This window comes from Panicum virgatum, chromosome 8K (genome assembly GCF_016808335.1).
Source record: "Panicum virgatum strain AP13 chromosome 8K, P.virgatum_v5, whole genome shotgun sequence".
Taxonomy (NCBI): Eukaryota; Viridiplantae; Streptophyta; class Magnoliopsida; order Poales; family Poaceae; genus Panicum; species Panicum virgatum.
Window position 1 is genome coordinate 2,838,453 of NC_053143.1, and position 141,156 is coordinate 2,979,608.

At 47.5% G+C, this 141,156-nt stretch overlaps 10 protein-coding genes and 1 pseudogene across 20 annotated transcripts; 4 read left to right on the forward strand and 7 right to left on the reverse strand.

The window, feature by feature from the left end:
• Positions 1–2,027: 2,027 nt before the first annotated feature.
• Positions 2,028–2,505, reverse strand: LOC120643537. The gene is made up of 2 exons (XM_039919927.1): positions 2,451–2,505; positions 2,028–2,373 (listed from the first exon to the last, which is right to left on the reverse strand). Exons 1-2 carry the CDS (start codon positions 2,479–2,481, stop codon positions 2,045–2,047), a joined length of 360 nt encoding a protein of 119 aa, XP_039775861.1. The 5' UTR covers positions 2,482–2,505; the 3' UTR covers positions 2,028–2,044.
• A 22,469-nt stretch (positions 2,506–24,974) lies between these two features.
• On the forward strand, positions 24,975–28,471 carry LOC120643538 (ubiquitin-like protein 5). Its single transcript, XM_039919928.1, has 2 exons — positions 24,975–25,348; positions 28,221–28,471. The coding sequence occupies exon 1, from the start codon at positions 25,085–25,087 to the stop codon at positions 25,304–25,306; it is 222 nt and encodes a 73-aa protein (XP_039775862.1). The 5' UTR covers positions 24,975–25,084; the 3' UTR covers positions 25,307–25,348; positions 28,221–28,471.
• Positions 28,472–29,070: 599 nt separating this feature from the next.
• On the forward strand, positions 29,071–31,617 carry LOC120643536 (protein TRAUCO-like; the record flags this gene model as incomplete). Its single annotated transcript, XM_039919925.1, has 2 exons — positions 29,071–29,767; positions 30,822–31,617. Coding segments are annotated over 2 exons (972 nt in total), but the record flags the coding sequence as incomplete, so codon positions are not given.
• A 649-nt stretch (positions 31,618–32,266) lies between these two features.
• On the reverse strand, positions 32,267–53,763 carry LOC120643530 (protein Rf1, mitochondrial-like). 11 transcript variants are annotated; one of them, XM_039919919.1, is made up of 10 exons: positions 53,656–53,763; positions 48,282–48,457; positions 45,780–48,185; positions 45,038–45,119; positions 44,858–44,933; positions 44,336–44,450; positions 44,089–44,160; positions 43,918–44,008; positions 43,148–43,292; positions 32,267–32,724 (listed from the first exon to the last, which is right to left on the reverse strand). In XM_039919919.1, exon 3 carries the CDS (start codon positions 48,098–48,100, stop codon positions 45,830–45,832), a length of 2,271 nt encoding a protein of 756 aa, XP_039775853.1. In that variant the 5' UTR covers positions 48,101–48,185; positions 48,282–48,457; positions 53,656–53,763; the 3' UTR covers positions 32,267–32,724; positions 43,148–43,292; positions 43,918–44,008; positions 44,089–44,160; positions 44,336–44,450; positions 44,858–44,933; positions 45,038–45,119; positions 45,780–45,829. The 11 variants fall into 11 exon arrangements, with proteins under 11 accessions (XP_039775853.1, XP_039775850.1, XP_039775854.1 ...); XM_039919916.1 differs by having other exon boundaries at positions 44,328–44,450; XM_039919920.1 differs by having other exon boundaries at positions 44,642–44,933.
• A 328-nt stretch (positions 53,764–54,091) lies between these two features.
• LOC120643532 (suppressor of mec-8 and unc-52 protein homolog 2-like) lies at positions 54,092–61,051 on the reverse strand. The gene is made up of 12 exons (XM_039919923.1): positions 60,761–61,051; positions 60,586–60,654; positions 59,006–59,143; positions 58,806–58,855; positions 58,294–58,408; positions 57,614–57,659; positions 57,444–57,533; positions 56,609–56,677; positions 56,405–56,528; positions 55,685–56,037; positions 55,085–55,471; positions 54,092–54,653 (listed from the first exon to the last, which is right to left on the reverse strand). Exons 2-12 carry the CDS (start codon positions 60,630–60,632, stop codon positions 54,378–54,380), a joined length of 1,695 nt encoding a protein of 564 aa, XP_039775857.1. The 5' UTR covers positions 60,633–60,654; positions 60,761–61,051; the 3' UTR covers positions 54,092–54,377.
• Positions 61,052–69,745: 8,694 nt separating this feature from the next.
• On the reverse strand, positions 69,746–70,984 carry LOC120646499 (annotated as a pseudogene).
• Positions 70,985–77,612: 6,628 nt separating this feature from the next.
• On the reverse strand, positions 77,613–82,196 carry LOC120643540 (meiotic recombination protein DMC1 homolog B-like). The gene is made up of 15 exons (XM_039919929.1): positions 82,092–82,196; positions 81,881–82,006; positions 80,724–80,815; positions 80,491–80,562; positions 80,355–80,393; positions 80,104–80,161; positions 79,963–80,008; positions 79,253–79,298; positions 79,068–79,129; positions 78,903–78,969; positions 78,712–78,804; positions 78,557–78,625; positions 78,356–78,434; positions 78,101–78,267; positions 77,613–77,873 (listed from the first exon to the last, which is right to left on the reverse strand). Exons 2-15 carry the CDS (start codon positions 81,978–81,980, stop codon positions 77,829–77,831), a joined length of 1,035 nt encoding a protein of 344 aa, XP_039775863.1. The 5' UTR covers positions 81,981–82,006; positions 82,092–82,196; the 3' UTR covers positions 77,613–77,828.
• A 2,222-nt stretch (positions 82,197–84,418) lies between these two features.
• Positions 84,419–91,462, reverse strand: LOC120643542 (CBBY-like protein). The gene is made up of 8 exons (XM_039919931.1): positions 90,992–91,462; positions 89,996–90,066; positions 89,076–89,234; positions 88,516–88,582; positions 86,183–86,278; positions 85,898–85,944; positions 84,867–84,947; positions 84,419–84,710 (listed from the first exon to the last, which is right to left on the reverse strand). Exons 1-8 carry the CDS (start codon positions 91,310–91,312, stop codon positions 84,587–84,589), a joined length of 966 nt encoding a protein of 321 aa, XP_039775865.1. The 5' UTR covers positions 91,313–91,462; the 3' UTR covers positions 84,419–84,586.
• Positions 91,463–91,821: 359 nt separating this feature from the next.
• Positions 91,822–106,146, reverse strand: LOC120643541 (long chain acyl-CoA synthetase 6, peroxisomal-like). The gene is made up of 23 exons (XM_039919930.1): positions 105,773–106,146; positions 105,127–105,187; positions 104,980–105,057; positions 104,771–104,842; positions 104,566–104,647; positions 104,353–104,458; positions 104,193–104,269; positions 103,680–103,724; positions 103,497–103,583; positions 102,463–102,552; positions 102,276–102,355; positions 102,068–102,161; positions 101,853–101,941; positions 101,648–101,736; positions 100,212–100,341; positions 100,010–100,128; positions 94,385–94,508; positions 94,209–94,295; positions 93,254–93,357; positions 93,088–93,173; positions 92,666–92,752; positions 92,479–92,565; positions 91,822–92,396 (listed from the first exon to the last, which is right to left on the reverse strand). The coding sequence occupies exons 1-23, from the start codon at positions 105,888–105,890 to the stop codon at positions 92,301–92,303; spliced, it is 2,088 nt and encodes a 695-aa protein (XP_039775864.1). The 5' UTR covers positions 105,891–106,146; the 3' UTR covers positions 91,822–92,300.
• Positions 106,147–108,838: 2,692 nt separating this feature from the next.
• On the forward strand, positions 108,839–111,637 carry LOC120643543. Its single transcript, XM_039919932.1, has 7 exons — positions 108,839–109,190; positions 109,304–109,374; positions 109,584–109,692; positions 109,952–110,034; positions 110,201–110,359; positions 110,998–111,099; positions 111,206–111,637. Exons 1-7 carry the CDS (start codon positions 109,124–109,126, stop codon positions 111,353–111,355), a joined length of 741 nt encoding a protein of 246 aa, XP_039775866.1. The 5' UTR covers positions 108,839–109,123; the 3' UTR covers positions 111,356–111,637.
• Positions 111,638–121,351: 9,714 nt separating this feature from the next.
• On the forward strand, positions 121,352–126,090 carry LOC120643545. The gene is made up of 2 exons (XM_039919933.1): positions 121,352–122,330; positions 125,862–126,090. The coding sequence occupies exon 1, from the start codon at positions 121,611–121,613 to the stop codon at positions 122,121–122,123; it is 513 nt and encodes a 170-aa protein (XP_039775867.1). The 5' UTR covers positions 121,352–121,610; the 3' UTR covers positions 122,124–122,330; positions 125,862–126,090.
• The last annotated feature ends 15,066 nt before the right edge of the window (positions 126,091–141,156 follow it).

Below are 141,156 nucleotides of genomic sequence, written 5' to 3' on the forward strand. Positions count from 1 at the left end.
CACCTTTCTCCCTGGTATACGGCTCCGAAGCAATACTACCGGCAGAGGTCATGTGGAAGTCACCTCGACTAGAGATGTACGACTCAACAGAAGCCGATGGAAGCCGACAACTAGAACTGGACTCACTCGATGAGATGAGATGCAATGCACTGCTACGATCAACCCGATATCTCCAAAACATGCGAAGATATCACGATCGCAACATCCAGACAAGATCTTTCAACGTCGGAGACATGGTCCTCCGCAGAATCCAAGATGAGACAGGCCTCCACAAACTCAACTCAAGGTGGGAAGGACCTTTCATCGTCACCAAAGTCACAGGACCAGGATCCTATCGACTGATCTACGCGGACGGACTGGAAGTCCCCAACTCTTGGAACATCGAGCATCTTCGGAAGTTCTACCCATAAGCTGTCAGAGGCCACCTCCCGGATTTCAAATTTCAATAAAGAAACATGGTCCTTCGGAAGTTCAATTAAAGCACCCAAGACAGCTTCAGGAATCGGCTACCTCGAATACCAACCTTTCTTTGTTCACTCAAAGTCAAAGGCACGGCGAATCGAGTAGTCGGGGCTAAGGGCCATGAGCTTTGCGGCCCTAGAGACAAGTTCTCTACCCTCTTCAGGAGTCGTAACTCCATCGGCTACCTCGAATACCAACCTTTCTTTGTTCACTCAAAGTCAAAGGCCCGGCGAATCGAGTAGTCGGGGCTAAGGGCCATGAGCCTTGCGGCCCTAGAGACAAGTTCTCTACCCTCTTTAGGAGTCGTAACTCCATCGGCTACCTCGAATACAAACATTTCTTTGTTCACTAAAAGTCAAAGGCATGGCGAATCGAGTAGTCAGGGCTAAGGGCCATTAGCCTTGCGTCCCTAGAGACAAGTTCTCTAACCTCTTCAGGAGTCGTAACTCCATCGGCTACCTCGAATACCAACCTTTCTTTGTTCACACAAAGTCAAAGGTACGGCGAATCGAGTAGTCGGGGCTAAGGGCCATGAGCCTTGTGGCCGTAGAGACAAGTTCTCTACCCTCTTCAGGAGTCGTAACTCCATCGGCTACCTCGAATACCAACATTTTCTTTGTTCACTAAAAGTCAAAGGCACGGCGAATCGAGTAGTCGGGGCTAAGGGCCATTAGCCTTGCGGCCCTAGAGACAAGTTCTCTAACCTCTTCAGGAGTCGTAACTTCATCGGCTACCTCGAATACCAACCTTTCTTTGTTCACACAAAGTCAAAGGTACGGCGAATCGAGTAGTCGGGGCTAAGGGCCATGAGCCTTGTGGCCGTAGAGACAAGTTCTCTACCCTCTTCAGGAGTCGTAACTCCATCGGCTACCTCGAATACCCACCTTTCTTTGTTCACTCAAAGTCAAACGCACGGAGAATCGAGTAGTTGGGGCTAAGGGCCATGAGCCTTGCGGCCCTAGAGACAAGTTCTCTACTCTCTTCAGGAGTCGTAACTCCATCGGCTACCTCGAATACCAGCCTTTCTTTGCTCACTCAAAGTCAAAGGCACGGCGAATCGAGTAGTCGGGGCTAAGGGACATGAGCCTCGCGGCTCTAGAGACAAGCTCTCTACTTCCTTCAGGAGTCGCACACCCATCAACCTGTCGACTACCCTGGTACTCGACTTTTGGACGGGACAAGTTCCCTATTTCCCAAGAGGATTCCATCGTCCACGAGATGACAATTGATTGACTACTTCGGTACTCGACATTCGGATGGGATAAGCTCCCTATTTCCCAAGAGGATTCCATTTTCCACGAGACGACAATTGATCGACTACTTCGGTACTCGACATTCGGATGAGACAAGCTCCCTATCTCCCAAGAGGACCTCCATGTCTATGAGACAATAACTATCGACTACTACGGTACTCGGCCATCTCAAGAAGAGTTACTCATCCAGAAGATGGAAATTAATGAAGAGACACGATCTCTATATCCACACAAGACGGTCAATCAAGAAAAGTTCTTACAAAAAGAACCTACCAACTCATTGACCAAAAAGTTATATTTACACGTCAAAGAAGAAGATACAGTACATCCTACTGATCTATCAACTTTACAATTTGGTCGGCCACAGGTTCGGCCTCCTCTACAAACTTGACAAATTGGTTATGGTCACAAGTCGAACACATGCCATCGCCAAGAACACCTATCTTGGCCCAAGGCCAGTATGATTTGACAAGACCGAGGGCCTGCGCTACACAATTCCTAGAAGCTTCAGCCAAGTACTCGGCAAACTTCTGAGGAACCTTCTGCAGCCGATCAGCCAAACTGCCATCAAACTCCTCGGCGGAACCTACGGACTCGACCACAGTCTGAGCCGCCACCCGAAGCTCCTGCAACTCCTTCTGGTGCTCTTCAGTACCATCTGCAGCCACAACAAAAAGGACGTAAGCACCAGTATAACCAAAAAGGAAAGCCTCAGAACACAGATCAAGAGGTTACCTCGGTTCTTCTGGATCACCTCCTTCAGCATCTTGACCCTCTGCTCGAGCGCGGCTTTGTCCTTCTTCAAAGCGGCATTCTCCGCATCTATCAGAGTGATCTTCTAGCGATCCGCCTCAGTCGCTTTCAGCTTCTGAGACTTCAGATATGACCGGTTTGCCATTTGCTGCAGCAACACAATCGGTCTACATAGAAATATCACACAAGGAAAAAGTACTCGACAATAGTACTTATCACAGAAAACATGGTGAATTCCCGCACACCAGCCTGGAACTTCTTCATGTTTCCAGCCGTCAACTGCGGAGCATCCTCAAGCTCTTCACCATGATTGCACTCAAAGTGAGGGGGGACGCCGCAATCTCCTCCAGGAGGCTATCACTCGACTCCTCCTCAACTTCTGGTGAAACACCTGCTGCCCTATCCTCGTGAAGCAGCCGAGCAAATGGAAGAACCTTAGAACCATTATAAGGAGGAATGATGGGCTCACCAACAGGGACCCCCTCCGAAGGCTGCGATCCCGCCCCACCAGCCCTCCTCGAAGACTCCGCCACATCAGAAGGAGCAGCAGCAGTAGGAGCCCTCTCCTCAACGACTCGCCTATGCTTAGGCACAGGACCAGGGTTGAAATCAGAGGCAAAAATGTCAGACAGCAAAACCTCAGTGAGACAAAAACCACCCGACTGGTTACCTGACATCGTTGCTAGCCCTTCTCTTCCGCACAGTTGTCCTCGGCTTCTTGGGACAACTAATGCCAGCTTCGGGTCCCGGACTCCCCTCACGAGCCAAAAGTCCGACTCCTCCTGTCTTACCCTTCACCAAGTCTGCAAGGGTAGCACGATCATCGGAGTCAGAACTCGACAGAGTCTCCGAAACAGTTGGATCCAAATCCGGCCGATAATCATGAGGCTGCAAATGAGCGCTAGGCATCATATGGCTCGGCCAATGAACCTTTGGCAATGGAGGATCACTCCGATAGACCAACAAATCATCCTACAAAAGACCTAGAGTCAGCCAAAGCGCAAAAGGACAGTTCAGAAAAGCACTCGATGACAGAGAACCTTACCTGTTTCGAAAGATTACTCGCACGAAATAAATCCGGAAGCTCAGGCATGGAAGTAACACCCTCAAAAAGGTTATAAAGAATCATGACCAGTCTTCTCCGATGAAAATCGAGAGGGATCATACAATCCCGTATACTCGAACCCAGGGTGGATACGGCTCTGCAAGGGCTGGATTTGTCTCCCAAGCCAAGACGACACAACTGTAGCCCCAGTTACCCCCTCCCTTCACCGCTTAGCAATCCGCTTGAGAAGCTCTCCCACCTGATCAGCATTACTAGCAGGCACACACCACTCGTGACGCTGCTTTGGAGGTCCAGGAGTCCTCTCTGGAAGAGCAGGAGCATGGTCATCGATATAAAACCACTCCGCTTTCCAATCCCCAATCTGACGATGCAAAGAATACGGGATATACTTCTCCGCCATGCCAGGGCGAAAGTGGAGATCAGCACCCCCCACCCTTGCAATATTCCTAAGATTGGGATACGGATTCAAGGAAAAGAGACTTTCGAAAAGATCAAATTGGGGATGAATCCCAAGAAATGCCTCACATAGCTGGACAAAAATAGCTATATGCAGGATTGAATCAGGGGTTAAGTGATGAAGCTGAACACCCCAGAAGAAAAGAAGACCCCGCAAAAAGTCGCAAGCGGGAATGGCACGGCCACGCTCAACAAAGGCTTTGAAAAGAACAATTTTAGAAGTTTTTTCAAATGGCCTCCCATGACCCTCGGCCGACTGCCACTGAATCAAAGTTATGGATTGCAAAAGATGGCGACTAACAAGAGATGAGATCGCAGCTTCCGACAACTTACTCTTCTTCCACCCATCAGCGATCGTCGCCTCCCTCTCGGACACTTAGCGCTTGGACTTCTTCGGCGCCATCCGGAAGGTCACGAGCTTCTTCTCACGCATATGCTCGGGGGCTAAGAAATCAAAGGAAGATAGAAGACGAAGCCTAACATAGAAGGCTAAGGAAATGGCCGGAGGCAAGAAAAGATGAAAACACGGATCGGATCTCCGCTGTTAAATAAACAGGACAATGGCATTTCCGGGAATACCAGGAAAACCAAAGGTCACAAAGAACGCCTCGGTTTGGGAACATTAACCCTAAATCGAGGGATTTCAAGTCAAAGCTCGGGGGCTGCAAGATAGGCGTCATAAATGGCAAACTTTTTTTCAAAAACAGACTAAAGACAGCAATGACCCTCATCCTGATCCATCGGTTCAACCTAAGGCTCGGGGGCTACTCTTTATGGAGCGCGAGTACATCGCGCACCATATCAGAAGAAGAAATTTGGGGCTAGAGCACCTCATAGCCTCGATGCAGCTAGGGAAGTACTTGGAAGACTACTCGAGGCACTCAAAGGACTCCAAGCCTGAGCAATGGATTCCAGAAGCACTCGAAGGCACTCGATGGACATCTTCAGAAGTACTCAACGCCTGCAGGACTCGACTACGAAGAGCTCGGTGGCTTGTCAGACCCGGAACCACGGGACTGCTCACGGGCGTGGAATATTCTAGAGTAGGGAGTACTGCATGGGTATGCCCTACCTCTACTGTAACTACTCGTACAGCAGTAGAACTAGCCTAAACGTACTCGGCTAGGACTTTTCATGTAACCCTGCTCCCCCAGACTATATAAGGGCGAACAGGGACCCTAAAAAAACAATACCAGAGGGAATACAAACCACCACACAGAACGTAGGGTATTACGCTCCGGCGGCTCGAACATGTCTAAATTCTATGTTCCTTGCACCATCGCGTTCTGATCTCGGCGAGTCCCTATTCAGAACTATTCTCCTCGGGATATCCTTCGGAGAACTGGACAGTAAAACACCGAAACTAGCTCCCATCTCAAAGACCATCGGATGTGCAACAATAGATTTGTGACACCTATGTGGTGGGAGAGAGGGGACGTGGTGGGGAGGGAGGGGGTGGGATATCAGATTGGTACAGAAAACCGAGTCAGGCAAAGAAAGAGCTCAGAAATCGAAACGTACCATAGCTCATTAGCTCTAGAGGAGAGAGGGGGTCGCATATCATGATGCACCACATAAAAAAAATAATAAATTTATAGTGACGCACATAAGCATATTTTCTTTTTCAAGAACACCGAATGGACTTATAATTGTACAGCAGATAATAAAATCTCAAAACTATTTATCATTGATGATGCATTCATGCACATATATTTACAATGATTGATGCACATAAACAATAAAATAATATGAATTTATTTTTTAAAATAATAATAAAATATCAAAATAATATGCAAATATTTTTGTGCAGATAAAAATCATCAAAATTGTTGAACATATGAGATGTGCCCAAGAATATCCAACAAATATTGTGATGCACTTTCCTTTTATGAACCAAGAAATAGATAAAGTGATAGTGTAATATACTAGGATGCACAAAAATATTACAAATATACATACTATGTGCATATATTTTATTTTCTTATTTTTTATTCAATGTTTAGGATGCATTCACATAAAAATAACAAATCCATAGTGATGCACAATTTTTTTAATAACACGGGATGGATCTATAATTGCAAAGCTATTTATTATTCAAGATGCAAATAAATTCATCCGGATTGATGCTTTATAATAATAAATAACATGGATATGTTTTGTTTTGTTAAGTCGTGAAAGTACCAAAAATATTTGAGCAAGGACATGCACATATTTTTGTGCAAATAAAATCACCAAAGTTACTGAACATATTAGATGCACATATTTTTATTTGTTCATACAAAAACTATTAGACATGAGATTCGTATGCACACAAAAATATCCAATAAAAACGTTGTCATACACTTTCTGTTAGATAATAAAATATATTAACAGATAGTGTAATACTAGTGTGCACATATATGTTGCATATACAAATTAAGAGCACGTTGAACTGTGCCTCCAAAATATGCCGTGGAGATTAGAAATGCAGTTTTCAATAGTTCAATTAATTCATATTTTTCACCATGTAGCCGTACAAGCATTCAATGGCAGCGTGAAGCAAGTTATCCTTTATTTTTTATCGCACGGTTTTCCATAAACCACCAGTCGCTGTCTTGCTGAAGCATGAAGCCGTTCAGATTGAATCGAACGGTTACCCTAATGGGAGCTAGGGAATGTGAGTTCCGCAGTTGATTTACGGTGTTGAGATCGAAGTCAAGGTAAACTCCCTGAACTTTATCAGAGTCAGAGTCAGAACAAAAAATGATTCGGACTCGGCATTTGCTTGTTGCCCCGAGCACCGAGCCGGATCGGCATGCAAGGGCGATGGGAAGAGACGAGGAAGCCAACAGGATGAATGAAATCCTCGCCGGCGGGTCCGGGCTCGCCGCAGGTCAGGTGAAGATGGTGTCCGGGCTCACCACAGGTGAAGATGATGTCGAGGGCGCTAGTGGCCGATCGCGTAGCAACTATGTTCGTCGCAAGTTGCTAGTAGAGGTGGGATGGGCCGTGCCGTGCCGGTCCGGTCCGGCCTGGCTTTCTCGTGCCTCGTGCCGTGTCGGGTCTAGATTTTTAAGCACCTGCCGTGCCGGCACAACGAGTCTATTGTCAAGTTCAAGCACGGTCCATGGCACGCCGGTACGTCTTCATGCCGTGCGGCCCAACGGCCCAAACACGACCCTCCAGATACTTGCAATTGAATTTATATGAATCGATGCAGAAATGTTACTGTTGCAATTAGAAAGCACATAAACTATCGATGATATAAAAATTATATAATTTTCTTGAATGAATAATATTTCCTTCTATGATTGTTGTTAATTAGAAATAAAAATTAACTGTCATAATAGAACAATAGGCTACGTACCGGCCGATGGGCTGTTTCCGTGCCGTGCCGGCCCAAGTACGGCCCAAAATGCGGGTCGTGCCATACAGCCCGTCATGCTGAGATCCTAGACACGGCACGACTCTCGTGTTCATGTTGTGTCGGCACGATCCAAAATATTTCGGCCCGTGCTGTGCTTTGGGCCGTGCCAAACGATCGTGCTGCAGCCCGCCCAAAAATAGCACGGCCTAAGTCCCAGCTCTAGTTGCTAGCAGCACGCTTATATCTCTCTAATACATGCAGATATCTTGGATTTTTTTATTTTAATCCACATCTTCTGTTCGTAGACTTCCACCAGTCCCTCGCCGGCGTGTACGAGCCGTCGTCGTCGCCGAAAGGCAGCAGCAAGCCGCCACCGCATCGGTTAGGGTCGGCAGTCGGTGGCCCAACTCCAATCCGAATGCTCTGAAAAGATGCAGGCACCATGGCGGGACGATTTTAGGAAGATGAGACGGCTATCGGATTTATGGTGCCCTCATCTCATCCTCGGGGATTTTATATTTTTACCATTATAACGGATGGCGCTCATCAAAATCTCATCTTTATAATGTCATCTATATCTATAGCAGCAGTGAGAAGTTTTACTTACAAATATACCACATTTGAGGATGTGGCAGCCACGGCACAGTGCCACGCAGGCGACGAGTCAGCACCGCCCCGACGCCGTGCCCCCGCCGTTTCTGCGCGCTGGGCCGGGTGACGCGGCGTTAACCCAACCCCACTCCCGTGAACTCCCAAATCGATCCCTCCCCCTTTCTTCTTCCTGCCGCCGCCCCCTCGCCCCCGTATCTTGCTGGCGGCCCGGACTCCCCCGCCGCCGCCCCCATTTGCCCTCCCGCTGTCCCTGCGCCAAGCTGGCCTCGCGGCCTGCCCTTCCGCGACGGTTGAAAGGTATGCCCCCAGCACGCGCTCGCGCTTTGCGCTAGGATCCAGTGTGCATTAGAGTTAGGGTTAGGGAACATGGACGCTGACTTTGTGTTGGGTCGTTTGCATTCCTCGGATGACCGTTTTCCTTTGATTCGTAGGCTTCTGATGTAGTGCTCGAGGTTGTTGTGTCGCAATGGGTAGCAGTGAATATCCTCCTTGGTAAGTGCTTTCTGAACTGAGCTGTGTAGGATGCATTGGAGGAGTTGGGTAGCGTCTAATTTCTTTTTTTTGTGATTGTTTGCCCTGATGCTAGGATCGATCCTGGCAATGCGTTTAGACTAGTCGTTAAGGTTGCTAAATTCGTTGCTGATGGCGAGTACGGGCTAGTTGAAATGGCAGAGCAGCAACATGAGATATGGGTTGATAGAACCTGTCAGTATTATTTGGCCCAATTCCACGAGGAGTTAGCAACAAAGATAATTTGGGGGCCATCTCAAACACTTGCAGTGTGGGTTCTTGACCAAGAAACTGGGTCTGAGTGGAAGATTAGGAGGGATGAGCACTTTGAGCATTCGGGAGAGATGGGATGAGAGGTTGGCTATTATTGCAGTAGATGTTGTGAGGAAGGATGGCTATATTGAAAATCCCAGCTCAGGGGCTTCAAAAGGTAGATGTGTCTCTGATGTCACTAGTGACCGTAATGTTGTGGTTGATGATGTTGAAGGTTGTGGAGATACCTGCAGTTCCCCCCAACAAATACCTGCTGATTTGCCTATAGCAGTTGACTGGACTACTCTAACAACAATAGGTCAGGGTGATGATGCTGATTTTGCAAAAGCAGTTGCTGATGAGGATAAGGTTTATGAGGCAATGGGATTTGATGAGCCAGAGCAAACAGCAGAAGAAGGAACACAAGAGGTGCCCATCCCAGGTATGTCAGCAGAGATTCAGGCTGATATGGAGGAAGCTGCTGTTAATATTGATGACACAGTTGAAGAAGAACCAATGCATGAATGGGATAGGGATAATCCAGAAATGAATGTTGGCATACTGTATCCCAGCATGAAGGAGTTTAGGCTAGCTGTTAGGCAGCATGCTATAGTTCATGAGTTTGAGTATGAAACTGACTGAGCATTCAGATAAAGAGAGATTCAGGGCTAAATGTTGTGCTCTTGGCTGCCCATGGATTCTTAGAGCTAGAACCCAACTGGATGGCAGTGTCAGGGTATATTTTTTTAGTGAAATAAAGTATTTATCCTTTGTTGCATTGTATTTTTTTATCGAGCTCATTTCTAACATTTGGTGTTTCATTATGCAGATTCAAATCAATCGGGGGGACCATAACCGTGCATCTACCCAAAGGGTTGTAAGCAAGATGGACAATATAGGCTGGGTGGCAGAGAGAGCAATCCCACTTCTAAAGAGGGACCCACAGATGGGGGCAAAAAAACTCCAAGCAGAGCTGAATTACAAGTACAACATTGAGATACCATATCAGACAGTGTAGAATGGCAGGCAGAGAGCAGCTGATAAGCTTTTTGGTAAGTGGGATGATTCATTTGACTGGTTCTATAGGTTTAAGGCTGAGATAGAGTTGAGATCTCCTGGGAGTGTTGTAGAGATAGATACTATCACTGATCCTGATGATGGAAATATTAGGTTTAGCATATTCTTCTGTGCATTCAAAGCTAGTATAGATGGCTTTACAAATGGCTGCAGGCCTTATCTTAACATAGATTCCACTGCACTCAATGGTATGTGGAATGGCCACATGCCTGCAGCCTTAGGATTAGATGGCCACAACTGGATGTTTCCTGTGGCATTTGGATTGTTCAGTATAGAGGATAAGGAGAATTGGATTTGGTTCATGGAACAATTTAGGAAAGCCATTGGCCCCATGGATAAGCTAGCCATATGCACTGATGCATGCAAAGGGTTGGAGTCATCTGTCAAGGCAGTGTTTCCACATGCAGAGATGAGAGAATGCTTCAGGCACTTGATGGACAACATAAAAAAATACTACTTTGGTGATGTGTATACCAAAAATATGTGGCCTGCAGCTAGAGCCTATTCAGCTCACAAATTCAAGTATTTCTTTGATAAAGTCTTAGAAGCTAGTTCAGATGTGCAGAACTGGCTGACACAACACCATCCATTTCTTTGGGCTAGAAGTAAATTCTCAGATGACATCAAGTGTGACTACATCAACAATAATTTAGCAGAATCATGGAATGCTTGGATCAAAGAGCACAAAGATCTACCTGTTCATTGCATGGCAGATGCAATAAGAGAGAAAATAATGATTTTATTTGCCAAAAGGAGGAAGATTTCCAGAGCTTTGTCACCTGGGATACTACCTGGGATCATCCATCAACTACATGCAGCATCAAGGGGATTAGGACACCTAAAGATTTCCAGAGGTCATCCAGATCAGGCTGAGATTACAGAAATATACAAGGATGAGGAAGTTAGAAGACATGTGGTGTACCTATCTCAGAAAGTATGCACATGTAGGCAGTGGCAGATAACTGGTCAACCATGTCCACATGCATTGGCTGTGATTACTAGCACTAGGCAACCAGACATGGGCAAATTTGTTGACCACTACTATCAGTGGACAAGTTTCAAGCTGCATATGATGGCATAATCCCCAACATCACTGACAGGTCCCAGTGGCCTGAGGTGGACAAAGGGTTCAAACTATACCCTCCATGCCAGAAGAAGAGAGCATGTGGAAGACTGAGGAAGAATAGAATTAAGTCAGCAAGGGAAACAGGTGGTAAGGCAACAAGGCAAGTGAGGTGTCCTAACTGCACAGAGCTTGGTCACAGGGCTGGCAGCTGGAAATGCCCACTCATTGGCACCAAGAAAAGGTGATTTCTAAATGTTTTCATATGTTCTTCCTTGGCATTTCATATCTATCAAGCTAATGCTGTCTGTCACTAATGCAGGAAGAGAACAAAAAAGAGCAAAGCAAAGCCTGGGAGGAAAAAAAGGGAAAAAAGATACTACTACTCAAGAAGCAACAACAACTCCTAGGACCAGAGTAGCTGTTGCAAGAGAAGTAGCAGAAAAAGCAAGGAAAGAAGCAATGGAAGCTGAGCTCAATGTAGCAGCAGCAAGGGAAGCAGCAGAAGCTTGCAGCAAGGCAAGAAGCAGTGGCTACAAGGCTTGCCTTCTCAACAGCACAAGCTCCAGATCAGGCCATAGATGAGCTGGCCTTACAAGTTGTAGGAGTTGTAGTACCAGAAGCCAGTAATCAGACAACAAGAGCTAGAAGGTACTTTTTATTTTGTAATGCAGCTACACTTTTGTAATCTATGAACCATCAAAATAACTTTGTTTTCCACAGGTCCTTATTTGCTAAAGATACCTTGGAGGTTCAAGTGCAAGCACCTACAAAAATGACTCCAAAGAAGAAGCATTTGGCAACTAAGGTGAAGAAGACACCTCAGAAGAAAGGACCTACAAAGAAGAAATGACCAGCCTCACTCTTGTGCTTTTGCATAAGCAGTCTGTTTAATGGCCAAAATTATCTTTTGCATGGCCTTGTTATGTAATGTTGGGCACAAAAACAGTATGTAATGCCCCAAGTTTCACATGTTCTATGTAATGATTTGCAAACACTATATATGCTGACTATTTGCTAGAAGATGGTTTGTAATGGCATCAAACTCTATGTATGCCAGGAATTTGCAATGTTAGGGATGTTATCGACTCAAGTTGCCAGAATATGTTTCATTTCAAATGTCAATTTGCCAGAATATGTTTCATTGCAAAGGCATGGCCACATCTGGTTCATTTCTGATTAAAGCCATTACAACTGATTCAAGCCATTACAATACCAAACTGAGCTCAAAACTGATTCATACATCTACTTCAAGCCATTACAACTGATCTCACAACCATTGCTAACACAACAATACCAAAAACAACAAAGACACATTTCATTTTCCATGTCAGATGCTCCAGCTTCTTCTCTAGCCTACTGCGGTCAATCATCCTCCATGCTGCCATGTGATCCTTCTTCCACTTCATCCATGTGCTCATACTGGATACTGACAATCTTCTTTTCAATCAACTTATCCAGGTACTCTTTCTGGAATCGGTAGAAGCCACATAACTTAGGATTCTGGAAACACGACCAAATCAAAGCTTCAATTTCCTAACAAAGTTGCATAACCAGTAACTTGGGATGGAGAAAGTTACCGCATTCCTAGGGCACTTGAAGAAGGTTCGCCCGTTGTTGATTGTATCTTTCTTCGCGCGAAGCTCGATCACATGGGCCATCTCGCAGTTGGGGCATTGAATCAAAGGAAGCCCGGATTCATTGCCGGTTGGATACGGCACACCAAGCACGCGCGTTGACATCCCATCTCGTTCCTACCTCCTCCCCGACCTACTCGCGCTCGAAGACACCGCTCTGTATGACATGGCCAGCTTGGCGCAGGGACAGCGGGAAGGCAAATGGGGGAGGCGGCGGGGGAGTCCGGGCCGCCAATAGGATGCGGCGGCGAGGGGGCGGCGGCAGGAAGAAGAAAGGGGGAGGGGATCAATTTGGGAGTTCACGGGAGGGGGGTTGGGTTAACGCTGCATCACCCGGGCCCAGCGCGCAGAAATGGCGGGGGCACGGCGTCGGGGCAATGCTGACTCGGCGCCTGCATGGCACTGTGCCGTGGCAGCCACATCCTCAAATGTGGTATATTTGTAAGTAAAACTTCTCACTGCTGCTATAGATGTAGATGACATTATAAAGATGAGATTCTGATGAGCGCCATCCGTTATAATGGTAAAAATGTAAAAAACTACTCATCATCCGATGCTGCATAATGACGGCGCGGACGACAGGTGAGGATCGACAGAGAGGGGCTGCGGTAACAAAAGACCACGGGGCACGCCCGCCGCTCGGCCGTCTTCGGTGGCCGCACGTGGCCCGCGCTGCGCAAGCCAGCCGCGCGGCACGACCGCGGCTCGGCCGGCGCGCAGGGCGGCAGCCCACGGCGGTTCGGCGGACAATCTTGAACCGCTCCTGACGTCGGCGTCCGCTGGCGGCGGAGGAGCCCCTTGAACCGCACCTGACGGCGGCGTGTTCGGGCGGCGGAGCACTCCGCTCACGGTGGCGTGCCCAAGTGGTTCTCGATTCCTCGCGCCGCTGCCGCCGGTCCTAGACTCCTTGCGCCGCCGCTGCCGCCGTCCTGGACTCCTGGCGCCGCCGCTGGTCCTGGACGCCTCGAGTCCTCGCGCCACCCCCCGTCCGCTTTTTTTTTCTTCGACACGAGGAGTAGGCGTTCGCTCGTGGCTCGGCGCGCGTGCGGGAAGGGAGGAGGGATGACTGAGGAAGTTTGATCCAAGCAATATGGTCCGTTGGATCTGAGTGAGTAAGGGAAAATAGATCTATGAAACAATCTGGGCTGTTGATTTGAATGATTAGTAGAGTTTTTGGTGTACATTTGTGGGTGTACTTAGGAGGGGTGAGAAAGAATAATGACTGCAGTAAGCAAGTTGGTGGGTGTACTTAGGAAAGTTTTTTTTGGTGGATTATACGTAGTAGAGATTTAGTCCTTCATCATTAATATAAGGCTCACATGTCCCCCTCACAAGATTTCTTTATTTTTGTGTTCAAGCTGGCTACAAGCTTGCAACCCACCTCTTCTCTCTTTCAACTCAACATTTAGCCTTCTTGCAGCCTGTTATAATATTGCTAACCTGCGAATTAGCCTCAATTTACGAGGTTGGTTGGTTTTAAATTAGCCTGTATTTAATATTTCTAATTGATGTCCCAACATTCAATATGAAATGACTAAAATTTAGTCATTTGGAGACCAATACCCCCGCATGTGGAAAAATGTCAAATGAGTGTATGTGAATCCATTCTTTTATTGGCTGCGATTCAGATTTCAGAGGTCTAGGACCTTGTCGCACATTGATCGACGTATTAGAATTTTGTCTTCCTGTTTTCACTTTTTAGGTTGCGTGAACTGCGGTTCATAGTTGTCATGAAAACTTTGCTTCTCTCCTCTTAATAAAAAACGTTCTGAAGCGCATAGGCACTGTCAGAAAAAAAAAGATTTCAGAGGCACCAAATCTGTTTCAGTTGGCGCATGATAGAGAAGTATTTCGCTTGCACACCATTGACTGAAGCGCATGAAAGCAGAGGCTTGTGAGTTCTTTTTTTAAATTTTTTTTTTTGAAATGAGGTTTGTGAGTTTTGAATGAGTCAGCGCATAGGGCATCTATCCGATCCATGCGTCAAAGAAGACTAGGTTGCAGGGTGCCTCTGGCTTTGGCGCAAGCGTATCGACCATCTTCCTGCTGCTGCTCGGTAGGCAGTGGAAAGCGGCAAAGTGGGCAGACATGGCTGATCCTGAGCCAGTTGAAGATGCACTGCTCATGGAAGGAGTGAGAGCAGGGCATCACTCTAAGCTTCTTGTTGCTCCCCTCAGAGTTTTCCAGGCACACGCTGCACTCCCCCTCCTTCGCGCTCTCCGGCAGACCCACGATCGCCTCCCCCGAGGCAGGCACGCTGCCAAAGCAATGCTGCCCAAATGAGTCTTCCAGCTCATGCGCATCCAGAATAACTCGGGGAAGCTGCACATCATGGTGATCTTGGGGGTAGAAGTCTGACCGAGTATGTACCATCAATAGACATGGTCGCCCCACCGGTTGGTTGTAACACCCCTCAATTAGGAGTGCTAAACACGATTTGAAGATTCAAATTTGGTCAAAATTATCAAGCCACACGTGTAGCTCTCTGCTCTTTCTCCCGTGCGTCGTCGCCGTGGTCAAGTTGGCCACGAACGCCACTCGCGCGCGCTCACGACGCGCGTCCCCGCCCATGCCGTCCTTGTCTCGCTCGTAGGCCAGCACGCTCCTCTCCCGAACCCTCTCCATGCTGCCTGAGCCGCCCACGCCTCTCCCTCTCCCTCTCGCGCGAGCGCCGCTTGCCATGGCCGCCATTAGCGTCGCCGCTCGTCGGTCTCCCGCGAAGCTCCCTTCTCCACCCTTCCTCGCGCCCAAATGACCCCGTAGCTAGCTTCCTTGGCCTCCACCGGTGCTCCCCGACCCGCTTGCCGCCGTCCAGAGCTGCCGGACCGCCGCCGCCGCGGTCCAGACCACCGCTATCCGCCCCCTCTCCGTGGAGCCACCACTACAGGCCACTATCTCGAGCTCCAAGACCTTCTAGAGGTAGTCCTCGGTCCCCTCTCGCTTTTCCCCAGTGGGGCCCCCACCGCCGGAGCCTCTCCTCGCCGGGAAAAGCCACGCCCTTCCTCCTCTGTTCCTCACCCGACCAGGGACCCGCGCTGAGAAGAAATAGAAGTTCAGGGGCCTAGATGCAAAAGTTTGTTTCCTTTTTCTTTTGTTTTCAAAAACAGCAAACTTGTAAATTCAATATAAAATCGTAGAAAAATCAGAAAATGCAAACTAAAATGTTTTGGAATCCTTGCAATAATATCTACAACTTTCATTACATGCACATATTTATTTTCTGTCTGTATTTTAATCTAGGAAAAAGATTAGATTACATAGGTTGTAATTATTCTAGGAGTTCTACTCACTATCTAGGGGTTATTTTTGGTGGGTAGCTACTTCATGCTATGAATAGATTTGTGTAAAAATTTGAGCACCAGTTAATACTTTTAACTAGATGAAACCCTAGTTTTTGCTAGATCTAGTAGAATAATATATTCTTTTATTTCTGGATGTTCTGATTTAGATATATGTATGAAACATTTTCTGTGTATTTCCAATACTAAATTAACACCATTGTCCAAATTTCGTTAATTATAGATTTGTAGCTATTTACTTTATTTAATCCTTGTTTAGAAGACTTTAATTATGAGAAATAATTTATGTTGTTTTAGATCATGAAAATATTTCTGAGTGTTCTTTTTGAATAGATTAGCTTGTCCATGAAGTTTAAGCACCTGTTCATGACTAGAACAGAAGTTAAAAATAAATCTTGTTAGATTGATGTTTGTTTTGTTTATTTTCTCAGAATTAATTCTGTGTAGATAAAATCATGAAAAATTCACAGTAGCTAATTCATTCCTGTGTCGACCTCCTGTTAAATTTTCAACTTCTGTTTTGCTCTGGTTTGACCTGTATAATTCAATCTTGTTTTAAGAGTTGTCTGAATGAATGAATTGTTCGGATTAAATGGATGCATGAAAAGACAAGATTTTTACAGAGTAGATTGCTCTCTGTACCTTCTGTTTAGAATAATTTTTGCTGAAATTGTTGTTGTTTATGTACTGAATTATTTAATTATTAGCAAGCCATGACCTGCATGTTATAGGAATCAACTATTGCTTGTTTGTGCAGTTAGTGAACTTCTTTTGTGCCGTTGATCATGATGCCCTGGGTAGTTAGAAATGTAGTTAACTACTCTATAAATGATTGCCCATGTGATATGATTGTTTGCTACTTGTTAGACTACAACTTTATCGTGAAGGAAAAATAATAGCATCTATATTGTTGAGCAACTCAGAACTGTGCATTCATACATATGCATTGCTGCATTTCATTTAGGTACGATAGATGAACCACGTGAGGGATGTGACATTGAAGCCGAGCCAGAAGACGGTGAATGGTGGACACATCTAGAAGATTGATGGATGGATGGATCCCGATGTGCATGACCGAAGGCAGATGCTCGCCAAGCGAGTATCATCTAACTAACACTGACTCAGTGTTAATCCCAGGCAAGCCCCGGAGCATAACCTACTATTTTAACTTATGAAATGTTATAGATATTTACTTGATTATGCATTAAGTTTCTAGGCGTTGGATGAAACCCTAGTTGCATGATTCCTAGGTTCCATTGGTCGGAATGCTAGTGTGTGTATGTCGTTGTCTTTGCCATGCTAAAAATAGGATTCGGTAGAAGTCGAGTAATTCCCTGTTACTCGCGAGATATAGGATGTCTTTGTGATTTGATTATGGAATATTGGGATATGGAGGAAAGGAAATGAATTGTAGACCGGGCGGGAATTGTCTAGCCGTCTGTGTCGGTTAAGGACCGTACCGTTGTCGGCCCTGCTGATCAGGTTTGAATTGTACTAACCGCATACCGGGAGTAGGAGGTAGTCGAAACCGGTAAGCCGAGTACTGCCCCATCTCGAAAGTACAGGACTCCAACTCACCTCCTGGGGTAGTCGAGTAGTCGCGGAGAAATGGGGTTGCATATGTTTACTTTTGGTAGTCTCACGTTGAGCTCGGCTGACCATATAATGGTGGGGCGGTCCTGTAGTTCGAGGTGAGGAGGGGAATGGTTGGTATGTATAGTCCGACGGGACAAATACGTGCCGTGTTGGTTAGGTCCACCTTGCAAGGTTAAATCGGATCGATTCGCCGTCAGTCGCTCGCGGACATGAGCACCTTGATCTCCGAGTCACATCGTAGTAAGAATATGGAAGGGAATAAGATGATCAGTATAGTTGAACCTAATCAATTGTTTTTCCACACTGATTGGTATAGAAATGCAAACCATAGAAAATAGATATCATTCCTAATCTTGAGCTAAAATATTGAAAGTAAGGACTCACTCTTATCTGCTTTTCCGCAAAACAACCCACAGCCAGAAAGCCGTGCATGTCTAGATAATGGGCTATGTATACCCATAGCCGGGTAAGTCTTGCTGAGTATTAGTATACTCAGGGTTTGTTGTTTACCCTGTTTCAGGTATAAAAGCTAACCAGGATTAACATCCGTGGGCTTGATGTGACGTCCTCACGTCTCCGTAGTTATCGTTTTATATCAAGTTATTTCAGTTGGTTTCTAATGAAAATCTTCCTCAGGTCATATTCTTTTCCGCTGCTGTCATTTATTTTATGTAAATTCTAAATTTAAAGCTGTTTTGTAAATATTTATGTCATTATCTATTTTGTGAAATTATATTATGCTGGTACCATCTGTGCTCGCCGTCGCGCGAGACTTCTGGTGTGTTTCGATCGGCCTGTGGGTTGGAAACAGGCTGTCAGGTTACACTTAATTAAGCTAATGCGCCTGATGTGTTCAAATGATGGCCATTACGCTTAATTTGAGTTTTAATTTGGCGGTTCTGTCACAGCTGGTATCAGAGCTGAAATGCACCGGGGAGGGTACTAGCATGATTATTTTTAGTGTTTTAAAAATTTAAAAATGAGTTTTAGAAAGATACGCTTCTTTGCGCTTAAGGGATTAGGGAAGATTAGTACGTAAGCCCTATATAGTGTAAGTTGTATCAGGTGGCTCTATATAATATCAACTAACTTCCAGCAAATTACATTTATGTCAAAAGTTAATTTCTTGTACAACCTTTTTTAATATTGTATCGACGCACCTACGCTAAGGTAAGCAAGGTAAACATTCTTGGTAGTCCCTTAGAATAGCCCACGTGTTTCATACGTGCGCGGGTCCCGTATGATGAGCATACGAGGATGTGATAAGGCTCCATTCAAATGAGCCTGTCGCTATCTGCCGCCTGATATGGAGTGCGGACTTCCCGCCGTGTGATTGCAATCACGGCCATCTCGTAAGGCAATGTTACGAGATGTAAATCTGTCATGCGATTGGCCATGACCGTGTACCTTGGGACACGTTTACCCTTGGGTGTCCCGTAAGGCGATTTGTACGGGAAGTGAATACGTTGCCTCAGTAACGTATGCAGCGCCGTCCATGCAGCGTTAAACGCATGGGCGCCATCTCTATAGTAGATGGTGATGTATGTGTGAATATGTGGGCAACTGCATATGCGTTACCCATGTGGCGTAGGACACATGGGGGCCGTTCGTGTGTGCTGGCACGAAGGGTCCAGTCGTGGATATATATATATATATATATATATATATATATATATATATATATATGTATATCATGTGATTTTCTGCAGGTACACTAACAAACGATTGCGTGAGTTAGAACGAGTACAAAACGACTAGATATATAATAGGGAGAGTACGTATGTATGCCACCGAGTATCCATGTATATTGCCATATAATTATGTTGGCAAATTTTGGAGAGGACGAAATTAGACGAGCATGCATCATCATATCATCATGTGTGGAGTTTTTGGTGGTTTTTCTGGTGCATCCAATACTCGTTCACTAAGAGTATACATCGCTGTTTTGAAATTTTGCGCTACACTACTATCGATCCAACTTCTAGCTATCCAAATAAATTTTCCTGAAAAACTTGATTATGAGAAAGATGTGAGAAATTATAGATTTACATATTATAGAAATTTTAACGACCTTAGGGGAATGTTCATATGGATCTCCAGACTAAACTTGGCCCCTTTGATCCAGTGCCTTCTATGCTTATAGTTACGACTCAGTAGTAATGGTCAGGTCTTTCTTAACATTCTCATTATCTTCGAAAGTCCAAATAAAGATATTATCCTTAGGTGAAACCCTTGGTTGGTTATTTTGGTATAACTTTCATACCATAACTAACTACAATTAACCGATTAGTGGCTCAACGACCTTTCCAATTGATCCAAACAATGATCTTTTCTAGTATTGGTCAACATTAATTTGCCTCTAGACCATGTGTTCAAATGCTCGAAGATAATCCATCCCAACTATCCTTGATGACTAAAGACATTCTATTGTTCTTCGAGTATTGATATCCTTCATTCTTAATTATTTTGATTCCTACCCTTAATATGGATTCACTTGCATTCTTGCTCGAATCAATGTGAATAAGTTAAAGATTTTAATCACCTACATTATAGTCATCTTGCATGAATAGGAATGCAATATTGTTGCATTGCATAATCATACATTGTTTAGGTATGGGTTTAACAAGGTGAAACCGGATGATAGGCTAACTAACGTTATGTGTCCCGTATGTCTACGTAGAACTTTTGATGTTTTTGAAATATGAAAAACCTCTCTGAATTTGTGCTGCTTGGATTGCTTTCTATGATTTTTCTTTCGTAGCGGTGATTGTCTTTCAAACTATAGTGCCGCGACGAGACCTAGTGCCTCGTATGGACGCATACGGTTGTGCCGCTGGGTACGCGCTGGCGCTTAAGTACGAAGGGACATGGACTGTTACGACTGTCTTTTTATGCAACCCATAAAATATTTTTCTCTACTTCGTCCTCTTTAAGGGGGTAGGCCCTAGACAAATAACGACGCGAACGGGCTGTTTTAGGTTTGAGTTTCTGGGATAGTAGTATACTAACATGCATGGCAACATATGCATCTTGCATCATGCAGTTCCATTAATAAACAATATCGAGCAAAAATATTCTTGAGAAAAACTTGCTTTGATGCCCTTTCTTTTCAGTTTCCCAGAGTTCGTTAAAAACTCACTTTGATGTCTGTTCTATCTAGATTCACCACCAAATTGAGAATTTGATTCTTCTCAGAAATCTCCTTGATTCATATTCGTTGAGAAGCTTAGAACCTCTCTTCTTTAAAAATCCTACTTTCTGTTAGTACGGGAATAATCAACCGGACCTTTTCAACCAACGTTGATGGTGTTTGTGTCCACATATATTATCCACAGACACTTGCTGCAAAAGCTGAAGCCCTGGAGCTTTTTAGTGTGGAAAAACAATTGATTAGCTCATACCGTGGCACGGTTAATTTTCAGTAAGATTATGACAGTCTGGTTGCTATGCAACTTATGTCTTCCAGAATCATATCGAGCAAGAGATTAGCAAATCAGCTGGCAATATTTATACCATTAAAATCAGATATATTGATTAATCTAGAGACTAGCACCCACATCAGCCGATCCTTGTCCTTAGTTTATCGATTGTTCTCCTTTACTTTCTCTCCACTTAAATCTCGGGACGAGATTTATTTAAGGGGGTAGGATTGTAACACCTCTCAATTAGGAGTGCTAAACACGATTTGAAGATTCAAATTTGGTCAAAATTATCAAGCCACACGTGTAGCTCTCTGCTCTTTCTCCCGTGCGTCGTCGCCGTGGTCAAGTTGGCCACGAACGCCGCTCGCGCGCGCTCACGACGCGCGTCCCCGCCCATGCCGTCCTTGTCTCGCTCGTAGGCCAGCACGCTCCTCTCCCGAACCCTCTCCATGCTGCCTGAGCCGCCCACGCCTCTCCCTCTCCCTCTCGCGCGAGGGCCGCTTGCCATGGCCGCCATTAGCGTCGCCGCTCGTCGGTCTCCCGTGGAGCTCCCTTCTCCACCCTTCCTCGCGCCCAAATGACCCCGTAGCTAGCTTCCTTGGCCTCCACCGGTGCTCCCCGACCCGCTTGCCGCCGTCCAGAGCTGCCGGACCGCCGCCGCCGCGGTCCAGACCACCGCTATCCGCCCCCTCTCCGTGGAGCCACCACTACAGGCCACCATCTCGAGCTCCAAGACCTTCTAGAGGTAGTCCTCGGTCCCCTCTCGCTTTTCCCCAGTGGGGCCCCCACCGCCGGAGCCTCTCCTCGCCGGGAAAAGCCACGCCCTTCCTCCTCTGTTCCTCACCCGACCAGGGACCCGTGCTGAGAAGAAATAGAAGTTCAGGGGCCTAGATGCAAAAGTTCGTTTCCTTTTTCTTTTGTTTTCAAAAACAGCAAACTTGTAAATTCAATATAAAATCTTAGAAAAATCAGAAAAATGCAAACTAAAATGTTTTGGAATCCTTGCAACAATATCTACAACTTTCATTACATGCACATATTTATTTTCTGTCTGTATTTTAATCTAGGAAAAAGATTAGATTACATAGGTTGTAATTATTCTAGGAGTTCTACTCACTATCTAGGGGTTATTTTTGGTGGGTAGCTACTTCATGCTATGCTTAGATTTGTGTAAAAATTTGAGCACTAGTTAGTATTTTTAACTAGATGAAACCCTAGTTTTTGCTAGATCTAGTAGAATAATATATTCTTTTATTTCTGGATGTTCTGATTTAGATATATGTATGAAACTTTTTCTGTGTATTTCCAATACTAAATGAACACCACTGTACAAATTTCGTTAATTATAGATTTGTGTAGCTATTTATTTTATTTAATCCTTGTTTAGAAGACTTTAATTATGAGAAATAATTTATGTTTTTTTAAATCATGAAAATATTTCTGAGTGTTCTTTTTGAATAGATTAGCTTGTCCATGAAGTTTGAGCACCAGTTCATGACTAGAACAGAAGTTAAAAATAAATCTTGTTAGATTGATGTTTGTTTTGTTTATTTTCTCAGAATTAATTCTGTGTAGATAAAATCATGAAAAATTCACAGTACCTAATTCATCCCTGTGTCGACCTCCTGTTAAATTTTCAACTTCTGTTTTGCTCTGGTTTGACCTGTATAATTCAATCTTGTTTTAAGAGTTGTCTGAATGAATGAATTGTTCGGATTAAATGGATGCATGAAAAGACAAGATTTTTACAGAGTAGATTGCTCTCTGTACCTTCTGTTTAGAATAATTTTTGCTGAAATTGTTGTTGTTTATGTACTGAATTATTTAATTATTAGCAAGCCATGACCTGCATGTTATAGGAATCAACTATTGCTTGTTTGTGCAGTTAGTGAACTTCTTTTGTGCCGTTGATCATGATGCCCTGGATAGTTAGAAATGTAGTTAACTACTCTATAAACGATTGCCCATGTGATATGATTGTTTGCTACTTGTTAGACTACAACTTTATCGTGAAGGAAAAATAATAGCATCTATATTGTTGAGCAACTCAGAACTGTGCATTCATACATATGCATTGCTGCATTTCATTTAGGTACGATAGATGAACCACGTGAGGGATGTGACATTGAAGCCGAGCCAGAAGACGGTGAATGGTGGACACATCTAGAAGATTGATGGATGGATGGATCCCGATGTGCATGACCGAAGGCAGATGCTCGCCAAGCGAGTATCATCTAACTAACACTGACTCAGTGTTAATCCCAGGCAAGCCCCGGAGCATAACCTACTATTTTAACTTATGAAATGTTATAGATATTTACTTGATTATGCATTAAGTTTCTAGGCGTTGGATGAAACCCTAGTTGCATGATTCCTAGGTTCCATTGGTCGGAATGCTAGTGTGTGTATGTCGTTGTCTTTGCCATGCTAAAAATAGGATTCGGTAGAAGTCGAGTAATTCCCTGTTACTCGCGAGATATAGGATGTCTTTGTGATTTGATTATGGAATATTGGGATATGGAGGAAAGGAAATGAATTGTAGACCGGGCGGGAATTGTCTAGCCGTCTGTGTCGGTTAAGGACCGTACCGTTGTCGGCCCTGCTGATCAGGTTTGAATTGTACTAACCGCATACCGGGAGTAGGAGGTAGTCGAAACCGGTAAGCCGAGTACTGCCCCATCTCGAAAGTACAGGACTCCAACTCACCTCCTGGGGTAGTCGAGTAGTCGCGGAGAAATGGGGTTGCATATGTTTACTTTTGGTAGTCTCACGTTGAGCTCGGCTGACCATATGATGGTGGGGCGGTCCTGTAGTTCGAGGCGAGGAGGGGAATGGTTGGTATGTATAGTCCGACGGGGCAAATACGTGCCGTGTTGGTTAGGTCCACCTTGCAAGGTTAAATCGGATCGATTCGCCGTCAGTCGCTCGCGGACATGAGCACCTTGATCTCCGAGTCACATCGTAGTAAGAATATAGAAGGGAATAAGATGATCAGTATAGTTGAACCTAATCAATTGTTTTTCCACACTGATTGGTATAGAAATACAAACCATAGAAAATAGATATTATTCCTAATCTTGAGCTAAAATATTGAAAGTAAGGACTCACTCTTATCTGCTTTTCCGCAAAACAACCCACAGCCAGAAAGCCGTGCATGTCTAGATAATGGGCTATGTATACCCATAGCCGGGTAAGTCTTGCTGAGTATTAGTATACTTAGGGTTTGTTGTTTACCCTGTTTCAGGTATAAAAGCTAACCAGCCGTGGGGTTGATGTGACGTCCTCACGTCTCCGTAGTTATCGTTTTATATCAAGTTATTTCAGTTGGTTTCTAATGAAAATCTTTCTCAGGTCATATTCTTTTCCGCTGCTGTCATTCATTTTATGTAAATTCTAAATTTAAAGCTGTTTTGTAAATATTTATGTCATTATCTATTTTGTGAAATTATATTATGCTGGTACCATCTGTGCTCGCCGTCGCGCGAGACTTCTGGTGTGTTTCGATCGGCCTGTGGGTTGGAAACAGGCTGTCAGGTTACACTTAATTAAGCTAATGCGCCTGATACGTTCAAATGATGGCCATTACGCTTAATTTGAGTTTTAATTTAGCGGTTCTGTCACATCAGTATCCTCATAGATGGGAGGGTACACGATAGCCCGTCCGCTTCTCTCCATCTGCGGAGGCAGCAGCTGCTCTGCTCGCAAGTGAACAATGGTGGTGGGGGGTGGTGGGGCGACGACGAGGGACTGCGACAAAAAAAAGACGGAACAGATGAATCAACCCACCTTTGCCTCTATAGACGGTACGGTTGGTATACCTCCGACTCCGAGGCGGATTCAAATCCGAAACACAGCAACGCTCACAAATCGGATGCAAGCCGGAGAGACGCCGGACAAAGACCTTGCTGCCTTGCTGGCGCCGGCAGTGGGCCAGACGGCGCGAGCGCGTCGCCGGCGGCGGCGGGGGCCGGGGAAGGGGTGGGTGGGGGTGGGGGTGAGGCGTCGCGTGGGGCCGGCATGATGGGTGGTGATGGGGGAAGACCTGGTGGGCTAGGCTGCGGTGGGATCTGGGCTGTCGAATTCGAGTGGACGGGCCAGATGCAACCAGCCGCGGCAACCTCCCATTTCCGTGAGAAGGCCCCTCTCAAAAAAAAAAAAACAAATTCCGTGAGAAGGCAGGCCTTCTTCCGCTTTCCCCCCGGAGCCGTCGGCCTTTGCCGGAGTCAAGCGGAGCTAGGGTTTGAAGGCCATCGGGAGGGGAGGGGCGCGAGGGGGCGAAGATGATCGAGGTGGTTCTGAACGACCGGCTGGGGAAGAAGGTGCGGGTCAAGTGCAACGAGGACGACACCATCGGCGACCTCAAGAAGCTGGTGGCGGCGCAGACGGGGACGCGCCCCGAGAAGATCCGCATCCAGAAGTGGTACAACATCTACAAGGACCACATCACCCTCAAGGACTACGAGATCCACGACGGCATGGGCCTCGAGCTCTACTACAACTAGCCGCCCCCACGTCTGGCTCCGCGTGCCCCTGCCGCTTATCAGGTAGGGTAACCCCCTCTCGGATTCGAAGCTGCTCCTCCTCGCTCCTGCGCGCGCGGCTTGGTTTTCCTTTGGCATGCGAGATCCTCGGTTGATCGCTCGGAGCAGTTTAGCTGACTGAATTTCTTCAATTTTGGGTGCGGCGTTTTACCAATTTCACCTTTGTGCTTCTGATTTAGTCGTTGCTGACTGATTTGGAGGACTGATGTGTCAAAGTTCTTCTAGTTGTCATTTTCTCAGTGCTGGGATGTGTATGGAAAATAACTGATCCTGATTGATTATGGATACTGTAATTTACAGGGTCAGCTTTTGGGTACCTTTAGTTGTAGTCTTGTAGAATCTTCAGATATGCACACGAGTACATGACTATGAATTTCATACTGAGTACCTGTACTGGCAAATGTCTGGTGATTAAGATTAAGTAAACCTGCTGTGTCAAAATTCAGCAGCGGGTTCGACAACTGTTTTGTGGCATATTGGCATATCCATTTTTAGTGTGGTCTCCATGCCCTGTTGAATTATTGATCCATGGAATCTACAGGGAGCTCAAGGCTCAGTCAACTAGAGCTATAGGTGGGCGAATTAATGTCCAATGCTTGGCTGTCCTCGAAATAGTTATTTTGATGGTAGCTACATGATATTTGCAGATCACTTTTGCAGTGTTTCGCTGAAATTTTCTTGGGTCATTGTATAGCCATTTTTGTTATATTATTGTTGGTGTCTTAATTTGCCCTCTTGTTATGCTTGTCATACCCTACATTTGTTGATGTTTAGTTTACTTGAGTTTTGTTTATAACTTCTTAGAAAGGTGATAGATGGTGCACTTTTTTCGTTGTTATCGTATTCAACAGATGTGTTTTGATATGCCCAAAACTGTTGACCGCCATGAAAACTTTTATTGATCCATTGATGGCTGCTACTTTTTTAAACCATGAAACTATGAGTTATTTATGGAGACAATGCCAATGTGATCCAATTCAGTATTAGTTATCTTGAATATTTTGATAGTGTGCAGAAACTTTTACATATATAGTTTAGTCTATAATCTCTGCTTAGTGTTTTTTCCCCTTGGTGGCAGTTATGGTTTCTTGGCTATGTGGAATGCTATCCAATTCGGGTGTCTTGCACCTCTTGCGGTCAGAACATGGTTTTATTGCCTGAATTTATGGAACAAGCTGAATAAGTAAACAAACAAATGACATAGTGAACAAGTCCTGGCAGCATGGCCCTGTTCATGAAAACCTTGATTTCCAAATCATGCCTCGTTGGGTATTGTAGTTCTAAGGTGCCTTATTTTTATGTGCGCAAAGAGAAAGTAAAAACTGAAAACTTGGAAGATTGTAGGGAACATCTGTTTACAGGATTCTATTATAGCATTAGATTGTCATAACCTATTGACATGTAATCCAATTATCAGTTGCTGTTTTGGCAAAAGTTTATTGTGAGTTAAAATGAAATAAAAGGTTGATTGAGTCATGGTTTTTATGGCGGTAAGGCGAGGCGCGGCGACCTACCCCCTTCCAGACGCCTAGGCGAATAAGGCGCGCGGCGAGGCGATGCCATATTCATGCCTAATCTCCAATGGAGCAGCACAAAAATACACTGATGCATACCTTTTTGCTGCCAATTCTGGAGCATATGTACTAGTGATCCTCCTCTTTCTAGCTTTGCTTGCTGGCTTGATCCATGTAGCATGCTTGTGACTATATAGCAAGCAGAACAGAGCAGCACTGGACTGACCATCAGCACCTAGCAGGCTAGCACAAACAACCAGCACCACAAGCTAGAGGCAAGTAGTGCACAAGCACAAGCGTCAAGCGGACATCACCACAGTATGTCCAAGTCCAAAAGATTCAGAGCAGAGGAAGAAGGTGAAGGAGGAGCAAAGGAGGGGAGAGAAGAGTGTACTTGTGAGCCAACATGAAGGATGCTAGCATGGAGGCGGAGCAGAGGAAGCATCCACGAATCGATGGGGGCAGAGGGCGGAGGTGCAGATCGACGGGCGGAGGTCCAATCGAAGGGGCAAATCGGCGGATTAGAGGCCCAATCGGAGGGGCGAATCGGCGGAGCGGAAGTCAGAGGCCGTGCAGCAAGCAAAAGCCTCGAATAGGCGGTGTGGAAGGAGCAGCAATGGCTGGATGGAGGCGGCACGCCGCCGAATTCCAGGTGCTGCTGCCGCCGCCCTCTTCTCTTCCTCTCTCTCTACTCTCTTTCCCTCCCACTCTCTCGATTTTTCGTGCTGCTGGGATGGGGCGCGCCCACGCGGGAGGTATACACACTCGATTTCCCCCCGCGCGCTTCCCGCCACCCTTTTTCCCCGCGCGCGCAGCCGATTTTACGTCCGTGCAGCGTCCGCCTCGACGAATCGGACGCCAAGGCAATGACTAGGGCGCGTGAGGCGACGCCATAGTCACCCAATCCGTGGCGAGCGAGACGCCCCAGTTGGAAAAACGCCTGGACGCCTTGGCGACGACTAGGCGACGCCATAATAACCATGGATTGAGTAATGTGATAAGGAAGATGTGGATCTTGAAGGATTTGGTGCTCCCAGCTTTTATTCCTTTCAGTTCTGGTGATATGGGTCAAACCAAGGTTGTGTTGCTAGCATCCCACATAAGCAGATAGCTTATTCGTGTTTGAACATGGGGGCTTGATTGTCAGTACTTGACCTCCTTAAAGCTCAAATTGACTGTAGCTACTTTTTCATCGGGCAATGCAGTATCTTGTGCACTGAACTTGTAGATTTTCCCTGATTTAACATCCGGCCAGATCCTCTTGCATCTTTTTCTGGAAGTAATTCACTTTGGCATTTCTGTTTAAATGATTTCCTTTGGCACATTCCTTCTCCACTAATCATTGTTCAATTCCCATGCAGGTTGATCTGAATTCGGAAGTCATGGGTGCGATTCCAGTGTTGTAAGCTACTAAGCTCCCAGATATGAGCGACCTCAGTGAGTTGTGTCAGGCACATGGTTGTGCCAAACTATGAATGACTATTGACAACTTCGCTTGTAGTGTTGTGTGATCAACCTGCAAACTTGGTGTGCTGCTATTCGTCGTACTATATAAATAACGTAACATAGTGCTTAACTTTGGTTACAGTAATCGGCATCTTTTGTCGTGCAATCATGTGTCCTTCATTCTGCTCGTTATTGTGCTTCATCGTTCATTCGTCTGCAGAATCGTCAGTTTGAAATTTCCGGCACAACTGGAATGGAACCACGATGTTCTCCGTGATTAGATTATATTTTGCTAGTTAAAGCCCGAAATCGGAGTTGCTTGTTCTGCTCCGGGGACAGTAGGAAAAAGGATTTGCTTGTTTGTTGGCCTCCCCCCTCTGTGATTTGGGATCCTTCCAATTAGGAGCAGTACTGCAGAGGATCCTCCCGGCAATTAGGAACCTCTCCTCCTTCTCCCTTCTGAATTCCGAATCCATTAGCCGCCGCCGCCCGCAATGCAGCCTCCATCCGATCTCTCACCGCCCTCTCCGCCTGCCGATACACCAGCCTCCGCCGCCGCCCAAACCCCAAGCCTCCCCGACACGCCGGCCTCCTTGGATCCCGACACCCCCTTCTCCGACGCCGCACCCGTCGACGCCTCGGACGCCGACACCCCTGCCCTCGCGCCGACACCCGACGGCGCCCTCGCCTCCGCCTCGGACGCCCCCGGCGACGGCGAGGATGACGGGATCACCAACCCCTCCGGCGCCTCCAGGAAGCACATGACCCTATCGCCGCCGGCGGCGGCCAGTAAGAAGTCGAAGAAGAAGGGCGGTAACAGCGTCTGGACCCGGCCAACCTCCCGCAAGGGCAAGAAGAAGGCCAAGCAGCCGGGCGGCCCCGGCCACGGCCCCGGCGGCGGCGGCGGCATTGGCGCCCACCCCGGGCCCAGCCGGCGGGGACGAGCTGTGCCAGCTCGTTCCCGCGACCCGCCTCGCCGCCGAGCGCAACGACGACGCGGCCGCCCAGCCCGTGCTCCTCTCCCGCTTCTTCAAGTCCGAGAGGATCGAGGTCTCCGACGACCGCCTCACCGCCGCCAGCACCAAGGGCTACCGCATGGTGCGCGCCACCCGCGGCGTGGCGGCCGGGGCGTGGTACTTTGAGGTCAGGTTCGTGCATCTGGGCGCCACTGGCCACACGCGCCTTGGATGGGTGACCAACAGAGCGGACCTCCAGACGCCGGTTGGGTACGACGCCTATGGGTTTGGGTACCGCGACATGGATGGCACCAAGGTGCATAAGGCTTGGAGGGACAAGTATGCTGATGAAGGGTACGGGGAAGGAGACGTTCTCGGGTTCTACATTTCTCTGCCTGATGGGGAGCAGTATGAGCCTAAGCAACCTGACCTGATTCAACACAAGGGAATGCCCTTTCATGTGCAAGTGCCCAAGGAGGAGCAAAAGATACCAGCTCCCGTTCCTGGTGAGTGCCTGTTTTAATAAATTCTGTATATAGCTGTAGGTTGTTATGTCAATTAAAACATCACACAGTTTTAACAATGAAATGACTATGAAGTAGCAATTGTACAAATAAGATGTCAGCTAAGGTGAAAATTGTTTCTCACTCAGTTCTTGAGATGATGTATATGAATACTAGCAGAATTTTGAAAATGGAGTATTGGGATTTCAAGATAACAAATTCAAGAAAAGAATGTCTTATGAAACTAGTAATCGTGTATAAACACTTTCTATTACAGTCATGTTATTTATACAATGAATGGTTAGGACTGAGTGATGTTTAAAAATCATATGCAGAGGTTGTGTACTGATATTGAATTAAACAATTAAATGCATTGCATTGCTCGTGCTTCACGATGTGTTGTACATGTCATTTGGTTTTAGATTCGCATGTTGTTTTCCCAACACAGATTCCTGGTCCCTCTTTAGACATTATGTAGACTAGTTAAATGTGTATGATTGCACAAACTAGATGATAGTTTCCATTTATTCAACTTTTAATAATTTCCAAAGCCTAAACTAATGTGTATTGTGTCAATAAATCCTTGCTCTATTGTTGTTGGAATGCTAGTTGAAAATTAATCTTGAAGTATAACCTTTTCCTTTGGGACTTTACAGTCTTGTCATTGTAGCGTCATTGCACCTTATAGTTGCTCCCATACCTGAATAAGTATATGCATCTTCAAATCAATATTTCTAGAAGTATATTGTTGTATCTTCAATACATGAATAAAGTGCATCTTTAATATTGATTTTTGTATGGTCTAGTTAGAAATTCCAATTGGTTATGCTTGAGAGGTTTTAGTTATCCCATTAGTGCTAAAATATTTGGATGTTGGGTGTTCAATATGTACTAATTGGTGCGCCTCTTTGTGTTCCATTAGATTACACTTTGTTCTGCACTCATGAATAGAATAGGATGTGTCCCAACAATGGCTCTTTTACACCTATGTTGGCCCGTTATCTTGTTTGTTCGGAGTTCAGTTAATATAGATATTCAGTAGTTATTGTATATGCAGGGAGTGAGATATGCTACTTCAAGAATGGGGTATGCCAAGGCAGTGCCTTCAAGGACATTCCTGGAGGGAGGTATTACCCAGCTGCATCAATGTATACACGCCCTAAGGAGTCAAACTGTGTAGTAAAATTCAATTTTGGGCCAGACTTTGAGTTCTTCCCACAAGATTTTGGTGGCCTGCCAATCCCTCAACCAGTGAGTGAGGTGCCTTATCAGGCACTTGAGGTGAAGAATGAGGGGCCTGTTGAAAATGGTATTGCTGAAAAAACTTGCTAGTGTAGTCAACATGTTATTTTAGCCATGTCCAATACCCCTGTGTAAATACCAAACAGGCCCATGGCATCATGGTGAGGTTGGCCACTGGGGTCATATCTGACTACTAGTAGATTATATGCTTATGTTGGCACCAAATCGGTCCTCTCCGTACTTCCCAATTCTCTTGCTGATCAGCAAAGGAATTGGCAGTTCCTGTCCTTGGCTGGGTGATGAAGTTATTGTGTGCTGCCAGATGGTTGGGAAATGGTGATGGTATGTAAGAGCTGAATATCTATATATTAACTGAAAGTTGGACAAAGAGTAGCGATGGGAGAGAGGTGGAGCTGCAGGTGAAACCTTATGCTGGGAGTTTCACTGCTCATGAAGGATTTGTATGGTTAGAAAAGTATCTGCATGTAAATTTGCCTTATTTATAATCCTTTTCATTTTTCGTCCAAGCAATCGAATGCCCTTTGCCAGAATTTCTCTGTAACTGTGAAATGTTAAGCAATCCAATGGCCTTAGCCAGTGTTTCTCTGTAACTGTGAAATCTGTCTGGTTTCCTTTCCATATGCACGCAATGTGAAATCTATCGGTTGGATTGTTGATAAACAAATACAGGCACAGAACACATCGTGTCGGCTATTCATATGTGTTCTGATGGAACTGAACATTGCATTATCCAGTAGTGTACCTGTGTTTCTGTGTAGAATACAATGACAGCTAAAGTCCCTGTGGACCAAGTAACACCATGTGTTGTAGCTTTGGGTGCTGGATAAGAACATTGCATATGAAAAATACATCAGCAACCTAAGAGGTTTAGAAGTCTACCCTACGTTTCACATGGCATCCTGCAGACTTCAGCTTTGCGTTTTGTTCAAATGGCAATCAATAAAAATAGCAACACCAAAAGGCAAAAGGCAAGGAGAGGAAAGAAAAACAGCATGCAGAAAATGCTTTGGAAGCAAAGATTTTCAGCATCTTTTCTTGGCAAAAACTGATAATTGTTGAAATAGTATAGTTCTTAATCTTAATACGAAAGCATTCCAGTTTCATTCTAGTGGAGTTGACTGGAGGTACCCAAATCCCAATCCACACTTGGATTCAATTTTCTTCCTATTCCAAGGGGGATCACAGGAAAGGCCCACAGACACGCCTTGATGAAATGGGCAATGACATTCTTACCCCTACTTTCAAGGTCAATTATAAGTAATCACATAGTACACAAGTGTCAATTTAGACAGAGGTCCATCAAACAGTAGATGGCTCCTAAAATAGAGGAGGATTTATCCTTTTGAAACAATTGCTCGTACAGTTAAACAAAAACATACAATTGCAATCTTACACACGCTGATCATACTGACAGCAAACCGAAGTATTGTCTGCACAGTGAGCTAAGACATGGGAATTATTTTATACAATTTATGGTTAAGCAGTGATAATTATTTTTTGCAGTTAGATGCCCGCAGCTTGCACAGTGCAGATAAATAATCTCAACTTCAGCGCCATTTGATTTGTAGGTGGCTAAAATCCATACAGGTTTCCACTCTGCTCAATGTTGCCTGTCGATGTTGCAACACCGACTCCACAGTAGGCTCGGTCCTTTTCCGTGCCATTTTCTGGGAGATATTTTCCCCCTTTGATTCAAACTGCATAAAGGATAATAGAGTGATAAATAGGACATCTTGTGTATTTGTTTAAACTCGGATATCAATTGACCTTTTCTCCTTTCTACGCAGAAATTTCAGATGCAAGTACAATAAGCAATAGATTATATGAAGAAACGTTTATGGATTCAAGCATTCCGACTTATTGTTAACATTTTCAGGTGCAGAGCGAAAAGGCAGGCATGAGATTTTGAACTCAAGTACACTTATTGCACATACAATACATTAAACATACAACCCGGTAGAGATTTCAACTCAGCACAAATTCTCCCCACTGTTGAAACAATCTCAACTGGATATAAACCGCGGAGAGTCTCAGCACCAAGGAGAATGGCATCACTCCCTAAAATAAAAACTATTGGCTTTTGTGATTAAATATGTTGTAACAGACTCGCGCAAACGAGCAGATGTATCAAACTATCTGTTGGTGTATATTGAACCCATGTGTATAGAGGCCCATCTAGAAACCCATGTATAGGAATTATATATGCCCACCCTTCTAGGGTTGGAGGAATACATCTATTATTTGTTAGATATCTAGGCAATTTTCGGTATATTTTAATTCCAAATATTAATATCAATTTCATGATATAGATGAGTGATAATATGTGTACAAGATATGTGCATGTGTTCATGTTATTCTCACTAATAAGCATAAACAAAGAATTAAATCAGAGTAGGTTTAGTAAGTACCCCAAGGCGGGACCAGTGCCGGAGGCACCGGTTGCGCCGTTACCAGCTGGAATAGACATGCTATTCGACTGGGCTTGCTCGAAGTAGCCGAACTATGTCGATGCAGGAAGATGTTCACAGTGCAGTCCCACGAACGGTTACGCCGGGAAGTAGTCGAAGTAGTCGTTCGCACGAGCGGTTACGCCGGGAAGTAGACGAAGGAGTCGTTCAGGGAGCGAGCAGTCGCGTCAAGACGCTCCCCAAAAACCTAATTGCCCACGTCCCGTGCAGGACCTTCAGCGAGCAGAGGTTCCGGAGGCCCTGCTCTCGCTAGACCTGTGCGCGCAGTGCTAGCGGTGGGGAAGGCAGAAAGCAGCTGAGGGAGAAGGGAGAGGTCTCCTGAAGAGGATTACCTGGATGAGTGCTTGAGATGAGTGAGGATGAGAGGAGAGGGTGCTGGTTTATATAGGCACGATATGCCTCAGGTTCAACGAACCTGGACGTCATGAATGGCTTTGATGAACGGCAGTTAATGTGCCTCAGGTTCAACGAACCTGGACGTCGTAAAGAGCCTTCAGTGTCCGGTCATTAGTGACGACATTAACCCTCTGTTTTAATACTCTTTACTGCAAAACATCCTTCTCATCTCAGCACATCACGTCGCACCGCACCGCATCGCACCGCACCTGCACGTCACGTCCGGCCGCGCATGCGCACGCGCACGCGCACGCGCACCGCACCCCCCGTCCGGCCGGCCGGCCGCGCCGCGCCGCGCCTCGTCTCGGCCTCGGCCACGGCCCGGCCCGGCTCGGCCACGGCCACGGCCCGGCCAGACGTTCAACGACCTCCCAGGTTCCATTAGACATAATAGAATCCATCTCACTCCTTACTGCTTCCTTCCAATAGTCAGCATCAGGAGATGAATATGCCTCTTCAATGGTTCTGGGTGTATCATCTATGAGGTATACAATGAAATCATCACCAAAAGACTTTACAGTCCTTTGTCTCTTGCTCTTTCTCGGAGCATCATTGTTATCCTCCTCAGGATTAAGTGTATGTTCATTGTGTTCTATCGGCTCAGCAGAGCTATCATCCTCGATGAACTCTTACCTAGATGAACTTGTTTCATCTCTTATGGGAAAAATGTTTTCAAAAAATGTAGCATCTCTGGACTCCATTATAGTACCAACATGCATGTCAGGTACTCCAGATTTCACTATTAAAAATCTATATCCAACGCTGTGAATAGCATAACCTAGAAAGATACAATCCACAGTTTTAGGTCCAAGCTTACGTTTCTTGGTTATTGGCACACTCACTTTTGCCAAACAACCCCATGTACGTAATTATGACAGTGTTGACCTTTTCTTCTCCCATTCCTCGAATGGAGTTATCTCTTTATTCTTTGTAGGAACACGGTTTAGGACATGACATGCAGTCAATATAGCCTCACCCCACCATTCCTTGGAAAGTCCCGCTGTATCTAACATGGCGTTAACCAAATCCGTTAGAGTGCGGTTCTTTCTTTCGGCAACCCCATTTGACTGAGGTGAATAGGGAGGCGTCCTCTCATGAATAATACCATGTTCCTCGCAGAATAAAGTAAATAAATTTGAGAAATACTCGCCACCACGATCTGACCCAACTCTTTTGATCTTTCTCTCAAGTTGGTTTTCTACTTCAGCTTTATAGATTTTAGAGTAGTGTAAAGCTTCATCTTTTGACTTCAATAAATAGATGTAACAAAATCTAGTACTATCATCAATCAAAGTCATGAAATATTTTTTACCACCTTTTGTCAACACTCCATTCATTTCGCACAAATCGGAATGAATTAATTCTAAGGGTGCCAAGCTCCTTGCCTCCGCGGTCTTATGAGGCTTACGAGTTTGTTTTGATTCAACACATATATGACACTTAGAATTTTTGACAAAAGTGAACTTCGGAATTAAGCTCAAATTAGCTAAGCGCATCATACAATCAAAATTAACGTGACAAAGCCTCGAATGCCAAACATTTGTTTCATCAACGTTAATAACATTGTATGCAATTTTATTACAAACATCTAACAAAGAAAGACGGAACAAACCTCCGCTTTCATAACCTTTTCCAACAAAAGTACCAAACTTAGACAAGATACATTTATTGGACTCAAAGACTAATTTGAAACCATCTCTACACAGTAGAGAGCCGCTGACTAAATTCTTCTTGATGGTGGAGACATGCTGCACGTTCTTCAGCTGCACGGTCTTCCCCGAAGTAAACTTCAGATTTACCGTACCAACACCAAGAACACGTGCATGTGATCCGTTCCCCATCAGCAAGGAGGAAGTCCCGCCGGTCTGGTAAGAAGAGAACAAAGAAGCATCAGCACAAACATGAATATTAGCACCAGTATCAACCCACCACTCGGGTGAACCAAAGACTGAAAGAACAGTAGGTAATAAATTACCGTACCCCGAAGTTCCTCCAGGCTCGCTAATAACCATGTTGGCGGAGTCGTTGCCTTTGCGGTTCGGACACTTTGCAGCAAAGTGATCCGTACTAGCGCACACATAGCAAGCTCCCGTCTTCTTCTTCTTAAAAGTGGTTGTCTTCTTAGTCTTTGGTTGGTTCTGCGGTGGCTTTTTCTTGTTCTTGTGGGAGTTGTTCTTCTGAACAAGATTGGCACTTGAAGCACCAACAACTCCTTTCCCACGTATGTTCTTTGCTCTCGCCTTCTCCTCAACATCAAGAGTCCCTATGAGTCCATCTATTGTGAATTCCTGTCTCTTGTGTTTTAGAGAAGTAGCAAAGTCCCTCCAAGAAGGTGGCAGCTTAGAGATTATACCTCCGGCCACAAACTTATTGGGTAACACACATGGGGACTCTTTGCTGCAATTTTTGAGATCTTTTGCCAGAGTATGTATTTCATGAGCCTGTTCCACTACAGAACGGTATTCGACCATCCTGTACTCAAGGAACTGCTCCATGATATACAACTCACTCCCGGCGTCAGATACTCCATATTGAGCCTCAAGAGCATCCCACAATGCTTTGCCAGTTGAACTGCTCCATGATATACAACTCACTCCCGGCGTCAGATACTCCATATTGAGCCTCAAGAGCATCCCACAATGCTTTGCCAGTTGGCAGCCGGATATAAGAATCCACCAGGTTATCACCGAGAACACTAATGATCAAGCCTCGAAAGAGGATATCAGCCTCATCGAACGCACTCCCTTCATCTGGAGAGAATTGTTCAGGCTTACCCTCTTTCACATGGATCACTCTCGATAGTGTTAACCACAGTATAAGCCGCTCTTGCCAACGTTTGTAATTTGAACCATCAAAAGGTGGTGGTTTGATTGATGCAGCAAAGCTAGATACCGAAAGCCTATTAACACAATTAGGTTTTTGGATTGTTAGATATCTAGGCAATTTTCGGTATATTTTAATTCCAAATATTAATATCAATTTCATGATATAGATGAGTGATAATATGTGTACAAGATATGTGCATGTGTTCATGTTATTCTCACTAATAAGCATGAACAAAGAATTAAATCAGAGTAGGTTTAGTAAGTACCCCAAGGCGGGACCAGTGCCGGAGGCACCGGTTGCGCCGTTACCAGCTGGAATAGACATGCTATTCGACTGGTCTTGCTCGAAGTAGCCGAACTATGTCGATGCAGGAAGATGTTCGCAGTGCAGTCCCACGAACGGTTACGCCGGGAAGTAGTCGAAGTAGTCGTTCGCACGAGCGGTTACGCCGGGAAGTAGACGAAGGAGTCGTTCAGGGAGCGAGCAGTCGCGTCAAGACGCTCCCCAAAAACCTAATTGCCCGCGTCCCGTGCAGTTCCTTCAGCGAGCAGAGGTTCCGGAGGCCCTGCTCTCGCTAGACCTGTGCGCGCAGTGCTAGCGGTGGGGAAGGCAGAAAGCAGCTGAGGGAGAAGGGAGAGGTCTCCTGAAGAGGAGTACCTGGATGAGTGCTTGAGATGAGTGAGGATGAGAGGAGAGGGTGCTGGTTTATATAGGCACGATATGCCTCAGGTTCAACGAACCTGGACGTCATGAATGGCTTTGATGAGCGGCAATTAATGTGCCTCAGGTTCAACGAACCTGGACGTCGTAAAAAGCCTTCAGTGTCCGGTCATTAGTGACGACATTAACCCTCTGTTTTAATACTCTTTACTGCAAAACATCCTTCTCATCTCAGCACATCACGTCGCACCGCACCGCACCGCACCGCACCTGCACGTCACGTCCGGCCGCGCACGCGCACGCGCACCGCACCGCCCGCCCGGCCGGCCGCGCCGCGCCTCGGCCACGGCCCCGGCCCCGGCCCGGCCCGGCCCGGCCCGGCCCGGCCCGGCGAGGCGAGGCGAGCGAGCGCGCGCGCGCGTGGTTCACCGTCCTCCTCTTACCGGCTTCACAAGTGGTGTACACGAAGTCCATGTTTTAAATCGGTTGAGATCCTCCTCAATTCCCGGTACGGAATTAAGCATTGATTCCCTAGCATTAATAGTGGGCTTTAAATTCTTTTAATGATTTAGAATGAATGGGCCAAGCTCATTACTCCAACAATATTCCCTCCTACATGGTATCATTAGCCTAAGGTTAGCCTCTCTCTCCTCTCTCCTAGCCGCCGCCGCCGCCGACAGCCATGGCCGGCCGCCGGTGCCTCCCCTCCCCTCCTCCTTCCCTCCCCTTCCTTCCTCCTCCCCTGCGCCGAGCGCCGCCGCTGCCTGGGGCCAGCCGCCCCGATCCGCCGCCGCCTAGGGCGCCGCGGACGCTGCCGCCGCAGCAGGGGCCACGGGCGCCACCCTGGGCGCGGGATCCGCCGCCTCCTCTGCCTGGGCCTGCTGCAGCCCGATCCGGCAGGGGCCACAGGCGCCGGGGGTGCTGGGGCCGCGGGGAGCCCTGCGACCGCTGCGCGGGCCGCCGCACAGGACGCCCACCGCGCCACCGGGAAGCAGCCCGCTGACGCCACGCCCGATCCCGCGTGGTCTGGGCTCGGGATGTCTCCCGCGGATGCGCCGCTCGCCGCCGCCGCCCTTCGCGGGCAGCAGGCCAACGCCCTTCGCGGGCAGCAGGCCGACGCCGCTCTCGCCGCGGCCCTCCTCGCCGCCAAGTCGGAGGCTTCGGTGGCCCAGGAGAGGGTCCGCGTGGCAGCCCTCGCCTGGGAGCGCGAGCGCGCCACGGCCGATGCCCTCGCTCTCCGGGTCGACGAGGCGGAGCGCTTCCTCCGCGTCTCCTCCGGCCAGCCCGTCGACCCCGAGCACGGCGCCTCTTCCTCCCACCAGGCCCCGCCCACTGGATCTGGAGCCCGGTACGACCCGACCGACCCCATGGTCGCCCAGCTCCACCACCAGGCCGCCAGCGTCCAGAACATCAAGGCCCTGGTCTCCGTCCTCCTCGACCCCGCGTCCTCCTCCTACGGCCGCTGGCGGGACCAGGTCCTCCTCACCCTCCGCCCTCGACGACCACGTCCTCGTCGACTCGCCGATCAAGACGCGGGACGTGGCGTGGCTGCGCCTCGACAGCGTCGCCCTGTCCTGGATCTTCGGGACCATCTCCCTAGATCTTCAGGACCTCGTCGGACCCACGGAGGCACCGCACGGCAGGCCTGGGTGGCGCTCGAGGGGCAGTTCCTCGGCAACGCCGAGTACCGCGCCCTCCAGCTCGACGCCACCTTCCGCACCTTCGTGCAGGGGGACCTCTCCGTTGGTGAGTACTGCCGGCGGATCGGGTATTGGTGCTCAATGTCCTGCGTGGTCTGAGCAGCATCTATGACCATCTAAAGAGCTGGATCGCCCGCCAGAGGCCCTTCCCCTCCTTCCTGCAGGTCCGGGATGACCTCGCTCTCGAGGAGATCACCAGGGGTCTCGTACCCGGATCGTCCTCGTCCACCTCCACCGCGCTTGTCGCTGCTCCACTGGCTTCCTCCTCCGCCCCTGCCACCTCTCTCCTTGGTGCTGCTCCCGCCGGACAGACCGGAGGTGTGGGGGGGGGGGACGTGGTGGTGGTGGTGGCACTAGTGGCCCTGCTTCTGGAGGTACCGGTACCGGTGGGGGCCGTCGGGGCGGGCCGACTCCGACTCCCGCTTCTGCCCCTGTCCCTGGAGGTACGTCTTGGCCATTCTTCAGCAACCCATTGTCAGCGCGCATCTAGATGTGGCCGTTCCAGGGTCCGGGAGGGGGGCCTCGTCCTCAGCTCCAGCCGGCGGCCATGTTCACCGGTGCTGCTCCCCTCTCCGCGCCGTACTGGACCCCGCCCGCTCAGCCCAGTCAGCAGCCGACCTGGCCTGGGGGATGGGACCAGGCCGCTCTGGCACAGTCCTTCAGCACCATGGGACTGACGCCGCCGGTTAGCACCGAGTGGATCGCCGACTCGGGTGCCTCCTTCCACACCACTCCTGATGCCGGTATCCTCTCTTTCGTCCGACCCTTACACCCCTCTTGTCCTTCTTCTATCATAGTTGGTGATGGGTCTTGTCTTCCTGTCACCGCCGTGGGTTCTGCTCCTCGTCTTCCTAATGTTCTTGTTGCTCCTCAAATGGTTCACAACCTTCTTTCCATTCGCCAGTTTACTGCTGACAACTCATGTTCTATCGAATTTGACTCTTCTGATCTTACTGTGAAGGATTCGGCTTCCCGGCATCCGCTCCTCCGATGTGACAGCCCGGGGCCCCTTTACACTCTTCGGCTCCCTGCTTCCGCTGCTCCGTCTTCGACTTCTTCTTCGTCTACTGCTTTTGCCGTGGCGCCTTCTTCCACCACCTGGCACCGCCGGCTTGGTCACCCCGGCCGCGACGTTTTGGCTCAGCTCAATCGTAGTACCGTTGTTCCATGTACTAGGGCTCCTGCTGAGCACCTCTGTCATGCGTGCCAGTTAGGTCGTCATGTTAGACTTCTGTTTTCTTCTTCTTCTTCGCATGCTGCGCATGCTTTTGATCTTATTCACTGTGACCTCTGGACATCTCCTGTACTCAGCATGTCTGGCTATAAATATTATCTGGTCATTGTTGATGATTTTTCTCATTAGTTTTGGACTTTCCCTTTGCACGCCAAGTCTGAGACCTTCCCCACTCTCCTCCACTTCTTTGGCTGGGTGTCCACTCAGTTCGGCCTCACCGTTAAGGCCGTCCAGTGTGACAACGGGCGGGAGTTCGATAACTCCACCTCCCATTTCTTTTTCCTCTTGGGGTGTTCAGCTGCATGTCTTGTGTGTTCCTCGGTTACTCTCCTGACCACAAGGGGTACCGATGCTTTGACCTCACCTCTCGCTACGTCTTGATCTCCCGACACGTCGTCTTTGACGAGTCGGATTTCCCCTACTCCACCTCCTCCACTCTTTCTCCTGACCCCGAGCTGGAGTCTCTGTTTCCGACTGACCCGGTGGTTCAGCCACCGTTACCTATTTTTCCTTTCCCTGCAGGTTTTCCCGGTGCACCAGCACCGCTTCCGGTGATCCCTGCTGCGCCGAGCGCGGCCCCGGTACCCGCGGTCGCGCCACGCGCGGCCCCCGGACCTCCGGTCGTGCCGCGCGCGGACCCAGTGTCTCCCGCTGCCCCACACGCGGCCCCGGTGCCTTCCCCTGCACCTGCACGGTACGCTCAGCCGGTGCAGGTGTACCGGCGTCGGTCGGCGCCGACACCGGCGCCGCCTCCTACTCCGGAGGCTCCTACGACGCCTACCCCGGAGCCGTCGCCGCCGCCGCCTCCTCCGGCTCCCTCTCGAGCCGAGCCGGACGTGTACTACCCGACAGTCATCCATCGGGATCCTCGGCATATCCATCCCATGGTGACTCGGCGGATGGCGTCTCAGACTGCGACTATCTCCGCCACCGAGAGAGAGCCGCGGGTCTCTCCGCCACCGAGAGAGAGCCGCGGGTCTCTCCGGTACCCTCCTCTGTCCACGACGCCTTGCCGGATCCTCACTGGCGTCGCGCGATGGAAGAGGAGTAAGCGGCTCTTCTTGACAACCAGACGTGGGACCTCGTGCCGCGTCCGTCTGGTTGCAATGTGGTGACTGGCAAGTGGATATGGACGCATAAGCGTCGGGCTGATGGCACACTGGAGTGATACAAGGCTCGCTGGGTTCTCCGGGGGTTCACTCAGCGACCTGGTGTGGACTATGATGAGACCTTCAGTCCAGTCGTGAAGCCCGCTACGATGCGAGCGGTCCTCTCGCTTGCGCTCTCGCGCTCTTGGCCTGTGCACCAGCTGGACGTGAAGAATGCGTTTCTTCACGGCACTCTGTCAAAGACTGTCTACTGCTCTCAGCCAGCGGGATTTGTGGACTCAAGTCATTCGGATATGGTCTGCCGGCTCAACAAGTCTCTCTATGGTCTGAAGCAGGCTCCTCGGGCTTGGTACTCTCGGTTCGCCACGTTCTTGCTGACATTGGGGTTCACCGAGGCCAAGTCTGACACGTCTCTCTTCATCTACCGCCATGGGGATGAGACTGTCTATCTGCTGCTCTACGTCGATGACATTGTGCTCACAGCCTCCAGTCAGCGGTTGCTTCAAAGTGTCATATCCTTTCTGCAGCAGGAGTTTGCTATGAAGGATCTTGGTCAGCTCCACCACTTCTTGGGCGTCACTGTTGAGCCTCGCCCGTCTGGTCTTCTCCTTCACCAGCGGCAGTACGCACTCGATATTCTGGAGCGGGCTGAGATGACTGATTGCAAGCCCTGCTCCACTCCTGTCGACACTCAGGCGAAGCTGTCTGCTGATCTGGGTGATCTGGTGGCTGATCCTACTGCCTACCGGAGTCTGGCCGGCGCTTTGCAGTACCTCACCTTCACCAGGCCGGACCTCACCCACGCTGTCCAGCAGGTCTGTCTCCATATGCATGATCCCCGGGAGTCACACCTTGCTGCGCTGAAGCGTCTCCTCCGCTACGTTCGTGGCACAGTGGACCTCGGCCTAGTGCTTCACCGCTCGTCCTCTGCTGAGCTGGTGGTCTACACCGACGCTGACTAGGCTGGCTGCCCGGACACTCGTCGCTCCACTTCCGGCTACGCCGTCTTCCTAGGCGGCAACCTGGTCTCCTGGTCGTCCAAGCGGCAGCCGGTTGTCTCCCGCTCCAGTGCTGAGGCGGAGTACCGGGCTGTCGCTAACGGCATGGCGGAGGCGTTCTGGCTACGACAGCTCTTGGCGGAGCTCCACAGCTTGCTCGCCAAGAGCACGCTCATCTACTGCGACAACGTCAGCGCTGTGTATCTCTCCACCAACCCCGTCCAGCATCAGCGGACGAAGCATGTGGAGATTGACCTGCACTTCGTGTGCGACAGAGTCGTCATCGGCGATGTTCGGGTACTCCATGTCCCGACTATCTCCCAGTTTGCTAACATCTTCACCAAGGGACTGTCCTCCTCGACCTTCTCGGAGTTTCGCTCTAGCCTCAACATAGCCGGTAGCTAGTTGTGGCTGCGGGGGGTATTAGCCCTTTGTACTATCTTCTTGTCCAGTCTTGAACACCGCTGCGCCGGTTGTTCAGACTGCGGGAGGGTGTTGGCTTTTTTGTTGTCCAGTCTTGAACACCGCTGTACCGGTAGTTCAGACTGCGAGGGGGTGTTGGTGTATATTGAGCCCATGTGTATAGAGGCTCATCTAGAGGCCCATGTATAGGAATTATATATACTCACCCTTCTAGGGTTGGAGGAATACATCTATTATTCCCTCCTACACTATCAAAGCCCAAGTCTACCCGATATTTTCAGAAATAAACTAAAACCGACAAATTACCATCAAGAACAGCATTTGCAACGTCAGTTGCCTCCGCATGAGTAGGCCTGGGGTTGTCAGTCATACTGTCCACAACACAAGTGACGACAGCAGGTTTTCCAGCCATGTTGCACTTGTGCAGAGCAGACTTTTGAAACAAAAAGACCTGTGATAGAGAGGTAAGGATCAAATACCAAATAAAATAGTTGTAACGCAGGGACAATTATCGCGTATTATAATGTTCTTGAATAGGCATGAGAGCTGCGCATCATTATATTACAAGTTGGAGAGAAAAAATAGTCCTTACAGTGCCCCTAGGGGCAAAGACGATTATTGAATCTTAAAATGAAATAAATAGATTATAACCTTCACATTGGAGACTGACACTAAAAGCTTATGCATATTGTCCATCTTCCCACAATAGCTTAGGATTATGGTCAGCAGGTACATGCATAAAACATTAAAACTCAATCTGGTAACAAAGTCAAAGTTATAGACTTCTAGTGGTCAAGACTCAAGACCTCACTAGTGCAGTTTCTAGAAAAAATACTTTTGACCCACTTGAAGTCCATGTAGTGTTGTGTGTGGTAGTAGGAGCCCAAACACGAGAGTACTGAAGTAGCCCAATCACGGGGAGAGTACTGAAGTTAAAAGATGTGTATGGCCACCATGCCTCAAAGGTTTGCATTGGGTGAATTAGTTGGTGCATCAATCTCAACACTAAGCTCCCCAAAACTAAATATCTAAAATAAGTGAGGTGCACTGCAAGAAAGTTAGATGAGAAAGACTACCTTCTCCAGTGGAAGATCAATTCCAAGGTTTTCGTCTTGATAGAATGATATCATCTGCCTCAGCCAGTATTTCGTCAAAATGATTCAGGCCCTGCAGAGCAATAAGAGTGGATTGATGGTAAAACATATAATACTGGTTATAATAAGGTAAAAGGGTTATCGTGAAAATACCTCAACATTCTCAATTTTGGCAAAGATCTGAGTCTGGCTAAGATCACCCAATTTCAAGAGGAACTCCCATGCCTGTGTTGTAAAGAACAAATGTTGGCACTGTTGACAACCTTCTTCTCAAGTATAGAATGCAAACAAACAGAAGATACTGTATTCAAATATAGCAATGCTGGCTTTTTCATTGAAGAAACATAGATATTGCTTATAACTTAGAAGCACAACAATTAAAGAGGACAGACAGAATAACTCAAAATGCCTCCATGGTGTCATTAATGATCTAGCTGCCGCACATCTTCTGCATGTCTTGTGTAAGACAAAGAGAGGAAGTCAATCTTATTCACGGCATCCCATTCTCTGATAACCTGAAAGAAGTTCATGCCTGTAAATCTTAAGGTGGACTAGAGGACAAAGATGCAACTTTACAATAATAAAGATAGTTTCAATTTAAAAAACTTTATGCTGTTAAAAGGTGACATTCTAAACGAAATGAAAAGACACCAACACAACAGATACACAAGGATATATAGATACAATTTTAAGAGTAGTTCCTTACATCATTATCCTCATCAGACAGCGTGGGTAGTGAGCATTTGGTGAAGTATTACTTGACTTTGGTTAAGACCAAAAGCCCAACATTATTTATTGTTAGTCAACATAGTAAAATAATTTCTAAGTAAATTCTCTTCATGGCAATTTTCCATAATTTTTTTAAAGGAATAATGCCCAAGCATTTAAATGGGGGAGATTATATTGACAAGAGGATTTTGACCAGTCATCTCGCATGGAATTATCCTCCTCGCTATACGTCGTCCCTCTTGTGGTGGGCAGTTGATGTATACGGAAACCTTGCACAAATATTGCATTTATGAGATAAAAATGTTACAACACAAAGAAATCAAAACAGTTAGAAGTGTGCTGACTGCAGAGGGGAGAGAGAAAAAGTTCTAACCATTTCCAAATTACTGAAAAGATATGTCTTATGCACAGTTGCACTCATTATCAACAATCCAACCAAGGTCACAACGTGGATGCTATGATAGGAAAACAATCATCAGGGGGCATCTTGTAGCCCATCAATCAAAACAACATAGAAGTCAAGGGCTTGTTGTTGGAGCTTGTATGATATCAAAACCTTTTACACTGCTAACAGTGGGGGAACAAGCTTAAATTATAGGAATAACCTCAAGGATCAAGAGGTCCAGGTCATATATTTTATCACCATGAGTGCAGGGTATCTTCACAAACAAGCAACAAAATGCAGAGACTTAAGTACCAGTTAATTTGAAAGCTAATTCTGGTGTAAAGCTACAGAACAAAGCAAGTAAATGGGAAAATGATACTGCTGAGAATTTGATTCATTTAACACAAAACTCATTTCTTGATCTCCTTGAGAAAATGATACTTTTCAGGCAAGGACTTTGCATGGTGCTGATATTCCTCCCTCGAGAAAACTTTGCATGAGTGCAGGGTATCTTCACAAACAAGCAACAAAATGTAGAGACTTAACTGCTGCCAGTTAATTTGTAAATTGATTCTGCTGTAATGCTTAAAGATAATTTTACCTAGAGATAAACACTTAACTGCACCAACACAGCAGCATTTCTCTAGAGAAAAACAAATGGGACAACAGAACATCATAAGTAAATTAGAGTACGGGACATGAATAATCAGTTCAACAAATTAAGATGTACCATTTAGATGTATCAGCACTGTTGATAATTTGATTCATTGAACACAACACTCATTTATTGACATCCACAAGAAAATGATACTTTTCAGGTAGGGATTTTGCATGGTGCCGATATTCCTCCCTCGAGAAAACTGATATTAGCAAGGAAGTAGTGGACGCCTCAAGTGAGAAGTTCATCTCATCAATTTTGGAGAGGTAAGCCCCAGCCCTCATTATATCACCTCTGTGCAAAAGCCTCCTAACAAGAGAATTTAGCATAAATGAGTCTGGAATGCATCCACTCTTTTCCATTGCTGAAAACAGATTGTCTGACTCTTCTAGCAACCCTTCTTTTATGAGATTTTGTATCATTAAGCTGTAGGTCACAACATTTGGGACTAAACCATGGGCAGAGATAGTAGCGAACATATCCATAGCATCTTCCTTTCTGCCACTTTTGAAAAAAGCATCAATCATAATGCTGAAGGTAATGATGTCGAGTTGAAAATCCATAGAACATAGATTTTGAAATATTTTAAATGCCTCATCAACACAGTTATTTTTGCAAAGACCATTCAGAATTATGCTGTACGTGTAAATGTTCAACTGCATTCCACTTTTGATCATATTGACGTAGAGTTCTTTTGCTTCAGAAAACTTCCCAGACTGAAATAAACCATGAAGTACCGTGTTATAACTGACAATTCCAGGCTTAACTTCATTGCTTAACATTTCTCTGAATAGTCTAACTGCATCATCTATCCTGCCAGCTCTAGAATAGCCATGAAGCAAAGTATTATAAGAAAAGTCATCTGGTTTCAAGCCAACTCGGACCATATCATCAAGTAACTCTATAGCTTCCTTCATCCTACCAGCTAAGCAATAGCCATCAATTAATGAATTATACGAGATAACATTAGGTCTCACACCTACACATACCATGAAGTCAAGGAGACTCTGAGCTTCCATGACCCATCCTCCATTGCAAAGGTTATGCATTATTGTGTTGAAAAATGTGGCATTGGGATGGATCCCTTGATTCAGCATTTCAGAAAATAATTCCTCAGCCTTGTCCCATTTGTCAACAGTGCACAGTCCATAAACTAGTGAGCCAAAAACAACGATATCAGGAGTCACCCCTTCATTGATCATCTGATTGAATTTAAGCATAGCCTCGTCCACTCTTCCCAACTTGCAAAGTGCGTCTATTATTGATGCATAGGTGACTACATCAGGACTCAACCCTTGCTGCCTCATCTGGTCAACTATATGCATAGCCTCATCTATCATACCACCTTTAGTATACGCCCAGAGAACTATGTTAAAGGTATGATGGTTAGGTGAAATGTCATTTCCTGCCATCAAATCCATGAGGCCATGCATATCAGAAAGAGCTCCTTTGGTAGCATAACCATGAAGCAGAGTGCTATATGCAGTTACATCAGGTTTTATGCCCTTTTCAATCATAGAATCAAAAATCTTTCTAGCCTCTGTGCATCTTCCATTCTTGCAGTGATAGTCCAGCAGCAAACTACAAGTGAAAACATCTGGCTTATGACCATGTACGGTCATTTCTTTCAGCATTCGAACCACCTGTTTCCACTGACCTGAAGAGCAATATCCATGGATCAGACAATTATATGTTTGAATATCTGGCTTGACACCTTTATGAATCATCTGCTGAAGGACACCCTCGGCCCTATCAAGTGCTTGAGCTTTGCACAGGCCATCAATGACTATGGTGTACGTCACCACATCTGGTGGACAGCTATCGCCTCCATCATCTTCCATCATATGGAGCAGCTCAAGTGCCTCATCAACTCTCTTTTCATCACATAAACCCTTTAGAACTGTGGTGTATGAAAATACATCCGGCGTGCAGCCAAACTGAGGCATTCGTCGGCTCAATATCTCCATGGCCTCACCCACCCTCTTTGCATCACAGAGACCTTTGAGAAGCGGACTGATGACTGTGCCCACCCTCCAGCCCGCCTTGAGGACGAGGCCAAAGGAGGCGAAACCAAGCTCCAGGCGTCCCATGCGGCAGAAGCAACCGATGAGGATGTTGTAGGTGATCTCATTGGGAGCCACCTTTTTTGGGGAGGCACGGGCCATCCGGTTGAAGAGGGAGACAACGAGCGCAGAGGTTGAGGAGCCCCTGTCCTGACCGCGAGAGAAAGCGGTGAGGATCTGATTGATGGCGATCACTGAGGCTGGCCTAGCGTGGTGCAGCAATTCATCGAACAGCTTGACGTCGTCGTCTAGGCCAAGGTTTCCCGAGCGGAAGCGATCAGCGATGGCGCGCTCCAGCTCCAAGCAACGGTCGCGCACGCGGCGGGACATGCCGACGGGGCACGGCACGGCCAGCAGCCCGGCGAGGAGACGGTACTATTTGACCTGCTGCCCCTGGACCAAAAGCTTCTCAAATCTGCAATCCACCACCAGCAATTTACCAAAACAGAACAAATGGCAAACGATTTGACGTCAAACTGCAAGTGCGGAAATTAAAAATTGCAATCTGTACCTCTCAATCAGGATTTTGCCTTGCGCTTGGCCTTCGTATGGCGGCGGAGGCTGGAGCAGAGCGGCGGCAAGGTGCTCCGCATCACTCGGACGACGTCGTAACCGAGGTGCCGGGCAGCCGGGGTTCTCTGTCGACGACGCCCGCGGCCGCGGCGGGCCGGCGACGCGGAAGGCGAGCTAGGGTGTTAGATAAACCGATAAGCCTTTCCTATTTTTAGCTTTGCATGTTTATTTGGTGCATGCGCGCATGAACTCCGAGCTGTGGACGTCGTGCGCGCGTAGATAGGTCGTGGTCGAGAATAGCTCGCCACGAACTCTGGCTCTCCGCCATTGGCGTCGTAGTGGGCGTAGGGATGGATGCGCATCACACGCCGTGTGAAAGGTGGCCGAGTGGCCTTTGTATTCTTCTATTAATACACAATCAATTGCATCAGAAAAGCCGCCGGTTATTAGCAGCACCAAATCTTGTGTCCAAGTGTTCTCGCGTGCGTTCTAGTCACTGCTAGTGTCCTCGCCGCCGGCGTACATCGCCGTCCGGTGACTAACAATTGGCATGAGAGCCACGTTCGAGGGACAGCGCCGCCGACATGTCGCCGAAGCCCCACGGGCGCTCGGCGGCACCAAAGGAGAAGGGAAGCGGTTCAGGCACAAAGACGCCGCCTCACGACAGATCGCCGCGTCACTCTCCATCGCGCCGTCCTTCTCCAAGCCGTTCCCCGCCACGCCGAACACGCGCTCCACGCCGTTCACACACCCGGGATGCAGGCCGTCCCCGGGAAGTCGTCATCGAGCGCGTCGTCAGGGAGTCGGGGAGCTCCGGCAAGTGGCCCCAACTCACGAAGACGAACTACCATGAGTGGTCTCTTCGGATGAAGCTGAAGCTGGAGGCTCGTGACCTCTGGGAAGCCGTGGAGTACGACGACGTCGACTTCAACGACGACCGGAACGCGCTCGACGCCATCTGCAGCGCGGTCCCGGAGGAGATGGTGCCGATTCTCCTGTCCAAGGCGAGCGCCAAGGAAGCCTGGGAGGCTGTCCGCGTACTCCGCATCGGCGACGACCGCGTGCGGAAAGCAACGGCGCAGAACCTCCGCGCCGAGTATGAGTCCATCGCCCTCCGCGACGGTGAGCCCATCGAGGACTTCGCCTTGCGCATGACCGGCATCGTGCAGCGCCTGGCGACGTTGGGCGACCCGGAGCCTGACGAGAAGGTGGTGGCCAAGTATCTGCGCGTCGTCCGCCCACGGTATAAGCAACTTGTGATCTCCATCGAAACTCTGCTTGACATCTCTCAGCTCTCCATCGAGGAGGTCACCGGCCGCCTCAAAGCCGCTGATGACGTCGAGCTCGCTCCAGCGCACACCGCGAGCGCCAAACTGCTCCTCACGGAGGAGGAATGGGTCGAGAGGTACAAGAAGAAGGAGCAAGGCGGCTCCAGCTCTGGCGGCCGAGGTCGCGGCCGAGGCCGTGGCCGCGGACGCGGCGGCGGCGGCAGCGGCGAATCACGGTCGGGCGGAAGCCGTCTGCCTCCTACAGAACCTTGCCCACGCTGCGGCAAAAAGGGCCATTGGGCCCGAGACTGCCGTCTCAAGAAGAAGGAGGAGCCGTCCCAGCAGACCCATGTGACCCAGCAGGAGGAGGAGACGCTCATGGTCGCTATCGCCACGGCCCAGTCCGAGGACTCACCTCAGCCGGCCATGACGACCTCCCCCAAATCGCCGCCGCATCCATCCTCTCCGAGCGGCGAAATTCACCTCACCGAGAAGAAGGTGCTCGCCTCCTTCGACTCCACTGCCGACAGGGATCCGAGCCGATGGATCCTGGACACGGGTGCGTCCAGCCACATGACGGGCGCCCGCTCTGCCTTCGCCAGCCTCGACACCGGCGTCACCGGGTCCATGCGGTTCGGCGACGGCTCCACCGCCCGCATCGAAGGCAGCGGCACCGTGCTCCTCTCTTGCAAGAATGGGGAGCACCGCTCGCTGTCCGACGTCTACTACCTGCCCCGACTGACGGCGAACATCATCTCCGTCGGGCAGCTGGACGAGAGCTCCTATGAGGTGCTGGTGAAGGGCGGCGTCATGACCATCCGTGACGAGGAGATGCGCCTGCTCGCCAAGATCCCTCGCAGCCCAGGCCGTCTGTACGTGCTCGACGTCACCATCGCACGGCCGGTGTGCCTGGCAGCGCGAGCCGACGAGGATGCGTGGACTTGGCACGCCCGATTCGGGCATGTCAACTTCACCGCGCTCCGCAAGATGGCGCGCGACAAGCTCGTCCGAGGTCTGCCTCAGCTCAACCAAGTGGAGCAGCTCTGCGACGCTTGCCTGGCTGGGAAGCAGCGGCGTGCACCGTTCCCGCAGAAGGCGCTCGGGCGCTCCACCGAGGTGCTCCAACTTCTCCACGGTGACCTCTGTGGACCGATCTCGCCGCCAACACCAAGTGGTAATCGCTACATACTGCTCCTAGTCGATGATTACTCTCGGTACATGTGGTGCGCCCTGTTGCCGTCCAAGGATGAGGCAGCAGCTGCCATCAAGCGGATCCAGGCAGCCGCTGAGAGGAAGACGGGCAAGAAGGTGCTCGCGCTCCGCACCGATCGGGGCGGCGAGTTCACGGTGGCAAACTTCACCGACTACTGCGCTCAGCTCGGGCTGCGTCGCGAGCTCACGGCACCGTACACACCGCAACAAAACGGTGTCGTGGAGCGTCGCAACCAGTCCGTCGTGGGGACGGCGCGGTGCATGCTGAAGGCCAAGGGGCTCCCCGCTGTGTTCTGGGGCGAGGCGGTCTCGACGGCCGTCTACCTCCTGAACCGATCTTCGTCGAAGAGCATCGGGGGCAAGACTCCCTATGAGCTCTGGACGGGGAGTGCGCCGGGCGTCCACCATCTCCGCACGTTCGGCAGCATCGCCCACGTCAAGGTAACTGCGCCTAATCCGAAGAAACTGGATGATCGAAGCAGGCGGATGATCTTCGTCGGATATGAGGCCGGGTCCAAGGCATACCGCGTCTACGACCCGTCCACTCGCCGAGTTCACATCAGTCGCGATGTCGTCTTTGACGAGAGCGCCCAGTGGGCGTGGCCTGCTGATCATGACGGAGGCGACGCCGACTTCACCATCGACGAACCCGCGGTGGACGCACCCTCTGTGGTCACCACCGAGGTGACCCACACTCCCTCGGCGGGCGCTGCTGCGGGCTCTGCATCTCCTTCCGCGTCTGTGGCATCTCCGTCGCCAGCAACGTTCCAGCGCACACCGACCCTGACACCAAGCTCGGCGCCACACCCGAAGATCGAGTTCGTGTCGCCACCCGGAGCGGATACCAGCGAGCTGCTGGACGCCGACCACGACGACAATGCGCCACTTCGGTTTCGCCGCGTCGACAACATCCTTGGCGAGACCGAGTCGCCCGAGCTCGCTGTACGCGATCTGGAGGAGCGGCTGCTGCTGGCGAGCGACGCCGAGCCGACGTCCTTCGACGAAGCGGCGAAGCACGAGTGCTGGCGCAACGCGATGCTGGACGAGATGACGTCCATCGAGGCGAATGGCACCTGGGAGCTCGTCGACGCTCCCCCACGCACGAAGCCGATTGGCCTGAAGTGGGTCTTCAAGACCAAGAAGGACGCCACGGGCGTGATCACCAAGCACAAGGCCCGCCTCGTCGCAAAGGGCTACGTGCAACAGCAGGGCGTCGACTTCGACGAAGTCTTCGCACCGGTGGCCCGACTTGAGTCCGTGAGGTTGCTGCTCGCCCATGCCGCCTCCGAAGGCTGGGCAGTGCACCACATGGACGTAAAGTCCGCGTTCCTGAATGGCAAACTCCAAGAACAAGTCTACGTCGAGCAGCCGCCAGGGTTCGTCCTGCGCGGCCACGAGAACAAGATTCTGCACCTGGTGAAGGCGCTGTATGGTCTGCGACAAGCACCTCGCGCCTGGTACGCCGAGCTCGACTCCTCCCTGATCGAGCTGGGCTTCCAGCGGAGCACCTCCGAGCACGCCGTGTACCTGCGCGGAGTGGGTGATCACCGGCTCGTTGTCGGAGTCTACGTAGATGACCTGGTGATCACCGGAGCCAACGGCGACGACATCACCACGTTCAAGGAGGAGATGAAGGCAAAGTTCCAGATGAGTGACCTCGGCCTCCTTCACTACTATCTGGGGTTGGAGGTTACCCAGAGTGAGGCCGGGATCACCATCTGCCAAGGCGCGTATGCAGCGAAGATCTTGGAAACAACCGGGCTCACTGGCTGCAATGCAAGCCACACTCCCATGGAGCCCCGCCTGAAGCTCAGCAAGCAGAGTACGGCTCCAGCAGTTGATCCAACCAAGTACCGCAGCATCGTCGGCTCTCTGCGCTACTTGGTGAACTCCCGGCCAGACCTTGCCTACTCGGTGGGGTATGTCAGCCGATTCATGGAGAATCCCACCACCGAGCATCTTGCTGCTGTCAAGAGGGTGCTCAGGTACGTTGCAGGCACTCTGCAATTCGGTTGCTGTTACAGAAGGAAGAAAGGAGCTCAGCTTGTCGGGTACAGCGACAGTGACCTGGCGGGCGACATCGACACCCGCAAGAGCACGACCGGAGTCGTCTTCTTCCTCGGCGGCAACCTGGTCACCTGGCAAGCGCAGAAGCAGCGTGTTGTGGCTCTGTCATCATGCGAAGCAGAGTACATAGCTGCCGCCACAGCTGCCTGCCAAGGTGTCTGGCTCACTCGTCTCCTAGCAGAGATCAAGGGAAAGGAGGCAGGAGCTTTCGCACTCAAGATCGACAACCAGTCCGCCGTCGCGCTCAGCCGGAATCCCGTGTTCCATGATCGAAGTAAGCATATTGATGTCAAATACCATTATATCCGCGAGTGCATCGAGGAGAACAGGGTTCAGGTCCAGTCCATTGGGACGTTGGAGCAGCTGGCGGACATCTGCACCAAGGCTCTGGGGCGCGAACGATTCTGTGAGCTGCGCTCTAAACTTGGTGTCCGTCATGTAGGCAAGGCTTAGGAGGAGAATTGTTAGATAAACCGATAAGCCTTTCCTATTTTTAGCTTTGCATGTTTATTTGGTGCATGCGCGCATGAACTCCGAGCTGTGGACGTCGTGCGCGCGTAGATAGGTCGTGGCCGAGAATAGCTCGCCACGAACTCTGGCTCTCCGCCATTGGCGTCGTAGTGGGCGTAGGGATGGATGCGCATCACACGCCGTGTGAAAGGTGGCCGAGTGGCCTTTGTATTCTTCTATTAATACTCAATCAATTGCATCAGAAAAGCTGCCGGTTATTAGCAGCACCAAATCTTGTGTCCAAGTGTTCTCGCGTGCGTTCTAGTCACTGCTAGTGTCCTCGCCGCCGGCGTACATCGCCGTCCGGTGACTAACATAGGGTGCCGAGTTGGCCGGCGCGAGCTGCGGCTGAGCAGCCAGGATTCGGCGCCCAAGTCTAACGTGGTAGCATCGCATGACGTCGACTTGTACCTCAAGCCTAATGGCTCTGTTTCTGTTTCTACGAGAGGTGTAACTGAAAGGGTGTTGCTGAATCCCCTGAATGCATTGATTGTACACAAATGCAAGTTTCTCGAATCCAATTCAATTTTCCAAAGATTGCCCTTTCACAAATGAAATCAACTATGGGGTCAACCTGGCGACCATGTTTAATTCTACGTCGTGTAATACTGTGGCTCATGATTTAGCTCGTTTTAGTCGTGATAGGGACCTGGATCATCCTGTCATATGGACGTATCCCCTCCCAAACTTGTAAACAATCTCCTGGTCCGCGAATCCACTGCTAGTCAAATAAAGTAACGAGATTTTGCCATAAAAAAATTATGGGGTCAACCTGGCAACCAGTGCTAGCACATATTACAAGTCAGTAAAAAGTTAACGTCATCCCAAGGGGCAGACCAGAATCAACAAGAGCAGTGCGTTGAATCAAACTGTATTCAGCAGCGCCTCCCTAAACATATACAAACATACTTCTTCCATTGTTTCAGCAAGAGTCAAGGGCATAAATTTCGCACCAGCCACCTTTAGCGAAGGCTGCACACCTTTAACATGGCATGTAATTTACACTTTCTGCAACGAGGAACTAAAATTGAGCTGCATCAGCCGCGTTGCTTCTTCGCGCTAGGTAAATCATCATCGTAATGGCTGCCATCATCTGTTCCATCTTTCTCACCCTTCTTCCTAGCAAGGATCTTGTTGATCTTGTGGAGATCATTAGTGAGCTTCTGGTCCTTGTTCTGCTTCCTGGTCTTCCTGCCGTCCTGCATCTTCACCCCAAACTGGAAGGCGGCCTTCGGCATGGCTTCTTTCTGATCGTTGTATTTCGCCCACTCCTCTTCCGTCTCAAAGTCCCACCTATGTAGACGCCCCTTAGCCTGCTCAAGAATCATATATCAGAATACACTACTGAGATGGTCCGCAAATACCAGGGATAAGATTCTGTATTGTTTTACAACAGATCTGATCATGGACTTAAGTAAACCATTCAAACCAAAAGCTACAAATACAGCCCAAAGCAATGACTACTGCATCAGTAAACACCAAAACATCTAATGGTTGAAGTGTTAAACAACCAGAATGATTACTATCAAGAGCTCAGGACCGAAAATAAAACAGAGAAAAAGATATGTAGCAGTTTTGGATTTTATTTGACACCAGATGAACAATGCACAGAAAGTAAGATCTCACAAGAACAGTGAGAACACTACATCATTAAATTCTAGAATATCAAATCCACATGAACAATTATCAGTGGATGCAATTGCATTATGTGCATGCACGATTTTGAAATTATAATTTCACTTACCCGTCCACCCATATCCATCTTTGATAAATCATCTTCATCATCGCTCCCTGCAATCTCATTATGGTACTCCTGATAACCAGGATAACACTCTGAGTAGCTATCCGAAATAAAGTTTGGATCTTTCTCCCGTGCATCTTTTTCCCTTAGCTGATTAAGCCTTTGATCGTCACGTTTGAAAACAGAACCTAGACCTCGATCCTTATCTGCTTGAGTCATGAACCTAGGATCCTGGGCTATACTAGGATCAGCTAACACATCATATTCCTGTGTGCTATGTTGCACGTACTGTTCTGGATAACCCAACTGCTGTTCTGCATACACATAGCCTGACCAATCGCCTTGATATCCAGCTGCTACCATTTGGGCTTGAACAGTACCATACCCATTCTGACAACAGAAAAAAAATACGCATTAAAGATTGACCAAGCTGAATAAAATATAGAGCAAACTGGAAACAGTTTACAGAAGCTGCCTTTTGTAGCAGGTCATGAATATAGATAAGCAATAAACAAATTGTTAGCCTATTAATGTTCAATGTGAATGGTTCAATTTATACAGGTATCCATTCGAACTAAAGTCACAGAACATCTATAGGCTTACCGGCTGTTGCCAAGCTTGTGCAGGTTCAGATGGTGGTACGGGGCCATACATGGGTTCTGTGAAATAAGACTGCTTCTGATGGTTACGTGGGGATTCCTCCATATCCTCAGAAATAGGGCTCTGGCTCATTTCCTTGTTAGGAACAGAATAGTCAACTCCATCACCAACGAAAATGTCATCGTTGTCAGCCCTAGATTGTTTCTCCTTTCCATTGGAATCATTGTTCCGAGGGGGTGGCGGTGGCGGTGGCGGTGGCGGCATATTCTTTTCTGATTGGTGTTTCAGAGCAGAACTGCTAGTTTGCGAAGGTTTTACTGCCTCATCACAGTTACCACTCGCAAAATTGCTCTTCCCTGCATTGTAGAAAAACATAAAAAGTTAACATAAGTACAAAACTCCAGCGTCCTGGCAACATAAGTAGCAGTTTTACTTTTCTATATCACTAAATATAAATATTCTTAGTTCTTCCAGACAAATGACAAGCATATTTTCTTATGTATTTACCAAAAAAATTTCCTGCTCTCAGTTCTCTCAATAAGATCCATTAGTATAGCACTCAAGATTTACTTTTCTATATCACTAAATATAAATATTCTTAGTTCTTCCAGACAAATGACATAAGCATATTTTCTTATGTATTTACCAAAAAAGTTTCCTGCTCTCAGTTCTCTCAATAAGATCCATTAGTATATCACTCAATTTCATTTTGCAGTAACACACCTTTTGTGTCTCTTTCCTTTTTCTTTTTCTTTAAGACCTTCCCTGAAGATCCAAGTCGAAGGTATGTCATAATTTTAGCAATCCTGTCAAGTACAGAACCATCCACACTGACAGTTACCATCTCCTGCAGAAGTACGAAGATTATTGAGAAAGAAAAGTCACAGGACATTCAACATATGTGTGGTCATCATATTGCCGTAATACCTCTGGAACAGGGCAATCAGCTTTGCTCCTATGAAGAGTTGTTGGAATGTCATTGGTGAGTCCCTCCTCCTAGTTGGATTAAAAGAAGATAATTAATACCCTCACAAAAAAACTTCAAACAGAAAACAGAGATAATATGATGGGGAAAAAAGATGGAATTCAAGTGGAAAGAACTAAAAAATATATAATGACTATTTCATGTGAATTGGCTATGCTGACACCTCTATTGGATCGCCCTAATTGTTCGTGAATGGAGAATGTACTGTGTTACAATTATGAAGCCATGATGCACTGCAATGACAATCAATTTTGCATGAAACATGAATCATGGCATCAGAATTACAAAACATATTAACACTACACATAAGGAGCATAGCAAAATCGGAAGAATATTCAGTTCCTAGAACTTCGGAAAACCAGTGGAAGTAATGCACTTTAAGTGATGAGCAGAGAAAAAGACAAATAATGCTTATCATAGAACAAACCATAATCATGCATTTTGTAAACTGTGAGAGGTAACAGGATAATCATGGCAAAGACATGTTGACTTCTCAGAATAAAAAAGACTAAAACATGAAATGTCAATATCTTTTAAAAACAATATGAAAAAACTAATTTTAACTTCTCAGAATATTCTGGACATTTGTACACAGATAACATGTCTGTCAGTACTGATGTGTGATGAAAAAAAATGATATATGGAACTGGTCGTTTCTGTGGAGGATAATAGGTATGCTTACGGTCTCCAATTTTTTATACACGATTAATCTGAAATGTTTTATGACCACCTCCATTATGGAACTGAAAAAGAAGGGAATCAGTTTAACGGCATTACCATATTGTAAAGAAATGACATCCGACCAGGGAGAAACAATTCGTTCTCTTTTATTATGCTTTGTGGCTTTATGATCCATTGGTAGACAGACTGTGATCAACAGAGAATGACAATCAGTACTCATGTTACATTATGTAACTAAGTCAATGACAAACTAAAAGAATATATACCTTTGCAGTTGCAGTTCGGAAGGAGACAGCCTGATCTTTTGTTGCCCTGTACAGCAAAAGTGAAGTTTTTTTTTATTGCTGCATCTGAAATTGAGAGATACAAAAAAATATACAACAACGATAATTTCGTTGTACTGAGTGACGGTAATGATGCACAGGAACCTATATTTGGCTTAGACAATGTTTACAAACACTCAAGCGTGTTCCATTAGTGGGTTGAATAAAATAAAGACCTTACATAAATATAAATCTGCACACCTAACTCAGTGTCGATAATGGCTTCAGGAAGATAGGCCTGTAAAGTTATTAAATACTACAAGAGATAAAAATGCAAAATATTACAGGAGGCATAATCCCTTTTCTTCAATTTATAGGAACAAGAAACTTATCAACACAGACTCTTTCAAAATTAAAATGGGAGGAAAGTGGATCTTTCTTATGTTACTCCAAAAAATTAAAGGTAGCTCCAATAAAGTTGATCCAGATGATTCTGTCATGATGGTACATTATTTTGTACGCTTTGCTTGCTTTCTCTAAACAGGCATTAATTCACTATTATGGGCATATTGCAGCATCTGAAATGAAAGCTGGATCTGATAGCTTTTTAAAAACACTTACTGTAACAATCACATAGGGAAAGGTATGATAACATGAGCTCAAAATACACTGTGGTAGAATACCTTGACTTTGCCTCCTTCTCATCCTCTGCATCAGGTTTCTTTTCAATTTCACTCCGTACTTTGTGAAGTAGAGCATAGTCCAAGCCTTTGACCAGATGTGTATGCTCCAAATCACCTTACAAGCATAGCAATGGAAATGAAATGTCAGTCAAAGAGTAGTTCAGAACAGCATCTGAGTCTCTTCTCAATTACAAGAATTCAAAAAAAAAGCAATTTGGAGGACTGCATATGATTGATTGAGTAAGCAAAGGATCAAGATGTTGTTCACTGTTTATACTTCATTTGAGAAAATGATTTTCTGAAACAGTGGACATAGGGCATTTACAAAACATAGACTATTATGTCAAACAGTTCTCATTTCCTTAGAAATCATGATTTGGACAGCTCAAGAACAGGTAACCCTGCTTATTCATTCGCATAGAAAGCATTGGAAAACAGAGGTGAAGACTCAAAGATACTTTTCCCCATAAAAAAAGAATCACTTCAAAAATGTATAGCATCACATAACCAACCTCCTAGGTATTTGCTTTTCTCAATTGAAATCTTGTGTGCATCAGCCAGCCTATAACACAAACGTTGCAGAAATTAGAATTCCAGACAAAATATAACATAATATGAGTAATGAAATCCATTCTTCTATAAACTAGCACAAATGGAAGTGCCAAAGCTGGAGAGCCATAGTTCCAGACACATGAATCATGTGATCTGTTACCTCAAATCTGTCCCAGGAGGTGCCACAGCATGAAATGAACCAAGCTCTGTAGGTTCATAGTCTGGGTTTTGATCTTCACGACGCTCTTTAGCACGATCACGATACCTGGGTGTCTCTGGTTCTTCTTTTTTCTCCTCTCTGGATGGGAAACAAGAGATATTTAGGTTTGTCGAATCACTTACAATAGGTAACATGTGTCTTAAGATGGAGGTTATTAGTACTTTGCACCTAATTTGTCTTTATCACTTTCTTTTTTTCACATGATTACACATTCTAAAACATATCCTAAAAAGCTGGAAGCCTGGAAGGGTTTATGATTTAAGTTGTGTCCAAGACTGTCACTGAGATTGTTTGATCCTGCATATTTTCAGAGCTCCCCTGGTCAAACACCTCAGCAATTTAAATGTGGTTCCTCCGCCGCTCGCGATACTTATGCAAAATAGAAACTTGTAAAGATGGATAGCATTTTACAGACACGCACATAATGGTAACTCAACTGCCTAAATCCATGTAGTGTGGCAGCCCAACTAGTTGACTATAGGTTTATAAGCTAAGAGAAGAAAAAAATCAGGCGCCATTGCTCATGACGTCCCAGACACTATTGTAACCACGTTACAGGCGATAGCAACTATATCCTCAGGAGTCAGGACTTGCGATTTACTGAATATTTTTTCCGTGCTGTATATGTATCAGAAATCCGAGCAGAAAATCAGTTGCCCCCTTTCAAGTGCGCATCAGAAGTTAGTCCCATAAGACAATAAACAGCTCTATGCGGAGGATTAGTAAACAAGAACAAACTAAGCTCCTTATTTCTCAGATAGACAACTTGTTCAACATCAAATCACTTGGCACTAAGAAATACAACAACAACAACAACAACAACATAGCCTTTTTTCCCAAGCAAGTTGGGGTAGGCTAGAGATGAAACCCGAAAGAAATAAGTTCAAGGTTCAGGCACATTGATAGCTAGTCTCCAAGCGCTCCTATCCAAAGCTATCTCTTTAGAGATGTTCCAATCCTTAAGGTCTCTCTTAACCGACTCATCCCACGTCAGTTTAGGTCTACCTCTACCCCTCTTTACATTATCGACTAGCTCAAGGATCCCATTACGCACCGGCGCCTCAGGAGGCCTTCGTTGGACATGTCCAAACCATCTCAGCCGATGCTGAGTAAGTTTCTCCTCAATTGGTGCCACCCCGACCCTATCCCGAATAACTTCGTTCCGGACTCTATCCCTCCTTGTGTGCCCGCAAAACCACCGCAACATCCGCATCTCTGCTACACTCAGTTGCTGCACATGTCGTCTTTTTGTAGGCCAACATTCAGCACCGTATAATATCGCCGGACGAATTGCTGTCCTATAGAATTTGCCTTTTAGCTTTTGTGGCACCCTCTTGTCACAAAGGATGCCAGAAGATTGCCGCCATTTCAACCAGCCAGCTGAAATTCTATGCCTAACATCTTCATCAATGTCGCCATCCTTTTGTAACACCGATCCTAAATACCGAAACGTATCCTTCTGGACCACCACTAAGAAATGAGGGAACAAATAAGAGGCAAAGGTTGCGTGGATTGCTTACTTCCGCCGCATCATCTTCTCCTTGTAGTAGTTCTTCTTCGACGACATTTTCTCTCTTCAGATTGTATCCCTAGAGACCAAAGGTCAAGGGAGGGAATCAGGATCTCCAAGACTTGAGGCTAAAAAACCAGCGAGCAGAGTCAGGCCTGGGACCCGGTGACCCGGCCCTGCGGTACCTGCTCGAGAAGCGGCGGCAGCAGCTGGCGGGAGAGAGACGACGAAGGCGGGGGCAGAAGGAGGCGGCGGAGAGCACCGCAGCGGCAAGGGGAGATGGCGGAGGAAGGGCGAGGAAATCCGCTGGGAAAGGCAGGAGGAGGGCGGGGATGCGGCGTGGCTATGCGGAGACAGGGAGGAGGAGGAGGCTGGAGGACCGGCGGATGACGGCGGCGGGCGCACTGGTGGTGCCGCCGTGCCGGAGGGACTCGATTTCTTTTCTTTTTTTTTCTTTCTGTTTTTGATCTCGGCGCACTGGTTTGGTTTCAACAGAGTTCAGACTTCAGACACACAACACAAGAGTACAAGTCACCCGAAGACGACGCGTGTGCTGGATCAAGATCGGACGGTCCAAATCAGAAGAGTCACCTAGCCGAAACCATAGCTGACGTTGCCCAACCCCTTGCTTGGTAGATGTACACAATATACATGTTCAGCAAACTTGAGAATCAAAACACAGCAGGTAGACGAGCGAGTGTTCTGCTGTCAGTTGTACAAGCATGCTCTGGGGGGCAATCCGGACCTGTCCATCCTTTTCGCTTATACTCCCTCCGACTTTAGTTTCAAATTATTAATCATTTTGACTTTTCTAGACACATAGATAATTTGAGACAATAGAGTATTTATTATAGCCTAAATGCTAAACAAGTCCAAAGTCATGGAGTATTAAGTAGTATGTACATGGAGGGCATGAGCAACTAAACTAACAGAAATCTACCATTAGTGGAGTTGCTTATTCTGAACATAATCCATTTCATAATTTTCAGGTTAGATGCTACGCTCCTGTTGCATAGTAAAAGGCCTCTGCCTAGTTTTTTGGAAGCAAAGAATACTGTAACATGTTCACTTTATAAGGAAACATATTGTCTCAGTGTTGACAGCCAAATTTGGCACCTGCCAAGGCCGACCGGTCTGACCGGTCTGGTCTGTATAGTCCGAGTAGAATTAGAGTTATTGTAATGAGTCCTTATATAATCCTACTCGTGAAGGGATACGTCTTCCCCGGCTGTCGGTGTCCGGACCTCGCGGTCTAGCACCAACTAGTGAGTATGCTGCGTGTCCCTGCCTCTAGATGGTTGATGCCAGAAGAAACACAATGACACCGGGTTTATCCTAGTTCCGGCCGACGAGGCCGTACATCTAGTAGAGGGGTATGCACTGTATTACTTGCACCTAAGTGCTCGTAGTAGGGGGTACAAGCTGTGGCGAGAGAGGGAGGAAAGCTCCCAAGTCCCTTGGTGCGTAGGGGTTTGATTGAGGCAAGTGCCAATATCGGGTGGGATGTGAGTGTGTAGGGATGAGCGTGAGCCCTCGTCGTCCTTGTTCGATCCGTTCCCCCTTCCTCCTTTTATAGACTCAAAGAAGCAGAGTTACATGCATGGGGATCAGTGAGGGCGTCTACTTCTCCCCCCGTGGTCGGGGGGGCAGTTGGTCCTCCCTGTCGCCGAGCGCTCTGGGGCATGGCGCAAGTCATGGCCATCGTCCTTGCGAATTCTTCCACCCATGCCCGGAGCGCATTCTTGTCCTGTGGCGCCAGTCAACGGTATGGTGACGGCTGTAGAAGTGCGCGGAACCCCATGTCGGATGAGGTGAGGCGTCGAGGGTGTTGCCGACCAAATCTTGCCCCGGTCAAGAGCCGTACCGCATTCGAGGGTCGCCACCCATGCCCTCTAAAAGTCCTGCGGAGAGGAAAAGTACAAGGGGTAGGCGACACAGTAGCGGGGGTGTTAGGCAAGTCCGCACGGAGCTCTATAGTCCCGCCCCGCGCCGGGAATAGCGGCACAGTGGCGGGTGCAGGCTGATGAGATGCCAGTCACGTCCGCTGTGTGGCATAATGGCCAACGCCAACTGACGCCGCCTGACACCGTCCGCCACCCCCCCTCCCGCCGCGGAGTGGTTGGCGAGTAAATGCGTCCCGTCCAGCGGGGTGGTTGAGCCATAGTTTCCGTCCGCTGAGGGTAGTCTCGAACAAGGCGGAGATTTCCCCCACACCGAAGCCCCGTGGAGGGCTCAGCCGAGGGAGCCTCGAGCGAGGCGGAATCTGTCCTCACATCGAGGGGCCCCGACGGGCGACCCTCGAGCGAGGCGGAGATTTTGTCTTCGGTCAGCAAGGCCTTAGAGGGGCCGAATCGTGGTGCTGGGCCGCGGGCCAAGCGTGTCTTGGGCTTTCCGTGCCTAAAGAGGCTTCGGGCATCCGAGTTCGGGCATCCGATTATGTTTTGCGCGTGTTTTAGCCCAGGGTTAGGGTGCCCCATAGCTATGGTACCCGACAGTAGCCCCCGAGCCTTTGGTCGAGTCGGGAGACTCTGCCAGAGGATATTTTGGCGATTTTACTTCTTGACGTGATCGATCGGCGCAGTGCTCCCGCGCGTAGGGTCTCAGCTCTGCCTTCCTTGGCTGCCTCGTGACACGCCGTTCGAGGGCAGTCGGCCAGCGCCGGTGCTACGCTGTCCAGCGTCCAGGGGCTTCGGCTTTGCCTTGTTTGGTCACGCCTCGGCACGGTCACCAAGGGCTTTTTTTTTTCTTGTGAGACGATGTGCCTTCACGGGTGCTACAGACCTTGCCCATGCTGCTGGTCTAAGGCTTAGCATCCGATGGGGCTATAAATAGGGGTCCAGGGACTCCCTTGCCACTCCAGCTTCCCTGCTCTTGCTCCTAACCTCCCTTTAACTTGCAATGTTTCCTCCCATTTCCCATGGCCGACCACCGGACTGGGTGGTCCAAAGTACTTAGGTTTGAGGCTAGAAGAATGCTTGCGAGCGGCGAGCGAATGCTGGAGAGGGCATGCTTACCATCCCTCAGCTTCAGTGGGATCAGTAGAAGAACATCGGGCCCGTGGAGGGTCGGCTTCTGCGATGTCCCCCAGCCTGTAGGGAAGGCGAAGTGTCTCGGGAGCGGGGGCGGTGCCAGGTCTCGCCGTCGTCCTGCGCACCATCCTCGGCGGCGGCGAGACGGCTCTCGGAGAGGTGGCGTCTGAGGGCGCCATCCGCCAGCTTGACCCCCCGCAAGGTCTTTAGTGGAGGAGGCCAGGAGAAAGCTTGCGAGAAGGGCATCCCTTCGGACCCGTGCGGTCTGGAGATTGCTTCTCGTGCTTTTCCCGTAGCCTGGCTGAAATGTCGGCCAAGGACTTGGTGTCCTTTACAAGCGGCCGCTCCTCCCCAAAGACAGAAAAAGTTGCCACGTAGGTGGCAATACGTTTGTACCTTTCGACGGCTTCAAGCCGATGACCCTTTGTAATCTTGGTTTGCAAAAAGGCAATGAAGTCTTCATTTTTTTTGGCGCGGCGTGCCTTTTGCTTGTTTATTCGGGGTTTTGTCCCTCGAGTTTGTGAAGCTCTTTTCGTGGGGGCGCGTCAGCGCACCCGCGGGTGTAGCCCCGAGGCCTTGGAGGAGTGGGAACACTCGTCCAAGGGCTATGAGCATTGTGTTTGTACGATTGACCGGGTAGCAAGGCCATTCAGCATTCGTTTCAGCCGGCCTTGGCATTATTTCAGCCGGCATCGGTATTAATGCGGCCCGTGTTCCCTCTAGACCGATTCAAACGGCTCTCTGAGCGTGCAAGGGGGGTCAGCCCAACATGCAAGACTTCACCACCGGGCGATGACCGGCTCATTCGAGGGTACAGCTCTTGCCGGGATGTGCGAAGAGCTCCCGAGCCCTAGCCCATGTGGGGGCGATCAAAGGGGACCCTCATCGTGTTGGTACGACCCTCGGTCATCCTCTCCGCGAGGAGGAGGGGCGAAACAAGCCATGCTACCCCCTGCCCGGGCAGCGAGACATGGATGCTTCAGCGAGCTGTTAGCGGGTAGTTCGAGTGAACGTCCATGCCCCGTTCGATGAGGGTCGGCTCGTGGTCCGGAGACACATTCCATAAAGCGCTCGCAGAGGTTTCGCTAGGCAGGGCTCGGACCCGTTCGATTGGGTCCGAGGGCTCGATGCTCTCCCTCGATGGGATCCCTCGAACTAGCCGCCTCTGTCCGTCCTCGAACATAACGTCGAGCATCTCGAACTCCGTGTTCGAGGCTTAGGCTTTGTATGAGCATGCCCCGGTTGCCCCTGACTCTATTGATTTGGGGCGGCTGTCGAACCCTCGACGGGCCAGCCTTCGAACCCATGATTCAGTAGGGCTCGAAATAGCTGTTCCTTCATTGGTAAGTAATATTCTGTCACAGTTTTCGGCATAGCACGCGGGATCGGGGAGTAATGCGCGTCATGGCTCGATGCGCGCAGAGCGGGCACGCCTTTTGAGGCGGCGCTCTCGGGCAGACGGAACGGCACGGGCAGCCGCAGAGTGATGGGACACCATCAATAGTGCACCTGCGCCGCTTCGGGAGCCGTCCCGCTGCAGTTACTGTGCGCACACGCGTGCTTTCGTGATCGTGGGGCCCAGTTGACGGTGTTAGCGGTATCTACCGCATTGAATGCGGTAGATTGGGAACCATCGCGGGGAGTCCGCCTCGCTACTGCAGTTAAATAGGGAGGCACGGGCTGGATGGTCCGGCTTACCTTGTCGTCGCCTTCTTCCTCCTCTCGCCGTCCTTCGCTCGAGCAAACCGACGAAAGAGAAAGAGAGGCAGAGAGAGAGAGAGCGGGCGCACCTTCCCCTTCTTCGAGCCCTTTTTTCTCCCCCTATCCTCCATCGTCGCGATGGCGAGGGTGCAACTCGTCGACCCGGTGCCATGGGGCCGGTCCACCGCTGATCGGCAGCATGTGGAGTTGCTGGTCGCCAACGGGCTGCTTGAGCCAAACACTGATCCGGCGCGCCCAATGTGGATCGCGCCGAGGTCGGAGACGACGCCAACCCCTCCGAGCGATTACGTCGTCAGTTTGGCGCGGCTGCACGAGCGGGGCTTCGGTGTCCCCGCGCGGCAGGTTCATCCGTGCACTCTGCCACCACTACGAGGTGGAGCTGCACAATTTCGCCCCAACGCCATCTCGCAAGCGGCGGTCTTTGTTGCCGTCTGCGAGGGCTACTTGGGGATTCTGGTCCACTGAGACCTGTGGAGGCATCTCTTCTGGGGCGAGCTCTACACCGAGTTCGTTTTGGCGGGGGTGAGGAGGCCCGTGCGCGCCGGGGGCCTGACGCTCCAGCTGCGGGGATCGAGAAAGGACCTCTACATCCCTTGCAAGATGACAACCAACAACAGCGAGTGGGACCGAGGGTGGTTCTACCTTCGCAACGACGACGGGCGGCTCCCGGCGTACACCAGCAAGGTGCAGCTGGAGAAGTCGGATGCTTGGTCGTATGGGGTGTCACCCCTCGAGCGCCAGGTGAGGCTCGAGGTGTACACCGACGCGCTCCAGCTCCTGGCGGGCAAGGGGCTGACCGCGGCCATCGTCATTGCCAACTTCCACCGGCGGAGGGTGCTTCTCCTCATGGAGAGGAAGCTTCCTCTTTTCCAGATGACGGGGGTCGCCCCGTACGAAGGCACCCGGACGGTGGAGTTCCTGTCCGACGGCGTGTCAGCGCAGCGAGCGGGGCGGGCGGTGTCCCAGCCCCCGAGCGACCTCGCGGACTATTGGAGGGTCTCGATGCGCCCCAAGGCGGGGTACATTCAAGTGGTAAGTTTCGTTTCCAGGCTTCGTCGTTCACATTGCCCCCCTTTTCCTGACCCCGATCTCGCTCGCAGGGGGTGAGCCGCAAAGGGTACCCCTCGGTTCCTCCGCTCCCCGAGATCCGAACCATGAACTGCGAGTTTGCGGAAAGGAAGAAGGAGCGGATGGACACCTAGAAATAGCGGCGCGACCGGAAGAGGAAGGAGAATGAGGCGAGGGACAAGGCGAACCGGGCACTGGAGAAGGAGGGCAAGCCGCCCATCCCGATGCCAGACTCTACGCCGGAGCCGGAGTCTCCGTCCTCTGCGGCGGCGGGCCAAGTCGACTACTCGATGTGGCCCGAGTCCGATACAGAGGGGGCCGGGGGCCGATCACCGGTCCAACATCGGGCCGGCACCGAGCCCACGGTGCAGGCTGAGGGCGAGGATACGCGCGCGCAGTCGCCGGCCGAGGGGTCACCCGCGCAGCCGGGCGCGGGGACCCTCAAACGAGCGTCACTGCCGAGGGGTCAAACCGGCCTGGGCGCGACATCCGGTGGTCGCTCGGCAGGAGCCAGCGGGTCGTCGCGGGCCCCGAAGAGCGGCTCGAAGAAGCGCAAGCTCGGCGCCGAATCCGGGTATGTTTCCCCCCGCTTATTTTCTGCTTTCTTGCACACTACTCCTTTCTGGTTCTGACACTTTTCTCCCTCGGCTCAGCATGAGAGTCCATGCTACCCGGACCGCTCTGCTAGCGCCCACCAAGGCTCTCAAGACGGGGAGGTCCACGATGCCAAGCACGGCGCCGCAGCCCCCGAGCGGGGGGCCTCGGACGGCAGAGGAGATCGCCGAGGAGCTCCGGGCGGCGATGGCCCGGGGGCCTGCGTCGGCCCGTGCACAATTGGGTGCGAATGTCGCCGGTCGGCATGGCGCGAAGGACGTCATCCGGCCGAGCGCCGAGGAGGAGTCCGGCTGAGGTGCCGAGGGAGAGACCGGCCGTGGCGGCGAGGAAGGCGTCGCCCGGCCGGACACCGGGGGAGAGGAGAGGACCGACGGGGCTGCGCCGGAGCAGCCCGTCGGTCAGGTGGAGAGAACAGGCCCCATCCCGGAGCCCACGGAGGCCAGGGACGAAGGAGCCACGGTGGCGGAGTCGGTGGTGCAGCCGGTGCTGCGGCCGGCTCTAGAGGTGGTGCCGGTGGTGGAGATGCCGCCGGAAGACGAGCCGGATGTGAGGGTCTTGGGGCAGTGCGAGGACCCAGAGCGGGTCGCCCCAAACATAGCCCTCGGTGCTACCGGCGTTGCTGCTGCTTTCGAGGGTGGCCTTGATGCTGGATAAGGGCCCCCACGGGAGCCGAGTAGGTGATGGTCCAGCACAGGGCGGCGCCCCGGGTTTTAATCGCAGCGAACAGGAGGAGGAGGAGGTCTGGAAGGCGCAGTACGATGTCGGCTCCCAAATCCAAGCCACCCTCGAACGCGCCTTTCAACTCCACAAGATGACGGACTTCAAAATTAGAAGTGTAAGTGCCCTTCCCCGGGACTCGTTTATTTCTGATCTCATTTGTGCATCTTCCGCTTACACTCTCCACCCGCAGCGTCTGAGGCAGATCTCGCGCGACAAGAGCACCGAGCTGGCCCAGCAGCACTCCGAGGTGCAATGGCTCGAGCAGCAGAACGCCACTCTGATCGAGCGACTGGGCGAGGCCAACACCTTGGCGTCCGACCTGGGGGCGTAAGATCGACGCCTAGAGGGCCGCGGCGGAGCAGAAGGCCCAAGAGGTTGAGCTGCTCAATGCTACGCTGCGACAGAAGGACGAGGCTCTCGAGGCGAGGGCGGCCCAGTGCGCGTGGCTAGAGGAGGCTCAAGATGCGCAGGCCGTCTCCCTCACGGAGAAGGAGGCCCTCATCGAGAGGCAGGAAAGCGCTATCCTCACCGCCGAGATTACCCTCACCACTGCGAAGGCGGAGATAGCAGAGGGGAGGAAATGCATTGCGGGTAAGTACCATGGTTAAATTTAGTGTACAGGATTTTGCCGAGGCTTATCTTTTGTTTGTGTCCAGAGCTGCGGAAGAAGGTGTCGGAGGAGACCGCGGCGAAGGAGGCCCTCCAGGCGGTGTACGCGTCCCTGCAGAGGGACCACGACGACTTGGAGGAAGCTGCCATAGTCGCGTGCCAGGGTGCCGAGGGAGAGGGCGGCCAGTCGGGTAGCTCGCTGGTCAGTCTCCTGAGATCTTTAGGTGACCGGGTGACCGAGCGGCTCAAGGGCGCCCTCCGCCTCGGCGTCGTCTCGACACACTACGTCGTCGACTTCGAGCACCTGGCCACGGGCTACATTGTTCCCGACAGTGATGATGACGCCAAGATCGAGGCTATGGAGCAGGCTGACGCAGGTGCAGAAGGTGCTGCCACCACCTTAGCCGGGCTCTTCGAAAGTGACCTCTTCCCCGACGCCGCAGACGATGAAGAGGAGGGGCGCAACGAAGGGGGAGGCTGCAACCTGTAGATAGCCTGGGCTTCGAGGCCCAAGTAGATAAGTTAGGATTTTGCCTTACTTTTGCCTTGCTGTGTAAAGACAATATCTTAACGGAGTGGCCGTTTGAGGCCTTTGCGTGTATATTCGTGTGTTGTTATTTGTTCCTACTTATTTCTTCGCTCTCTCGCGTGCTCGCGTGTAACTCAGACAAACTTCTGCAAGGACTATCGCGTTCATGAACTACTTAAGCATAGGGAGGTGAGTGAGGATGCCGTATCCCTAAGGTGTAGGCGATCCCGCGGCTCGGCCGATCCCACGCTCGAGTCGTTTACGCCTTGCGTTCATTTTTCTAAGTGCTCGAGAGACTTGGCAGCAAGAAATTTTCGGAAAAAATGTAGCGTTTTGGGGACGTTTTGGGGGTTTCCCCCATTGTAGCCCCCAAGGGAGGCTCGGCTTTGTCGAGGGCAAAGCCGAGGCTCACTCAGTGTCGTGCGCGCGTCCGAGCTCCCGAGGGTTCGGGTGACTCCCCAAGAAATTTTGAAAGTAAAGCATACTTCTTTATTGTCCCAGGAAACTTAAGATACGAGTACAAAGTATGTACAAATGACTTGGAGTTTCAAGGATAGAAGTGACGTAGCTGCTGAATGTTCCAAGCGCTGGTGTAGACTTCGCCCTTTTTGTTAGCTAGCTTGTAGGTGCCGGGCTTTAAGACTTCCACGATGATGTATGGGCCTTCCCATGGTCGCGTGAGCTTGTGGCGAACTCGGCTGTCTTGCCGCAGCCTCAACACGAGATCTCCCTTGTTGAGGTCACGACGTCGAACCCTCTGCACCTGGTATCATCGCAGAGACTGTTGGTAGCGCGCCGAGTGTAGAAGCGCCACGTCTCGAGCCTCGTCCACCTGGTCCAGTGAGTCCCCGCGGGCTTTGTCGGCTTTGGTGCTCCTCTTAGGCTTTGAGTCTCGGGGACCCGTATTCCAAGTCAGTGGGGAGGATGGCCTCGGCACCATAGACCAAGAAGAACGGACTAAACCCCGTGGCTCGACTCGGGGTTGTTCTCAGGCTCCAGATGACCGAGGGTAGCTCCGTGAGCCATCTTCGGCCGAACTTGTTCAGCTTGTTGAAGATTCTTGGCTTGAGGCCTTGTAGGATCATGCCGTTGGCACGTTCTACTTGATCGTTCGTCTGTGGGTGCGCCACAGCCGACCAATCCACGCGTATGTGGAAGTCGTCGCAGAACCTTAAGAATTTCTTGCATGTGAACTGGGTGCCGTTGTCCGTAATGATTGAGTTTGGAACACCGAACCTGTAGACTATGTCGGTGAAAAATTGCACGGCTTGCTCGGATTTGATCTTGGCGATGGGTCGTGCCTCGATCCACTTGGAGAATTTGTCCACCGCCACTTGCAAGTGGGTGTAGCCCCCGGGCGCTCTGTGTAGCGGTCCGACGAGATCCAGTCCCCACACGGCAAAGGGCCATGTGACGGGAATGGTCTGCAGAGCGTGAGCCGGGCGGTGCGTCTGACGGGCGTAGAACTGGCAACCTTCACATGTTCGCACGATCTCTGTGGCATCGGTGACCACGGTTGGCCAGTAGAAACCCTGTCGGAACGCGTTGCCCACGAGGGTGCGTGGCGCCGCATGATGGCCACAGACTCCGGTGTGGATGCCTCGAAGCAGCTCCCTGCCCTCGGGGATAGGGATGCATTGTTACAGGACCCCCGAGGGGCTGCGCTTGTAGAGCTCTCTGTCGATCATGATGAAGGACTTGGCTCGCCTGGCGACGCGTCGCGCCTCAGCGCGATCCGAGGGTAGTACCCCTCGGTTGATCCAGTCGAGGTACTGGTCGCGCCAGTCTTGCGAAAGTGGAACCTCGTCGATCTGCATGGCCTCACCCTCGTCCGCTGAGGAGATCTCGGTTTCTGTCTCCATAGGCTCGGCCTCGTCCGCCGAGGGGTTCCCGTCGGAGGGCTCGGCAGTTGAGGGGCCCGGTTCCTGTGGATCCTTGAAGTTGACAGAGGGTTTGGCGATGTCGCGAGCAAAAATGTTTGGGGGGACGGTGGTCCGCCCCGACGCGATCTTAGATAGTTCATCCGCATCCTCGTTATACTTGCGCGGGACATGGTTAAGTTCTAGGCCGTCGAACCTATCTTCGAGGCGGCGCACTGCATTGCAGTATGCCTCCATCTTTGGATCGTGATAGCCGGACTCCTTCATCACTTGGTCGATGACAAGCTGTGAGTCACCACGCACGTCGAGGCGTTTGATGCCGAGTTTGATGGCGATGCGGAGGCCGCTGAGGAGTGCCTCGTACTCCGCCATGTTGTTGGACGCTGGGAAATGTAGGCGAATCACATATCGCATGTGCTCTCCGAGGGGTAAGATGAGAAGGAGGCTGGCGCCAACGCCGGCGCCGGTTTTCATCACAGACCCATCGAAGTACATGGTCCAACATTCTGCTTGAATCTGTGGTGGGGGCAGCTAGGTGTGGGTCCACTCAGCAACGAAGTCAGCTAGGATTTGGGATTTGACCGCTTTGCGGGGCGCGTACGTGAGGGTTTCTCCCATGAGTTCCACTGACCACTTAGCAATCCTACCCTCGGCTTCCCTATTGCAGACTATCTCTCTGAGGGGGAAAGACGAGACCACGGTGACAGGATGGGCCTCGAAGTAGTGACGCAGCTTGCGCCGAGCCAAAACTATCGCGTACAGCAGTTTCTGGATCTGCGGATACCGCATCTTGGTCTCGGACAGCACTTCGCTGATGTAGTACACCGGCCGTTGGACAGGCAGAGCATGATCCTCCTCTTGTCTTTCCACTACGATCACCGCGCTGACCACTTGGGTCGTCGCAGCTACATATAGGTAGAGGGGCTCGCCGTCCGTTGGTGGCGTTAAAATGGGGGCGTGAGTGAGAGACGCCTTCAGCCTGTCGAGGGCTCCTTGAGCCTCGGGGGTCCATGTGAAGCGTTCGGTTTTTCTCAGGAGTCGGTACAGAGGCAAGCCCTTCTCACCGAGGCGTGAGATGAACCGACTGAGGGCTGCAAGGCAACCCATGACCCTCTGCACCCACTTCAGGTCTCGGATTGGTCCCATCTGTCTGATGGCCTTGACCTTTTCAGGGTTGGGCTCGATGCCTCGCTGGGAGACAATGAAACCCAAGAGCAAGCCTCGAGGCACCCCGAATACGCACTTCTCTGGGTTGAGTTTTACCCCTTTGGCCCTTAGGCAATCGAACGTGATTTTGAGATCGGTTACTAGGTCGTCCGTTTTCCTGGATTTTACCACGATGTCGTCGACATATGCCTCTACATTCCGCCCGATATGGTCTCCGAATACGTGGAGCATACACCGCTGGTATGTAGCTCTGGCGTTTCTGAGACCAAAGGGCATCGTGACATAGCAGGACATGCCGAAAGGTGTGATAAAAGAAGTCGCGAGCAAGTCGGACTCTTTCATCTTGATTTGATGGTAAACAGAGTAAGCATCAAGAAAGGACAAAAGTTCACATCCCGCAGTTGAATCGACGATTTGATCAATACGTGGCAAAGGAAAGGGAACCTTCGGACATGCTTTATTTAAACTAGTGTAATCTACACACATCCTCCAGCTTTTGTTCTTTTTCTTAACTAATACAGGATTAGCTAGTCACTCGGGATGAAATACCTCCTTGATGAATCCGGCCGCCAGAAGTTTTTGCAGCTCCTCGCCGATCACCCGGCGGTTGAGCTCATCAAAGCGTCGCAGGTGCTGCTTCACCGGCTTGGAGTTGGGTCGGATGTCAAGGGAGTGCTCGGCGACCTCCCTCGGTATGCCCGGCATATCCGAGGGGCTCCACGCGAAGATGTCGGCGTTGGCGCCGAGAAAGTCGACAAGCACCACTTTCTATTTGCTGCTGAGGGTGTCGCTGACCCTCAATGCCTTGCCATCGGGATGGCTTGGGTCGAGGGGCACCTTCTTGATACCCTCAGCTGGCTCGAAGCTGCCTGCGTGCCGGTGCATGGAGTCCAAGGCCTCGCTTGCCATCTTGTCGAGGGTGGCCGCGAGGGCCTCGTCGTCCGCCTGAGCTTCGGCGCGTTCGACGCACTCGACGTCGCATTCGTAGGCATGCTCGAACGACGGGCCGACGGAGATGACACCCTTCGGATCCGGCATCTTCATCTTGAGGTAGGTGTAGTTGGGGACCGCCATGAACTTGGCGTAGCATGGTCGTCCGAGTATGACATGGTACGCCCCACGAAACCCAACCACCTCGAAGGTGAGTACTTCCTTGCGGAAATTTGAAGGCGCGCCGAAGCAGACGGGCAAGTCGATCTGCCCGAGTGGTTGAACTCGCTTTCCCGGCGCGACGCCATGAAACGGCGACACGCTGGGACGCAGCTTGTCCAGACCGATCCCCATGAGCTCGAGGGTGTGGGCATACAGGATGTTGAGGCTGTTGCCCCCGTCCATGAGCACCTTGGAGAATCGGGTGTTGCTAATGATGGGGTCGACACCGAGTGGGTATAGACCCGGGTTCGGGATGTAGTCTGGGTGGTCGTCGCGGCTGAAGGAGATAGTGTCCTCCGACCAGTCAAGGTAGGATGGCGTAGCCTTAGTGACAGAGAAGACTTCTCGGCGCTCCCGCCTGCGTTGCCGAGCGGTCATGTTCGCCGTAGGCCCGCCGAAGATAAAGAACACGTTCTCCACTGAGGGGTAACCGTCGCCACCCTTGTCGTCCTCGTCCTTTTCCTTCTTGGCCTCGTCCTTGCGGCCGAGATGGTTGAAGTACTTGCGGAGCATATCACACTCTTCGAGGGTGTGATTGACCCTGCCCTTGTGATAAGGGCATGGCTTCTTGAGCATATCGTCGAACAGGCCGCCGCCTCGAGGGGGGCCTCGAGGACCTTTGCCGTCGGGGGTGACAATGAGAACCTCGTCAGAGTCCTCCTCTCGCCCCTGACCGCGCTGGTTAGGCGGGCCCTTCTTCTTGCCTTTCTTGCCCCGTTTGGGCTTCTTCGGGGTTTCCTTAGCTTTGTTGCCCTCCGCGGGCGCGTCCACCTTGCGTTTGCCCCTGTCGAAGATAGCACCAACTGCCTCTTCGCCAGAGGCGAAGTTGGTCGCTATGTCAAACAGCTCGTTCGCGCTGGAGGGAGGGTTCCGTCCCAGCTCGCGCACGAGATCCCTGCACGTGGTGCCCAGATGAAAGGCACTAATGACTTCGGAGTCCTTGACGCTGGAGAGCTCGGTGCACTGCTTGGAGAAGCGCCGGATGTAGTCCCGCAGGGGCTCGTCAGGTTGCTGACGACACCCTCGAAGATCCCAGGAGTTCCCAGGGCGCACATATGGGCCCTGGAAGTTTCCCACGAAAGTTTTTACCAGGTCGGACCAGTCGTAGAGCTGGTTGGCCGGAAGATGCTCGAGCCATGTTCGTGCAGAGTCCGCGAGGTGCAAAGGGGTTGAGGATGATGACCGCGTTGTCAGTCGCGCCGTGCAGTTGGCACGCCAGGCGATAGTCGCTGAGCCAGAGCCCGGGATCCGTCTCCCCTGAGTACTTGGTGAGTGTGGTGGGATGCCGAAAGCGTGGGGGGAAGGAAACGGCACGGATTTCCCGGCTAAACACACGGGTGCCCGGAGGCTCCAGTGATGGGCTCCTATCCTCCTTGCGATCGTAGCGTCCATCACGTCGAGGGTGGTAACCGTGAGCGGCACCATCCTCCTTTTTCTGGTTCAGGACGTTGCGGGCGTCGCCGTCGTGGGTGTTGCCGCGCGTGTCCAGAAGTCGGTCTTTCACAGGAGTCAGCTTGCCACGATCGTGCACAGAGGGTGCCTTCGCCTTGTTCGCCAGTGGGGTATGCACCGAGGCTTCATGGTCCTGCCGCGTCGCCTCATCAGCTCTCGCCGAGGCCACTAAGCGCAGTCGAGACGCGGAACTCTCGGCCTGATGTACTGTAGCTTCCTCGAGGAGTATCTGCGCTTCTTTGCGCAGGTTGCGGCCCTCGAGCGTAGATGGGTCGGGCATTGCGCGGATCAGGAGTGCCGCCGCGGTGATCTTCTGGCTGGCCCTGGGTAATGCCAGGGGGCTTCCTTTGCGGCCTTCCACCAGGATCCGCTCCCGGGCAACACGTACCGACTCCCGAGCTCCCGTTCCGTGACCGGTGCGCCCTTGCTCGAGCGTGTGGCGCAGCTTCTGAGTTTGCCGGCGCTCCTCGTCGAGCTTGGCTTCAAGCTCTCGGTGTTGCGCCAGATGTGCCTGCTGCTCCGTCACGTTTGCCGGGGTGGATGGCCCAGGCGCCGCAGCTGGACCCGCCGCGGCCATCGCGGCGCGGGCTGCGTCAGCCGCGACGTCGTCGTCGTCACCAGGTTCTCCTATCACAGCGACGAAGCACTCCCGAGTTGGATTGTAGTCCCCCTCGCTGGAGTCGTCAGAACAGGCGAGGCAATAGTCCGCCGCGGCCTAAAAGGACAAGAAAGCTTCGAGATCACAGACCCCGGAGTAACCCCACTCCGGGTTCATGCGACCTCGCGCGGTGATAGACTCCTCGTCCGAGGAGCCAGGGTATGAGCTGTCGGGCGTAGACGCGATGAGGTTAAGGATCGAGAGCAGATGATGCCCAGGTAAATCCTCGTACGCACTCATGTTGGTGCTGACAGATGACGCGTAGGTCATGGCAGAGGACCGCATCCCGCAAGGGAGGGGCGGTGGCCTCGACGCGCCTCCTGTCAGCGTCGCTGTCGGTGTTGCCGGCGAGGGGGCGGCATCTCCCCCTGTGGTGCCAATTCATGGCACGCTCGCCCCAACCCACGCGATGGGGGGCCAGGGGGTGCCACCCTACGCCGTTCGGCGCGCGCTTGCCGCGCGCGTCGACCTGTGCGGCTCTGGTGTCGTGGTGGTGGTGTAAGAAAGTCGGAGTTGACTCTGGGTGGGAGGCACTCCATGAGGTAACCGTTGCCGGTTGCCCGAAACTCGAGGCTCCCGAACCAGATCATGTACCCCGCTGGGAACAGATCCGACACGCCCATCGGAAACGGGTTTGGTCTGCCCGCTATCTGGAGATCAACTGGGAAACAGAAAAGTGTTGTCACGCAGCCTCTCCTACATGGCGCGCCAACTGTAGGTGTCCGGACCTCGCGGTCTAGCACCAACTAGTGAGTATGTTGCATGTCCCTGCCTCCAGATGGTTGATGCCAGAAGAAACACAATAACACTGGGTTATCCTGGTTCCGGCCGACGAGGCCGTACGTCCAGCAGAGGGGTATGCACTATATTACTTGCACCTAAGTGCTCGTAGTAAGGGGTACAAGCTGTGGCGAGAGAGGGAGGAAAGCTCCCAAGTCCCTTGGTGCGTAGGGGTTTGATTGAGGCAAGTGCCAATATCGGGTGGGATGTGAGTGTATAGGTATGAGCGTGAGCTCTCGTCGTCCTTGTTCGATCCGTTCCCCCTTCCTCCTTTTATAGACTCAAGGAAGTAGGGTTACATGCATGGGGATCAGTGAGGGCGTCTACTTCTCCCCCCGTGATCCGGGGGAGGACAGTTGGTCCTCCCTGTCGCCGAGCGCTCTGGGGCATGGCACAAGTCATGGCCATCGTCCTTACGAATCCTTCCGCCCATGCCCGGAGCGCGTCCTTGTCCTGTGGTGCCAGTCAACGGCATGGTGACGGCTGTAGAAGTGCGCGGAACCCCATGTCGGATGAGGTGAGGCGTCGAGGGTGCTGCCACCCAAATCTTGCCCCGGTCAAGAGCCGTACCGCGTTCGAGGGTCGCCGCCCATGCCCTCTGAAAGTCCTACAGAGAGGAAAAGTACAAGGGGTAGGCGACACAGTAGCGGGGGGTGTCAGGCAAGTCCGCACAGAGCTCCACAGTCCTGCCCCGCGCCGGGAATAGCGGCACAGTGGCGGGTGCAGGCTGATGAGACGCCAGTCACGTCCGCTGTGTGGCATGATGGCCAACGCCAGCTGATGCCGCCTGACACCGTCCGCCACCCGCCCCCCGCCGCGGAGTGGTTGGCGAGTAAATGCGTCTCGTCCAGCGGGGTGGTTGAGCTGTAGCTTCCGTCCGCCGAGGGTAGTCTCGAACAAGGCAGAGATTTCCCCCACACCGAGGCCCCGTGGAAGGCTTAGCCGAGGGAGCCTCGAGCGAGGCGGAATCTGTCCTCGCATCGAGGGGCCCCGACGGGCGACCCTCGAGCAAGGCGGAGTTCATCCTCGCGCCGAGGGGCCCCGACGGGCGACCCTAGAGCGAGGCGGAGATTTCGTCTTCGGTCAGCGAGGCCTTAGAGGGGCCGAATCGTGGTGCTGAGCCGCGGGCCAAGCATGTCTTGGGCTTTCCGTGCCTAAAGAGGCTTCGGGCGTCCGAATTCGGGAAGAATCCGGCCCGGGTGCCGAATTATGTTTTGCGCGTGTTTTAGCCCAGGGTTAGGGTGCTCCATAGCTATGGTACCCGACACCGGCCTATAAATATAAAGGCTAAGGCCGATTGATGTTATTCCCAATCGAATCAATACAAAAAATCGCATTACTTTTTACCTCTCAAACCCTAGCCTTTTCCAACCCTAGATTGCTTTCTTCCTTCATCTCGACGGCGTTTGAAGACGTTCTAAGTGGCCTGCCGACTTCAAGACAACCCTACGTTCACGAGCTCCGACGGGGTCCATCCCGAGCTCGCTGTTCTAGGTCTTTGTGAGTTCCCTGCCTGCACCGGTCAGACCGGTCGGCGAAACCGGTCAGACCGGTCGGCGAAACCGGTCAGACCGGTCTGCCCAGGGTTTTCGCTGTGTTGATCGTTTTGACGATCGTCGCACGTTCTAGCGCATTCAGGTGTGTTTGGCGCGATTCTGTGTCAACACTCAGCACAATTGATTCGATCTCAACTCCGTGCAAAAATGCCCAGTAGGAGGCCTAAGCAACATAGAGTTTGCTTACTGTCTCTATGTCAAAGATAAAACAGAGTAACACTAGTGTAACTTCTCTCGATGTACCGATGTATATGTTGCAAACTTTAACTAAAGAAGACGGAACAATCTTAGGACAGGAAGCACTCTGAGCGGATAATCAGTCTTTTGCGTCCATTATTCCACCTGATGTAACCTGGAAAACGTGCTGTTGGTCAAGGGAAACAAAATTTCTACCCATCAGATTGCTAATCTGTATCATCTGAAGCTTTCAATCATTGCAGTCACCAGCCAGCAGGTTACGTTCACTATCACATGAGTTTGCTATGCAAGTCTAAGCAAGACAATTTAGCTAGATTTTAGCAAGCGGTGAAATTAAGGCAATCAGTACCGTAAGCAGTAAACATAACTATCATTAAAGCAAAAGGATATAGCTTCTCCCTCAGGAAGGTTAGGGGCATCAAAAATCTTGCAGACACGCTGGTCGCCTTTGCCTTTCCTCAGCATCAACCTGATGGTGGCAGCATGCGCCAACACATGACCACCTGCTGGTTTCTTCGGATCGGTTATGAACATGCCACCACCTGGATCAGCAATCACTGGAACACAAAAGGAGACACGTTATAATTTGAAATTCTTCATCAATAAGCTCTTGGAATAGACACAGGGCTAAATAGGACAGCTCACCTTGGTTGGTGATGTACACTGCAACATTGAACTCCTCAGCAATCTTGGTAAGGCGTGACAGCATCTGTGCTAGCTTTTGCTGCAATTTCATAGCATGCACCCATTTCATAGCATGCACCCATAAGCAAGCAGATAAAATGGCACTCTTCAACTCCTTTTTACAAGCTGCCTACTGTCATCAAAATTAACTGGACATAATACCTGACGCTCTGCAAGTTCACCCCTGCCACTGAAATCCACACGGAATAGTGCAATCACAGAATCAACAATCTGTTTCCAGAACAAAAGAAGTACCACATCAGCACAACTGAGATATATAAAAAAATTAATAGTAAATTGTACAGTGTCATGCCTACCAGAAGCCTGAAAGGTTCTTCAGCCATCTTGGCAGCAAGGCCCAGGAGCAAGTTGTACTGGTGCTCATAGGTGTATGCACGAGCATATATGATCTAACCAGAAATAGACGTAAAATTAAACAAACAGCTTAGTCTATTAGTCATGAAATGGATTAGCAGAAACGAGAAATATTAATGCATGGAATTCATACATTGTCAAGAACAGCGTTGGCATCCATCCCAAATCTCTCAGCAATTGGCACAATACGTTCAGGTCGGCTGAAAACTCCATTAAGGAAACAGTTTGGAAAAACAGGAAGGAATATAAATATGTTGAGAATCAGCTTGACAAATTACTCATGCAATTTCGAAGATACAATGTTCCCTCAGTGTCAATGTAGGCGACCTTCCCATTCCCCCCATGCATGTGGATTGGAAGCTGCATTTTCATCAATCAGAAATAAGAAAATTATTCTGTTGCTTCTTTGTTTCCTCAAATTCCAATGCTTCTACAGTTCGATGGTCTATGTGGTACCAACAAAAATTTGACATGGGGATAAACCTGAGTGGAGACACAGAGAGTATGAGCCAACTGAGTCTTCCCTGACCTGCAGGACAAGCAGATGACATATATTTCAAAATGAAAAGCTAGAACTGAACTCACAAATACAAAGAGTTGAAAAAGTGCAACAAGGTTCAACACTATTATGGTCAGTCTCTCATTAAACAGTTAAAAAGGTTTCTTTCATTTGCTAGTATCATGGTAGTTCCTGCTGACCATGATAGTAAAAGTGCAACGAGGGTCAACACTATCATGGTCAGACGATGTGCATGATTATGTGTAGTGTAGTATACAAATACAATGGCAAATTGCTCCCAGCAATAGAATATTACAAAGCATTATTTCAGATATTACTGCCTTCAATAGAAAAAGAAAAGAGATTCAGGTCTCCGCTCGATTTCATCAATTAGTAAAAGAATCACTTCACAACAGGAAAGTATTAGAAAATAGTATTCATGTGGTTATGTTAACAAAGCAGAAAGCATATCTAGAAATTGCAAGATGCACTGCTAGCAACCTCAGCGAGATGAGACAACAGAAAAGGGAGGTACAGGAGGCTTGGAAAGGTTCTATGATATTATCATCAGCCTAAATACTAATTCATAGCTGAGGTAGGCCCCCAGATCATACATACCAGCCATACAAAGTACAGGCTCCTGAAGCAGTCATTCAGAGGAAAAGAAACAACAGGAATAAGAGCATCTACGTACCGGAACTCCCCAAATGCCTCTGTGATGCACAGTGTTTCAATCCCTCCTTTGAATTTAAAGCATGTCCATTTGTTAGACTAATATAATGGCATGACTAATCATAGAACAGATTTAGGAACAAGAGGCATATTAGTATATTACCGCCAAGCAGGTCATCAAGTGCCTGGCTCCCAGTTGTAATCCGAACAACAGACTTCCGCTTCAAAATAAGCAAAACTAATCAAACAGCCTTAACAGGAAATAAGTATGAGAAGTATTTGAAATTTGAAAGAGCCAAAGCAGATCCAGTAAGCAATCAACAATCAACCTTTGTTAATTTACATGGTACAAGAATTGATCATCAGACAGCACCAAACTGGTGAACAGTACACTGATAAATCCATCTTTCTTACCTTAAGAAGGAGATCACTTCCTGTCATGAAACCCTGGCTCTGTGACAAACAAGTAAGAAGGCAATTTCAGGATACAGTAGCATAAAAAAACTGATAGCATGGAAGATTTAGGCCAAGTCAATTTAAACTATCAGACCAGAAGTTTTTCAGCTGCCTCGCAGATCTTTTCAACTTTAGCTTCAGATAAACCTTTGATTCCTGTAAGACTCTGCATAATGATTCGTTAAATTGAACAATATTAGTCCTATGTTTAGAATATTGAACAAACAAAACCAAGCAGGTGCCGCAAAGAAGAAATTGATTTAAGCACGCTGTGCAACAAAAAATTTAGACAGTTGCAACGGAGATTTGAGATGCTCAATTCAGAACCTTCTTGGTATGCATCATTAGGCCATTGCAAGTGTAAATTCCCGCATCCTGCAGCTTCTTGACATCTCCTGCGTTTATCCCTTGAGAGATCACTGTACCAACATATATACCACAGATTACATTTAGTGCATGAATTGTGCTGAGAACTCCATATTATGCAACAGGGAACATAACATAACGTGAATCATATTAACCGTGAAACTGAAACCAAATATGAACTCATGTTTAAATTGAACCCCGAGTGCCACAAGTGCACCAAATCTGAAATCATCTTTATATGGATTTTTTTTCAATACGTGAAACCCATTTCCATTCATGCAAACAGATATTCCAGAAGTTTGATAGAAAGAATAAAGGAGGGGGGAAAGCGGAGAGCCTACTAACTAACACCATGTACACCTGATTCAAGCTAGGTATGAATTACTTCCATGATTCCGGAGGTACATTGTCCCGTCAGCTCACAGAAACAAAAAAGGAGTTCACATGAAGACATCAAGACATCCTAGGCTAGAACGACAGCTAGTAATAACACAGAAAACAAAAGACTGAAGACACGCTCAGAACTGCCTTCATAATGGATTTGGATGAACATCATGGTAGAATAAACTCATGAACTCAGGTCAAGGCTAAATTCAGATCAGCAATCTGCGTGTGCAGAAACACGTTAGCAGTAGCACACACACACACTGATCAGAATTCAGAACGAGAACGAACCACCCGCGGAACGAGGATCAAGCGTGAGGAATACTAAACCCCACGAATATAGGCCGCCATGCAACACTAGTTGATTCCCAAAGCACTAGAAATTTTGGGGATATATCAGAAGAAGCGCAAAACCCAACCACGCGTCCACGCGCACGCAACGAAATTACGAAAACCAAACAAGTGCCGAGACCAAGCTCAAATCGCATCAACTTCGCTTCCAAACAACACCAATTCGGATGGAAATTCTCCCCCCAAAAAAAACCCAAAAAGGCAAAGCGCCGTATGCTCACGGTCACGGAAGCGATCCGCCGTAACCGGACTACAGGAGACTGGAGCACCGACCAGGCGACCAGACCAGGGTGGTAGGGTGGAAAACGCGCGCGCGCGCGCGCGCGCGCTCGAGATCAAGGAATGCGAGAGGTGAGACGAGAGGGGGAGAGGGCGCGGCTTACGCTTGTCGATGGACTCGAAGCACTCCTCCTCCTCGTCGACCCTGTCGGCCTCCAGGAGCTGGAGCTGCCCGCCCTCGTCGGCGTGCCTGGACGGCGCCATCGCTGCGATCGAACGAATCCGCGCGCCTGCAGCGCGATCGGAAACCGGGGGAGAGGGTTAGGCGCAAGCGCACTCGCGGCGGCGAGAAGGGGGCGGAGCGGCGGCGCGTACCTGCGGCGGGAGGTGGCGGATGCCGCGGAGTGGGGTCGGACTGGGGGGAGAAGGAAGCGGAGGCGAGAGAGAGGGGAGAGACTGGGAGAGAGAATTGGTTGTCTCGTGTCGTGTGCCGCCGCGGTTCGTGGGCCGTGGTGGGTATTTGAAGGGGGCCAATCGGACCTTCTCGCTCTTGAACGGGTTTTTTTTAGACCTCTCATTTGGGTACAGTCGTAGTATCGTGTACGCATACCCACTCTATGCACATACACCACACTCACACCCCACACGTATACAAACAACCTACAACTACACTTAGATCCGAACATCACGTCCTTCATGAGATCACCGAAGTCATCCATGGCTTCGTAGACGACGGGCACGTCATTTTCCCATTGTGGCACCACGCGAGAGAGGCTGCAGAATTAAGAAAGGAACACTATTCCGGGATGGGAAAACCCGCGCCGAGCAGAATCGAACACGGGTGGTGGGCGCTACAACCAGCGAACCGCACCAACCGAGCTAACGCTCATTCCCGCTCTTGAACGGGTTGGGCCTCCTGTTTTCCATCGGGCTACGATTCGGCACCGCGAATTATAGATTTTTGGGTCTGTTTGGAAGACTTCAATTTTTCAAAAATAGCTCCACTCTTTAGATCCAAAAAATTATCCTCTCGAGGACACAAAAAATAAGAAGCGAAATGGTATCCTCATAACCAGTGGCAGGTGGATAATATTTTTTAATCCAAAAGCCAGTGAAACCAGAATTTGGTTGAGGTGCTTTCAATTTATACTGCTATAAAAGCTGTTTTTGGACAAAATCACATTTGACTTTTGCACGCTTTGGTTGAGTTTTTAGCTTTTGGGGGCAAAAGCCACAGCCAAAAGCCCAACCAAAGGCACCCTTGATATACAAAATCATCTAGCAGTCAGTGGCCCCTGTTAGTAGTGACGTTGGCATATGTTTAGTCCTTCGAAACCCAACTAGATCATCCACAAAGCATATGTGCTAAGTTTTATTTTTAAGTGTTCGTTCGCAAAATATATTTATACAAATGGATATGTATAAGAGAACACCAAAAATGAATAACGTGCTTAAAATGGCATGTGTAAATATTTTCAGTATTATTGTGATATATCAGTAAAATAAGGTAGAATCGTATATTCTTTGCATCACAAATAGAAGCAATCTAGGACATTGACACAAGTGCAAGGTAACACTTTGACTAATAATTTCTATAAAGACCTATTATGTCAAATATTAAATAAATCATTTCAAAAAACAAAAAATATTATTAAATTTCTTGTCATTACAATTTATATCATCATCTTTATGTTGCAAAACTATTTGGAACTTTAGCTATTGATGGTTAAAGTTAAAAAAAATCTTGACTTAGGAGTTAGGGCAAACCTGAAACTACTTATGTTTGTGATATGAGAGTATGTTAAATTCTAAAATAATTTGTTAAAATCTTAAAGATGATACTCTCTCTGTTTCTGTATATTTGTCCATGGCCTTGGAAGGATATTAAGAGTGTAGTAATTACATTTCTACTCTCCACTTCGATGAACAAGAAATGGAGGAGTGTAGGATCATTTCATTCTAATTAATCTAAATGGACTTGAAAAGTTCCAAGACCTCATACTTGGGACAAGATTCTGACAACGTTAGCCACCTTGATAGGTCAACGGAATCATAGGTTATTCCCATCGACGGTCAGAGTTCATATGAATGCCTTGCAATGCAATCTGCCAATATATACTTTGTCCAAAAACTGCTCTGCCATATATTATACTTCCACGGGTCAATTTAGTTTTGTTCTGTGTCAAACTTCTCTAATCTTGCATAACTGTCGTATCTCAAACTTCTAAATCGCAAAGATTGGCACATGGGGCTAAGAAGCTTTTTATCCAGTCTCACGAGTGGCGGGATTACTAGTCATTAACATGTTTGGAACATCCCTTTCTTCCTTTTTAGGCTATGTGCATCCTGCTATGTAGAGACCCGGAGCCCGAAGTGTTTTAAAAAGTTCTTTTCAACTTGATTTCTATGTTCTTGAAATGAATAAAACTTCCCTTATCAACAAGTCAAACGACAATGTGAAGATATCCTGTGGCAGAATTTCCAAGTAGCAAAACCGATTCCAAGATGCCCAATTTAGAAACATAGAAAATGACCCGAAATACTACATGGCTTAGGGCGTATAGTGATTTGGAGTTGAACCAAATGGTGGCAAAATACTTGAGGAACTGCCAATTTCTATAGGGTAGAAAAAGTGAATTAGCAGGACATGGTGGTTAGTCACTGATCAGCTATCCATGTGAGAGCAGAGGATTCAGTAAACATGCAACTTGGCACTCCGGTTACCATTAAAAACAAAATGAAAGATTACTAGTGAGATTTGCCAGAAGAATAGTTACATGTACAACACATTGTTGTTTGTTTTTATATTTGAGGTCCTTTACAAACAATACTTGTTTTGTAACAAGGTGTACCATGAATGTGCCCTTCGTTTAGCTTACATATTGTTTGCGGAGCAGGTCCGCGCAGAAATCCAAATCAAAGCGTGCTTCGGGTGGGTCTCCGATGCAATCGAATACGGCATCTGCTGTTGCAAAGTCCTCTTGTGCAGTGTAGCTGAAAAGAACATTCATGGTACATCTTGTTAGAAAACAATGTTCATAATTTTGATTGAATAATGGTCAAATTTTCCTTTCCATAAAAGAGATGAACACCTTCAGTGTGTCTTTTATTAAGTAACAGAATATAGTGTTCCAAAGAAGAAATGTGTACCCGCTTTTTGTTACAATACACTTCATGCCAGCAGCTTTGGCCGCTGCAAGTCCAATAGTACTGTCCTCAACAACAACACAGCTGCATATGGAAGAAGAATGATTTACAAAATGGAACCAAATGATACATAGAGAATCACATCAAAGATAACAAAATTACGTGTTTGTATCTATGGGAACATCCTCGCATTATCTAGTCATAATACAATGCAACTACTTATCGGATGCATGCACAAAATATTACAAGCGTGTTTTAAAAAGGGAAAAGTCGAATTTCCACCCACAAACTAGCACAATTGATTGATTTTCATCCTTCAACTAAATAATCAAATAACAGAAGTCATCGAAATCTTGAAACCGGATAAATTTGGCACTTAGGGTGGTTCCAAACGTGGTTTTGTATTTCTTAGAAAAATTAAAAATTCTGATTAGATCTAAAAACACAATAATTCATTTTAAATCAGAAAAATATGAATCTGGTACAAAAATATTTCTAAAAATGTAACCTATCTGTTGGTACTGTATTCGAATCTTATTTTTTCAAAATAATAGGGAAACTATATGCAAACAAATGCTAGGAGCATGAAATTTTGGATCCGAACAAATGACAAGTATAGTGCCAATAGATAGGTTACATTTTTAGCAAAATGCTAGCACCGATTCCATATTTTTATTTAAAATGTATAACTTGAATGTTTTAATTTAAACTTGAATATTTTCATTTTTCACAAAATAAAAATCACCTTTGAAACCACTCAAGGCGCCATATTTGCCCAGTTTCAAGAATTGGATGGCTCTCGTTATCCGATTTTGTAGTTGAAGGATGAAAATCAGACTTTTGTGGTAGTTCAAAGGTGGAAAGTGTACCTTTACCTTTAAAAAATGCATTATGCACCAGTACACAACTATACTAGATCAAGTTAACAATAAGTAATCGAAGATATAGGAATTACCCATCATTCTTTGCAATGGTATTTGTGAAAATAATAGATAGACACTGATATAAATATTTGAAACATGTATTGTCAATACCTAGATGGATCAACTCCAAGTGTAGTTGCCGCTAATATGTAGATTGCCTGCAAAGACCCACAAAGTATTTTGGGACCCAATTTGTTATACACAAACTATGGTCGTGCACAATGCAAGGTGAACAGTACAATACAGTACCACACCACCACGGGTCTTTCCTGGCACCAGGCTCCATATCAGGACATGTTATCAATGTCTATTTTTATTTTGTAAAATATTTATTCAAGTAAATAGCTCAATTGGGAAATGTGAATAGTGTCTACAAAATTGCAAAATCAAACTTACCGGGTCAGGTTTTTTGCGAGGAACGACATCCCCAGCAAATATGGCAATCTTTTCTGCTCTGTCAGGCCCTAATAAGCATGACACTATTGCTGAAACCTGCAATAAGTAAAAAACAATTCACTAGATGCTATACTTATAAGCTTATAAAATTGATTTCTTAATTCTATAACTAACTTTTGGTTCATTTCCACGGTCCATATGGAGAATGTGAACAAAAGGGTTGGAAGCAGTATAGTTCTGTTTAACAATCTTCAACAATTGTCGATAGTAGATCTTGGGACTTGGGTGCTAGAAATAATAGTGGCAATGTTGATAACAAAATCAGGCGATATATGCAGTTTGGGAAAACTGGAGCACCTGATTTCCCAAAACTAGCAGTTCAGTTTTGTATTGATGTAAGATCACATTTTGGAGACCACCGTGTTATAACTCTCATCGATACACAATCAAAATCCATAATTGATCATACAATTTGGAGTCCGGATAAGAAAGTTACTGAGACCAGGAGGTTCCACCAGATGGAAAACGGGTCAATATGTATTTTGTTTTGTTCGGACTCTACATGGGGCAAGACCTTCCCACCCTATAAATATAAAGTGACACAACCGATTGAGGTACCCAATTGATAAAAAAAATACATCTACTGTTTTGTTTTATCTTTCTATCCCGAATTCCCTTCAAAACCTCAATGTTTCGTTATTCCTTGCTCTCTACGGTGATTGAGGACATCCTAGCTGTCAAGGGCAACCCAAACTTTGTTTGCCTCAATGGGGCCCTTTCGGGCAACCCTCGTTGATCAACTGAAAACCTGAGCAAACAGGGGCATCCAGTTCTAGCAGAAGCACTGCAACGTGTGTTTTTTACAGGGTTGCATGTGACGTGCTCATGTGCTAGCACATCTGAGTGTCAATAGATAACCTATTGAAAATGAATATGGATCGGGAAACAGTAGATTGATTATGAGGCGCAAGGCACATGTAGATATATAGGCGAGGGTCTAGGGTTTATCGAAACATAGCCAACTGGGAGATCCTCGCCTAATACAATACGTATCCATCTATCCCTAGGGTGGAGCACAGCAACAGGCTGATGCGGCTAGCACTATACCTTATCATGGGCTGCCGACCCGATGAACCCGAACCGACCCACCCGAAAAAAACCCGACCCGAACCAACCTGTAAAGTACATGGGCTGGGCATGGGTCTGTTTTTTGACCCAGCCAAAAATTCGGGTCGGGCTTGGGCTATAATTTTAGCCCACGGGCCGGTCCGATGAACTGGCATTATATTGAAAACCCCCTCTTTCCTGTGCGGCACATAGAATTTTGGTGGCCCAGCCCAACAAAGGGACATATAAATAGCTAATTCTAACCCTAATTTCAAATCCACCCTTCCGTCCCCACCTACCAGTCCTGCAGCCGCCGCCATCTCTTCATCCCCTCCACAACTCCTCCCCTCTCGTCTCCTCTGCGTGGAGCACCGACAGCCTGGGCACGGCAAGATAGGCAACGCGCGGCCAAGCGCAAGGCTAGGCGTGGCGGGGGCGGCCGGTTGCGGCCAAATAGGCAACGTGCGGGCAAGCGCGGCCAGGTGCAGGCAGCAAACGGCTAGGCGCGGTGGTGAGAGGCCTAGTAAGCACAGGCGGCTGGCGGCCAAGGATTGTCAGGCCACCAGGTTGGCCTATGGGCTATGCATCGTGTGGGCACGGGTCAAGATTTTTGGCCCAATGCTAGGGTCGAGTTGGGCACGGGCCAACAGAAAAAAATGTCGGGTTTTCTTTTGGCCCGGCCTAACACCCCCCCCCCCCCCCCACCTATGACTAGGTCTACCCAGTTCTCTCAAGTCTAACCTTTGAGTACAATAAATCCAACGAAAAAATTTTGTATAGCAACAAAAACCAAAAAAAATAAAGTAAGAGTGCACAAACTAAAAAATTAGTGTTTTATTTGATCCAGAAGCTTAGCAAAACGTTTTGCTGCTTAAAGATATTATATAGAGTTTTGAACAGATGCAATGGAAAAAAAAGGTTGAAAAATCTGGATTAATAGGCACTGGATTGATAACTTAAGCTAAACATCCACAGTGCTTTCCTTAAATCAAGAATTGGTGGTATTTGAGTTTTATTACATCAGTCGATGTCCTACTAAGTGATCAAATGAATTTCTCAGCATTTCACAGACCAGTAATTGCCGCATGATGGTGGAACATATGCTCATATCTTGCTCAAAATTGAAAGATATTATTCTCCTGGATATTGTAGATATATGTTGTAACTCCTAAACCAACATATCCTCTGCGAAAGCACTTCAAGGTGAGAATAGCTGGGTTACTTACAGCTTTCTCATTTGATGTACTGCACACTGCAACTTTAACTTCCTTTCCTAAAGCTTCATCGATTAACCTATAAAGTTGAAAATTAACCAAGCTTAGCTTTACCTTTCATTTTCATGAAGCTAGAGTGATTCACATTTACATTATGTTGGCATGTCTTTCTCTCAGTTGAATCCCTTTTGTGTTGTCAACAAGTGTGTCCGCATCTAATACACATAATGTGGACGTCAACAAAATGAGTGCTAAATTTACGGCACTTTCAAAAAACATTCTCCAAACAAATAATTGCCACCAGAGCTAGAAATAAACAAGCACTGTTGAAAAATCACCACAGTGCCAAATGGAGCCTTACTGTTTATTAGTACTTGAGATGTTGAAGTATTTTGGTTTCGTGGTTTACATGCAACATCAATATATTTTGTGCAACATTTTTTATTATGTTGTACAGCGTCACTTGATAACACTTATCTCAAGAAGCAGGCGAGGATATTTTCCAGCATCGCAACTTATGGCTTCATTAAACTGTAGTTAAGTTACTAAAGTCATCAAGCTGTTAGAAATACCTTTGAACACCTGAGCGGAGAGGAAGCAACTTCTTCTCAATTAGGGCCATGAATAGTTCTGTTTTCCTCTTGTGAAGAGAAGCAATAAACTCCTTTCTTTCTTCATCAGTTTTTGGTGCTTTAGCTGGCCATCCTGTCTTGTTGAAGTAAGCCGTCATCCTGAAAATAAATATTTAAAATTTGAAAAGGTCAGGCTTCAGTTGAATTAAAATACATTATTGCTTTATTTGAATTCCAGTTGTCCTTAAAACACTAATACTTATTTCATGAGACCGTTTCCAACCAATCTTCCTATATCCTATTTGAATAATTATTTTAGATCCTTCAGACAGTGTCTAATGAGGGCACCCTTTGGTGCATGGCTGGAGCCATCAAGCTTAAAGAGCTCCTAGATAGCTCGCTGCCGGCCCCTTAGGTCCTGGAGGTCCTGGTCATGGGTTGTTTGTATTTTAAGTGGCAAGTTGTAGTGTGAGTTTGTATGCTGAGGTTTGTTCTCTGGCTTCTGCACTCTTCCCCTTTTCTTTCTTAAATGAAATGACACGCAGTTCTCCTGCGTCATTCGATAAAAAGAATAATTATCCTATTCAACTTACATTTTCTTTTTGATAGGAAATTAAATCTCTAAACTCAATTACAGTTTATTATATTACTGATGTCAATCACAACAACAAAATGAAACAATTTTTTGTGTTTGTATCAATCATACCAACATACGTTGATGTTTCTATAGTGGCTGCTAATGTAGAGGTTCAAAAGTTTTTGGATGGAAAATTTGTATATGAGATGATAATATATTTTTTGGGTGGATATGCTTCATAACATTCAATGATGAGTTCAAATGTTTATAGGGGAAGTACTGAAGATAATTTCTAAAGGTAAATGAACAATCATAATTCGAGTTAAGTAAGTGACTGATTCACCTTTCCTTTCCACCACCTATCTTGAGCAATTCTCCATACAACTCAACGTCCCAGCTGACACCTAATTCCCTCTGTAAATGTCAACAGCCCATTAATCAGCAAACTTCAAGAGACATCAACAATTGGTAGGTTAAGTTTCTTATGGTGTCATTTCTTGGATTTATTGATAGATAAGAACGCACATTAGAATTTTTTCCCACATACAAACATCACATGAAGCAACTTTACAACTAGCGAAATGGTTACATTTTCTTTTCTGAAAGTTTTAGTGGGTTCATTTGCAGCTAACTGGTTAGGTACCAATCTTAAGAAAAACAATAACCAATGCTCCAAGCTGGACCTATTGTATTCAAGAATACATCAGTTTCTGGGTTCAAGTTAAAGAGTTCTTTCAGTGGCCATACCATTCAGTTTTTCCAACTCAGGGCACACAATAGTCAAGTAATATTTGAACAGTTTTTTAAACGAATTTATTCCTCATTTAGGAAATGTATCAAGCACGCAAAATTTTAAGCACGAAAACATATTCCAAGTTTTATATAGACTAGCTACCGGTAGCCCTTACGATTTTAATTCATTATGTTTATGATCTATGATAATTAAAGTTATGGCTAAGTTGGATCCAACGAATGTATGCATGACGCTACATAACGTGAATGCTGCATTAGAAGTCAATTTTGGAGCAAACATATACTTGCGCAAAATCAAAGTAGCAATGAGATTGTCAACCTCCAACCATAGGAAAGGTAATGAAGCAACACGAAGCCACATTGTTGAAAGAAGACGATCCAGGTTCAGCATGAGTACTAAAATGACCATTCAACAATTTATCCAGATGATACCGATTACTTGGGATGGCTATTGGTCAATTAGTGGTCGGTTGCAGCAGAAATTTATCTGAACCCATTGATTTTTATGAATCGATAAGCCGTTTATTCTAACATTTAGGAGAAAAGTACAACAGAAAATTAGAATCAGGGGAGCAGGGTGCTCGACCTCGGCGAAGGCCTCGTTGAAAGAGATGCGGTGGCCGTCTTTCTCCGTGTCCACCAGCACGCCGTCGCAGTCAAACAGCAGCGCCGCCGGCAGGGAGACGGCCGGCGCACCCCCGTCGCCCACCGCCGCCGCCGCCGCCGCCGCAGTACGGACGACTGCCGCTGTCCGCCCGCTCCCGGCGCGGAAGCAGAGCGAGGAAGGCGCCGATCTCCTCGCTACGCCACTTGGAATGCGCTGCTGACCGGAGGAGGTTCTTGGGACACGGTGCGCGTTCGTGAAGTTGCTCCCCTGCTGCAGCGCGGACGACGCGGCGGCCGCCATGGAGCGAGGTGGTTTCCGTTGGGCGGGAAATGGTGGCGGGTCAGTGGATCAGCGCGGCCTTGTGGCTGTGGCTGGCTGCCGATGCGGATAAGGATTTAAAGTTGCAAGTCCACTCTGCCCACCACACGTGCCTCTTTCGTGTACCGCGCTAATGGCTCACGACCGATGACGGGGAAGATCACGGATGCCAAGCTCAGCCCAGAAAGATCACCGTTTGCCTCCATCATGGGCCCATCATCACCAACCACAGTCTCTAAGAAAAGCCTGGACTTTGCGACAGAAAATGTGTTATACCACAGCAGTGGTTGCAAATGTGCTTTGTTTCAGTCCTACGTGACAGTGACATTTCAAATCTTTCAAAAAAATCTTAATCTTTCGTACTCCTGATTCAAACAGAAGCGTGTTTCCTTTTCGTCAGTTCTCAGCTCGTCCCAATCAACATGCGATGCAGCAGTTCATGGTTCTGAACTGTCTCAACAGATAGAACAATACTGATATTGCTATACAAATACACAATCCAAAGAGGCAGGCATTCATGGTACAGTTTGCCGTCAACTTTTTTACTTCAGTGCTGCTGTTACATTACATCTGCAGTACATATGCATATTGTTACGCAGAATATTTTCTATGAAGTACCATTTAAGGCACAGATTCAGACTCACATGACACGTCTGCTAGAGCACAGTTACATGTACAATGTATTCAAGAGGGCAGTGGACACGGACAGAAATTCAACACGTACTCAGCATCCGATTTTTCTTTAATGGTAGAAATCCAATGGTTCACATAGCAAGTACCATGTTTTCATTCTGCACCAAGCACTGCCCGTCTTGTTGAATCTTTTCCTGATCATTGCAGGAACAATTATCTGCCATTCAGAAGATTCAACTTATTTTATGATATGAAGAAATAATCGTGGAATCTTGGAACCCAACAATCTCCTGTAAGCCTGTATTTTCCACTTCCATTCTGATGATTACACAAGCGATTACAACTTCGGCCTAGCTGGCTCTGTCTCTCTCAACTCTGCATACATATCTGATATTTCTTTTGCAAAGTATGCCTTAGCTTGCGGTCTTTTGACCTGCGAAATGCATCGGGACGGTGTGTCAGTCACTCAGCATTTCAGTTTGTAAACTTCCCCTAGTATCACCACTGGGGCCTACCTTGAATGTTGGGGTGAGGAGACCATTCTCCAATGTGAATGGTTCAGCAACAAGAGTAACAGCTTTAGCAAATTCAAAACCTCTTAGCTGATACAATAGGGATAGAGATATCAATAAGAATCACAACACAACAGTTTCATTTGGATAGGATATTAGAATAGGCTAGGTAAGAACAAAAGAGAGAAACCTGTGCTTCCTTTCCAATAGAATCCATATCAGCCAGGACAGCAGCTCTTGCTCTAGGATCGGCACAAAGCTGCCTTAAGTCTTCGTACTACATGTTAGAAACGACAGTTTAGAACATAAAAAGATTGTGCACATGTTAAAGACTTATGCTTGATGTTCTACTTGTTGAAGAAAAAGGCTGTACATATTATTCCGTAGTGAACTGTAAGAATGCGCAAATGACAACAGCACAGTATAGTTGGATAGTATTTATATACTTGCATATGACGGAAAATGATTCCTCAGTTTACAATTATATATTTGATAAGTGTCACAACAACTAGTTACACTGACATTTTTTTTCAAAAGCTACACCAACATTTCCTTTCATGGGGTGAAAAGTGAAATAAATAGATGACAGATGTTATGGTTAAAATATTTTACCTGGATTCCTTCAGATGCAGCCCAAGCCTTCAAAACCTCTAGTTCAACTGCAACAACAGCAACTAGGGAAGAGTTGAAACTATCACCTGCATTCAGACAGAAATTTAGGACATCACAGCCTAATTTATAGTCATAGACAAAAGACAATATAGAATCATGACTTTACCATATATAAAGCATTGGGCAATGAACTTGCATTTGGCATAGACATTTTCAATCTTCTCTGGAGCTATGTATTCTCCTTGAGCTAACTTGAAAATGTTCTTTTTCCTAGAGTCCGGAAGAACATGTAAAAACATTAGTAATTAAGGAAGAACAATAAGGAGACCAAACTATGCCTAGGGAAAATGTATATCAACAAAACAATATAGGAAAAGTGTTCTGTGAGGACACAAGTTCCAATGAATGTAACAAAGGTTTTAATTCCTTGGACATTTTGGATGTACAGAAAAGCTGGCAAGAAAGATGCAGGGAGCCAGGGATCTTCAAACTCAGTTATTCATTATGAGCTGCATTGTTCAGATTTTCCAATTCAGTTATTTTGATTTGAAAGCCAATATAGTTTAGTTTTGTCATTTGCGTTCATTTGCATTGTGTTTCTTTTTCTCTTTCTTTCTTTTTTTTTTGAGCGAAGCCTTTCCTAAAATTATCGCCATCACTATGCTCTCCCGTAGGGTTCTCCCCTATGCTATAATAAAAAAATGGATGGATATGAAAATAAATTTTCTAGCAAATACAGAATTTCTCTTTTTTTTTCTTGAACACACAGGAGCTGCGCGTCTTTGAAGCCTGACCATCGACTCGGCCTGACTGGTGCAAAATACAAACTTTCTAATAGTCTTTCCTAGCTTCTTTTTGTTCATACGAACTGGCCTCATAAAATTTTCTCCTTATGAAGATGTTCATACTTGGACATCAAACTAGATGGTAGATCAATTCTAGCACTAGCTTGAATAGAGGTTTTACGATGACTTTAATGCATGTTATATGGAGACTGGAGCATAAAGAGAACTAAAAGATAAATTGTGCACCGTATTCACTAAAACAAGAGAAAAACATTTAATTGACTTCTCAACTCCAAAAGGAAAAGCTAAAATAAAATAGTGCCAATTAAGTTTTACCTATCAATAATCTTTAGACGCCCTTCAGGCAACCACAGGCCTATGTCTCCAGTGTGCAACCAACCATCTTCATCAATGACTTCTCTTCTGCAGGTTTTCAAATGCATTTGTTGCAGTTGCAGCCGATTCAATATAGATTATAGAAAGGTAAATACAAGTGAAGGGTAGAAATTTACGTTTGTACTTCATCTTTGTAGTAACCACGGAATATCGTGGGTCCTCTAACACAAATTTCTCCACGAGGATATGGTTGATCATCAGAAGTATAATTCATTTCTGGGACATCCACAAGTTTCACCTCTGAAAATGGAAAGAAAGCAATCCACAATGAAAGTGAGAACAATGCAGAAAGGCATACTTTTAAGTATTTTGGACACGGGGCGTCATCTGATAAGTGTCATGAAAGAATTGATTGACATAGTTCTCAAGAAACAGCCAGTTTTATTCCAAAATACATGCTCCAATCAACATGGTGTTATGTGGGGAAAGCATTATGTCAGGCGTGCAAAGAAAGTGGCAGGTTAAGCCGCATGTATCTTCTTTTATTTGGCAAGTTAGATTTCGGTTAGCTAATATGGTTAGTAGATTGGTTTGTTAGGATTTGGCATCTCGTGGCTTGTACGAGGGGCAACTCAGCCGGCTATATATCAGGCCGTGTAAACTCTATTTGGCAAGCAATGAAATTATCTTCCTCTCCCATCTAATCTACAAGCGTGGAGCAAGGGGGACTTGATCCCTCTCCTCTATCATCTCTACCCTAGCCATTACATTGGTATCAGACGTCCAGCGATCCTTCGCCATGGGTGACGCCGCCGACGCCAAGGCAGCGGCCGATGCTGCGGCGGCCGCAGAGAAGGAACACCGAGAGCTCATGGCTGCTCTCCTCAAGAAGTTTGACATCCTCGACAAGCTTGCAGATCGACTCGACCACATCGAGTCCACACAGAAGCAGATGATTCTCCACGCCCACGGCCCGGAGATCCTTCAGCAGCGCAAAGGACCCCTCAGCAACACTCGCTTCCACAAGTTGGATTTCCCAACGTTCGGCGGCACGGGCGATCCCTTGCCGTTCCTCAATCGCTGCGAACATTACTTCCGCGGTCAGCGCACCCTGGAGGAAGAACAAGTCTGGCTGGCAGCACTCCACCTTCATGGGCCAGCACAGCAGTGGTACATGCGGATTGAGCGGGACGAAGGCGTTCCATCGTGGCGGCGCTTCTCCACCCTCCTGGACATGTGTTTCGGTCCACACCTCCGATCAAATCCGCTCGGCGAATTGGCAGCCTGCCGCCGATCCACCACCGTCGCCGATTACCAGGAACGCTTCCTGGCGCTCCTCACCCGCGCCGGTCCTCTCACGGAAGCTCAGCAGATCTAGCTCTTCACGGCGGGGTTAGGCGAACCCCTCAGCATCGATGTGCAGCTTCAGGGGCACCAGTCGTTGGAGGTCGCCATGAGCTTGGCCCGAGCGTATGAACGTCGCGAGCAGATCACAGCGCCTCCTCCCCGCGCAGGACATTCCGCCGCATCTTCATCTCGCGGCCTCCTTCCAAACACGCCAACTCCGGCGACCGCCTTGCAGGGCTCTACCTCGACACCGCCCCTGGCGCTACCTGCGCCAACGCCCGGGACTGTCACGGTGGCCGGACGCACCGTGCGCCGTCTCTCGCCGGCCAAGATTGAGGAACGCCGCCGCAACGGCCAGTGCTTCAATTGTGATGAGAAGTACGTCCGTGGCCACAACAGGGTCTGTGCACGCCTCTTCACCATGGAGGTGGCCGACCACAAAGACGACGACCCGGCAACCGATGACAATTCCTAGTCACAACCACAGATCTCCCTCCATGCGATCGCGGGGGTCCGTACCCGTGACACCATGCAAGTCATCGTCCAGCTTGGCCGCGTCACGGTGACCGTCCTGCTTGACTCCGGATCCACTCATAACTTCGTGTCGGAGGCGGTGGCAACGCGAACAGGCTTGTGCTTTATCCCGCGCACCGACCTGGCTGTCACGGTTGCCAACGGCGACCGCGTGCGCTGCCCTGGAGTCTTCTGTGATGCCGCGTTCTCCATCGACGGCGAGCCGTTCCGCGCCGATGTCTACGTGCTACCCTTTGGCGGACATGACATGGTCCTGGGGACCGATTGGCTGGCCACGCTGGGCCCGTCCTCTGGGATTTTGGCCGCCAAACCATGTCCCTCTGGCGCTCCAACATACGAGTCCGGTGGCGTGGCGTGCCCGGACCGCGCGGCGCCCAGCTCCATACTGTCCATGCGCACGATCTGCTGGACCTCCTCCTGGACGAGTTCGCCGATGTGTTTGCTCCTCCAGTTCGGCTCCCTCCGTCACGTTCTCGAGACCACTCCATTCACCTCCTGCCGGGTACAGCGCCAGTGGTTGTCCGCCCCTACAGATATCCTCAGCTCCAGAAGGATGAATTGGAACGTCAATGCCGCGCCATGGAGGCTCAGGGCCTCATCCGCCGCAGCTCCTCGCCTTTTTCAGCACCAGTTCTCCTCGTCAAGAAGGCCGACGGTACCTGGCGACTCTGTGTTGATTACAGAGCCCTCAACGAGCGCACAGTGAAGGACAAATTCCCAATCCCAGTTGTGGAAGAACTTTTGGACGAGTTGCACAGCGCCCGATTCTTTTCCAAACTCGACCTCCGCTCCGAGTATCATCAAGTGCGCATGAATCCAGAGGACATTGCCAAGACAGCGTTCAGAACACATGAGGATCTCTACGAATTTCTCGTCATGCCCTGCGGCCTCACCAATGCGCCAGCAACGTTCCAGGCCTTGATGAATGAGGTGCTGCGACCGTTCCTCAGGCAGTTCGTGCTCGTCTTCTTCGACGACATTCTGATCTATAGCACCACTTGGGCCGAGCACATGAGCCACATCCGTGCAGTCCTCACCATGTTGCGCGAGCACCAGCTGTTCTTGAAGCGTTCTAAGTGCTCCTTTGGCGAGACATCTGTGGCCTACTTGGGCCATGTGGTTTCCGGAGAAGGTGTCGCGATGGACACCAGCAAGGTTCAGGCCATCCTGGAGTGGCCGACGCCGTCGTCAGTACGCGCTCTCCGCGGGTTCCTTGGCCTGGCCGGGTACTATCAGCGTTTCATCAAGGATTTTAGCTCGATCGCAGCGCCGCTCACCGCCTTGCTCAAGAAGGATGCATTCCACTGGCCTCCGGAGGCGGACGTCGCCTTCAAGGCGCTCCAGCACGCCCTAACATCGGCGCCAGTATTGACCCTTCCCAACTTCTCCAAGCGCTTCCTCGTCGAGTGCGACGCCTCAGGTTCCGACATTGGCGCGGTTCTCCACCAGGAAAGCGGCGCAATTGCCTTCTTCAGCCGCGCCCTACCTCCTCGCCATCGCAGTCTTGCGGCGTATGAGCGCGAGCTCATTGGCCAGGCTCAGGCAGTGCGCCACTGGCACCCGTACCTTTGGGGCCGCTCCTTCGTCGTCCGCACCGACCATCAGCCCTTGAAGTTCATCCTCGACCAGCGTCTCACCACAATACCGCAACATCACTGGGTGAGCAAACTTTTGGGTTTTGATTTCGCAGTGGAATACAAGCCAGGAAGGGCGAACGTCGTGGCGGATGCCCTTTCCCGCCGTGACGCCGACACGATCTCAGTGCTCGCCGTATCCGCGCCCTCTTTCGACCTCCTGACGGCCTTTCGGGCAGCAGCGGCGGCGACCGACAACACCTTATGCAAGCTCCGGGAGCGGTTGGACCACGGCGAGCTGGGGGAACCGTGGCGCCTCGTGGACGGGCTGGTGACCTTCCATAACCGTCTGTACGTGCCGGCCATGTTCTCCCTGCTGCCGTCCATCATCGCCGCAGCGCACGATGACAACCATGAAGGCGTCCAGCGCACACTTCATCGACTCCGCCGCGACTTCCATGTGGCCCGCGGCCGCAACGCCGTCCAGGATTTCGTCCGCGCCTGTGTCTGCCAGAGGAATAAGGTTGAACACCTTCAGCCGGCCGGCCTCCTGCAACCACTCCCCGTTCCATCAGCGGTCTGGCAAGATGTCAGCATGGACTTCATTGAGGCTCTCCCCAAGGTCGGCGGCAAGTCGGTCATCCTCACCGTGGTGGACCGTTTCTCCAAATACGCCCACTTCAACCAACTGGGCCATCCATACACTGCAGAATCAGTGGCGCGCGTGTTCTTCGCTGAAGTGGTGCGCCTCCACGGCATTCCGGCATCCATTGTCTCCGACCGCGACCCGGTGTTTACATCGGTCTTCTGGAAGGCGCTCTTCACAGCATCAGGCTCCAAGCTCCTCATGAGTTCGGCCTTTCACCCCCAAACAGATGGCCAATCGGAGGTGGTGAACAAGGCAATTGGCATGTATCTCAGGTGCATGATAGGCGACCGCCCTGGGCAGTGGGTCCGCTGGCTACCTTGGGCAGAATACATCTACAATACGGCCTTCCACACTGTCCTCAAGGATACACCGTTTCGAGTGGTGTATGGTCGGGATCCTCCAAGCTTATGCTCTTATGATCATGGCGAGATCCGGGTAGCTGCTGTCGCTCAGCACATGGCCGAACAGGACGCTTTCATTGAAGAGGTTCGGCTGCGCCTGGAACAAGCTCAGGCGGTCACCAAGGCAACGTATGATCACTCTCATCAGCCGCTTTCATTTGATGTTGGAGACTGGGTCTGGCTGCGTCTTCATCACTGGCCGCATGGTTCTTTAGCGGATTCTGCAAAGGGCAAGCTGCGCCAACGCTTCTTTGGGCCTTATCAGATCACGGAGAAGATCAACGAGGTGGCATTCCGCCTCGCCTTGCCTCCTGGCACTCGCTTGCACAACGCCTTCCATGTGGGTCTTCTGAAGAAATTTGTGGGCACCCCTCTTGTGGTTCCACCGTCCCTGCCGCCAACACACAATGGTGCCATTGTTCCAGTTCCTGCTAAGGCGATCAAGGTCCGTCTCTACCGAGGTGTTCGACAAATTTTGGTACAGTGGGAAGGGCTCCCTGCTTCATCGGCTTCCTGGGAAGACCTTTCGACGTTTCAAGAATGCTATCCTTCCTTTCAGCTTGAGGACAAGCTGTTGCTCGAGGGGGGGAGTGATGTTATGTGGGGAAAGCATTATGTCAGGCGTGCAAAGAAAGTGGCAGGTTAAGCCGCATGTATCTTCTTTTATTTGGCAAGTTAGATTTCGGTTAGCTAATATGGTTAGTAGATTGGTTTGTTAGGATTTGGCATCTCGTGGCTTGTACGAGGGGCAACTCAGCCGGCTATATATCAGGCCGTGTAAACTCTATTTGGCAAGCAATGAAATTATCTTCCTCTCCCATCTAATCTACAAGCGTGGAGCAAGGGGGGCTTGATCCCTCTCCTCTATCGTCTCTACCCTAGCCATTACACATGGTGACTATGGGACCTTGCTAAATGAATGACCTGAAACACGTCAAACTAAAACTTAAAGACTAAACCTTGAAACAGATATAGAATGCAACGCATAGAAACAATATTTTAGTATAAGTTATTCGCCATGACTAACTTCAGTGGACATCCATTGAGTTTGAAAGTACCAACACCATAAAATAAGATAAGTGATATAAAAAAGTTTAAAAAACAAATAAAGACAATAACTTTAGTATTGATTCTCTATGCGTATTAATATATCAAGTTGAATTCATGAGACTATACTTTCAACATTAGTGCAGAAGCGTTACTCAAAACATGTTTTGGGAAGGGGGGGGGGAGCAAATTTATTATATATTTATATTTATATCCTTGGAATGCTTGAAATCAAAACACCAAGCTTACCACAAGATGAAATTGGGGACCCAACATGACCAATTGATTTATCACCAATATCCATTGCAGATATGATACAAGATGTCTCTGTCATTCCATAGCCTTCAAGAACTTCACCACCGAAGCATCTAAAAAATTTAAACAATAATTATATTTCGCAAAGCCAAGATCCAAATAATTATCCATGAGATCTCAGAAGAAGTCAGCTCACATTCTTAGGAATTCCATGACATCTGCTGACAGTGGAGAAGCACCTGAAGTCATAAGTCTCACGCGTCCACCAAGCCTAGCTTTTATTTTGTTAAATACCAACTTATCCCACATTGGGGATGGATTTCGACCTGAAAACACATAGTATATAAGTGACATTACACAATAGACATATATGATATATGCGATAAGAACTGGATCAATGATGGCATCAAATTGTAGAATTGGCCTAATTCAGTTATTGCTAATTAACAGATATAAACCAACCAAAGAGGATTACTATCTGAAGTTTCTGAAATATCAGTTATGACTGTGCTGTATAAAGAAGTCCCGAATAAACTACAAAAGCTTCATGTTGGAGAGTGCTTGAAATATCAGCCCCCTTCCCATCTTATGAGTGACCAACAATCTTACAGGAATACCATTTGCACAGTCAAGCCCGAATGGTCGACTGCGCCAGATTCTATCTTCCAAACTATACTTGGGAAACACAAGAAAATATTGTAAAAGGTACTCTATTTTCCAAATAGAAACAGGCCATAGGATATTGAGGTCTTCCTAAAGATCTTAAGGTATACATAAAAACAGAACACAAGAACTCCAAACCAAAAAATAATACTAATTAGATGTTATTGGAACATTGAGTGGTTTGTTCCATACAGGCTGCATCAACTTTCTGCCAATAAAATGGGAATGAAACCTAGCCATACCCGTGCCATCTAGACTTCAGTATTGACTTAAAGCAGGAAAATGTCATTTAAGTAACCCAGGTATTTTGATCAAACGGGTTTGTCTAGCTATAAATTTTTTTACTGTGCACCCCTTTGGTTAAATTAAGTACAGATCAATGACAGGCATTTGAAGGATCCACATAAAAACTTCTATGTGATGTAGGTAAGGAATGACCTATGAATATAGAAACATAAATAAACAACTCTCCTGCAAAATATAAGGACAGATCTTTTCCAATTGTTTGGCATTTTGTTGTTGCATTAAATATATGTATCAAAGTACCAGGCATATGCTTTGCACAGATAAACTTAGGGGAAGACAGCCTTCAACAAAATCAAACAAAAATAAGGAGCAGAGGTCTAACAAAGTTGGTTGATGCAACTCCTTCAGAAAATAGATGAAAATTTGTGAATACATGCATAGCCCATGAACAGTAGGATGGTTCACCATTTGAACGAGACTGCGGGAAGACATTCCCCAGCTGTTCATAAGCAGATGAGGAGAATCAAAACCAGGTGGGTTGGTTGAGACCTTGCTCACCTAACCTTTCTACCCATGAGAGACACTCCTCACCATTTGATAAATAGGTTGTGTAAATATCCCTGTATCGACTCTATGCTTCAATATTGATGCAGAAGAAATTCTCATCTGTTATCCAAACAACAAAAGGGCACTTAGCTTCAATGAGCTTCATACTGTTCTTACCTGTAAGGATTGCTTGCCTCTTGGCATTGTACGCAGTATGAAACAATTTTTCTTTCAGGCCACCAGACTCCTTCACAGCATTTGTAATTCTGCACAACAAATAAGCAACTAGCTAGTTAGCAATACCAACAGAACATGTTACTCTTTGATATTTATACTGAACATAGAATAGAACATAAAGAACTAGGTGGTATAGTTATATTACGCGGCATAAATTCTGTTACATAACCGGGGAACACTTGCGAATACTGTCGGTCTCAAAACAGCCAAATCATCCATCAGCTTCAAATTATCCTGGAAATGAACAAAGTAAGGAAAGATAACCTTGCAAAATTGTCCTGTAGATTACATGTGTATTCAAGAATAAAAATGAAAAGTAAATATATAGTTATCCTTCTGCATAGTTTCGGGTCTTCATACCCCTTGGTAGAATCCAACGGCAACACCACAGTGCAGCAATGCAACCTGGTTAACCCTCTCGTAGATGTGAGCCAAAGGTAGATATGAGATATACCTAGGGAGAGCAATTCATAAATCTATTATCAGAAATGTTAAGAGCTGATATGAATTGGACAAGTTATGCAAGCAGGAAGCCAGGAACAATTCTATTCAAATGTAAAATACTCACACATCAGAGGGGTAAAACTTAATGTTCAGGCTTGATCCTGCTACATTTGCAATAAAGTTCCCATGAGAAAGAACAGCTCCCTGGGATAAGATTGGTACCCAACATCACGGATTTGAAATGCACTACTGTATAGGAGAAAGAACTTTCCTGATGGAGCAAAGAATAATCAGAAGGGTGGATGAATTACCTTTGGCGTGCCAGTAGTGCCACTAGTGTAACAGATAGTGGCCACATCTTCAGGTTTTGGAGGACGAAAAGGTTGAGGACTAGATTTTCCCTGAGATGAAGAATAGAAGGATTTCAGAAAACAGAGATGCACAATGTATAGGAACAAGCAGAAAACACTAGGTGCTACAATTCTTTTTAAAATGCCAATGACAATGTACACACAATTAACATTCAAATTCCATCGAAGAATTAACTGATACAGAAACAGGTACACATGTTGTATGTAAAATGAAGGTAATATGGCCAGCACGAACATGCTATGTACGCCTATAAGGATTGAACACATGTACATATAGTTACAACTTACAAACAAAAATATGACTTGGCCAACAAGAACATTTGATCTGTGGTAGACCTACCATTTGTACTGCATAAGATTAGCTCTGTGCTCTCAGGTGTACTGTACTACTGTATACAAGTAAAATACAAAAAATGACCTTTGCATAGAAGCACATTGATACAAACATTCCATATCAGTTTAATCTGAACAAGAAGATTCAGTTTCGCATTCTAGATAGATGTTACTTTCACCCAACAACGGAGGACAGAGAACTTCATAACATCCCATGTATATAATCTAAGAATATAATACATGCATGTCTAACACAACTACATATGTGCTGCTTAGGTGTCACATCACATCAACTTTTTAAGGGAGAAACCCTTGAAGCTCATGGGCTAGGACAAAAAACAAAATGAAAGCAGGGAACAAAAGGACATGGAAAACTTTTATGCTGAGTGCATCCACAGAAACTGACTTAGGCTTTTCCAGATTATTGACAGTAACAATGGCTATCATGTAGTTGATATCTATCAAAAATTCTTAATTTCAGGTATGCGGGAAAAGAATAAAAGGCACCCGCTTCACTTAAGCTATGCAGTTTATGAGAAGCGACTTATATAATCGATAACCTTTATGTAGTGGTTGAAACATTTAATAGGATTTTATTTTTTTGATGAAAAAAAAACTCAAGAATCATTTAGAGAGCGCACCTGGATGAGTAACCTGGAGTAAGTTATGATTTCCACTCCACTAGTTGCAGGAGCTGAGGGCATCTTTGCATTGTCTCCACCAACTACCTAGACAAAAGAAATTAGGAAAAATTAGGAGGGAATGTCCTTGAAGAATAATGACTGTTACAATGTGTTTATCAACTGTAAGTGATCCAGACTTACCACTATAAGCCGAACACATGGCATTTGAGCAATAAAACTTAACAGCTGCAATCAATAGGCAATGATGAGTAAAACTATGTCATTAATCAAGTTTACTTCTTTTGAATGTAGAATGGTGCAATGTGAAGTTCAAAGCTAAAAGGCATTGATAAACTGATCTACCATTTCAAATAGGAAAAAATTGTATTGTTTATAAACGTAAAACCTAGTTTAAGATCAGGCCCCAATATCCACCAGATTAACCATATCTTTAGTGGATATGGGCCAGGAAAAATATAGTCGCTAATTGCGATGCCTGACATATGAACCATAATGCAATAAGTTGGACACTAGAGAAACCCGTGACCAGAGTTATACCCAAACAAATAAAAATTGACCCAAATTCCTGGAGCAGTTCCAGCCTCACTAGTTAGGACAAGTGTGACTTCTGACATATAGCCTCATAGGTTTCATTAGTAATTTCGTTGTTGGACCTGGTAATTGTCTAAGATGAGAGCAGAGATTAAAGCTCACAATGCTTAGTGTTTGAGGCACACAGAATATAACTTCCACAGTTGCATGGTTCACAATGAACTGAACAGCATCTGGACCTGCAAGTACAATATAAAAAGTGTCACTAGATGAGTCAAGAATGAACAAGATACCTATGGTCATTCTTTGTTTGTGAACATACCAAGAGTATCATAAAGTGGCACAGATACGTATGAGTATGAAGCACAGGCATGGTCAACTATAATCCACTCAGGTCTGTTTATAAAATACAAACCAATGCGTGCACCCTGATTCCAAATAGAAAAGATATTTGAAGTAAGTTCAAATATGCACACAATATATCTGTTCGATCAAAAAAAAAGGACAAGTGCTTGTTCAGATCATGATGACTCACTTCAGGTGCTCCATGATAAATAAGGCCAGAACCTACTGCAGTCCTGCTTGTGCTAGCTTCTCCATATGTCATCCATTTGTAGCTACAATATTATCGGCCACTTAAAGGAATTAAACAAATCTGGATAAAAGATATGGAAGGCAATTACTCCTATCAGATAGCTAATCCTTGTTAAATCAGATCCATTTGGGCCAACAATCCTTACTCTCCAATTGTCCCATCTGCTCTGATTCTTGTTCCCAGGTATTTACAATCTCTAAAAGTGTCAACTGCATACCTGCATGATTTTACACAAATGCATTTGAAAATAAACGGTAACAAAGATTTGATCATAATGTTGGTAACAACGGATCTTTCTCACAATTAGATGAAATCAGAAAACAAAAGTTCAAGAGAGATGGTGCGGCTTCTTACGCAAAATTATCGTGCAGCGTTCCAATGTCTGGGTTGCCAGGATATCTACTAATCAAACTTAGAGGCGAACGCGCGGATCTGCAAGATGGCGGAAGCAATTATGAGCCCTCACAGAAGTGAGCACAGCTTAACATACAAATTACCTACCGGTACACGTTCCACTTTCCAGTCTGCAACTTCTCAGGGAGAACAACACTGTAGCCCTGCGCTGAAAAGAGCACGTAGAGCGAGTTACTAATGATATCCTGTTTGGAAGGCGCCATTTTCTCAAAGTAAAATAGCATAGGTTGTCTGCGAGGAAAAATGCTAGTACTTGCTAAGTCAACTCAAGCAAGCACAGTTGAAATGGAGAAGGCATAGGCTGGCCACCAGCAACCGGAAAAGAAGTGTGTACAAAACAGATAGCAGCAGCATATAGGCATCCATATGTTAAATCTGGTTAGGGGTGTGAAGTTCAGACAGACATGATGGTGGACTAGTTGCCATTCAGAGAGAGTGGCGTTGCCAGAGGCCAAGGCGAAGGAACTGGCCAGCGGTGGCAGCGCCCCCAGATTCGGAAGCTAGACCCCCGTAAGATGACCAGTACGGCCGGGGACATGGACCACCGCGCCACATCCCCACCACTCCGGAGTCGGGGCTGGGCTGCTGGCCCACCCGCCGCAATAAAGGACCGTCCAGTTCCCACCGGCCGCACCGCGGGTTCCAAGTCGGGGGCATCGCCACACGGGACGGGAGCACCGGCAGCAGCAGCAGCAGCAGGTGAAACGAAACGCAGGGAGAGGGGGGGACGCACCGTGGGCGTACTCGCCGGCGGTGGGGTTGGCGGCGAGGCCGCGGCCCGCGGCGGGCGGCGGCGGCTGGAGGTGCGCGGAGACCGCGCGGACCCTGCGCTGGGCGGCGGCGTCCTCCATTGCAGCCGCTAAAGGGACTCGCTGCCGCGTGGCGCTTGCTTCCCTCCCCCTGCGACGCGGCGGCTTCCCTTGGCGCCGAGCTCGATTTGACCCCGAGGGGCTCGGCGCGGCGGAGGGAGGGGAGGGGTGGGGAACGAGGCGAGCTGCTGCCGCAAGCCAAAGGGGAATGCCGACGACGATGCGTGGGGGACTCCTCGACCTCGTGGTTTTTTTTGTGCAAGGGTAGACGTCGACGAGGCGTGGATCCGAGTGTTTCTAGACGGAGTGGGGGCGCGTGGATATTTCCGACGCTTTTTGGAGCCATTTGGGGGAGCGCGCATGGCACCCGTAAAATCTATCTGATCTGACACGTCACGGGTCCGGTCCGGGTGACCGGTGGTGGCACCCCACGGCACGGCAGGGGACATGGGTCCGGGGCTCCGGGCGGTAGGTACGTGCTCTTTTTTTCCTCTCTTTTTTCTTTCTTGGGGTGGCGACTTGCGGAGTGGAAAAGGCACGTACATTATTTTTTTTCTAAAAACAAAAGGCACGTACCGCGCGTAACGGAGTATGGGAAGTGAGAACGATGGTAGCGTGTGCACCTTTTCCTGCTAGCAATAGCCTATGGGGGGCAATACGATATATTATTGCTACGTCTAAAAATCATGTAAGAAGGTAAGAGTACATACTCACTCCATCCATTCTGAATTATAAGTTATTTTAACTTTTACTGACCCTTAATTTCTACTATATAACTATGTATATAGGTACACCTAGAAAAATAATCATTATACAAGAACGATGTGATTTAAGCTCGGCGAAAATAATCCTACTGCCACCGAACCCATAGAGCCCCCCTACATTTTTTTTTTTTTTGCTATGGATGCGTTACGAGAAAAGGCTGAAGTTATTTAGAGGCGGAAGAAAGCTTCTCTTAACAATTATTCTAGATCCGCCACCATGTGCAAACTAAGTTGTTGACGGGGCCGGTCCTGAGAATTTAGGGGCCCAGGGCGAAAGAAAATCATGGGCCCCCTCTAATAGTAGTAATAATCTAGATAAATATTCAATATGCATATTAAATATATCTACATATTTCTTTAAAGTTTTCTTTTACTATTTTTAGATGCGAAGTTGTTGATGACTATGACGCTGAAAACTTAATAAAATTGTGAGTAATTGGAAGCTAGCTAGCAGCCTAGCACAAAGCTGTAATGTTAGATCAATTTGCAGAAATATTATTGCTTACTAGGAAAGACTCTCAAATCCAAATATCATCTATCCATCACAGATGTCTAATAAATAAACCAATTACTATTATCTATCTACTTGAATGAACACACAATATTCTTCTGAATATCATTAATAAATCAAAGATGAAACATCTATTCGTTAAGATCCTGAGATCCTGTGACTGTCAAATCGGAAATGCTACCTTCTCTTCTCCGGTTATTGCCATGATTGCTGGCTTGCTTTGCTAGCTGCCTGGTTCATCCGGCCCCTGGCTGGTATTGGTCAGTTCTCTGCTTGAATCGGCGACGGGGAGACTGAAACACCGTGATGGATGCGCTCTGGCAGCATGCAGCATTGCAGCGAGGCCCAGTCCGACAGTTCACGAGCGGTCTCGCACCTCTCGCGTAGCGGCGTAGGCCATCGAAAAAGGAGAGACGGTTCAGTAGTGCGTTGCGGCGTTTCGCTTGGGAGTTGGGAGGTTGGGGCCAGCGTTGTTTCCTTCGTTCACGGCGTATGTGCAGTGCTGCATACTACTGCATACATGTCGATCTGGGGCCTGGGGGCCCTATATTTTCGGGGGCCCAGGGCGAGCGCCCCTCAGCATATTTGGTAGGAGTTGATGGTGTGGTATCTTTATCAACGGTAAATGCAAAAATTGGTATAGAGTTGTATGCCGCTTGTGGCGATTCTAAGAGCCAAGGTATAGGTTTACATGGAGTAGCTCACCTAGTTTTGATTATGCAAGATATTATACATGGAAATGAGCATATAATAGGCCATAGGAAGAGATGGAATTAGAAGCCCGAGAGATATACATAAACCCAATAAAAGAGAAAATTGAATTTGTATCATTAAAAGATCAAACATTACTACTTTAGAAAAAATATCATTAAAAGATCAAACTTAAGAATATTACCATTACAAGATTACTTCGTTATTGACATCTACCACCTCTCGCGAAAATCGATATTAACTAGTGTAAGAAAAGAAAGAACTCACACCCTCGCACCTCCTCTCTTCCAGTTATGTGCACTGCAATAGAAGGCTAGCAAGGGATGGAAGTTGATGGTGTGGCTACCTTATCAATTGTAACTGCAAAAAGATCTAGATAGAACATAATGCAGCTTGTGGCGATTTATAGACGATGAGGTGCTGGTTTTTATTCTACTCTTTCCATTCTAAATTATAGATTGTTTGACTTTTTGATTCCAAATTTGACTACTCATCTTTTTGAAAAATCTGCACAAATTATCACTTAAATTTTTTAAATAAGTCAGATGGTCAAACTTGAGGTTAAAAAATCAAACCACCTATAGTTTGTAACGGCAGTACTAATATTTTGTTTTATACACGAAAACGAACATATAGGAAGACTCGGGAGCCCAAGAGATGTATCTAAGCTAACTATGCACGTTAGCCCAAGAGAAACGAAATGAAGAATGGAGAGCATAGCATTAGTTGACCTTGCATGCATGTGACTGCCACGTGAGATCTGGTCCCAACTCCCAAGTTTTTTTTTTTTTAGACCAACTCCCGAGTTTTGGCATCCGCGGTTCCGCTTCCGCATATCCTCTCTCTTCCGTGGCCGCCAATCTACGGAGGAGACCAAAACACAAGAAACCTGCCTAAGGAAAGAACGGAAATAAAGAGAAGTATGTCTCTCTTACAAATGGGCCCTCTAAAAGGATGGCCCCACTTTCATCGAAATAGGTACGTGCTGGTAACGTTTCCCGAACAGCCCAACCTGCCTTTCTCCCTCCCCTCGTGGAAGACGAACCACCAACACAATCTCTCTCTCCCGGACTCAAATCCCCCAATCCCACCCCCACCACAATCGCATCCGCCGCCGCCGCCGCCGCCCACTCATCCACTCGCCGTCAGCCAATCCTCCGTCCCCCGACGCCCAATCCGACCTTACCGCTACCTGCCCTGCCCCGCCTCTTCTCTCTCGCTTGGCACCGCCGGCGACCGCATCGAGAGGTGCAGCAGCTCGAGACCGGGGTCGTGCTAGGGGTTCAGCCATGGCGAGCGCGGATCTGCTGCGGAGGGAGGAGGAGTTCTACTCCTCCCTCTTCGATTCCGCTAAAGGTAATCCCTTTATTTATTAAGGGAAAAGTCCTCAAAGACAGCGATGCTGATTTTGCCCCCAAATCGGCCAAATGTGGCATTTTTTTCCTGAATTTTTGGTGGAATGGACGCAGGCGACGGCGTTGGGTCGCGCTCACAGATGATTGAGAGGAAGATTGAAGCCCTCGAGGATATGGCCACCAAGGTGAGAAAGCTCTTCCTGATTGCTGTTGCGTGGATGATTCAGTCAAATTGTTGTGCACGAATGTGATGTGAAAGAAAGATGAGTGTGCTGAAACAGCGAGGTTATTTTTTTTTCTTCTAACCTGGCATGCGTGGATGTAGGGAACATGCTATGTGGTGTATTAGGGGTCTGCAGGTTGATGGGTCACATATTAATACAATTTTACACAGGTCAGTAACAGGAGATCACGGAGATGGTTGAACGACCGCTTGCTGATTGAACTTGTCCCACGCCTTCATGTTGAAGAAATCAAAGGCCTCTTCGCTCCTCCACCATGGGGTAAGCTCCAAGTGCTGCTTGAAAAGCTCCAGTCTGTGTTGACGGAAACATGAAGGGAGGATTTTCCCCCCTTTAACATGCCCATTTTATATGTTCAGAAGCACTGTAGCACTGAAAAACTGTACGTGAATCACATTCTCTCATCCGAATGCTTATGTGAACTTGCTCTTCCATTCACCAAGGGCATCACAAGCATGATTTTTTCCCCAGTGTATACAATGGAAAAGCTCATTTCTATGTTATTATAATGATTATGTAGGTGAGGAACTGCCCTTGTCAGCATTCTGCAGGACAAGTGTTGGTGAATGGGATGCCTTCAGGAGCATTGACATGGATGCTGAGGTAGTTAGCACATTATTGCCTGTCTTGCTATTCACATGATGGCCAAGATTGGCTCACAATATGATTTAGTGAAATGTACAAAGACAAATAAGATTTATGTATCACACTATCATGATATTCATTCGATTATGTATCGGTTATACTTCCAACTTTTTCTTATTTGTAGGCAAGATTGATGCAACGCATGAAAAATTCATCAGAAAAACAGAGGGCTCACGTGGATGAAGATGAATTGGTCGCGCTGAATGCTTGGCGTCGTATAGATCGCCAAACAAGAGAAGCTATAAAGAAAAATTTTCTTCCCGATCTGCTTGATATATATGAAGTACTGTCTTATCTTCTCCAGTTTAACTATGACTTTTCCCCAAACTAATTCTATATTTTTTCCAGCTCAAAAAAGCAATCATGTTTCGAGTTTGTTATTGAAACAATTATAATCGCTTCAGAGACTAGTTAGTTTTTCTCGCAAAGAAGACATCTATCAGTTGTTGATTATGTAGTTGTATGTCTGTGTCTACTATAGTTTGTGTAGATAATTCACCATATCCACACCACATCTAACTGGTTTGCTATTTATATTTTCACAACTCAAAAGATTAAGTGAAGCATATAAAAATTTATTGAATAGCTGTTTAATAATTGTTGAGTTTCCAATATCAACAAATATCAGTTTAGCACCTTGCTTGTAAAAGCAAACTTGTTACTTTTGTAACCATTTCTATTGTTCTTTGGGATTTGTTTGAAAAGAATACGTTTAAAGGCTTCAAAGGTTGGTTAGAGCCCTAGACTCCTAGATAACTAAAATTCTTATCAGTTCATCGGAATCCAAAGCAGAGTTGTTTTCACGTAGAATTATGATTTCCTTTAGTTTACTATGCTATTACGACCAAATTTTCTTCAAGCAGATTTGGTTCAGCTTTTCAAGTTGCTTACATTGCCGCTTCTGCTTTTTTATGTTTGCAGGAACGAGTTAGGACCTTCATCGAAGATACTAGTGATAAAGATGTGCTTGTGCTGAATGTCCAGGACCCATTTCAGAGGTTGCTTCTGCATGGTGTTTGTGAGGTGAATATGTTCCCAAAGGCAAATATAGTCCAACAGTTTCCTCTGGGAGAATTTAGTTTCTCGCTTTAATTGTTGTAATTCTTGATCATGGCTTGCCTGTATGCAGTTCTACAATGTAACCTCAACAACCATGACTAGTGTAAGAGATGGGAAGCCGTGGAAGACCACCACCATCAAGAAGAGGCAGGGCACGGGCGCCCCCTCCAGAATCACATTAGTTAGCTTCCTGAGGATGAAGAAGAATGGGTCCCAGTAACATATGTTTGCACGAGGACCTGAAGCTCCTGTGCTCATCTAGTCATCTCGCCTGGGTGTTTACTGAAGCATTGTAATTCGTAATATTGGTCAAGATGACAACCTTTGTTGCTTTATGTTCCATTTAGGATGTAGGCAGATGTAAATTATCCATGTATTCACTTGAAACACATTCAAGTGATGGGTCACTGGCAACCATGCTCCAATTTCGCATTAACAGGCTGTATGATTTGAATCCATGACGTAAGTTCCGGTTCAGTTGAAAGGCTTGCGCAGTTGTGCCTAACATATGTTCAGAAGGTTTTCTAGTTGCATGCCTTGTCTTTTTTCAAACTACTAGTCGAGTGCATGTGCGGCACCGAACATGAGGAAAAAAAACAGAAAATTTTCCTAGGTAAGAAAGGTAACATTAGTCCCTGCGCAAACATCACCGACTCAAGATTATGTTAGAAGCCAGGTTTACTAAAATGGACAGAATTTGAGCTAAACAACAACTAAAATTGGAGTACATACAATGTCGATGTCAAATCTATCCTTCGGGAATTAAATAGCTGCCCATTTGTTATCATATTTTTTATAATCACCTGATTCTTCTTGGTCTCCAAACCATCTCTTGACATGAAACACAGCACCCGATTCATGCATTTTATTATCATTATGGGTGGCTGCCGTTGTGGTTGATTTTTTAGATGATATCAACTCGACATCTTGTGGATATTGTTAACGGGACTGTTCCAAAGGTAAGATACTGATATTTTTGTTATTTACTCCCCAGGTATCTTTAGCATTCCTATTTGATCCACGTGTGACTCTTAATCTGTCAGCGATAAAGCATGTTGATGTGTTGTTTCTCATTTTGCTTCCTGCTCCTGATATGTGGCACTTAGCTTTCTAAATCATACTAACACCGTAATTGATGTAGCTTACGATGCTAACCCTTTATTCCTATTGTTATGAATGCTGAACAGAGTATTGTTTTCACTTAAAAAGTTAAAATGTCTTCCTTCCGTCCTTGTTCTTTTAATTGTGAGATCAGTGACAATTATAGGATTCACATTTAAAAAAATCTTATTACCTGCATAGGGATAATTCAAATAAGTTAACTAATGATAATTTATCATTGGGAAAACTGGTAATTGTTAGTTTGACTTAATTATAGAATTATGAGGTGATTCCAGTGAAATTGCAGTGTAATAATTTGTGATAGTTAATATCCTAATAGGGAATATAGAAACCAATAAATTTGATAAAAAGGTGTGCACCCTTTAGTTTGCAAGACAACACATAAAACCTATTGCCCATCTTCTGCATTGACCGATTCAGGTTTCTACCATTGATCAAGAAAATGCAACACCTGGCATTGAACCAAATGAAACTCTGTTAACCTATTATGGGAAAAATCGAGTCAGAAAGGAATCCCTCTCTGTCAGCAAATGACAAAGGAAGGATCATCAAAGTTGGCGAACCAGTTTATGTTCTGCGGTCACTCTCCTCCTGATGACTACTGCCTACTACGCATCGCATTTAATTTAAAGTATAGGGAAATGGAGAGTATCTTTCTTAACTGATTTCACAATCCTCCCCCTCGAAATGTAGCATACACTTTACTACCATAATTTCAATACTATTCAGAATTCTCATGAACGAGGAGACATTTATCATGTGCTTTATTGACATGAAGTTATTTCATAACTCCTATAGGAGTACACTTGACTCATTCCACTTAACAAAGTCCTTTAATTTATTAGCAATACTTCTGCAGTTCATGTTTGCATGTTTATATTATTTTTTGTTTTGTATAACACTTCCTTTTTGTCCCGATACTTATTTCAGGTCAATATGATGCTACAAGAATGGTTTGAATTATTATTCCTGTTGGTTCTAATTTAATTGGGAGATAAACATCATAGCAGCGGGAAACAATTCTTTTTCAGAAGAAATTCTACTTTGTAAATTTTTTGTACTTAACTGCTCTATAAATAATTTATCCCGTTGGTTCAAAATGAATTGAGACCAAAACTATCATAATTCAAAAAAAGCTTCTGAAAAGAATAATACTAATTCTTAGGCTTCACTGTGCAAGCAGCCCATTCGCTCCTTCGCGCACGCGCGGCCCAGCTCCCGCTTGCCTACTCCAGCAGCCTAGCGGCGCGCTTGGCTCGGTCGGCTTGGCGGCCCGAAGGCCCAGAAACCTAGCTCCATCACCCCACATCCTCTCAAAAAAAAAAAAAGGAAAAAAAAAGCTACATCACCCCACATAGCTATTCCCGCCATATGAGTAGTTTCATATACCACTGACATAGATTCTCTGCAACAGGATTTTGAAGGTTTATTTTTCTTTTGAAAAGCGGATTCTGAACCATTTGCTGTATGCATATACAAGCACACCTACGTGAGACTACGTCATCCTCGTGTTGCAGGCAGCATCAAGCTGACCATGCATGACAATCTCTAGCGGAAGCAATGCAATGAATTGCAGGAAAAGATGAATGTGGTGGTTTGTAGTTTGGGAAATCTCTGTAGATATACGTATGTTTATTTGCATGAACTGAATTACCTATGATATTAGCACTACTATATGATGGACCACTCTTTCTATAGATTGTCGTTTAAAATTAATGACATCAGTCTAGCTATAGCAGACCATTGACCATGCATATTTAATTGAATGATTGAATGCCGTAGCTGTGAGCATATAAAAAAAATACTAGAACTACTTTATGAACCTCTTTCTCTAGATTGTCATTTTTGGCACTTAATAAAATGACATCATCTTAGCTATAGCAGACCATACATAAGTATATCTCCAGTTGTGGCAATAAATTGGTAAAAATAAATTAATGCATTGGTTGTGAAAATCTTCATAGATATTTGTATGCTTGCATGAATTAAATTCCAAATCTGAAAAGATTTGACCATATTATAGCACTACTACGTAAACCTCATATATATTTTAAGATATGAATTAATGCCTTCCAGAGCACATACATATCGTTTCTAATATGACAGGCGACACATAGTTGCAACCAGCAGTGACATGTATCTGTTCTGTTCATGAAATTTTGGCTCCTTTCGTGCCTCCGGTTGTCACTCGGGAAAAACTCTTGACCATGCTTAGGAGTTGTCTATCTCTAGCTGACCATGCATGTCTCTCTATTATTCGTGCCTCCTTTCTTGAATCGATCAAAAAAAGTTCAAAACAGATGTTGGACATATTTGCGCGAACCTAAACACAATGCTTGTCAGTGTGAAGTGAACTTAAACAGACTACAAGAAAAGGACTTATTTGCTAGCTAAAAGACACTAACAGACCAACAGAAAAAAAAGCAAGCAAAGTTTAGGAGTTGTCTATCTCTAGCAGACCATGCATGTCCATCTCTAGCGGCCACTATGGACTGCAGTAGGGATGTAAATGATACGGATATTTACCGATCGTATTCGAATTCGATCCGGTCTGGAAGGATTTTTATCCGTCCGTATCCAATTCCGAGTATCCAATATTCGTAACCGATCCGTATCCGAATGCTCAAAACTTATCCGTATCCGACTCCGTATTCAAACACAAATATGAAAACAAATACGATATCAGTGATATCTGTCCGTATTCGATTCGTTTTCATCCCTAGACTGTAGACACAAAATCAATGCAGCTATGTTTGGTTTGTGAAATCTTGGTGGAAACTCTTATATTTGCATGAGTTAAATGAGATATGTTTATAAGATATGCAATAAAAACTAGCACTACTGCTCCATACATAAGATCTGTTTATTTAGATATCCTTTTATTTAGCACTTGAATAAATTTTAGCACATCTGTAACGTTGGCAATGAATAGTATAAAAAAATAATTCATTGGTTGTGATAATCTTCATAGATATCTGTATGCTTGCATGAATTAAATGCCAAATCTGCATAGAAATGCTCATACTATCACTACCATGTAAACCTCTGTGTTTTCAAGATATGAATTGATGCCTTCCATAGTCCATATCATTTCTAATATGTCAGGCAACACATAATTGTCACTAGAAAAAAATCTTGATACCCCTCACCACCGAATCAATCAAAAGTTCAAAACCTAGACACAAGCTTGCTGTATAAACCTAGACACAATGCCTGTCAGTGTGAGGTTTAAGTTTTTTTTTTGAGGGTCAACACGGGGTGGGGGGGTGGAAGAGTATCCCCCACCTGATATATTGATGGGCCTTTGAGCAAGACAAATGCTTTTACATCAAGGTTTGAGTTTTGAAATAGAAACTAAAACTCAGGTGATTGTACTACATGGGAGACAGGGTGCGGCACCGGGCTTCAGCTACACAGCGATCTGCACGCGGCCATCTACAGAGCAGGAGAAAAAAAGAGAATTACTTGTAGCTAAAAGACACTAACCAACAAACAGAAAAAGGCTAGCAAAGTTTAGGAGTAGTTGAATAGGAGTTACTGCTGCTAGTAGAAGACATTAACAGACTAACAGAAAAAGAGATCAAAAGTTTAGGCAGGAGCCTAAACTCCAAAACACCATAATGGAGTGAGAATCTTTCACACACAAAAAAATCATAATGGAGTGAGAAGTTAATAATGAGCCCAAGTCATCACCACCCTCCTCGCCGAAGTTCATCGATTTGGTCATGGAGAGGGTTGAAGACGGTGATGTCCTTGCCGGAATAGTGGTCCGGCATGGTGGCGCCATCATTGGAAGCCACAGACCTCGCCAAAGTTCATCGATTTGGCGTTTCCGGATGCCATTGGCCTCAGGAAAAACACCTAGAGAGAGAACAGGCTACAGTGAACGCACAGAAGTGATCAGGGCTAGCTACTGAGTTAGAGATGGTGTGACGTGATGCTAGGTGGCTCGGAACCTCGAACGCACGTCGAGCTTAGCAAAAGCAGCAAAGAGGAAGAGAGGGGACAGAGCACGGTACCTACTGCTTTCTCACCACAACTCGAAGCTCTGTGGCTAGCTCTTGTCGACGGCGAAGCAGCGAGAGGGTGGAGATCGATGCGGTGGTGGCCCTTTTGCGAGCTCGGAGAGATCCTAGAAGGGGCGTTGCGAGCTCGGGATAAAGGGGGGCTGGGGCTGCACTAGGGTCTGCAGAGGAGCAACATGGCACAGGGGCCCGCCCTTTATAAGCGCCAGCATTCCCTGATCCTCGCGCTGCAGACGGATCGGGTGGCGGCGATCCCATCTGCAGCTTGGCTCGACACGAGAGGAGGAAGAAAGGGCTCCCACTGCTTCGTGGGGTCCTGCCGCCAGCAAGAGAGGGAAGCAGGCTCCACCTGGCAGAGAGAGGAAAAGGGGAAGAGAAAGCCTGGCTCGGCTAGGCCAGCCTGCTAGCCTCTGGGCCACGGGACGCGGCCAGAGGGCGACGGCCCAAGGTGGAGAACAGGAGAGGCCCAGACAAAAAAGATGGAGAGGAGGAGTGGGCTTGAAGGAGAGCTGGGCCGCTCGGGCTAAAGGAGTGAGGGGAGGAGGGTTTTCTCTTTTTGTTTTTGTTTCCTTTTTCTTTTCCTTTTTCAAAACCATTCAAAACCTTTTCAAACTCCATTTCAAACTGTTTTAAAGATTTTCAAATATAAATATTTTCAAGACTTTGTAATAAACCATATTATTTTCAGAACCCCTTTTTTAACACTTTCAATCCTTTTGAATTCATTTTGAAGGTAGTTTTTAAACAGATAAATGTTTTCTGAATAAAATTGTTGTCAAGTTTTATTTCTAAACCCCTTTTTAAACTTGTTTTCAGAAATATTTATAATATATTTAAATAAAATTTTCAAAAAAAATATTACTTTTGCACTTAAACCACCCAATCATATGAAACCAATGCAAAGCATGAATGCACAAACAAGTTGCAAAAATCCTATACTGGATTTTTAATTTAATGATTTTTTCTATGTTTTCATGAGCACAAAAATACATAAATAAATCATTTTAACTCTATTTTTAAAAATCAAATTTTAGGGTGTATGTCTACATGCATACTATGTAGATAGAAAATCCAGAGTGATTTATAATTTGAAACGGAGAGGGAGTAACTGCTATTAGTTGCTATTAGCTCGTTTGGTCCAACTAATTCGGTAGTTGTTAGACCTCGTTTGGATCCATAGAATTAATAGTTAGCTGTTAATAATTAGCTCCTTTAGATCTAAATGGGTTCAACTAATAATCAAGCTAATAATTGTTAGCTGAATATATATATATACACCAACTAATAGTTATCTCACTAGTTAGACAAAATGAACTAATAGCTTTGGATCCCAAATGAGGTGCTCCTTTCATGGCTTCAATTTGCCATCCTGGAAAACCGCTCTCACATGGGGGTGCGTGCGGTGAAACTAAAAGAAACCACCTTGTACCGGCTTCATGAGCTGACCCATGTGAACCGCACTCACATTTTATTCCTTTTTTTTTGTACCGGGTGAAGTTGTTTCGCCAAGACCAACCAAAAATTGATTTATCACTGAAGTTGAGCAGTGCCAAACGCAAACAGCCCCTTAGCTAGCTACCCTAATGGATCCAAACAGAGCTAACAATTGGCTAAACTCCTTTAGACCTAAAGAAGCTAATTATTAGCGGCTAACTCTTAGCTCTATAGATTCAAAGAGGACCGAGGGATTCAAACAAGACTAGAAAGGTTATCATACGTGGATGGGTCGGTGCGGGCTATGTGTCATGTGTGCCTCAAGAATCACAAATAAGTATACCACTAATATGGAGCTATTCTTTCTTCTCTTCTAGGTTGGCGGAAAAAAATGCTCGAAAACTAACACATATCCATCCTCTTGATGGCTACTATGTCTCAAGAGCTGCTCCCTCGGCCCCAAAATAAATGCTTACCAGTACTTCGAGAGGTCAATAAATTTCAAGTATGAGTAGATATATAGAAAATAATATTTATATTTATATCTCTAATCATGTTTGTTAATTACAAAAATATCTGATAGGATTAATCAAATATACCTATTCGGTATTATAAATATTAGTACTTATATATATATATATTTGATTACTTGAGTGGGAGGGGGGGGGGGGGGGTACTCCGCATGCAGCTTGCGGAAAAAAGATTCAGTGAGGACCGTCCGCAAACTCTCTATCGTGCGGACCCCCTCCCGATGCTATCCACCTGTCCAATCAGAGGATCGGACGGCATGCTCATTCGGCTCGGCTCTTCAACAATCAATAGGCTGCTCGCTCGGCTCAGTGCACGACATCTTCAGCTAGTTTGGCTCGGCTCCCACGCATACTCTAGTCCTATCCTCTCCAGCACGCTCACATCCACCGCCGCATGCCCGCATCCCGTCAGTCGCCGCCACTGACGCTGTCGCTGCCGCCTCCCTCCTTCATTGCGTGTCTCGTCTCCCTTGTCCACTGCCACTGTCCAGTACGTTCTTGTGGTTATGCCGATGCTAAGGTCTTATGATGAGCCAGGTGCATATGAGGTTTACTAATAAGGAAAATGCCATTTCTTCTTTGCATGAACATGGCATTCTTCTTCCCATGAATCTAGCATTTTCTTATTTTTCACAACACATCAGAGGACTCAGATAACCTGTAATATTTTGTATACCCCACTTCCATTGCTAATAGCTTCCATACATCACAAGGGTCTTATCAAACTCTGAATAATTGTTCTGAACAATCTCTTATTTCTGACCCAAGCACGACTGATAAAGAAATTCATAAAGGTAAATGGTGAGACAGGCCAAATTGCTACTTTACGGTATGCTACACCATGGATGCTGGCGTCAGAGTTAGGGGGCGTTTAGTTAGTGAAAATTTTTGGTCCAAGTGTCACATCGAATGTTTGACCAGATGTTGGGAGGGATTTTCGGGCACTAATTAAAAAATTAATTTCAGAACTCGTATGGAAACCGCGAGACGAATCTTTTGAGGCCTTTGACCGCACCATTTGCACAGGTGGGTTACTGTAGCACTTATGGATTAATTTTAATTTTTAACTACATTTAATGCTCCATGTATGTGTTCAAAGGGGAGGTGAAAATTTTTGGATGAAAATTTTTGGTAACTAAACGGGGCCTTATCTGAAACTCCGGTGAAACTGGAGAACAAGTTCTGACAAGCTGAACTATGCAGCGACTGAATGCAGCAACTCCGAAGATCCTATCACTCATACCCATAGACCAGCTTCTTGGTGCCAGCCGTGTTAATGGCGGTGGCGATGCTTCCCTCTGTCAAAGAGCCATGGCGGGTTTGCGGCTGGGCGGCGGCCTCGCGGTGGATGACTGGGGCAACGGTAGACGCCGAGGTGATGGCAGCAGTGAACGAGGGAGGCAGCGGCGGCAGCCAACGGGATGTGGTGGCGGTCTGGCGGACGAGATTCTAAGTGCCTGTCAGAAGAGTTACGCTGAGGAGCCAAGCCACGTGACCTGAAGATGCTGCGTTGCGCGCACTGAGCCACTGAGCCGAGCGAGCAGCCTATCGATTCGCTGAAGAGCCGAACTGGGCCATGTTTGGATGATACCGTGAACATTTTTTTTTAAAAAAAAACGAATATATGCATAGAGTATTAAATAAAGTTTATTTGTGAATTTTTTTCACGAATGAGTGTATTTTTTCGAGACGAATCTAATGAATCAAGTTCCATCATGATTGGCTACAGTGATGCTACAGTAACCACACCTAATTATCTCCTAATCGTACGATCGAAGGCCGCATTAGCTACAGTAATACTATAGTACCATAGTTGTAGAAGTGGTTTCGTAATTAGATTTTATTTAATATATCTAATTAGTGGTCAAATGGTCGAAATTTTTTTATGAAACCCTTTTCAGGGACCATCCACGGCCTTGAGCATGCCGTCCGATCCTCTGGTCGGACAGGTGGCTAGCATCGGGTGGGGTCCGCACGGGAGAGAGTTTGAGGACGGTGGCATCCGAGAGATCGGACCAAAACCATGCGGCGCCAGACGTTTCACACAACAGCTGAAACCAGCAATGGTGCCCAGGCCCGGTCCTGAGATTTGGGTGGCCGGGGGCGAAATCAAAATAAGAGGCCCAATAATAATAATATTACTAAGTAGCAAATATACATATGTGTTGCTATGGCCGGCGATTAATACATACATTATTGCTTGTTGTTTGTAATAACAGTAATATTAACTACTCCCTCGGTCCCATGAAAAGTGTAATTCTAGATTTTTTTCAAACATATTAGTGGTAGCATGAAAAGATCCTAATACCCTTATTTGTTTGCCACATGCGGTTAGTTTTGACAAGTATTTCAAATCTGATCACTTAATTAGGAAGGTATACTTGAGATCCAATATCTAGAATTACATTGTTTGTAGGATTTTTTTCAAAAGCGGGATTGCATTTTTTATGGGACCGAGGGAGTAGCAAATATGCCTATGCGTTGCTAATGCATACATTATAGCTTGTTGTTTCTTTTAGAAATAGAAGATAGTGATTGACATAAATCATTGCTTATTTTAGAAATAGTCGCGAGGGAGTTATAAGATTAGATTAGATGTGGTGATAAGTCTAGAGGATCAGCAGAGTTCACCCAGTCATGCACTTGTGTTTGCCACATTGTGTTGTGGGCGAACATGCAAACCTGCTGACCCATACTTGTTGCGCTAATCCACAGCTTAAGCGGAAAATACGTGCAGTCTCTATACTACACCTGCAGCCTCTATACATGGGCAGGGGCCCCTTGGTTTTGGGGGCTCGGGGCAGCTGCACAGCTCGACCCTCCTCAGGGCAGGGCCTGATGGTGCCCCGGTTTTGCTCCTACCGTCTTTGCAACAGCGCGACGTCGGCAGGGGTCACGTGAAACATTGCACGTATTATTATTTTTCTAATCCACCTTGCCTCCTCGTACTTTGAGAAGCCCTCCGACTGGAACATATAAATTTGCGAGATTTCTTTTTCTCCTTACAGCTTTCCATTATTTTAGAAAATCGAGATGTCCTTGGCAGAAGTAGCCATGTGCGTCAAGAATCAAGGCATTTGAATAATTCATGCACCAGATCTTGGTACCGTGGACGTCTAGTTTCACCATTTGTTCCTATGCACCCAACGAGCATCTAACGAAGCAAAAGCAAGAGAAACAGAGAGTGAGTTCGAGAAGGTGTGAGCGCTCCACTGAGCGGTCGAGCGGAGCATGGAGCTCGCCTTGGGGGCCATGGCCGGCCTGGCCCCCAAGCTGCAAGACCTGCTCATGGCCGAGTACGCCGTGCAGAAGGGCCTCAAGTCCGACATCGTGTCCCTCTCCAGTGAGCTTGTGAGTTGTGACGATGAATGCCGCCCTCGTCGACGCGTCTCGGATCCCACCGGACCAGCTCACTGAGGTGGAAAAGCTCTGGGCACGAAAGGTCCGGGAGCTGTCGTTCGACACGGAGGATGCCGTCGACGACTTCATCCTGCGCGTGGCCTGCGGCGACTCTACAGCCGCGGACACCGACGCCAATGTCTTCAAGAAGATCCTTGGCAAGGCCACCGCCCCGATGAAGAAGATCAAGGATCGGCGCCAGATCTCCGACAGGGTCAAAGACATCAAGAAGCTTTCCAACGAGTTAGCTGAGCTTCGTGCCAAGTACACAGTTAGAGGCGCGGGAGCTGATCTTGCCGCGAGCACTGGCATCGACCCCCGTATCATCAATCTGTACAAGCAAGAGTCAGATCTCGTTGGCATCGAGGAGTCGAGGGACAAACTAATCAGGATGCTGTCAATAGGGACCAAAGATGATGATGCTATCCAGCAGAACCTAAAGATAAGTGTCTATTGTCGGGGTAGGAGGACTGGGTAAGACTACTCTAGCCAAAACGGTGCATGACATGCTTAAGAAACAATTCAGCTGTTCTGCTTTTATTTCTGTTGGTAGGACTCCTAATCTGATTAGGACATTTGAGAAGATGCTATTGGAACTCGATCAAAAGTATAGCCAAGTCGACATGGCAAGATGGGATGCAGAGCGATTCTCGAATGAACTGCGTAAATTCTTGGAGGACAACAGGTATAGTCCATGTCATTCTCTGTTCAAGTTTAATTCAATGTTTTCTCTTCACTAGCGTAAATTCATTCTCTGTTCAACTGCCTAAATTCTTGGATTGAATTTTTATCATTTGAAGTCGTTAGGATACTAAAAAAATAATATAAAGTTTCATAAGTATAATAAATTAATAATTGCGTATAAGTTTTTTGTCATAGTAAAAAAGTAATGTATTTCTTATGTTATGTCAGATGAATATACCTTTTATATGAATCTTATAGCTCTTAATGAGATAAACAGCTTCATAGTTTTTTAATTTTTTATTGTATGGTGTCAAAAAATAAAATAAAGTTTCAACGGTATATTAATGACGTACTAGGGATTGTCGCCTCTTAAAAATCATATCTTTCTTGCATTGTGTCAAATTAAGATACTTTTCCTGTCAAAGTCATAGCTATCGATCACACCTACAACTTTTAATTTATAAGATATTTTATTTGAGATAGTTAAGACCCATATAAATTTTAAGAGAGATATAAATCATGTACCATAGCATGTCTTTTTTAAAAAATCATACCTTTCTTATATGATGTCGGATATCTTAGAAAAATCATATCTTTCTTATATGATGTTGAAATCTTTATTTATCCGACATCATATAAAAAAGATATGATATCTTAGAAAAATCATATCTTTCTTATATGATGTCGAAATCTTTATTTATTCGACATCATATAAGAAAGATATGATTTTTCTAAAAAGACAAGCCCTAATACACAACCAATATGCTCCTTAAAAATTGTATTATTTTTTTCATCTTAATAAATAAGAAAAAAATTGTATTATTTTTCTTCATCTTAAATAAAGTTGTACACTACATCTCATCATTTGCTACAACTTTAATATAAAAGGTATCTTAATTTGACACCACACAAGAAAAAAAATTAAAACCAGAAAAGACAAATCAAGACAAATTGAGTTGTAGATCTCAAATGATAGACCCAGTATATGTAGTTTAGGCCAATTAGAGGGCAAAATCCTACCACATCTCACCCATCCTCGGCCAGCCGCCGCCAATTGTATCCCTCCTAGCCCTAAAATAAGTTCTCGCCCACTAATTCTCCCTCCATGTCGCCTCAGCGCCTCAGTGATGGATCTAGGATTGAAGTTTAGGAGGACTAAAAGTTCATCTTCAACCTCCAGTTTCTCTTGTCTTCAAAACAATCATGGCAAAAATTCTTGGAGGGACTCTACGGGGGCTCCATGGGCCAGTGATGGTAGGAGGGGCTTGAGCCCCGCCCGTCCCACCGCTGGATCCGTCCCTAATGCACCTAGATGCTCAGTCGACAATTCACGCCCACTTAAAAACTCTCCTAGACCATTCTCAATAGGGAGTTCAAATTCATGATATTGGTACAAAGATTTATGTTGCTAACTGTGACAATAGATTTCATCTAGATAAAACTTTCTCTATTTGTCTTCATAATTAATCTACCAACTCAGCAAATCTATTAATGTGTTATAATATGAAAATAGAAGTGAAACTCATTTGAAATTCAGTGCCCTTCACTACAATCATGGAGCCCGCGAAGGTGCTCCACCGAGGTTTCCCCTGCAACAAAAAGCCCTCAACGATGGACGGCAACAGCAACATCCAATCTTGGAGAAGCTCGTGGCCTGCCAATTCCCTAAGTAGATCCGGCGACGAGGGACAATTTTTGTTGATTTGTGCTTCATCCATCTAATTTTTCTGTATATACGAGAATAAAAGTTTAATTTCAACTTTTTTACAGCATGTTAGGATAGTACTACATGTGGCCCAATTACCTTATTTATTTCTTTTATAGTTCTTTTTATGTATGATGCATTTATTTCTTCCATGATTTGTGTAAGTATATTTTCCTTTTTTTTCTTTTTAGTGTTTATTTCTTCCTCTTCTTGCTGTTGTTGATTTTCTCACTTGATTACTTCTACTTCCAATGTTCTTTCATCGTGTTTCAATTTTTTTTCCTTTCTTTCCTAATATTTTGTGATTTTTTCATAAATCTGATGAATGTGAGGGTGACACCCTGAGCCTTATATTTCATAACATTTTGTTAATGCACAATGGTTAATATCTCATGCTTATATACAATATGGAATATTTTTTTAGTGAAGTATATTTTCTTTATTTCAAGGTGGGATCATTTTTCTTTCTTCATAGTGGCATCCATAAAATTAATTCTAACTTAATATTTTTCTTGTGAATCTAGACATTTTTTTCTTTGTATTTGGAACAATTTTCTCTTTAACCTTGAACAATTTTCTCATGAAGATGGAACATTTTCTCCTAAATATAGATCAGTTTCTCATGAACCTAGAACATTTTTTCTCATGAAGATGGAACGTTTTTCTCCTAGATCTACAGAACTTTGTCTTAGAATTGTTTTTCATGAAGCTGGAATGTCGTGTTGCTTCTTACCTAAAAAATTTATTCTCGATGCAGCATCTTATCCTAAACATGGAACAATTATATTTTAAATGTAGAACAATTTTATTTTAGTGCACTACTACACAACAGTCCTTTGATCCTTGCCATTTATCCCGGCCAATATTGGACCTGGGACTAATCTAGTCATCGGTCTCGGGTCCAACGGCTAGAGGATGAAAAGACTCTTTAGTCCCGGTTGGTGGTACCAACCCGGACCAAAGGATTCTTTAGTATCGGTTGGTGGTACCATCCCAGACTAAAGGGTCGTCCTTCACGGATTAGTTCAAAACAAAGGCATTCCATTCAAAGTCACATGTTCTGTATAGGTGGGGTGGTAAAGGAGCTACACATGAGGCAAGAGGTCTTGGGTTTGAATCCTAGGTGGGAGTAAATTTTTTTGGTTTTTCACCAACCTTTAGTCCCAGAACTAATAATTCAGGTCTTTTGTCCCGGATTTCAAAATTGAGATAAAAAGGGTTAGGAACCCGTACAAATTACACATTCTGTACTAGTGGTGTATAATAATTCTCCTACATACCTACAAATGCACAGTGGCATGAGATAATAGAAAGGATATATGCATGTGCTCCAATGTTGGGCCTCTTTTTTTTCTTAATTCAGCAGCCTTTTTCACGTGTGTAGATAGACACTAATTAAGGGGTCAATGAACCCATAACTAATTCAGGTTCGAATGATGGCACAAACTTCTTAAGAACAAAACTAATGCGAACAAAACTAATGTGAGATCTCTCGTCTGGATTGGCTTTTTTTAGATAGTTATGTGGCTCAATAGATTACCCTAATCTCATGCGCAAATGGTACATGTAGACTATAATAATGTGCGTCACTGTAACACCTTGAAACATCTCTGGAATTTCAAAACTAATAGATTAGATCTTTAAATTGTAGAAAATTAAATTAGCAAATAGTTGCTAAGATGACTTGAATAACTAACCTTGAGAGCTGAAATATAAAATAAAATAATGAGGTGTAAACGTTTTTATCTTGCCATGCATTTGGTTTCTATGAATACTCCATACAGTTTTGCCAAATTATTCATAGCTTACATTCTTGTTCAATTATAGGTACTTCATCGTTGTTGATGACATATGGGATAAAGGATCATGGCAAGCAATAAGATATGCTTTGAAGGACAATAATTGTGGAAGTAGAATAATCATGACTACTCGGAATTCTGAGGTTGTCACCAAAGCAGAAGAGCTGTATATACAAAAACATCTTTCTGATGAAAACTCAAAGAAATTATTCTACAAAAGAATACAGAGTGAGGAAGGAGAAAGTCTTGATGATGTATCAGGTGAATTGACTAGAAAAATCATAAATAAATGCTGCGGCATACCATTGGCTATCATTGCAATGGCTTGTTTATTGGTTGAAAGACCACATGAGTTGTGGTCAAAGATTTATGACTCAATTGGTTTTGGGAATGGAGACGACAATACAACAGAGATACTGGCATATAGCTACTACGATCTACCTTCTTATCTAAAGCCATGTCTACTGCATCTAAGCATATTTGGAGAAGACTGGACTCTTGATACAAAGGGTATAATATGGATGTGGATAGGTGAAGGTTTTGTCCATCTTGACACAGAGGAGGGTAGCCTATTTGAGGCTGGAGAAAGATACTTCAATGAGCTTGTCAATAGAAGTATGATCCAACCAATGGGCGACTCATATAATCATCAGTTGACACAATGGTTCCGTATTCATGATATTGTGTTTGATCTCATCAACAAGTTGTCAAGAGATGAAAACTTTGTTACGTTTTTGGGGAGCAAGGAGCAGCATGCATCTCCAGACAGATTAAGAGAGAAGAAAACCAGCATGCCTCGTTCAGACAGCAAGGTACGCCGGCTGGCTGTCCGAGGTCACCACGTGCAGTGCTTCCCTGAAGACACCATGGGCATGCCAAAGGTATTGAGGTCACTAAACATTATGGATAGTAATATTGAGATTATGACCCCACTTTATATCTTCAGATTTTGTCGTGTGCTATATATACAACGCAGCTATAACCCGATCAGTCTCAAGCATCTAGGGAGGTTGTTGCATCTTAAGTATATAGAGATATGTGACACACCTGTTGATGGGCTTCCTAAGGATATTGGGCGTCTCAAGTCTCTCCAGACACTATACTTGAAGAAAATAGGGCTAGACGAGCTGCCACCGGATGTTTGTTCTCTGACACAGCTGATGTGCCTGGTAGCTGTTGGGTTTAGAAGGTTCCCAGCGGACAGGATGGGGAACCTAACATCCCTAGAGGAGCTATGGTTGAAGACCGTAGTTGGCCGGAGTGCCGCGGAGGAGCTTGTCGTAGAGCTACGCAAGCTGACGAGATTGAGGACGATTACGATCACCTTCTCCGAGGTACTAGAGGAGACCTTGCAAAAAGCTCTGGTGCAGTCTCTGTGCAATCTACCGGAACTCCAGGAACTAGTGCTTAGATCTTCTTCAAGATTAGACCAAAAGAGAGGCACTGTCTGGGAAGACTGGGAGCCACCAATGCAGCTCCGACGCCTGTTTATAGTAGGCATCCGCTTCTTGCGGCTGCCTGGGTGGATCAACCGCTCCCGCCTGCCACGCCTCTACTTCTTATCTCTGGCCGTGTACGTTGTTGGAGTACATGACCTAGATAACCTAGCGAGATTGCCAGAGCTGAGCTACTGTGACAGAACAGCCAAATTAAAACTCTAATTAAGTCTAATGGCCGTCATTTGAACACATCGGGCGTATTAGTTTAACGGCTTAATTTGGCGATCCTTTCTCAACCCACGGCCCGATCGAAACAACACCAGAAGTCCCACGCTAAGGCGGGCGTAGATGGTACAAGCACGACAATAATACTTAAAAATACAAGGGCGATCACGACACGAAGTATTAAGTTTTACAAACCGAGTTCAAATATATATAAATAATTTACATACTTCCTTTACAATAGATGACTGAAGTTTGAAAAGAACAGACCCTACGACTACACTAGCAGTCATCAACTCTGATTTATTGAGATCGGTCAGACCGGTTCTACCAACCGGTCGGACCGGTCGGCACTACCAGCCGACGCCACCGGTCAGATCGGTCCCACGTACCGGCCAGACCGGTCTACGCAAAATAGATAGCCGCACACTCAGCCCACAAGTGTACGACTCAACGAAAACCTAACATACAGGTCTCGCTCCACGACCTGCCACCCCTCTGCATCTCGACGGATGAACTTGGCGCAACAGGGGCAGAAGTCGACGTCCTGGGGTCCTGAAATAATAATGGTGGCAACAAACCCTGAGTATTCTAATACTCAGCAAGGCTTACCCGACCAGTGGGTATTACTTAGCCCACATATCTGGACATGCAAAGCTTTCTGGCTGGTGGTTATTTTTGCATAAAAAGCTTCTAAAAGTGAGTCCTTATTTTTCCACTTTTAGCCCAAATTCTATATATAACAATCATTAACTAATATTTGCACCTGCTAAGCAATCATAACAACATGAGGTATTAATTCATGATAGATATCTCCAACATTACTTTAATTCCATATAACATTACTACGATGTGGTGCTGTGATCAAGGTGCTCATATCCGAGATGCGACTGACGGCGAATCGATTCGATTTAACCTTGCAAGGTGGACCTAACCAACACGGCACGTATTTGCCCCGTTGGACTATACATGCCAACCATTCCCCTCCCCGCCTCGAACTACAGGAACCATCCCAATGACATATGGTCAGCCGAGCTCAACGTGAACCACCAAAAGTAAACATGTGCAACCCAATTCTCCGCGACTACTTGTCCCGCCCCAGGAGTTGGGTGCGGGTTCCTGTACTTTCGAAGCAAAGTAGTACTCGGCTTACCGGTTTCGACTACCTCCTACTCCCGGCATGCGGTTAGTACAATTCAAACTCGATCACAGGGCCAGACAACGAACGGTCCTTAACCGACACAGACGGGGCTAAATTTCCCCCGCCCGGGTCTCCAACTTTCCATATCAAAATTCAACAACTCATGTACTGGAATGTAAATATATCCTAATTCTCGCGAGTAACCGGAAATTACTCGACTTCTAAATGTCCTATATCTCGCGGGTGACAAACGTCACTCGACTTCTATCGAGACTATTAAGCATAGCACTTCTATCGTCCTATACATACTAGTATAACTCAGGGGATCCTAGGGATCATGCAACTAGGGTTCCAAATAATTCCGACACCTAATGCACAAGTAATAGAAACATATATATAGGTGTCATAATTTAAAAATAGAAGGATGTGCACCGGGGCTTGCCTTGCGCCTGCTGCTCAACACTGGGGTGAGTGGGGCCTTGGGCCGACTCCCCGCGAACCTCCTCCTGCGGGGCTGGCCCCTGCGGCTCCTGTGGCTCCGCAACCACTGCGTATACGGCTCCCTCGGCGGCAGCGTCTACACGTATGCAATGATATGAGAATGTATGCAAATACGATATGCAACAACAATCCTTGAAATGCCCAAGTAGAAACTCTACAAATTTACCCCAAATTTACCCAATTCTACACCCAACAGTTCTATTAAAACCCGGAATATCCGGATTCATACCCAGAGTATCCGGATTCCGAAATCCGGAGTTTCCGGGCCTATACCCGGAGTTTCGCCCGGAGTGTCCCAAACCCGGAGTATCCGGGCCTATACCCGGAGTTTTGCCCGGAGTTTTCAAAACCCGGAGTTTCCGGGCTTATACCCGGAGTCTCCGGGCTTGACAACATTTTCGCCCCAAAAACTGAAATTTTGATTGTGACAAAACCAACCCACAAAAATCAAAACCCTCCTAGACCCTAGTAGAGTGACTCATAAGAAGATGATTGACCCAAAAGAAATCATTTAAAACATCCTAGAACGATCAATCCATTTAGCCCTAGCTTGGGTACATTCTCAAGTTGAAACCGAAGCCCCCCCAAGGATGAATGAATGGAGAGGATGATTCTCCACGCCGATAGAAGTTCCCTTAGCCTTGGAATCAACTTGAACTTGAAGATCTTGGGGTCTAGGGCTTAGGGAGGAAGGAGTGCTAGTGAGGGAGAGAGAGGGCTCATGAGGGAGTGAGTGAGAAGGAGAGTGCTCGTGAGGGGAGAGGAAGAGTGAGCTGTGAGGGAGAGGGAGAGAGAGAGAGATTTTCTACTTAAATGGTTGTGGGGCCTAGATGACCACATTAGGAAAATAGAAACTCCATGCCCGGAGTATCCGGGCCAATGGCCGGAGTATCTGGGTGTTACAATCCTTCCCCCTAAAAGAAATCTCGTCCCGAGATTTAATCAATGCGCTAAATGGAAAGTTAGGAATTGACGAGTACCTTGATAAACTTGTAGCAATTCTGGACATTTAGTCCGAACAAATTCCTCCGTCTCCCAAGTTGCTTCCCGCTCGGAGTGATTACTCCACTGCACCTTATAGAATTTGCTGGTTTGATTTCGAGTAACTCGGGTTTTGAAATCAACAATTTTCACCGGGTGCTCGGGGTACACAAGATCGGGCTCCAATTGTAACTCATCTATATCCACAATCTTGGCGGGAACACGGAGGCATTTTCTGAGCTACGAGACATGGAATATATTATGGACTGCGGATAAGTGGGCGGGAAGTTCCAGGTGATACGCTACCGGCCCACATTGCTCAACAATAGGAAAAGGCCCAACATAGCGAGGTGCAAGTTTTCCTTTGACCCCGAACCACTGGACCCCCCTCATTGGAGATACCCGCAAATAGACATGATCCCCCACTTGGAATGAGATAGCTTGCCGCTTTATGTCCGCGTAACTCTTTTGGCGGGATTGAGCCGCTTTCAAATTTTTCTGGATGAGCTGGACTTCTTCAGCTTCATTAACTATATCCGGCCCAAAGAAATTTCTCTCCCCAGCTTCTGACCAATTTAATGGCGTTCTACACCTCCGCCCATATAATGCCTCGAAAGGAGCCATTTGGATACTCTCTTGGTAGCTGTTGTTGTAAGAAAATTATGCAAGCGGCAGACATTCATCCCACTTTTTACTGTAAGAGAGTACACAGGCTCGCAGCATATCCTCTAGAATTTGATTGATCCTCTCTGTCTGGCCGTCCGTCTGAGGATGATAAGCTGAACTACGAATGAGCTGAGTACCCAGGGCCGAGTGGAACTGCTCCCAGAAGCGTGCAACAAACTGGGCACCACGGTCAGAAATAATGGTCCGGGGTACCCCATGCAAGCTAAGGATCCGACTGATATACAACTCCGCATAGTGTTGTGCCCTATAAATGGTCTTCACTAGAAGGAAATGGGCTGACTTCGTGAGACAGTCCACAATCACCCAAATAGAGTCATACCCCTTTGAGGTCTTGGGAAGCCCAACAATGAAATCCATACTAATATCTTCCCACTTCCACGAGGGTATATTCAGGGGCTGCAAGGGACCAGCTGGCCTCAAATGACTCGCCTTCACCCTTTTGCAAATATCACACTCAGATATATATTTTGCAATTTCCCACTTCATCCTCGTCCACCAGAATCGCTGTTTTAGATCTTGATACATTTTATTACTGCCCGGTGAATAGAATATCAAGAAAGATGAGCCTCATCCAGAATTTGTTTCCGAAGCTCAAAATTTTTAGGCACTACTAACCGTTCTTGAAACCAAAGAACCCCCTCACTATCTTGCTGGAAGCATTGAACCCGAGGATCATTCTCACTGAGCCGTTGTTTGATCTTATTCATTCCTGCATCATTTTTCTGAGCCTCCACAATCTGATCGCGGAGGGTAGGTGTGAGGGTAATGTTAGTAAGTGTGCCTTCAGATACAATGGTTAGATTTAATTTTTCCATTTCTTGGCACAAGGTTTCATGCACCATCGAGGCTAAGGTGCAACTGCAACTAGCCTTGCGACTCAGTGCATCCGCAACGACATTCGCCTTACCCGGGTGATAATGAATCTCCAAATCATAATCCTTTATCAGCTCTAACCACCGCCTCTGGCGCAAATTGAGCTCACTCTGGGTAAAAATATACTTCAGACTCTTATGGTCTGAGTATATGTGCACTGGATTGCTCAGAAGATAATGGCGCCAGATCTTCAATGCATGCACCACTGCTGCTAATTCCAGATCATGTGTGGCATAATTCTCTTCATGCCGCTTGAGGGCTCTGGAGGCATAAGCAATCACACGCTGATCCTGCATAAGGACGCAGCCTAGGCCCGTACCTGATGCATCACAATACACATCAAAAGGCTGGGTAATATCTGGCTAAGCGAGGACAAGGGCAGTCGTCAGAAGCTTTCTCAAAGTCTGGAAGGCCTGCTCGCATTTGTCGTCCCAAATGAATCTCACCCCTTTCTTAAGTAACTCAGTCATGGGTCTAGCAATCTTAGAGAACTCTGGTACAAACCGGCGATAATAGCCTGCTAGCCCAAGGAAACTCCGGACCTCTGGAACAGACTCTGGAGTCTTCCAATTCAGGACATCCTGAATCTTGATAGGATCAACTGAAATCCCCTTGTCTGAGATGATGTGACCCAAGAACTGGACTTCCTTGAGCCAGAAATCACATTTGCTGAATTTGGCATACAGCTTGTGCTCCCGCAGGCGATGAAGCACAATACGGAGATGCTCTGCATGCTCTTCTTCATTCTTGGAAAATATCAGGATGTCGTCAATGAAAATCACAACAAACTTGTCTAACTCGGGCATGAACACCGAGTTCATGAGATATATGAAATGAGCAGGGGCATTCGTTAGTCCGAAAGACATGACCAGATATTCAAAAAGTCCATATCTGGTGGAAAAAGCCATCTTAGGAATATCCTCAGCTCTAATCTTTATCTGATAATAGCCAGAGCGGAGATCAATCTTGGAAAACACCTTGGCCCCGAATAGCTGATCAAATAGAATATCAATTCGGGGAAGGGGATATTTATTTTTGATTGTGACGGCATTCAGAAGTCTATAGTCCACACACAACCTGAGGCTCTCATCTTTCTTCTTCACAAAAAGTGCAGGACAACCCTAAGGTGACGTGCTAGGACGGATATAGCCTTTCTCTAGCAATTCCTGCAATTGTTTCTTTAACTCCGCTAGCTCATTGGGTGGCATCCGGTAAGGCCTCCTAGAAATCGGTGCCGTACTCGGTTGCAGTTCAATAGCAAACTCCACCGCACGGTTAGGTGGTGTCGTGGGATTTGTAGGGTACCCACAGTCGGGTGACGGAGCGCACCCGCCTATTCCCAGAGGGGGAGTACTCGGGGATGAACTAGGCGATTGGACTGATCTAGCTTTGGGAGGAAGCTCACAAGAACACACAATTTAGAGTGGTTCGGGCCGCCGGAGCGTAATACCCTACGTCCACTGGGAGATGTATTGTTCTGGTTGTGTATGAACCTATCCTCTGCCAGGCCTTGGCTTTCACCCAGCCTGGTCCTTCTTCTAGCGGGCGCCCCCCTTTTATAGACCAAGGGGTGCGGATACATTGGACGTCGGGGCCCCGACAAGTGGGCCCAACGCACTGTGCAGCATACTGCGCAGAGTACTCTAATGGCTACAGTGGTTACGAATCTTTTCCCCGATATGCTTCCATGCCCTGCTGTCTCTCTGACGAGAGGAGGTCTTCTCTTGTCCCGTCAGCAAGGTGCCCGTTGGGGGAACGTAGCTTGCGGCGTGACCTGTTGAGGCTATTATGTAGGCGTCATAATGGGTGAAGCTGAGCCGTCGTATCCATCTGTTATGGCAAACTGACAGGCGCGGCGTGGGCGGCGCCAGCAGCTCCACTATGCACCTTGGTAATATGCGATCAATAGTGCCCCCTGGTGAAAGAATCGCCTCGGCTTCTGCTGCATCAATGCGGACGTTCACCTACCACAATGAATGCAGTGGTGGGTGAGGCTTAGTATGGAGACCAAGCCGCCTTGTATACGTGTCTGTGCTTGTAGACACGTGTCGGCTCCGGACCACCTCGAGGCAGGGTGTCGTCTTCTTCCCTTAGTGAGGGGTCCGGTTACTATACAGGTGGTCCGGGACCCCATGAGGGGTTCGGGACTTCCGCGGGGGTCCGGACTCCTCGGGAGGTCCGGAGCCCCGGCTGTTCGGGCTGAGCGCCTGCCTCTTCCGGAACACGTGGCGTTCCAGGACCTTTCCCAGCCATGAGTCAGGTCCGGAACCGTTGCCGGGAGGACAGGACTCCGGACCACAGGGGTCCGGCTGTTTGGACGTAGCCAAGGATAACTACAAGGCCCTTGCCTAGACACAGCAAGAGGGGGTACCCCAGTCCTGGGGTACCGACAGTGGCCCCCGGGCCCACCTCGGGAGAGGTTCGAACCCGCGGGTGGGGCCACTACTGTGATGTGTTTCTACGCAACTTGATTGCGTTGGTGTGCTCATGGAGAGAGCTGGCGCCCCGGACCCCTGAGGCCGGTACACCGGTTGCCAGGTTCAGGCTCTAGAGTGCTCTCCACAGGGCGACGAAGGCATAGGCTTAGGGTGCGGAACCAAGCTAAGCGGCTACACAGACCTCGGACCGCTCAGGGAGCAAACACCACTTCCTGGACCTGGCTTTTGGCGACCGCGGCGAGCGGTCTCCGCCGGAGCGGGCCACCGGAGTGGACTTGAGTCGACCGTGGCGAGCGGTCTCCGCCGGAGCGGGCCACCGGAGTGGACTTGAGTCGACCGTGGCGAGCGGTCTCCGCCGGAGCGGGCCACCGGAGTGGACTTGAGTCGACCGTGGCGAGCGGTCTCCGCCGGAGCGGGCCACCGGAGTGGACTTGAGTCGACCGTGGCGAGCGGTCTCCGCCGGAGCGGGCCACCGGAGTGGACTTGAGTCGACCGTGGCGAGCGGTCTCCGCCGGAGCGGGCCACCGGAGTGGACTTGAGTCGACCGTGGCGAGCGGTCTCCGCCGGAGCGGGCCACCGGAGTGGACTTGGAGCGACCGTGGCGAGCGGTCTCCGCCGGAGCGGGCCACCGGAGTGGACTTGAGTCGTTGCTGACGATCCGATGAAGCATGTTACCGGACCTCATAGTAAGGTGCAAAGAAACCAAGCCTTATACTAGAAGGGAGCCCGGGACCTCTAAAGACAGCAGACTCGGATACTAGAGCACTTGTAACAGGGTAGTGAAGTACGTAAACTTAGGGTACATTACCAGGCTAAGCTACGCGGAGCTTCTCTACCCCAGGATACGAGTACCACTTTTCCAGAGCAGATCCTTAGGGGTCCGGACTGCCTTCCAGCTAGAAGGGGTGTTCCCACCTGACCATAAGCTAGCAACTTAACTTGGATTGTTAGCAACAAGGAAAACTCCATTCAAGAGGAAAGAATAGTTAAACCAAGGCGAATAAATGTAATCAGGGTGGAGCCTAGGTAAAATTGAGAAAGAAAATCTCCTTTATTATTGTGGTTGTCACGGTATACATCAGAGGTCGGGATTACGAGGTCGGACCTCCACCACTCCGGACCGCTTTTTGCCTGTTTGTGTGATAGGGCCAGAGGTCGGGTTTACAAGGTCGGACCTTGACCGCTCTGGGCTCACACGTAGGTGCCACGTTATTACAAAGGAGGAACTCTCTTAGTCCTTTCTTAGGAGTAACCTACGGCTGCATGCTATACAGCATGTTCTTCTCCGGTTGGGAGTGGTACGGCCACTCCCGAATTCTTCATAGTCGTCGGAGGCGAAGGCGCCCTGGATGTGCCTGAACTGCATCATCCAGCATCACCTCGGGAGCTCGGGGGACCCCTCCTTGCCTAAGAGCTGTCACATGCTTTAGGTAGCATGAGACAAATTCTTTGGCTTTGAATGGGAGAGGCCCCCAGCCGTCGTCGTTTGCCACCCGAAGCCAGCCCGCCTGTTGCTCGCAGAAGAATGGGTGCTCGTATGGACGAGCACGGAGCGTGGAGAAGGGTGGTCGTTCGCCAGCTTTCCTTGGTGCTAGCGCCAGGGGCCCCCGGGCCTGGTGGCGGGGTCCTGTCTGCAGCAGCACCAAGAACCTTGGGTAGTGCCGGAGACGACGCGACGACACGGTCAACTTCCTCCGGGATGGCCGTCGGCTCCAAGCTCCATATTGAGAGAAAGCCTTGAGCCGACGCCATGCCACCGCAGAGGAAGCGTGGCCGTTGCTTGAGAGAAAACCTTGAGTCGACGTAGGGGTAGCAGCTCCCAGCGGCGCCTCCGCTGTGCGCTGCCGCGCCGGCTCTGAGGTGTTGCCGTGGCGACGCACAACAGACGCTGCTGCCATGCGCCGCCGCACCGTGGGCGTTGGTGCCCCAGTGCCACGGCACGTGGCGTGGGTGACGCCCTGCCTTTCTTCATCTTCTCGCTCGTTGTTGCAGAGGATGAACACGGCCCAGAAGCCCGAAGATCCAACCTGCGCCTGACTCCCCACGGACGGCGCCAAATGTCGTGGGATTTGTAGGGTACCCACAGCCGGGTGGCGGAGCGCACCCGCCTATTCCCAGAGAGGGAGTACTCGGGGATGAACTAGGCGATTGGGCTGATATAGCTTTGGGAGGAAGCTCACAAGAACACACGATTTAGAGTGGTTCGGGCCGCCGGAGCGTAATACCCTACGTCCACTGGGAGATGTATTGTTCTGGTTGTGTATGAACCTATCCTCTGCCAGGCCTTGGCTTTCACCCAGCCTGGTCCTTCTTCTTGCGGGCGCCCCCCTTTTATAGACCAAGGGGTGCAGATACATTGGACGTCGGGGCCCCGACAAGTGGGCCCAACGCACTGTGCAGCATACTACGCAGAGTACTCTAATGGCTACAGTGGTTACGAATCTTTCCCCCGATATGCTTCCATGCCCTGCTGTCTCTCTGACGAGAGGAGGTCTTCTCTTGTCCCGTCAGCAAGGTGCCCGTTGGGGGAACGTAGCTTGCGGCGTGACCTGTTGAGGCTATTATGTAGGCGTCATAATGGGTGAAGTTGAGCCATCGTATCCATCTGTTATGGCAGACTGACAGCCGCGGCGTGGGCGGCTCCAGCAGCTCCACTATGCACCTTGGTAATATGCGATCAATAGTGCCCCTGGTGAAAGAATCGCCTCGGCTTCTGCTGCATCAATGCGGACGTTCACCTACCACAATGAATGCAGTGGTGGGTGAGGCTTAGTATGGAGACCAAGCCGCCTTGTATACGTGTCTGTGCTTGTAGACACGTGTCGGCTCCGGACCACCTCGAGGCAGGGTGTCGTCTTCTTCCCTTAGTGAGGGGTCCGGTTACTATACAGGTGGTCCGGGACCCCATGAGGGGTCCGGGACTTCCGCGGGGGTCCGGACTCCTCGGGAGGTCCGGAGCCCCGGCTGTTCGGGCTGAGCGCTTGCCTCTTCCGGAACACGTGGCGTTCCAGGACCTTTCCCAGCCATGAGTCAGGTCCGGAACCGTTGCCGGGAGGACAGGACTCCGGACCACAGGGGTCCGGCTGTTTGGACGTAGCCAAGGATAACTACAAGGCCCTTGCCTAGACACAGCAAGAGGGGGTACCCCAGTCCTGCGGTACCGACAGGTGGTATGCCCGGCAATTCATCTGGAAAAACATCTGGGTATTGACATACAACTGGTATGTCCTCTAGCTTTTTACACTCAATCTGATTCACCGCAGGTGTCCAGGACATATAATCTCTCAAATACAAAGTCATACACCCCTGAATAGAAGATTTGATGTGCACAGAGTGTGAGGTCGTGTCCAGACTAACCCCCTGACTCTCCATCCAGTTCATGCCCAATATCATATCTATCCTTTGGGTTGGTAACATTATCAGGGCCGTAGGAAAAACTTTTCCTTGCAACTGTAGGGGTACTTGCTTGACAAATTGATTGGTGATTAAGTTTCCCCCAGGTGAGTGAATATGGTACGGCTTGGGCATACTTTCAATCTTTAGCCCCAGTCTAACATTACACTCCTTACTAATAAAGGTATGAGACGCCCTTGAGTCAAATAATACTGTAACGGGTTGTGCGTTTACTGAGAACGTACCCGCCATCACTGGAGCTCCCTCAGGAATAACCTCAAGGGTGGTGTAGTGCACTTATCCCGGCTTGAAGTGGGCCACACTCTGCTTCTGACCCTGCTGGCTTGATTGCTGGCCTTGCTTGGGTGGCACTGGGTAGTTCCGTGCAAAGTGACCCGGCTGCCCACAGTTGTAGCACGGGAGTAAATTGGGGCGCACCCCGGCTGCTGCACCCAGACCTTTTGCTCATTCTGCTGAGGAGCAGGAGGCCTGACTATCCCCTGTGGCTGAGTGTACTGATGGGGCCTATATCCCCACTGCTGCTGTGGCTGGTGCTGGAAGGGGGCTCGCTGTGGGCCCGACTGCACCAGACGGAACCTCTGGGGAGCACTGCTAGAAGATCACACTGCTGGTGCCTTCCTCTTCTTCTCTGCCTTGTGAGCCAGATGGGCGTCCTCCTGTATGATAGCCCCATTTACCAGCTCACTGAAACTGTCAAACTTGACCATTGCCAAGCGATCCTGGAGCTTACTACTGAGCCCCTGCCTGAAGCACGCTTGCTTCTTCTCATCAGTATCCATGTGGTATCCCGCATACTGGGACAGGGTGTTGAAAGTCTGAGAGTATTGCAACACACTGTTGTTGCCTTGCTTTAGGGCCAAGAACTCGGTGAGCATCCTCCTAATCACCCCCGCTGGAATATGGTGCGCTCTGAAAGCCTCCTTGAACTGAGCCCAAGTGAACCGAGTGTCCGCAGGAAACATTGCCACATGATTCTCCCACCATGTGTGCGCGGGACCTCTCAGCTGCTGAGCTGCCAATCCAGCTTTATCCCCATCATTGTACGGGTGCAGGGTGAATTTAGACTCTATGGTCCGAAGCCAACTGTCCGCCTCCAGTGGCTCATCCGCTTTATGGAACAACGGGGGTTGAGTAGCCAGAAACTCCGGATAGCCAGGAGCAGGTGGCTGGTGGTGATGGTCAGGCCGTGGTGCTCTGCCCTGCCGCACGAGCTCACGGAGGAGTGTGGTCTGCTCGTCGCGCCCGGTGAGCATGGCCGCAATGGCCTGGGCCAACTCAGGAGGGTTTGGTGGTTCTCCCATTCTGCATTCAACCATGATTGGATTAGTTACATATTTTGGTTACATAACAATCGACCATGGAAGAATGCAGAAAATATAAAATAAATCAAAAAGCCGGAAATTTTGGCAACCAAATCCGGACTGTCCGGATTTTTCATCCGGAATATCCGGACACCCCACCCGGAATATTCGGAGTATCCGGATTAATCCGGAGTCTCCGGGTGAAATACCGGAGTATCCGGTTACACTCATGATGTTTCACCCCGATCCCATCCCGAATACATGAATTTAAATCAATGAATGACATGATGCATGATGCATGAGCGTCTTACGTCCTCCTCTTAACGAAACCCAAGTGTCTAAATACTGACATGAACTATCTAGGGCTAGTACGAGTAACCCACCCATACCTCTACACCACTTCTATTCTAGGTTAAGAATTTATTTAATTTTAATTAAGCCGAGTACTACTGTGATAGAACCGCCAAATTAAAACTCTAATTAAGCCTAATGGCCGTCATTTGAACACATCGGGCGCATTAGCTTAACGGCTTAATTTGGCGATCCTTTCTCAACCCACGACCCGATCGAAACAATACCGGAAGTCCCACGCTAAGGCGAGCGTAGATGGTACAAGCACGACAATAATACTTAAAAATACAAGGGCGATCACGACACGAAGTATTAAGTTTTACAAGCCGAGTTCAAATATATATAAATAATTTACATACTTCCTTTACAATAGATGACTGAAGTTTGAAAAGAACAGACCCTACGACTACACTAGCAGTCATCAACTCTGATTTATCGAGACCGGTCAGACCGGTTCTACCAACCGGTCGGACCGGTCGGCACTACCAGCCGACGCCACCGGTCAGACCGGTCCCACGTACCGGCCAGACCGGTCTACGCAAAACAGATAGCCGCACACTCAGCCCACAAGTGTACGACTCAACGAAAACCGAACCTACAGGTCTCGCTCCACGACCTGCCACCCCTCTGCATCCCGACGGATGAACTTAGCACAACAGGGGCAGAAGTCGACGTCCTGGGGTCCTGAAATAATAATGGTGGCAACAAACCCTGAGTATTCTAATACTCAGCAAGGCTTACCCGACCAGTGGGTATAACTTAGCCCACATATCTGGACATGCAAAGCTTTCTGGCTGGTGGTTATTTTTGCATAAAAAGCTTCTAAAAGTGAGTCCTTATTTTTCCACTTTTAGCCCAAATTCTATATATAACAATCATTAACTAATATTTGCACCTGCTAAGCAATCATAACAACATGAGGTATTAATTCATGATAGATATCTCCAACATTACTTTAATTCCATATAACATTACTATGATGTGGTGCTGTGATCAAGGTGCTCATATCCGAGATGCGACTGACGGCGAATCGATTCGATTTAACCTTGCAAGGTGGACCTAACCAACACGACACGTATTTGCCCCGTCGGACTATACATGCCAACCATTCCCCTCCCCGCCTCGAACTACATGAACCAGCCCAACGACATATGGTCAGCCGAGCTCAACGTGAGACCACCAAAAGTAAACATGTGCAACCCAATTCTCCGCGACTACTCGTCTCGCCCCAGGAGTTGGGTGCGGGTTCCTGTACTTTCGAAGCAAAGTAGTACTCGACTTACCGGTTTCGACTACCTCCTACTCCCGGCATGCGGTTAGTACAATTCAAACTCGATCACAGGGCCAGACAACGAACGGTCCTTAACCGACACAGACGGGGCTAACTTTCCCCCGCCCGGGTCTCCAACTTTCCATATCAAAATTCAACAACTCATGTACTGGAATGTAAATATATCCTAATTCTCGCGAGTAACCGGAAATTACCCGACTTCTAAATGTCCTATATCTCGCGGGTGACAAACGTCACTCGACTTCTATCGAGACTATTAAGCATAGCACTTCTATCGTCCTATACATACTAGTATAACTCAGGGGATCCCAGGGATCATGCAACTAGGGTTCCAGATAATTCCGACACCTAATGCTCAAGTAATAGAAACATATATATAGGTGTCATAATTTAAAAATAGAAGGATGTGCACCGGGGCTTGCCTTGCGCCTGCTGCTCAACACTGGGGTGAGTGGGGCCTTGGGCCGATTCCCCGCGAACCTCCTCCTGCGGGGCTGGCCCCTGCGGCTCCTGTGGCTCCGCAACCACTGCGTATACGGCTCCCTCGGCGGCAGCGTCTACACGTATGCAATGATATGAGAATGTATGCAAATACGATATGCAACAACAATCCTTGAAATGCCCAAGTGGAAACACAACAAATTTACCCCAAATTTATCCAATTCTACACCCAACAGTTCTATT

Excerpts from the sequence above, each read along its gene's own strand:
- LOC120643538 (XM_039919928.1), top strand. The coding sequence starts at position 25,085 with ATGATCGAGGTGGTTCTGAACGACCGGCTGGGGAAGAAGGTGCGGGTC.
- LOC120643540 (XM_039919929.1), bottom strand. The coding sequence starts at position 81,980 with ATGGCGCCGTCCAGGCACGCCGACGAGGGCGGGCAGCTCCAGCTCCTG. Across the intron at positions 78,805-78,902 it reads CCAACGCTGTTCTTGACAAT|ATCATATATGCTCGTGCATA; the intron begins GTATGAATTCCA and ends ATTTCTGGTTAG. Across the intron at positions 78,626-78,711 it reads AAGAACCTTTCAGGCTTCTG|ATTGTTGATTCTGTGATTGC; the intron begins GTAGGCATGACA and ends TTCTGGAAACAG.
- LOC120643530 (XM_039919912.1), bottom strand. The coding sequence starts at position 48,100 with ATGTCCCGCCGCGTGCGCGACCGTTGCTTGGAGCTGGAGCGCGCCATC.
- LOC120643543 (XM_039919932.1), top strand. The coding sequence starts at position 109,124 with ATGGCGAGCGCGGATCTGCTGCGGAGGGAGGAGGAGTTCTACTCCTCC. Across the intron at positions 109,191-109,303 it reads CCTCTTCGATTCCGCTAAAG|GCGACGGCGTTGGGTCGCGC; the intron begins GTAATCCCTTTA and ends GAATGGACGCAG. Across the intron at positions 111,100-111,205 it reads TTCTGCATGGTGTTTGTGAG|TTCTACAATGTAACCTCAAC; the intron begins GTGAATATGTTC and ends GCCTGTATGCAG.
- LOC120643542 (XM_039919931.1), bottom strand. The coding sequence starts at position 91,312 with ATGGCGGCCGCCGCGTCGTCCGCGCTGCAGCAGGGGAGCAACTTCACG. Across the intron at positions 90,067-90,991 it reads TCAACGAGGCCTTCGCCGAG|AGGGAATTAGGTGTCAGCTG; the intron begins GTCGAGCACCCT and ends TGACATTTACAG. Across the intron at positions 84,948-85,897 it reads CTTGGAGTTGATCCATCTAG|CTGTGTTGTTGTTGAGGACA; the intron begins GTATTGACAATA and ends TTCCATATGCAG.
- LOC120643541 (XM_039919930.1), bottom strand. The coding sequence starts at position 105,890 with ATGGAGGACGCCGCCGCCCAGCGCAGGGTCCGCGCGGTCTCCGCGCAC. Across the intron at positions 104,648-104,770 it reads GCAGATGGGACAATTGGAGA|CTACAAATGGATGACATATG; the intron begins GTAAGGATTGTT and ends ATAATATTGTAG. Across the intron at positions 92,397-92,478 it reads TCCTCACCCCAACATTCAAG|GTCAAAAGACCGCAAGCTAA; the intron begins GTAGGCCCCAGT and ends TGCATTTCGCAG.
- LOC120643537 (XM_039919927.1), bottom strand. The coding sequence starts at position 2,481 with ATGCTGAAGGAGGTGATCCAGAAGAACCGAG. Across the intron at positions 2,374-2,450 it reads GGTGATCCAGAAGAACCGAG|ATGGTACTGAAGAGCACCAG; the intron begins GTAACCTCTTGA and ends TTGTGGCTGCAG.
- LOC120643545 (XM_039919933.1), top strand. The coding sequence starts at position 121,611 with ATGAATGCCGCCCTCGTCGACGCGTCTCGGATCCCACCGGACCAGCTC.
- LOC120643532 (XM_039919923.1), bottom strand. The coding sequence starts at position 60,632 with ATGTCGTCGAAGAAGAACTACTACAAGGAGAAGATGATGCGGCGGAA. Across the intron at positions 56,038-56,404 it reads AAAGGAAAGAGACACAAAAG|GGAAGAGCAATTTTGCGAGT; the intron begins GTGTGTTACTGC and ends TCTACAATGCAG. Across the intron at positions 55,472-55,684 it reads CACAAGCTTGGCAACAGCCG|AATGGGTATGGTACTGTTCA; the intron begins GTAAGCCTATAG and ends TTCTGTTGTCAG.